This window comes from Lycium barbarum, chromosome 10, assembly GCF_019175385.1.
Source record: "Lycium barbarum isolate Lr01 chromosome 10, ASM1917538v2, whole genome shotgun sequence".
NCBI lineage: Eukaryota > Viridiplantae > Streptophyta > Magnoliopsida > Solanales > Solanaceae > Lycium > Lycium barbarum.
This window is the reverse complement of record NC_083346.1, coordinates 15,478,296-15,622,474: the sequence shown is the minus strand read 5'-3', so window position 1 is coordinate 15,622,474 and position 144,179 is coordinate 15,478,296. Positions and strand designations below refer to the sequence as shown.

The window sequence follows — 144,179 nt, the reverse complement described above, 5'->3', positions numbered from 1 at the left end:
CCAAGTACCCATTTTTGTTTGAACAGCAAGCAGAGAACTTTCAAGGTAACTTTCCATAGCCCATGTCATGTTATGTCTCATGTTTCACGCTCATGTCATGTATCCAACGCTCATGTTTCCTGTCTCATGCCAGGAGTATCTATGTTTTCATGTAATCACATCATTTCATGTCTCAAGTTTCATGTCATGTTTTCTTCACGTTTATGTATTCAAGCCGTGCTCAGCCATATTCTTAACCATGACCCATCATTCGAGGACGAATGATCCTAAGGGGGAGATATTGTAACACCTCGTACCTTTAACGTAAGCTTTGACCATGATTCTAGACTTAGAAATCAGATAAAGAATGTGGGAATTGGAATTTCCCTGTTCCGTTGTAGGATGGGAGTTTACGCCCATGAACAGTGACCGTATTTCAGTTTACGGTCCGTAATTCAAGTCGTAAACTGAAACCAAGGATTTCTGAGCATTCTGGAATTTGGCAATTGGATGTCAAATGGTTAAATACGGACCGTATTTAAAAAATACGGCCCATATTTCAAACCATATTTGGAATTTGGGAAAACTTCCTTCACGAAAGTTGTAGATCTTTGAAATACCTTTCCAACGGTATATTATGGGGGTCAAACGGACATCTGTGCAAATAGTTATGACCATTTTACTGAAGAGACGCAAGGCAGTCCGTATTTCAAAATACGGCCCGTATTTTGAAATACGGCCAGTATTTAACTGGGCCGAAAATTTAATTTTTTCAGAACAGTATATATTCGTCCATATCAGTTCAAATCATTATTTTTCATTCCTTCAAGCCCTAGAACGACCTCCTACCCTCTTCCATCATCAAGAACACCAAAGTAAGCCTACTCTAATTATTCTAACTCAATTCTAATACCTATCCTTGTAATCTAAACAAGAAATTATCATTCCAAAACTAGGGTTTTCAAGAAAACCCATCTCAAGGTTCAAGAATTCAAGATTTTGGAAATCTTCTTCAAAGCTCAAGTCTTTAATTCAAGTTTTGGAGCGACTAAGGTATGTAGAGTTACTATCTACGTGTGGGAACATCATTGTTCTTCCCCACGCCTCATAATCCATAAAATTATGATTCTCTACTAAAACTAGGGTTTCAATACCGTGTTCATGATAACCCTAGGTCCATGTCCATGATTATATTATGTATGAATTGTTATAATTCCATCATTGAGTTCTTAATATTTCTTTATGATTATTGAGAATCCGTCCGTAATCTATGAAAACCCATATCTTGTATTCCATGGGTTCTTGCATGCATGTTTTTGAGTAAGAATGATTGTTTCATGAATATCCTACATGTCTACAAGTTTTCATGCAACTGTATTATATAATTACTTTCATGCTATGATACAAGATACATACATACTAAATACAAGTTATTTTACGAAACCATATTTACAAGTTATTTCATGAAACCATGCTTACACGTTATTTCATGAAACCATGTTTACAAGTTATTTAATGAAACCACGTTTACAAGTTATCTCGTGAAATCATGATTACAAGACAAGTACAAGTTAATTCACGAAAATCATGGGCTTCTTAGCCAATTATATTATGTTCATGTTTTTGAGAGTTGCACGAATTACCGAGAAGGCTCAGATAGCCTGAAACTACGTAGCCACCGTAGGACAAGGATCGTTCCGCCCAGTTAGGACGATACCTTAATTTTACACTGAATAGATCCATCAGGCACATTACCACCTTATACACTGGCAAGGTATAGGGGCTCTGCTGGTCCGGCGAGGTACCAGACTCCACGTATCCACGTGGTGGTATCATGTGTCGGTTTATGAAATGCTCTCCCTACTTATCATGTTTTACTTATGTTATATATATACATATATGTACTCATGCTCATGTTCTTGTCCAGGTTTTCAGTTTCAGTCTTATCATGTTATTCCATGTCCCATGTTGTTTCTTTCAGTTTCTTTACATACCAGTACATTCAATGTGCTGACGTCCCTTTTTATTTTCCGGGGGCCTGCATTTCACGATGCAGGTACGAATTTACAGGACGACGCTTCTGCTCATTAGGATTTGCACGTACTAGCTTTTTGGTGAGCCCCATCTCATTCGGGGTTTAGGCATTATCTTTCTTTATCTAGTTTTGCATCTAAAGGTATGCTGGGGGCCTTGTCCCAGCAAGTATGTTACGTGTTTTTCAGATTCATGTTAGAGGTTTCATAAACAAGACAAGTGTCATGTTAGGCTTCCACATATGGTAGCCGGTTTGGCTCATTTATGATATTGTTCGCATTCATGACTTAATCAAGTATTTAGGTTTAATATTATGACTTACTATATTTTATAAAAGCTCATCATGTACGTCATGTTATATTTTTGCTCATGTATGCCTCATGATGGTTCAGCAAGCCATGTGGTTCGCTCGGTCACATGCAGTCCGGCACCGAGTGCCGTGTTACACCCAGGCCATGGTTCGGGACGTGACACTTTTGGGAGGATTTAGACGAAGTGGTGGGAGGTATACTGCCCACCGAGAAGTTATGCATAAGAAGTGATTTCAATGGACACATCGGGTCAACCTCGGAGGGCTATGATGATGAACATGGAGGTTTCGGCTTCGGAGTCAGGAATGGAGGTGGAGTATCACTTCTGGATTTCGCTAATGCTTTTGGATTGGTGGTAGCCAACTCGAGTTTCCCGAAGAGGAAGCAGCACTTGGTAACCTTTCGCAGTTCGACGGCTGCGACGCAGATTGACTTTTTGCTCCTTAGAAAAGAGGATAAATGTCTTTGTAAAGACTGTAAGGTCATTCCGAGTGAGAACCTTACAACCCATCATAAGCTTTTGGTGATAGATTTGGAGATTATGAGGAAGAAGAAAAAGAGGGTCGTGGATGATCGGCAAAGGATCAGGTGGGGAAGTCTGAGTTTGTCGAATGCCCAGGAGATGGGGGAGAAGTTGATGGCTATGGGGGCTTCGGAGAGTAGGGGGGACGCGAGCAGTGTGTGGGATAGGACGGCGAGCTGCATTAGGGAAGAAGCTAGAGATGTTATGGGAGTCTCGAGAGGCCGCCGTGGTGGGCATCGAGGGGATTGGTGGTGGAATGGAGAAGTCCAAAGGAAGGTGGAAGCAAATAAGGTGGCGTACGCGAAGTTGGTCGACAACAAAGATGATAAGGAGAAGCGGGTGAATATGGAAAGGTATAAGAATATGAGAAAGGAAGCGAAGTTGGCAGTTTTGGCGGCAAAAATGGCAGCTTTTGAACGCCTATATGCAGAACGAGAGGACAAATGCGGGGATAAGAAGTTGTTCAGGCTAGCCAAGGTGAGGGAGAGAAAGTCACGAGACCTGGATCAAGTAAAGTGCGTCAAGGACGAGGATGACAAAGTATTGGTGGAGAAAGCTCTCATTAGACGGAGGTGGCAATCCTACTTCCATAAACTCTTGAACGAGATAGGTGACAGAGACATTGTGTTGGGGGATTTAGACTACTCTGAGAGGCGTCGTGATTTTGGGTATTGTAGGAGTATAAAGGTGGAGGAGGTTAAGGGTGTTGTTCGTAGGATGCGCAGGAGAAGAGCTACCGGGCTTGACGAGATCCCTGGGGAGTTTTGGAAGAGTGCGGGCAGGGCAGGTTTGGAGTGGTTGACTGGGTTGTTTAATGTTATTTTTAAGACGATGAAGATGCCTGAGGAATGGAGGTGGAGTATGATGGTTCCATTGTACAAGAACAAGGGTGATATTCAAAGTTGCAACAACTATAGAGGGATCAAGTTGCTAAGCCATACTATGAAAGTGTGGGAAAGGGTGGAGATGAGGGTGAGAAGAGGCGTGTCCATTTCAGAGAATCAGTTCGGATTCATGCCGGGGCGCTCGACTACAGAAGCCATTCATCTTATGAGGAGACCAGTGAAGCAGTATAGGGAGAGGAAGAAGGACTTGCACATGATTTTCATCGACCTAGAAAATCCTACGATAAAGTGCCTAGAGAGGTTTTATGGAGATGCTTAGAGGCTAGAGGTGTACCTGCAGTGTACATAGGGCGATCAAGGACATATATGAGGGAGCCAAGACCAGGGTAAGGATAGTGGGAGGTGACGCGGAGCACTTCCCAGTGGAGATGGGGTTGCACCAGGGATCAACTCTTAGCCCATTTTTATTTGCCTTAGTGATAGATTGTTTGACGCGGCAAATCCAAGGTGAGGTGCCCTGGTGTATGTTATTCGCGGATGATATAGTCTTGATTGATGAGACACGCAACGGAGTGAATGCTAAGCTGGAGGTTTGGATACAAACTCTGGAGTCCAAAGGGTTCAAGTTGAGTAGGACCAAGACAAAGTACATGGAGTGTAAGTTCAGTGACATGACCAATGAGGCTGGCGTGGAAGTGACGCTCGGTATCCAGGCCGTCCAAAAGAAAGGAAGCTTCAAATATCTTGGTTCTATTATACAAGGAAATGAGAATATTGACGGTGATGTCTCACATCGCATTGGTGCAGGGTGGATGAAATGGAGGCTCGCTTCAGGAGTGTTGTGTGACAAGAAGGTGCCACTAAAACTTAAAGGCAGGTTCTACAAAGTGGTTGTGAGACCGACTTTGTTGTACGGGGCAGAGTGTTAGGCAGTCAAGAACTCTCACGTCCAAAAGATGAAAGTTGCGGAAATGAGAATGTTGCGATGGATGTGTGGGCACACCAGGCGAGATAGGATTAGGAATACACATATCCGAGATAAGGTGGGAGTGGCGTCAGTGGAGGACAAGATGCGGGAAGCGAGACTGAAATGGTTTGGGCATGTGAGGAGGAGAGACACAGATGCCCCAGTGCGGAGGTGTGAGAGGTTAGCTATGGATGGTTTCAGAATAGGTAGAGGTAGGCCGAAGAAGTATTGGAGAGAGGTGCTTAGATAGGACATGGCGCAGTTGCAGCTTACCGAGGACATGACCTTAGATAGGAGGTTATGGAGGACTCAGATTAGGATAGAAGGCTAGTAGGTAGTCGCAGTTTTGATATATAGTCTATTGTCATTTGATGCTTGCTACTATGTGTTGTTTCTTGTACTTCAATTATCTTATTTATCTGTGGTAGCTATTGCTTCCTTTTCTCAGACTACTCTATCATGACTTGTTCGCTTTCTTTAGTTTCATTTTCATTTTGCTTTGAACTGCTTGTGTTTATCTGACCTTTTCTTATGTTTTCTCTTGAGCCGAGGGTCTTCCGGAAACAGCCTCCCTATCTTCCGAGATAGGGGTAAGGTCTGCGTATACTTTACCATTCCCAGACCCCACATTGTGAGATTTCATTGGGTATGTTGTTGCTGTTGTAGTCTTTAAGGAACCCATAAGCTTCAATTCCTTAATCCGCCTCTATATAACATTAGGGCGTACAGAATGTGAATTGTATACCCCAAAATTATAAAATGTACATAACTGTTATAATAGAATTTTTTGAAGCGCAATTTTTTAAAATAATTACATGCAATTAAATATTTATTTCGCTCAGGTAAATGTGGAATATTGAAAAGAGGCTGTCACTAAAGAATGAAGTTGTTTGATACCCTAAACATAAGTGAATGTATTGATTCAAATTGTTTGTGGTTGGGTACTTTGTATTGAGCATAGCCAAGTTGATATTTTTTTCCTTCTTTTCTACTTAACTAAAAATATGGTTGGCAATTCAAAAAAGTTGAGAAGAGATGGTTCTCTTAGCATTTGAAAGTCCAAGATCCTTTCTCTTTTTCAATATGTTCTCACCCTTTTTCAATCCTGAATTTTCTTTTCTGCTTTTTTAGTTGTTCCTATGTATTATTTTAATATTTTTGTGGTCTTTAGGGCTTCTTTAGAATTTTGTTGACGTAGGATCCACATATGTTTTCTGCCACTTAGAAAAAATATTGGTTGATATTTTTAGTAGGCGTTTCGACACAAATTTGGCTTAGACTTGAAAAGAAAAAGAATTTTTAAAATTGAAGTTGTGTTTATACATGTACTTAACTTGAAAGAATAATTGAAGTTTTGTGAGTGACAATTTATTTTTATTGAAAAATTAATTTGCAAAACTCACCAAGAAAATTATTCCGATGTTTTGAAAACATTTTTGGAAAAAAAGAAAAAGAAGATTGGTTTTTTTTTTTTTTTGGTGAAAAGAAAATTTTCATGTCCAAACGGGCCGTTAATTTCTCAACTTTCTCAAAACGTTATTTTCTTATTCGTTGCACTTTAATTTCTTCTTATGCATTTTCACATTACAAGTGCTATTTTGGGAAATGCTTACCTACCATAGATAGTAATTGAAGAATTAATAGTTGATAGTTGCATCGTCATTGTCCATGAAAAAGATAACAATGACAGTCTGTTAAATATCTTTTTTTTAATGAAAAAAATGATGATTAATATATGCCATTCGTTTTCGGCCGTCTACCATCAGAAAAAAAAAAAAAAAAAGACATTTACAGTTGATTAGCAGGGTGGCTCAATCACAAAGCCAATAAAGCAGTTGCTTAGGGTTCAACTTTTTTGGGGCTCTATTTTATCCTTAAAGATGTATTTTTATATATATAACCATTGTCTTGGTCAAACGAAGCTTTTCAAAATTAAAATTGATAAAATCTTATCTGAGATCAATAATGTCTTAAGAGAGATTGAATGAATTAGCTATATTATCAATTGAAAAAGAATGGCTAGAACAAAATCGATAACAGTAATTAATGGTTTCACATCTAAATGCTAGAAAAATAGACTTTTAAAAAATATAAATGACAATTTTTTCTTTAAAAAAAAGCTTTTTAAGGCCTCTTTCTAAAGTTTGATTTTAGGCCTCTAATATTTTTGAGACGATCCCGTAGATTAGAGTAAAAAGAAATAACATGTTTTGATTGACCGATTATTTATTTCTGAAAAATACAAAATTCAACTCTTACTTAAAAAGGAAAAAACAAAGAGGAACCAAAAGGGAATGCAAGGGATAATTATTATATGACGTAGGATCTATATATGTTTTCTGCCACTTGATAATTACGCGTTGACCCTTCGTTTATTTATCTCTTCAAAATACTTTCCGAGAAGTATAGAGATAACATATTTTCTATCTCCCATAATCCATTTTATTCTAAACGAAAATCCCAGTTCGGGACACCTTGTGCGTTGCATAAGTATCGCACCAAACAAATTTGAATTCTAACGTTGTGCGACACACAATTATAGCGCCAAGCTAACTTGAATTTTTTTCCAAGTTTTGTGTGACGCACAATCATAGCGCTGCGACACTAAAATGATTTTATTTTATCCGCATTCGTCGTATGACCCTTTTCAGATCCTACGACATTTTATTTAGTCCGTTTGAGTATTTTGAGCCATCATTTGATCATAACTAAGTCCACAAACCATTTCATAAGTTTCTAACATGCCTTAAACGCATACTACGCTCAAGTGATTTCAAAATAATTATAAAATATTATGTTGCTTTATAGTCGTTATTATTGTTTAGCCTATCTTGACCCACCGTATTTTAATTCAACTAATATTTGGCAAGATTGTATTATAACCCATTTTAACTCACACAAATTCTATTCAAACCGCTCATTTGACACCCAACACGACTGTGTACTTCCAACGATGCATATTTCATAGGACTAATCGTTTACAATAAAGCCAAAACATGTTCATATTTTCTAGGATTAGAACTATTTCTTCCATTTCAATTTTTTTTTATCTGCTTTTGATTAAAAGAATTGAAAATATAAATGATTCAATATCTATTGAGAAATGAATGAGACCATATTTTTGACTTATGCGTTGGAGAGTAGTATCATATATGATATAAATATATTGAGAAGAGTGAAAAAAGAGCTCGCGAAACTATTAATTATATCTAAATTGTATCAACTCAATTTAAGGGGAAAAAACGACATTACTATATAATATAAGAGGGAATGTGAGGACTTTTGTAGTCCTCACAAGAGTTTCCCAAATTTTTTAAAAAAAATTAATTAATTACTTTTATGTCCTAATTTTATTTATTTAAGTAAATTTTTTGATTTTTTATTTTTAAGGTCTACTTTTCAAAAGCTATCGAACCTGGGGACTTTTGTAGTCCTCACAATAATTTCTAATTCTTTAAAAAAAAAAATTAATTAATTACTTTTAGGTCCTATTCTTATTTATTTAAATCAATTTTTTTATTTTTTATTTTTAAGGTCTACTTTTTAAAAGCTATCGAACCTTCTACCTCATTTTTCATGTTCTTTGATTTTCTGGTTCGTGCTCGATATCCGCATTTAAGCCCAATTAATCTAGATAATTAGCACTGTATCGCGCCTATTCGGAGGGAACGCTTCCTCCAAAGATTTTTTCCATATCCATGTTCGAACCCCTAATCCCTAATTAAGAGAGGAGCAGCTCCATCCGCTGCACAAGTTAAATTATGTATTTGTCTTAAAAGTTCATTAACTATGTATAGATTATTTATTTAGAACTAAATAACTTCAGAAAATTAGGATACATAAGTTATAAATGTCAAATTCTGGCTCCGCATTTGATTTGAAGTAAATAATTTTATCAAAATGGAAGTTAAAATATTAAAGCAGTGGAATGAAAATTTTGCTTTTATATAATTACCCACTTGTGGGACTACAATGGGTATATGGTTGTTGTTGTTGTTGTTATTATACACTTGTACTAACACAGATTATATTTTTTTAGTTAAAATATCTACTTTTATATCTTGAGTTTGGGCCCGGGCTTAACACGAGTCTCACATAACTAGTATAGAGATAATTGACAATAAAGGAAAATAAGACAGGTAAAGAAGAAATAGTAAATAAGAGTTATTTGACCATTGCATCCTTCATGTAGTAGTAACAATGCATCGTTCCCTAATTTCTTACACTACAGCCTTTTGTTTACCTTTTTCTACATCAATCAAAATGTAGATTTTGATAGAATCAATCATATGATTTTGTAGAAGGGGATGGAAAGCAATTAAGCAAATTGTTGTTTGTATTATATTGGACGTGTCATTATTCTAATGGGCCTCCAAGTTGGGCATATTTCATGTGATCTTTTTTCATATAAGGAACCTTTTGTTATATGAGAGAAAAAGACTAGCTACTGGGTTTTGGATGGGTACTATGAGACATAATTCTTTCAATTGACTTTTTTCAAGCAAAGGTTAAGTCATTATTCACTGTTAAGTCTAATCATGGGAATTTATCCTTCTTTTTAGGAGGGGAAGAATATATCATGGAAATTAAAAGAAAGTCAGTATTAAAGTGAGGGAATATCCGAGAAGAATGTCTTTAGTGAGGTATAATTGAATAGAATTGTAATGATACCCCATAATATCACCCCCTTGCAAGTGGTTTTCTTAATCTATTTATCCCTACTATCGTAGAGGATTAACATTAGTTTCCCATTTACTTTTTATTGCGGACTCCAGAAACTGATACGAGTTTACAAAATTTTCTTTTTCGTATCCATTACTCTCAAGACTAACCATAACTTTTGATATATTGATGGAAGGCAGGGGTGATAAAATTAGCCCATGAAAGCATAATCCATTTGATCCGTTTAGATTTTTTTTTTTGCACGGATTGCCCTTCTTTTGGGGTGGTCTTTAAATTTTGCCCCTTATATTTGTGGTCTTTAAATTTTGCCCTTCGCTTGAATACCTGAAGTTCTGGGTTCGAACCCCCGCTTAGGCATAAAATAAAATAAAAAATTCGCAAGGCAGGGCTGGGGGGAGCGTATGCCGGATCCGGCATAAAGTCCTTAAGGAAAAACTAAAGTTATGCCGGAGGGGCATAACTTTTCCTCAAGGCATAGTTTAGTTATGCCTTATGGGGCAAAACTTTTCCTTAAGGAACTATGCCTTATAGGGCAGATTTTTAATTAAGGCATAACCAAAAGTATGCCTCATAAGGCAGAACTTTTTCTTAAGGTATAGACTTTGCCTTATAAGGCAAACTTTTAGTTATGCCTTAAGAAATATTCCGCCTTATGTGGCATACTATAAAAGTTTGCCCATTAAAAGTATGCCCCTACCGGCATAAACTTGTGAAGGAATTACCAAACTTATGTCGGACCCAGCATACTTATGCCAAGTCTGCCCATAAGGCATAAGTATGCCGGGTCCGGCATAAGTTTGGTAATTCCTTAACAAGTTTATGCCGGTGGGGGCATACTTTTAATGGGCAAACTTTTATGCCGGACCCGACATAAACTTGTGAAGGAATTACCAAAGTTATGCCGGACCCGACATACTTATGCCAAGTCTGCCCATAAGGCATAAGTATGTCGGGTCCGACATAACTTTGGTAATTCCTTCACAAGTGTATGCCGATGGGGGCATAGCGAAATTTAAACTCGGCCTTGCGATTTTTTTTTAAAATTTTGACTGTGTGGGGGTTCGAACCTGGAACCCATGGGGTTTAGCTGAAGGGCAAAATTTAAAGATTTCAAATATGAGAGGCAAAATTTAAAGACCACCCCAAAAGAAGGGCAATTCTGCGAATTGCCCATCCGTTTAAGTTTGGGTGAGTTATTGATTCACATATTTATTGATTCAGTCCTTCTTGATCCACCCAATTCAATCCATCTAAAAGTTGGGCGGCTATATAACCCAAATTGATCCATTAGAAGCATTATTGTCAAAATATTCTTAAAAGTACTTTTTTGGTTTGATATGTTATATAAAGACATATATAATGAAGACAAAAATTGTTCGATTAATGAGAGTTGTGAGGGTTGAGTTATGGCCCATTGATTAGCCCATTTTGTCCCAACACAGCCCTCCTATTTCACAAATCATCATGCTTTGATCAGCACAAATTAAGCTCAACCTGCCTATTTGACACTCTTAAGTGAAGGATATTTTTATTTATTTAATTTAAATAATCTACAACATCATAATAAAGTATTTTTTTTATACAATTAGATCATCTTTCGGATGTCTACAAGTAAAACTCTTTAAACGTAAGATTTTTGTTATTCTAAGAATACGACAAGAGATATGACTGATATAAAAATTTCTTATGATGACCATGTATATATCTTAAACTCTTTCTTTTTTACAACTGAGTGTACTAAGCACACATATTCTTTAATGTATGAAGAGATATAGTTAAAAAATAGGATGAGTTAGATTCATCAGATCCTTAATCAGACAGAGAACACTTCTTTTCTTTAATAAACATTTGGATACAAATTTAAATTAATCGGTTAAATAAATTTCAGATGTCAAATAACTACTCCTAATGGATGTGCTGACCAAAAACTTAAAAAGAAAAAAAATGTTTTTGAACTGTTGCTGAATCTATCTCAATTTCGTTAGATATCTTATAACTAGAGTATACACCTCCCCCCCCCCCCCCCCCCCCATTTCTAGAACCACATGTCGAAAGAAAATTCATTACACTGATTAATAAGTAGTAAATGCAAGTTCATGCTAAAAGATTCTACTAAATCATGTGAAATAGTCCAAACTGATTAAAAATCACATTTTTTGTTGTAATAGGAAGTTTTGAGGGCAATACCAGATATTAACAATCCAAAAAGCAAGTTGTGTCTTTGTATATTGGTGCAGAATATTCTCCACCGAACAAATAATTGCAGCATAAAGTCATTCAAAATGTTAGATTTTGTCCATACTGTTAAGTGTGAGAGATAAAACATGAAACTAATATCGAAGTTACTATTTCGTCTCTTGCTTCAGCCTCAAGCTCTAGCTCTCTCAATTACTATAAATACTTATATCAGTATTTACATCAAACTATGTAAAGTTATTATGATTAAGTGATTACATGAGGTGAAACATATGACATGCATTTATTGGCTTGGTGTAAACACCGAGTGCGTATAAGTTTTTACATTAAAAGATAACACTAAGCATTAATTAGTTTTTAGTAAACATGATATATAAGTTAGGTATTTTGTCAAAAATGTTCAGAATTCACTATATATGTACACAGTAATTATTTATTTGTATCCACAATACAATTTTCCGAAAGATTGTTTGAAAAATTATCCTTCCATCTATACGATTCTTACATTGTTAACCAGCTATAATAGGTAAGGAAATTGCACGAGTTTCCCATCAAATGGGTTGGTCTTTAGTTTTTGCCTTTCAAGTGGATTGGTCTTTAATTTTCTCCATTAACAATCGAACTTATGTCTAGTGGGCAATAAGTACTTTAAAGGCTTGAAACATGACTTGACAAAAATATCATGATATAAAAAATATAAATTTATTCTCTCGAAAAAGTTATTTATTATGTGGGATAAAAATTTAAAACAAGCACAAAATAAGTGCCAATGACTCTATTTTAATACCTCAGCTTCCAATAGTGAAAAAAAGGGCTGAAGTCATCCAATGGGCCTAACTAGGTGTTAGTGATATTTTCTGAGCCAATAAAATGTTAGGTTAAATTTTGGAACCCAACTGTTGAAACATGGACCAGTCCAACAAATTCTCTGCTAACACCCAGTTACTTTCAATAATATTAAACGAAAAATGTGTTTATGCGACATAACCATCCATTTCAAGAATATTACCCGAAAAATATTCATTTTTAAAATATTACTATATGATATACTTATTTAGAAAAAAATATTTAAGAAATACCAATAATTAATTATGTTGTATGTCTTCGTGGTATACAATTCATATGTTGTATACTGTTAGTTTGCAATAATATACAACAACAATATACTTCAACTACATGCTGTACTCTCAGTGAAGCTATAATATCAATAGAGTCAAATGTTCACTATTTTTTAATATTTGTCAGAATATTTGCTACATTTTCAATTTATTCTCGATTTCGATTTCGATTTCTTTAACTTTAACAATTGAAATTATGTTTTTCCAATGGTGGAATAATCGAAATTTCAGTGAATTCACATATTAAGAAACAAAAGGTAAGTGGATCATGATTTACAACCGCAGCATCGATCTTAAGTCAATTGGGAAGAGTTACTGTTTTAAGGAAGAGCCGAAGCTGAGATATCCTCACTGAAACTAGAAACAAAAAAAGAAAAAAAGACAATTAAATTAGAGTGATGCTCAGAAGTAGAAAAGTATGGGAAACAAAAAAGGGAAAAGGGCCAAAATTACCCTGAACTTAGGAAAATAGTTCATCAATACCCTTAGTTATACTACAGGGCCAATTATACCCTTACCGTTATGCTATAGTCCAGATATACCCTTATGTTAAACGACCTGTCACGTGGCATCATCCTAGACGCCCAACCCATTTTCTCCCCAAATAATTTTTTACCCACCAACTTAACCAACCCGACCCGGATATAATTTTTTCACCCAAAATATAGGGACCCAACCCATTTTATTTTCTCTTTCTTACTCTCTTCTTCTTCCTCCATGTCCACCATCTCCGGTCCCTCACCCCAGCTCCTCCATGTCATTCTCTTTTTTGTTTTTCTGTTTCTTTGAAAATAACTTGATGAGTTTAATATTACACATAATAAAAAATGATAAAATTTATTTTATAGGTAGATTAGATGCGGATAAAATATATGGATGTAAAAAGCTGGAAATAATGAACACAACAAAGTTGACATCTTGTCCCGTTGTTAATTCGTAATAGGTGGTGGAGAAAACTTGGACTGATAGAAAATATGAGCTTCAGCAGAGATAGAGTTGTTGAAAGCTTTTTGTGGTCAGTTGGTGTTGCTTTCGAGCCTCAGCATTCTAATTTCAGAAATTGGCTCACCAAAGCCATCACTTTCATTATAATAAGGTGACCGAAAAATGAAGAAAGATCGGAAAAAATGGGAGCTCACCGGAAAATATTGAAGCTCGTCGGAAACAATGGTGGTGGGGGTAGGAGGATTAAGTGATTATCTATCCACATTTCATTTCTACTTTTTGATTTTGGAGAGGGATCTTTTAGAGAATTATAGAAGAGGGATGGAGATTCGAAAAAGGCCTCCGGAGATTTTTTCAGGTCAAAGCTAGTCGGGAAACACTGTATTTGCTGCCACCACTACCACCACCGATAACAATATTAGTAATAAGGGGTAAATGGGTTGGGTCCGTATAATTTTGGGTGAAAAAATTATATCCGGATCGGGTTGGGTTAAGTTGGTGGGCAAAAAATTATTTGGGGGGAAAATGGCCTGGGCTTCTAGGATGATGCCACGTGGCAGACCGTTTAACATAAGGTATATCTGGACCATAGTATAACGGTAAGGGTATAATTGGCCCTATAGTATAACGAAGGGTATGAATGAACTATTTCCCAAAGTTCAGGGGTAATTTTAGCCCTTTGCAGAAAAAAAAAATGACCTGACTTCTTTAAAGTAGATGTGGAAGATATGGATTTAATTTGTAGAAAGTTAACTTGAAGGAAGGAAGAACCTGACATGGGTAATGTTAGTAATGGATCGGGACAGGTAAATAGTTAAACTCAGTATAGAGACTTGTTTAATTCTCCCTTTATTATTGTCCCAATATTATCCTAATAATTTACATGGACTAGATTTATTGAATAAATGACGCTACTAAAAATCACTATTTTTTCACTAAAAAATGTTTAATGACTATTCTCACAAATATTTTGATTGAATCAGTGAGAAAAGAAAAAATAGTAGTGTTTTCATACGGAAAAATTAGAAAGTTTCTCAGCGTTTCAATGACCACATGTGCCCACCCTTCTGAAATATAAAAGATTTATATTTTCACCCGATTATTTCTTTTTGAGAGAGGAAGAAACAACATTCTAAATAAACTAGACATATATTTGGAAAAAAAAAAAATTAATGCCATTAAAGGGGATATTAAACCATCACCTATGTTTTCTACAATTCACAAGACTGAGGTAAAAAACAAGACCATGCATACTGCCCTAAACTGGAGACTCCTGAAAAAGCCTGACTCCTTGTGGGCTTCTATTCTAATCGCTAAGAATTGCAGACCCAATCAAAGGAGACACCATTCCAGAACCTGGAGGACTATTTTAGAGGGATATCTGATCTGTAGGGAGTCTACTCAATGGGTGTCCAAAAGGAACTGTAGTCGCGACATTCGTTTCATACTTCTTAACCCACAGTGCATTTCGACTACGAATATTGCTTTTAAGTTGCCACACAGTTATACATCATACGTGGAAGATCGGCTTGCCACACAATTATCAGAGAATACGTATGAAATATTTTCTTATTTGCTTTATCATTATCATATTATTATTATTATTATTCCCTGAAGACATTTTAAAGGATCGTAATCCACTACAAGAAATAGGTCTTTTTGTGGCGACAAAAGTCGCCACAGAAAGCCATAACATCGCCACAGAAAACCTTTAGCAGCGACCCAAGGGTCGTTGGCTATACTAAGTGGCTGATACTCAATCGCCGCGACAAAATAAGTCACCACAAAAAGTTATATTTTGTGGCGACTTATACCGCCACAAAAGCTTATTAAACTCGCCACGAAAGTACCAACCCAAGTGCTTCGCAGATCAGGTCGCTGTTGACACCCGATTTTGTCCCTCCTTATTCCAATTTATTTTCTCTGGCTTCTAAATTTATTAACGAGCTAAGTACTTTCACTACTACTTTTACTGCTATTAATATCTTTACTTTCATTTTCATTACGAGGATTACTTTATCACAATTTTAAATGGCTCGTCATCATTTTTTGGATTTGTACTCGTTAAATTAATTATACTTTATTAAGTCCTTTATTTTTTTACGTATTAATCACTAATTATCATTATATATGTACAATTTAGTCACTTAGGAGTGTGTAGAGGTTAATTAATTAAGAAGCCCAAAGAGAATTGAGTTGAAGGGAAAAGGGCCAGCAATTCCAGCAAAATAAATGGCCCATTCGGTATTTCACAAATCAGCCCACCAGCCCATTTCCTCTCCTACCTGGTCCAGCCCAACCAAACTCACTCGACCCGGCCCACTATCTTATTCAACTAAAACCTAATCCCTCAACCAGCCGCACACCTCTCTTCGTTCCTCTCTCTCTTCACTCTCTTCTCCCCCATCCATTTGAAGCAAAACCCTACTTCCCTTTAGCTATGACAGTTGTGTCTATGCCATTTCCATACCAAAATTGTCGCGACGCCTAAGCCTTCTGTCGTTGACAGGGAAGACATTCCCTTTTCTCACTCCAAGACGCAACAACCTTGAAAGAACAGAGAAAACTTGGTTCGTTTTGGGCACGAATCTGCAAGCAAGTCACGTGAAGATCTGTTTGGATCTCAACGGATCTTTTTCTTTGACTGATTTTTGAAAACCCTAGTTCAACAGCCGGCCTAATTTCGAATCAAGAAAACCCTATCTTGATACTATAAATACAAACGTGCAAGACCAGTTTAGTGAGGATGACGGAGCGTTTTTGAGAGATACCAACTATTTTCAAATCTTGTTTTCCTTTTCCGGTGAACTTTAGCCACGACAAAAGGGATTCGACTCACAACTCTAGTTTCGAATCCGTTCTCGAGTTCAAAGGGTTCGACGTTTGAGCTTTAGATCGGTGACCTAAAAGCATCAGTTTGCTGCACTCAAGAAAGGTAACATTTCATCCTTTAGTTTTCTTTTTTTAGCCTTAATCTGTTTTGGTTGATATAGAGTATTAGCTTAACTTTGTTCTGTTGGGCCTGTTGTTGAAATCCTCTATTAATTGTGATTAACATATAAGAACGCTTAATTGATAATTAAGCAGTAATTTAGTTATGTCGCTTATGTTTGTTATTAATGATTAGCCGGTAAACATGTTTAGTCAAGTTTCTGCTTTGTCTCAGAAATAAATAATAGCTTACATATCATACGTTGGGTTGGACAAGATCACATTAATTATAACCTTCTTGTTTGAATCAAGATCTATGCTAAGTTTTGTTTCTGAGTTGAACCTCAACTAGCATGCTAAGTTGTGTCTAATTAGTATGGTTAATTAATATACACGATTTATATAACTCAAGTGATTGCTCGAGCCTCGGCAGGGCTGATTTCAACTGAAAACAAGTAACCTTTGTATGGGGAATTTTCTATAGTTCATAACTTAAGCTTAACATAGAAATGGGGCTATTCGCAATATCAGTGTGTAGAAAATAATAACAACCTTCCAATCCTTTCCCTTTATTTATTCTTTGTCTTGCTTCAGTCTTTGTTTGATTCTGCGATTATGCATTGGTTTTCAATAGATCAGTTCAGAATATGTAGTTTAACATGATGGCTGTCCAAATTCTTTCTTTTTGCAAATCATGAATCTGCTCCTAATTTGAAATGTTGCTAAGTGTCTCATAACCTGTAATTATGTGTAATTGTTTGCTTCTGCTCATATGCATTAGCTATAAGTTAGGGATTTAAGTAAAGGGATCTAAATATAGTCTAAAATGGATTAAATCCGGTCCAAAGGATGATGTTTTGCTTTAGTGAGCATGTTGCTAAACCTGCCAGTATGCCTTGCTTATGGGAGTTTATTTGCTTAAATGATTCTGCTGTACTTGTTTAACTGAGGATGTGCATGCTATGTATATCTTGAATTTGTTTCGTATATTACCCTCTTTGTCCTAAACTGTTTGGGCGTTGTCTCTCTTTCTTACACATGTCGTTGTCGTTTTCAGGAATTTGACTTAGAGAAATGTGGTTTCAGCTGCTGTTTGACAGTAGCAGCCCTCTCGTTTGGTCGGAAATCTGTTGAATTCTGTTAAATGACATTCAGTTTACTTTTACTTATGTTCGCACGTGTTGTCAATACATACATGTGGTAGTTGAAGACTCATATCAGTCCTAGTTCGCTTTAGTTTATTTTTTTTCGTGTTTGACCATCAGATTGCCTCTCTAATATTGTTTTTCCCTGTTTTTATTCTTCACATGGTAAATTTGATGAGCACTAACTCGGAATTAATTATTTGGCAGTGAGTAGTTTAAGTCACGTTGGCTGTTTAGATATTGAGTAAATGGTTGGTCTAGTCTTAATCACTTATTAAGCATTTTAAACAATGAATCTGTTGACTTGATCGTTTGGATTTTACATTATGTAGCCTTATTTATTGATCATGTACTAATCTTTCTTTCCTTTCATTTATGCATGACCTCCGCATACGAGTCTGAGGGACTCGTCATCTCCCGCATTCGGTGTTGGGCCATAGCCCAACGTGATATTCTCCTCTCTTGTCCAGCCTACCCACAGCAACAAAAAAAAGACTTTCTGGGCCAAAGCCCAATAACAAAATAGGCTACAACAGCAGTCCTAAAAAATGGACTGATCCATTTGGTCTTCTTTCCCTCTATCTTATTTTTTGTTGTGTATTTTTGATTTACCTTGTATGACTAACACTTTATTTTTGCCTCTTAGTTTATACGAATTATAGAGAATTAGTACGGGTAGTTGTAGAAACAATAAGTAGTCATCTTAAGGGAGAACTATTAGTAATTCCACCGGCTTTGTTTTCTTTTATTTATTTTGTCTATTTCTAAAATTGTTTATAGTACTTATAGTATTCACTTATATTACACAATTGATCTTCAAAGACGTGAAGTCGTGAATATCTATTTTGAATTAAGAGTACGTCGTATTCTTATTATCTTAGAAAATTTTGAAATGTCACTAAGACGTAAGTATGAACTCATGTATACTTTATCACAACTCTTCAAGTTTGAATCAATCACATACATTTTAGTTAGGCATAGTTAATAAACATAATAAAAAGGAGAAGGAAAAATCCCATCTTATCTGTACTTTTAAAACAAAATCAGTTAATGTCTCCCCTTTTGAGTTATTTTCAAACATGTTTAAACATTACACCATCCCGCGTTTCCTTCAATTTATTTTATAGCTAAACTCTTTTATGCAAATTATTATTTTCTGCAAGTCTTATTTTAAATAGTATTATTATACTTTCCCTTCAAAACCTTAACAACCCTTATAGGTCTTATTTTAAAATAGCTCTTGAAGATCTTTTGTTTTTCTGTAAATCTTAACTAGCTTTATTTTTCTTTAAAACTTTAACAACACTTACAATGCTATTTTCTTTTCTTTAATATTTACACTTAGCCTAATTAATTGTAAGTCTGGTCGGTTAACCATTATTAATGGAATCTTAGAGGATGCCTAATACCTTCCCTCTAGATTAGTTGAACCCGTACCTAGAATCTTTTTGGTTTCGTAGACTTTAAAATAAAATCAACTTTATATAATTACTTTAATTAACCTTAGGTGCCCTAATTCACCATAAATAATTAGGTGGCGACTCCTAACTTTAAATAACCCCAGAATTACCCGGATGTTGTAAACTATTTTGACTTCGGTTTAAATAGGGTATAATAGTCGCCACAGAAAGAAAGGATTTTGTGGTGACCATGCTCCCCACTGAAAAGTATTCGCGGCGACTCTTAGTCGTCACAAGTAACCCAATGTTTCTCAAATAGTTATTAGTGGCGACAATGGGTCGCCACAAAACCCAATTTTTTCACCCAAAAAAATAAAATAATAAAATATATATTTTACTATTAATTCACTAATTGCCCAAAACTATAAAAGTAGTCCTCTGTCAATACAAAGACAATACCAAATTGTATACGGTAAAAACCGGATGAATGTTAAACCGGTAAGACCAGAGACCGAAAGAAGAGAGGGAAGAACGTTATTTGGTCCGGTTTCTCCATAGCCGAGTTGATCGTGGTCGTTGGTCCGTTTGATCGTGGCCGTCAGTTCGTTTGATCGTGGTCGTTGGTCTGGGAGATCCGTTGCGCGATTGCCACGTGTTGGTACCGCCCTGCCATGTTCAACTGCCAATCGTACGGATGTCAGACCGTACGGCCAACCTAATCCAACCTAATCCATTTCAGAGTTTTTTCTTTATTTTTGAGGGGCCTCATATTGTATGAAGCCCATGGGGCAATACTATAAATAGGGGTCATTGCCCCACTTTTAGGGCGTTGGCTTCCTGATAGCAAGAACATCTTGTACTAGAAAATATATACAAATCTCTCTCTCAATATCAGATTTTGGTCCGGATTCATTGTGTTCATCTCTTAGATTTGTTCAATTAAGTAATACTCATATATAAATAGATACATCGATCTATAGCGAATCTCCGATCATTATTACTCTCTTCATATCATATCCATACATATCTTTTTCCACCAAATAGATTGAGGCTTAACCACATATCCTATACCTACTCACAAATTTAATTGATTATCTAAATTTGGGGTAAACAGTTTGGCGCCCACCGTGGGGCTAGGATAATAGTGGTCTTCGATCTTGATCTCTATCTTACCCATCAAAATAAAAAACATCTTCTGTTCGTCTCTGAAAAAATGGACCAAATGGCTAACAGTGGGCAATCTGGTCACGTCAACAACAACGAGATCGTGGTCGAAAATGAAGGCAGCGGGCCACGAGGATTACCAAACCCCGCTGACCCTAACCCCGTTAATTCGAGGGAGGGCCTCAACCGAAAAAACACCGTGGACCAGGAGAATGCCGCCCAGCCGGCCACTGACCCTTTAAATACTCACAATTCAATTACTTTGTCACGGACACAGGGCCGGAAAGAGCCGGATACCCCGAATGGTAATATTGACTTACGTTTAATTTTTAAAATTTTGCAGGAACAAAGAGCGGCGATTGCCAAACAGGGAATCACAATAGCCCAGTTGCAAAACGGAAGTGATAAAACGACCCCGGAGAAGGCGAAGGGTGTTGCTGAACCCAACAGAGATGAGGCACGGATGGTTGAAAGCAATGGGTCCGGAGCTGGTTCATCCACCGAGGTTCTGAGAATGCTCGAAACGTTGGCGAAGCGGGTATACTCGACCGAAAAAGGGTGGAAACATACAACTCTCGGGTGGATCAAATCCCGGGGGCTCCGCCTATTTTGAAAGGGCCGAATTCAAAGAGGTACATCCAAAGGCCCTTTCCTCCGAGTGCGGCTCCGAAATTGATCTCGAAGAGGTTCAAAATGCCGGATATCCAAAAATATGACGGCACAACGGACCCTCACGAACACGTGATGTCATACACCTGCGCTATAAAAGGCAATGATATGGAGGAAGATGAAATCGAATCCGTGTTGCTGAAAAAGTTCGGGGAAACTCTGTCAAAAGGAGCATTAACTTGGTACGACCATCTGCCCGAGCATTCAATCACTTCTTTAGAAATGCTCGCCGATGCGTTCGTAAAAGCGCACGCCGGAGCCAAAAAGGTGCAGGCTCGAAAGGCGGATATGTTCTGAGGAATGGGCTGCACAAGCTTTCACAAAGGGGCTCAATGTTCGGAGCTCAACGACTTCTTTCAAATTAAAGGAAAGCTTGCTCGAATACGAGGCAGTGACATGGGCAGATGTCCATAACCGATTCGATTCGAAGATTCGGGTGGAGGATGACCAACTCGAGCTTTCCCCGGGGCCAGTAAACATGAACAAAAGTTTTGAGAGACCAAGGAAAAATTACGAACCGAAGGCGAGGTCATCGAGGGAAAGGTATCGGCCATATTCCCATTCGGAGAAACCAAGCTTCAGGTCGGAGAAATCCAGGGTTGGCCCGAGCCATTTATCCGGTCGGGGTGATAAACGGGTCGAGCGCCCGTCGAACAGTCGAGGTCTCTCATTCAGGAGTGATGCCGGAAGTTCTGCCGGCAACAAAGATTCGCCGAGGATATCGGAGTACAACTTCAACGTTAGCACCTCGGACCTCGTATCGGCCATTGGCCGTATTCCGGATGTAAGATGGCCAGGACCTCTAAGGTCGGATCCGGGTCAGCGGGACCCGAACATGATGTGTGAATATCATGGAACCCATGGACACAGAACTGAGGATTATCGCCAGTTAAGAGAGGAGGTAGCCCGGTTACTGAAGAATGGCCATCTCCGAGAATTGCTGAGTGAAAGAGCCAAAGGTCACTACAAGGAAAGGGAGACCCATAAAAGGGCCGAGCCAGTGGAACCCCAGCATATAATCAAAATGATAATTGGGGGCACCGATACCCCACGAGGGCCGGTGATGAAATGAACCAAGGTCTCTGCTGTGCGTGAAAAGCGCAGCCGAGATTACATACCCGAGGGTTCCATCTCTTTCAGCAACGAGGACGCAGAAGGCATCATTCAACCGCACAATGATGCATTGGTAATCTCTATTCTTATCTTTAAAACTCAAATTAAACGTATTTTGATTGACCCAGGTAGCTTGGCCAACATCATCCGGTGGAGAGTGGTCGAACAACTAAGGCTACTCGATTAGATTGTACCGGTAGGCCGGGTGCTCAGCGGGTTCAACATGGCAAGCGAAACCACAAAGGGGGAGATCTCATTGCCGGTAAACATCGATGGCACTATCCAGCAAACTGTGTTCTATGTAATCGAAGGAGATATGAAGTATAATGCATTACTGGATAGACCCTGGATACACAGCATGTGGGCCGTGTCGTCGATATTGCATCAGCTGCTAAAATTCCAGATTCCGGAGGGTATAAAAACCATCCGAGGTGAACAACCCGCTGTAAGGGAGATGTTTGCGGTCGAGGAAGCGACACCTCAGCCCAAAAAATCGGATCAAAAGGAAGAAGATTCAACTGAGGAAAAGGGCATCAAATAGCAATCAAAGCAGTCGGGGTCAGATCCGGGGTATGAGGAAGATGATTTTGGTATACCCAGATCATTCGTCATGCCAGATGACTCGGATGCAACCAAGTCAACAGTAGAGGAGCTGGAGCAGATCATCTTGTTCGAATATTTACCGGATAGAAAGGTATACCTGGGCACGGGGTTAACCTCGGAGCTCAGGAACAAGTTAATTGAATTTCTTCGAGCTAATGCCGATTGCTTTGCATGGTCCCACATAGATATGACAGGTATACCACCGGAAGTGACAACTCACAAACTCAGTTTGAACGGGAGGTTTCCCCCGGTAAAGCAGAAGAGAAGGCCTATGGCAGAAGCAAAACACGCCTTAGTAAAAGACGAGGTAACAAAGCTTTTGAACATAGGCTCTATCCGGGAGGTAAAGTACCCGGACTGGCTAGCTAACGTAGTAGTGGTGCCGAAGAACGGTAATAAATTTCGAATGTGTGCCCGAAGGATTTAATTCCGTGGCCTCACATCGATAGAATGATCGATGCGACGGCCGGGCATGAGATGTTAAGTTTTCTCGATGCCTACTCCGGGTATAACCAAATTCGGATGCACCCGGAGGATCAAGATAAAACATCCTTTATTACCCGATATGGGACTTACTGTTATAATGTCATGCCTTTTGCACTAAAAAATGCCGGTGCAACTTACCAACGCCTAGTTAATACGATGTTCGAAGAACAAATAGGCAAAACAATAGAAGTTTATATTGACGACATGGTGGTCAAGTCCCTGGAAACAGAGGACCATTTAAAACATTTGCAGGAAACCTTCGATGTACTTTGCAAGTATAACATAAAGCTCAACCCGGAAAAATATGCCTTCGGTGTCCGGTCTGGCAAATTCTTGGGTTTCATGGTGTCAAACCGGGGGATTGAAATCAACCCGGACAAGATCAAGGCCATCGAGGACATCGAGGTAGTGAAAAACGTCGAAAGAGTGCAGAGGCTCACCGGAAAGGTAGCGGCGTTGAGTCGCTTCATATCGAGGTCCTCGGATAAGAGTCATCGTTTATTCTCCTTACTGAGGAAGAAGAACGATTTCATTTGGACACCGGAGTGTCAAAGATCTTTACAAGAATTATAGCGATACTTGTCCAGCTCACCGCTGCTGCACACACCAAAAACGGATGAGCAGTTTTTTCTCTACCTTGCTGTCTCCGAGGTAGCGGTAAGTGGCGTTTTGGTTCGAGAAGAATCAGGTACGCAATTCCCAATTTATTATGTAAGTAGAACTTTGGGGAATGCGGAGACCCATTATCCCCACTTGGAAAAATTGGCATTGGCATTGGTAAGTGCTTCTAGAAAATTCAAGCCCTACTTCCAATGCCATCCGATTTGTGTAGTGACTACTTACCCCCTAAAAAACATCATGCATAAACCGGAATTATCGGGTAGATAAACTAAATGGGCCATAGAAATTAGCGGATATGATATCGAATACAAACCTCGAACGACCATCAAGCCCCAGATCTTGGCCGATTTTGTGGCGGATTTCACCCCGGCTATGGTCCCCGAGGTTGAGAAAGAACTTCTGCTAACCTCGGGGAAAGCCTCGGGTATTTGGTCGCTACATACGGACGGAGCCTCGAACCTCAAGGATCCGGGCTAAGAATCGTCCTTAGAACCCCGGCCGGGGATGCCGTTCGACAATCCATTAGAACTATTAAATTGACTAACAATGAAGCCGAGTATGAGGCTATGATTGCAGGTTTGGAGTTAGCCCGGAGTATGGGGACCGAGATAATCGAGGCGAAGTGCAATTCGCTCTTGGTCGTAAACCAAGTGAACGACGTTTTCGAGGTCAAAGACGAACGGATGCAGAGGTATCTGGAAAAAATCCAAGTGATGCTACACCGATTTAAAGAATGGACCATACAACATGTACCGAGGGAGCAGAAAAGTAAAGCCGATGCATTGGCCAATTTTGGATCTTTGATCGAAGGGGAAGAAATCAACCCCGGGACTACGGTACACTTGATGAATGCGGCGATAGAAAACGGACATGCCGAAATAAACACAATGGGTTTAACTTGGGGTTGGCGCAACAAGTACATCGATTAGTTGCGTGAGGGAAAGCTCCCGAACGACCCAAAAGAATCACGGTCATTAAGGACGAAAGTTGCGCGTTTCTGCTTGGTAGACGGCCAATTGTATCGACGGTCTTTCTTCGGACCCCTGGCCAAGTGTTTGGGTCCCGGAGAAACGGTATATGTGATGAGAGAGGTGCACGAAGGAACCTGCGGCAACCACTCCGGTGCTGAAGCTCTGGTCCGGAAGATTATCAGGGTCGGTTATTATTGGAACCGGATGGAGGAGGACTCAAAGAATTTTGTTTGGAAATGTGACGGGTGTCAGAGACATGCACCGATGATTCATCAGCCCGGGGAGTTGCTGCATTCGGTGGTGTCACCGTGGCCTTTCATGAAGTGGGGAATGGACATTGTTGGTCCATTGCCATGGGCACCAGGTAAAGCCCGATTTATTTTGTTTATGACTGACTATTTATCCAAATGGGTTGAAGCACAGGCCTTCGAAAAAATTAGAGAAAATGAGGTCATTGACTTCATATGGGACCACATCATCTGTCGTTTCGGCATCCCTACCGAGATAACTTGTGATAACGGTCCCCAGTTCGTGGGCGGAAAAGTCAACGATTTCCTCGAAGGGTTGAAGATCAAGAAAATTGTATCAACTCCATATTACCCGTGTGCGAACGAACAGGCGGAATCCACGAACAAAACAATAATCCAAAGTCTGAGGAAAAAACTCGAAGCATCAAAGCATCACTGGAGGGAAATATTACCGGAGGTATTGTGGGCTTACAGAATCACATCGAAATCTAGCACGAGGGAAACTCCTTTCTCATTGGTCTACGGGGCCGAAGCCCTTATTCCCGTAGAAGTTGGTGAACCGACCCTCCGGTTCAGCTATACCACCGAGGAGGCCATGGCCGTAAAACCCGACCTCACGGATGAACTCCGCGAAAATGCGTTGGTCCGTATTGCAGCTCAGAAACAGAGAATGGAAAGGTACTACAATCGGAGAGCCAATTTTTGGCATTTTCAAGTTGGGGACTTGGTGCTTCGGAAAGTTACCTTGAACACCAAGAATCCCAACGAAGGAAAACTGGGTCCGAACTGGAAAGGACCGTACAAGATAACCGAGATAACGGGCAAAGGATCGTACCAGTTGGAATCCATGGACGGGCAACGGTTGCGCAATAAATGGAATGTGGTTCATCTGAAGAGATACTACTGCTAAGGTATGGACTCCCTGTGTTTTTATTTTAACCTTTCTCTTTTGCAGGAGGTCAAGTACCGGATAAAGTTAGAATCTAGGTCTGAAAACACGTGTTGCACTCTTTTCCTTAGTACGGTTTTGTCCCAAAATGGGTTTTCCGACAAGGTTTTTAATGAGGAAACAAGTACAACTTGTTACACGACGAAGACAAAGGTAAACGCCCGGAAACACGGCGCCGCACCCTACGAATGGGGACTTAATAGCGCTTACCCGATCTTACAGCTCGGATAAGCGCTAGGGGACTATTATACCCACTTCGAAGTTTACCCCGGTTAGTGAAAATCGGAGGATATCAACAAAACAAAACCGGACCTATAATATTAGGTTTCAATGTAAGGACCAAGCGATCAGAATGAATCGTGTCTATGCAATATTTGCTACAGCAAAACCAATAATCGGACCTTCTGCATTAGGTTCCGATGTAAGGACCAAACGATCAGAATGAATCGTTTCCATTTAGTATTTGCTACGGCAAAGACAAAAAGAAAAAATTCATCTCATGTATATAAATACTTGCAATGCAAAAATTATCGAAAGATTGGATAACGATATCTCGAATGTCTTCCTGTTAAAACACTTTGCCCCGATGATTATCGCTGTATTTCGGCATTACTTCATTCATATACCCTATTCTGGGCACTACGGTCGAAATTCGACAAAGGCAACGAGGTCATAGTGAACCGAGCCAAAATCATTAATCCCACAAACGGGGACTCTTACATCAAAATTTAGCTAAGGCTGAGATTCAGGTGTCCAAAAAATACCGGCCCTAAAAATGCCCGTCGTGATTCAGAGACGTCCGAATTCACAAAAGCATAAGATAAGTCTCACGGGCAAAAACTCCATAAAATTCCCGCACAAAATGTACCGGATGAAGAGAAAAGCCGATATTCAGGCACAGCCAGAAATAATGACTCTTTAAAACGGACCGACAATTCGGGCAGAAGTCATAATGAACATTAAAACAAAGTAAAGAAAAATGCATGTTCTATTTATACAAAAGATGTTACATCGGAGACTCCTACAAAGGCAACAAATAAAAGGCTAAGTACAGGCCCTAATCTATCCGGTATGGCTGGATCCGGAGTGTTCAGACACTGTCTGCTCGGAGTCGTCGGAGTCAGCCCTGAGGGCAGCCTTGGCCTCTTCCTCGACTCTTTTATCCTCGAGTATTAGGGCCGGAAGATCCGCAAAGCCATGCTCGTCTTGCTCAAGGGTGATCTTCCGAGACTTCCACTTTTCATACTCAGCAGCAATACTGGCATAAACCTCGGCGGCCTCCACGCTCTTTAGAGCTTCTTCCAAAACGGCCTCGGCCTGGGCCAGCTTTGCCACCAGAACATCCCGAGCCTCTTCGAGGACATTTTTCATTTGGGTGGCCGACTCGAGCTCGGCCTTGAGAGTGTCATTAGCATCAATCGTCTCTTCGAGCTCGATTTTTAGATCAGCACATATCTGGGCCCTCTTCTCCGCCTTCTCCTTAAACACCCTCATACGGTCTTTATACCGGTCACTTTCAGATTCGAGCAGCCGATGCCTCTCGGCCATGCTCATAGCTTCGGACTTGACAGAGTCCAGCTCCTCCCGGAGTTGAGAGGTGGTGGTTTCGAGCTCACCAAGCTTTGAAGAAAGACGAGTGTTATCTCGGCTAAGGCCGATCTTGTCCGCTTTGAGACTCTGGTTATATTCGACCATCTCGGCCAGCTCACCCTTTAATCGATAGTTTTCAACCTTTGTTGTATCGAGCTCGGGTTAGAGGTTGGAAAGAGTAACTGCTCGGTTTAGCTCATCCTCCTTCACCCGCAGAAGGTGCTGAAATTTCTCCGTCTCTCGGCCTTGGGCATCCAGTTGGCCCTTAAGATCGTCCATCTCTTGCTGAGCACGTACAAAGACTTCGTTGACAAGCACGACACTCTGCAAATGAAGTCAAAAACTTGAATAAACGAGATTAAAATTCTCAATGAAATTATGCGAAGATGGCTGATATACTTACTCGATTGCCCGCGTGCATACCCTCGTTAATGAGGCACTGCTAGGGGACTCCGTTCATCTTTCGTTTGTCAGAGTCCGAGACAAGGGGCCTCAAATAGCTTTCCACACCCACCGGGCGAGAAAGAAAACTGCAATCCTCGGGAACGGTGATCACAGCCGATCTTGTCCTCCTCGGTTCCATACTAGGGGACGGAAAGGTGCGGACCAAGATATCCCTAGCACCGGACTCGGTGGTCCGACTAGCCGCCCTCGTAGCTCGAGGGATCGGGAGATGTCCGAAACCTGCAGCTTCGCCGGTAGCAGGAGGGGTGTCTGAAAACATGTCTTCAAGCTCATCCGATCTTGAAGCCGGGGCTGGAGAACTCGGAAGGACTTCAGCAGCTTCGGCAAAGGCAGGGATCTCCGAAGTTGCAGCAGCCTCATGGTCGGGCATCGGATGAACATCAATGGGGACTTCGGTCTCCGGGACCGGCTCAGTCCTTTGACCGGCTTCGGCAGTGGGCGCCTCTCCAGGTCTTCTTGTCCTTTGCAGAGGTGTCTCTTCGGAAGAAACATCGCCTGAAATATCAATGAATTCAATCGACCTTAGAGGAGTCGGGTAATGAATTTCTTCCTCACCTGTGTATAATGCGGGAGCTGAAGGTCCTTCCCCAGCTGAAGAAGGTGGTGAAACGGTAATGCCCCCCTCCGGAATGGAAGCCACGGAAGGGGAAACACTGATCATCTGAACGAGGAGCTCGGGCTCTGCTTCATCCCTTAATGTCCTAACGACACTCCTTGCCCTTTTCTTCGGTTTCTACCCTTTGTTCGAGGGCCTTTTTCTCTTGGCGGCGGCAGCAAGGATACGAGATGCACCCGTTGAATCGAACTCGGGTACCGACGTTGCGGGCTCAGCTGCTGACTCCGGCCTTTGGATCCACCGAGCCCTTAGGTAAACCTTAAAATCGAAGATGTTACAGAAAGGTAGAAGATGCAATGAATACGGTTAGAAGCAAAGTATTACCGTGGTTCTGGGCAACCCATCGGCCACGTGACAGGTGTCCCCACGTCCGATCGTCGTGGGCATGTTGGCTGAGGAGAGCAGTAACCCATTCGTTGAGATCCCGGATGACCGGAGGAATCCAACCCACGGCTAACATAAATAAGAAAAGTAGTGAGAAGGTGGAAGAGTTGAAGTTCGACAAAACATACAAAGGCAATTTTTAAAAGAGTTCAGACTTACGATTATTATTCCACCTTTCCGGAAAAGGCATGTAGTTGTCCGGAATAATGCCCGAGGTCCGAACCCGGACATATCGCTCCAACCAGCCCCGGTCTCTAAGTTTGTCCATTTTCGAGAAAATTGGATTCTGGCTACGCTTTGCGAGTTTTATTACACCACCCCGGAACAACCTCGGGGAGTATAACCATATTAAGTGGGCCAGCATGAATTCCTTTCCTGCATTATTGGCCAACAGCCGGAGGCAGGCCACGACCCTCCAAACAATCGGACCAATCTGTGCCAAGGTTACGTTGTAAGTCCGGCACATTTCCAAGACGACCGGATCGACCGGGGGGTCGAGCTTGAGGGTGAAAGGATAAGTATAAACATATAGGAAGCCCTCTCGATGGTCGGTGACTGATTCGTCTGGCCCGGGGGAAAAAACTTGGACTGAGGGGTTGTCCCATCCACAATCAGCCCGAACTAAGTCGAGTTTATCCTCGGTAATGGATGAGGGATATCGTCTCACATCAAACCCTCTATCGGATACCGGAGAAGGTTTTTCAACCTCAAAATCTTTGTTGAAATTAGGTTTGGCCGGTGCAATGTCCGAAGCAGTAGGCCCGAAGGCGGTTTTTGCCTTAGGCGGCGAAGTTGGCTCGGTTCCTTGAGAAGAAACCGAGGGAATATCATGGGAAGTGGTTTCGGTGTTGGCAGACATTTGAAAATATGGAAAAGAGAGATTGGGTGAATTCGAAAAGGGAGTTAAGAACAGAAGTGAAGGGAACAGTCAGAATTCAAAAATGGTCAAGAACAAGAGGAAGAAGCGACAGCACACTCGACAAAAAATGGTTAGATGAAGGAGGTGGTAAAGCTACTTCCGTTCGCGTAATGTCAGTAATGAATCAACGAGAAATATGGAATGGAAAGTGAAATGAAGAAGAAATGAAGAACTGAAGCAGTAAGAAGTGAAGTGGAGAATTGAAGGTATAAGAAGTGAAGGATTGGAGATAGAGATTGAAGGGATCGTAAAATGAAAAAATGAAGTGTTGGAAGGCGTTATATAGATGTGGGATCCAGGCGGTTAGAGTTCTCAGCCAACCGGGGAATGCCATGTGTCCCATAATTAATGAGGAATGACTTGAAGCGACGTGCGTTACAGCGGTTGTCAGAGTTGACCATCCGGGATGAGAACACGTGGCAAACGACAGAGGGACGTGACACAACTGTTCCCGCTAAAATGAAAAGATAACAACGGATGAATCGAGCCACCGGTTTCTTGATGCATCCACTTCCCGTTACTCCGATAAACTACGGTCCGGAAAGTGTGGGGACTATCTGTATACGGTAAAAACCGGATGAATGTTAAACTGGTAAGACCAGAGACCGAAGGAAGAGAGGGAAGAACGTTATTTGGTCTGGTTTCTCCATAGCCGAGTTGATCGTAGCCGTTGGTCCGTTTGATCGTGGCCGTCAGTCCGTTTGATCATGGTCGTTGGTCCGGGAGATCCGTTGCGCGATTGCCACGTGTCAGTACCGCCCTGCCATGTTCAACTGCCAATCGTACGGGTGTCAGACCGTACGGCCAACCTAATCCATTTCAGAGTTTTTTCTTTATTTTTGAGGGGCCTCATGTTGTATGAAGCCCATGGGGCAATACTATAAATAGGGGTCATTGCCCCACTTTTAGGGCGTTGGCTTCCCGATAGCAAGAACATCTTGTACTAGAAAATATATACAAATCTCTCTCTCAATATCAGATTTTGGTCCGGATTCATTGTGTTCATCTCTTAGATTTGTTCAATTAAGTAATACTCATATATTAATAGATACATCGATCTATAGCGAATCTCTGGTCATTATTACTCTCTTCATATCATATCCATACATACATTTTTCCACCAAATAGATTGAGGCTTAACCACATATTCTATACCTACTCACAAATTTAATTGATTATCCAAATTTGGGGTAAACAAAAATCACTTTCTTAAAAAGAGTTCCATTACTTACAATCATAATGTAAAATGTACACAATATTTCATAATACATCGTCATGGTTATACACACAGAAAAAAAAAAAAAAAAAAAAAGGGAACCACAAAAGTATCTTCAAAATCCTTCTTGGCAGCTAGCTCCCATCTTAGAAGACTTTTATCCCTGAAATCGACAAAAAAAAAAAAAAAGAGAAGAAGAAGAATGCAAAGATTCACTTCGATAATTCAGTATTAAGCAAGAACTGAATTTTCAGAAAAGCTTGCTATATCAGAAATAGATAAGCTGTAGTTCACCTGATGAAATCTGTTGGTAAAAGTGTAAAGGCTTTCCTGGTAAAACTCTGATTTCTAATACCTGCTCCAAGGATACAACTTTTACCAAACAAGAAGAAACCAGAGCACATGTTTTATAGTTTTTATAACATTCAGGGATATAGCTTAACCATTGTAAGAAGTGTAATTATAGAAGAACCAAATATGATTATTCACACAACTGACCCCTATACATTTAAATCGAAACTTTCATGAACAATTTCATAAAGTCTAATGCATAAACATCGGTGTTATGAAGAAAGCACAACAAGAACTCAATAGATTGCATCATCTATATATTTGTGTGTAGAAGGGTTTATTGTCATTGCTCTTCATTACTCTGTTGAATCACAAACTATTTAGTGCATAAACGGGTGCACAAGAGCGCTACGAAGTCCTTACAAACACAACATGGTCCGCCAATACAGAATAGTAACTACAAAGCTCATGAGCTTTAACCCAAACATGCTTTAATATCAACCGAGTAAACACAAATACATAGATTCATGTACTTCTCTAACCAGTACAACATTACAAAAATAAGCTCTGAAATACCAAAAAACCACGTTCCTACAATCCCATAATTACTAATGCTTTGTCTAGGATGGCCATTAAATCAAGGGAATCTTACATAAATACCCCGGTATATTTGCTTTTTTACTTTCTCTAGCCATATACATATATTATACATTGATTATACATGATTATACACATATTATACATGAGTTATACATATATTGCACATCCAATGGCTATTTTCAGTTTAAACGACTATTTGAGATGTTACTTGAGTTAATTCCAAAACCGAAACACTTACCTGTAAATCAGTGAAAATATCAAGAATTTTAAAAACACAAAAAATATACATTTTAATTTTTTTATTCTTATACTAGTAGCTTTCAGAAAAGTGTGGATCTCCGTAATTGGAAAACAGGTGAAATTACCCATTAAAATAATCCTCCAAATGCTAGATTAATATCTTGTACAAAATCTACCAAGTCAAGAATTTTAGGATAATAGAAGCTTCTTAAACTAACTGTGTAATTACACTTATGCAACCAAACAACATGCTTGTAATTACACTGTAATTACATTATGACAAACAAACAGATCATTGTAATTACAATACTGTGTAATTACTAGGGTAGTAATTACACCAATTCCAATTACCAGGTGGCTTTCCAAACAGGCTCTAAATAGAATCTGAAAATAAATATAAAAAGGAATAATTTGACCCCATTGAATTCGCAGTGTTTCCTTAAGGAAATTATTCACCTCAAGTATCCGAGGTTATGAAATATATCCTCCCAGGATAGACGAATTAACTCAAACCCCGGTGAACGGCGAAAGCAATAGGCGGCAGCAAATCACATAGAATATATTTGAAGTGCAGAAAGAAGGAAGAAGATAATTAGATTTTTCGAAAGGAAAATCTGAAGGGATGGCCAGATATTTATAGGTAGTAAGAAAATTAGGTGTGTCTTTTATGAAAAGGCATGTGCCATTTCGGCAAAAAATTGCCTTTCCGAAAAAAGCAAAGGAAATAAAACTTTTATGTCCTACTCACACTAAAAATACCTAACAGTTATTGCCCTTGCAAATAGGTAGTTGTCATTAAATTTTAAGTTATATATACCGTCAGTATAAAAGAATTTTTACATCATCCGAGTCTGAGTATTACAACAGTCTCGTTGATGGGACATACGTGGAAAATTGAACTAATTGAACGGCTCTTTGGCTTACATAATTAATTTGGTACATTAATATTGTAAATCACCTTGCTCGGTATATATACTGAACCTGAGTTTTGTGGTTATTTCTTTTGTAAGTTGTAACTACATGTATATTTGTGGCACGACTAATTACCGTGACATTGTTGAAGTACTTTCCATACATGATTTATGATCACTTTAATCATTCTTTTTACATACATTAATTGTCACTATTTTATCTTTTATTAGTTTGAACTCGATATGAGCTGTACTTAACGAAACAAGTAATAATGGCTATCGTATGATTTGATCAAAGCAAATATAATGACGCAAAAATTAGAAACTAAAAACGAAAAGGAAAAAAACCGCAACTGAATTAATTTTCCTCTCTTTTTCTTCTAACGTGTAAGAGCAAACTATGCTAAAAGTCATATCATGGCCTCTATATATATATATATATATATATATATGAATGTGACATGCCCAACGTGGAACTTTCATTGTCACCCTAATTTCTCATATCTCGTGATGAACTGTACTTAAATTGACAAAATTAAATCAATAAAGAACATGTCTTTGATCTTTGTTTCCAAATTAAATCAATGTTGATCTCTTTTATCTTCTGCCACAAAATCGCTTTATTAATTGATGAGAAACCTACTTCTTAGGCCCACCTAAAGGCCCTCTGAGACTCCGTGGACATTGCTTTATGATTCTAGGAATTCATATAAATAGCCGTCCGTCAAAATAATAATCATTAAATGTATATTTTTTATATGATAATGTATAATATATGTAAAATATACATTTTTTATACAAAACAATGTATATTCTTTTGTATAAAAATACTAGAGAATTATTTTTTATCGACCAGCCAAATGTGTAACTTGCCATTTTGATATAGTCATCTATAATCTATGCTCTTTCGGTATTAGTTTTTTCTACTAGTGGAGAGCAACTATGAGAACCCACACTTAGCTTGCACCAGTTTGGGCTGTTAGGACAATATCCCTATCGACGAAAATGGACTAGCTTCCCACTCATCTAACTTTAATCATTATACATCTATACATTATGTTAAAAATTAAGAGAGATTGACACATATATACCTCTGCTAATAGTTATAAGAATCATTTTAGCCAAAGATTAGGCTTAACAATTATTACCCAAATAAATTGACAACAAATATCAAATTCCTCGAAATGGATGGACATACAAGAAATCTTGGATACCCCCTCCTTATTTCTAATTCATTTAAATCTAATACACAAGCACCTGAAACTGCTAATGCTAATTTACATCATCATCATAAATTGTATTCTCACCATTAATGATGCATTTGAATTGCTTCAATTTGAAACTAGATCTGAAATTTTTTGGGGTAATGGTTTTTTGAGTGGGTGCAGTTGGAATTCATTGAAAACACTTGGATGAAGTATATACAAAATTTGGGTAAGATTAGAGGTGATTTGGACTGGTTCGAAGTCAAAATCAGTTGAAATGGAATTGGAAAACCGCATCATCACTTTGACAATGTATGTCACATGTGTATATCGTGTACATCACTATATATCACATTAATATTTTCATGAATATCACATATATATACATAATATACAGGGGATACATGGATGTACATCCAAGAAATATACAAATATACAGGGAAATGTACATTGATATACACCAGTCTTCTCCGATGTCCAATCTCAAAATTTCAACTAGCAACTTTTCAAATCATCCCCAAATGAGCTGAAAATTTAGTATAAGCTTCACACAAGTGTTATCAACAATTTTTTGAATAGCCACTTTAAGTTACAGCAGTTTTCAAATTTCGGTGTTTTCATCCGAGAGCTTCAAGCGCAACAACGATGAGTTTCAAGGTCTTCTTCCAAATTCAATTATTTCAATGGATTCTGAAGGTGTTTCTATGATTGAAGGCGACATTAATGTTAATGATAGTGCTGATGTGGTAGTACTACTATGTCATAGAGGAATAGTGAGGAAGAAAGTGATTTTTTTCTTGTACTTGGCTACACTGCGCCAATTTTTATTTATTACTAAAATTGCCAAATTGGGCCAAAACATGCCAATAAAAGTAAATTGTGCTGTTTCTTGCCATATATTTAACTGAACGGCATAGTATGCCAAATTTCCTAAAATAAATTAATATGTAACATGTATTTATCTATAGTTCAGTAACTTACAAAATAAAGCAAATGACTTGTTATATCAATGTGTATATACTAAAGGGGTAATCTTTTTTACACTATTACCTTCTCCCTAACATGCTAAACTTTTTGAGTTGCTTCGTCTCTATTTCTCCATTATTTCCAACATTTTTCTACCAAACTCTAGACTCTTACATGGTAGCGACCGTTATCTGTAATGTCCCAAATTTAATACAACAGAACTGAAAATCAGGAAAACACAGAGTGGTTTTGCTATGATAGACACAAAATTGTAGAGAAGTAAAGAATAACATATTAAGAAGATTCATGAATTCCATGTTCTTTGACTAAATTTCTTAAGCTGTTGACCCAAAAAAAAAAAGGAAAAAGAAACCAAAAAAGTGAATATATTAAGAATTATCCAAATATTATATGTTCTCCTTTGGTCCTCCATTTAATCAGTAGGTCACATACTCCCAAAATTTCTGCGAGGATTTTCAAATGATCCTCCATTGACAAATTAAGATCTAATTTTTGTATTTTCAGATAATGTTGACTCCAAAACACGTCAGACATAAAATTAGGAAAAGGTTACGTATGAAGTTAGAAATTGACCGAATGCGTAAAAGCCTATATCGACTCTCATAAAAAAAAAAAAAAATACCTAACTCTATTATATATTTTACCCTCCCCAAACCCCACATTGTGGGATTTCACTGGGTATGTTGATATTGTTGTCGTATCTCTATTATATACTTAATTATATTAGTTTTCCGGGTAATTGAAAATCAACAAGCTAATGAAAATGGAGATGGACATTATATTGCTCACCTGCAAATAGTTCTGGCCGGGAAAGTTCCTACTAAGGAGCATGAAATCAATCGACGTACGTAAACTCATGTAATATTAGTTTGCTAGACCACAAACTAGAGCCTCATCAAATAAATGTTGGTTTGTGAATAAGGAACATAGATTAACTACTTTGACTAATGTTGCATCAATTGTTGAATATTTGGTTCTATTATTCGGTAGCTTTATAAATAGCTGGTAAATGTTACTGATCTTTGTGGTTTTGGATTAGGCTACATGGATCACATTGCGCGGCCCAACTAATTGCACAAGATTAAATGGAATATAATTGAAAAGAACTATATATGATCAGTTTGGGGACTTAATTATCTTCAGCTGGTTGACTAAAAAGAATTTCACCCGCCTAACCGTAATAGTATTTAGTCGTTACTGGTGTATACTCAGTATATAATATGTGTCTAAGAAATGTTTCGTCAGTTTATATAGTAACTATACATTAATTATACATTGCACACTGGCCAAAATTTACAAAAGATAAAACTTAAGAGTTAGTTTTTGTTGTGAGCTTTGGTCCACTGATGTGTTATGTAAGAATCCCATAATTGTAATGTCACTATTCGAGTGTGTCTAACATATAAATATATTGTCTCATGATACGTGGAAAAGTTTAACTTTTATATATAATGACAGACAGTAACAGTGGCAGCATATATATATATATATAGAAAAGAATTACCCACCCAGCTCCTCTCTTCATGTGCCACAATGTAAAAGGTGAGTACGAGTAAAAGAGTCATGTTTAAATGTTGTATTACACATTAATTAATGCCAATAATTAGGTAACCTTACGGCATATATGGAAATGACTAGTCAAACGTGGGACTTCCATTATCACTCTTAAAATTCTCACATCTATTACGTTACGTCTCATTAAGAAATTGGTTGATTAAGCAAACCATCAATATAATGAAGCAACACACATTTGAAGTTTTGCCTCCTTGAGAAAGTGTTATCGATTGGTACTTCACGATTGAACTGCAAGAACAAATAGCTAGCAGCCTAGCACTAGTAAGTATGACAGCTCAAGTATTGAACTTTTTAAATTAATTTTGCGCTTAATTATAATAGTGATAAAACTCAATTCATCTGTTAATTCCGAAAGAGCAGGGTAGTGTTGTTGTTATAACAAAAACGAAATGATGAAATACACTTAAGGTAAAAATTAAAAGAAAAAAGAAAGAGACCCATTAATCTCATGTAGTTTGTATTTTATATATAGCTTCTTCATTGGGGATTATACATGTTGAAACTAGAGAAACTTTTACTAATCCCTCTATCAATTGCAAGAGTTTCATAGTATGTTTAACACCTTAAAAGGCAAGAATGATCCAACACAGTATATCATATTAATACTATGAGTTTAAGTTTAATTTATACACTGACAATATAAATAATATTAAGTCATCAATAACTATACAAATAATGTTTTTGATAGAAAAATATTGACAATCTAATTTTAAAGAGTAATAAGTAACCTATTATGATAGGTTAAAAATTAACTAATTGTGGCCAAACTCGAGTTGGAAATACTAATATTGTCTGGCGCCTCCAATATAGTGGAATTACCAGGGCAGTACTGGTGCCTCTCCTATATCTTTTTAAATTATTCTCGAAATAATATGTTTACAAATATGTTCCTCCCCTACATTCAGCAAATAAGTGTCATCATGAAATGATATCTGTCTTAATTGTAAAGTCATACGAGGTGATTGATTTTATTGATAAATTTTAGATTAGAAAACGAAAAAATAAAACGCGAATGGATTAGAGTCTGCAGGACCTTCACAAGATGTAAATGATCAAAATAAAAAGTTCAAAAATTTAATACCTCATATGATGTAACCTGTAAGTGATCAAAATAAGAAGTTCAATCAAAATACTGTTCAAGATTGAGTTGGATATGTTGGACGTATTCCATAGTGTGTTGAACCAAAATCACAGAGTTGATCAACTGGTATCCCAAGAAGATCAGTAGACAAGTGAGGATTATCCTTATACATCTGCCCTAATCAAGTTCACTGTATTTTCATATAAGTGTACAAAGTTGTTGCTTTTGCCTCATCCAACTTGTCTAAAAGGTGTATATGTCTCCCACATTCAGCTCTTAATTATTATGTATGTTTAAGGTTTTTAGCTGAAATTTATATAAAACTAGACAAACTTCGATCTCCTTTTTTCTGGAAATTAAGCTTGTTATTAAGGCTTCATGAAGAGCTTATATTATTAGGGGTGCAATAATTAATGATGATACTTTTAACGGCACATACAAAAAGATGCATGGATAACATATATATACATGTGGACGATGTCCCTGAGGACCACTATCAGGATTACGCGGTTCAACAATGTGTTCAATTGGTTAGTGATAATTCTAATTATCTTGCGTCTTCAATGAAAAAATGCATGTTAATTAAGTGTATAGTTATAATTAATACTACATCAGCAAAGTTCAATTTTTTCATATCATATAAGGCCTGGTGTTCAGTATTCGTCTGAACTCATATCATTAATTTGATTGAGTTCAGACGAATAATGAAAGTCGGGGCCTTGTGAAGCTTTTGGATGTGGTCGTCGTTTATTTATCAATGAGTTTCATTCAATCTTTATTTTTAGGCCAAATTCATTGTACTTTTGATATAACGAGTTCAGAATTTAATATTACATAAATGTATATGCTTCTTATCAGAAATAATGGGTTCAGTTGAACTCATTTTCACATGACGGTCCCTTCACTGATGGAGCTATAAGTTCAATGGGAGATTCAATTCAATTTCCTTTATCCAAATTGTATTGTCCACATAGGGTAGGCAATTTTTCAAATATATATAAGTTCTTGAATTCCTAGACATAATGAAGGCTTTAAATGTAACGATAAATAATTTGTTTTAGGTGACAAATTCAAATTTTAGATGTGATATATATATATATATATTCTTGTGTTTATTTTATTTTTTCTATCAAGTTTTTTGGCTCCATCACTAGTCCTACATTGAGGCACGGGCTGCTCGAGCACCTATTATATTTTACCTAACCACTATATTTTTATATCGTAAACAAGAAATTTTACATATAAAGATATTGACTTGAGTACCAATCTCAGAAAATAATTCTAATTAAAGGTAATTCAACACTTATAACTTAAAAATTTTGGGTCCCCTACTTGCCAGTTGCCATTTCAATTCATTCAGCTCTGGCTTTAGTTGTTCTTTTAATGGGGTTGGCTTTGATTAGCGTAAATGGACCACATGTATGGATAACAAACACTTTCCCTTGGTTAGCTAGTACTTTTTCAATAAAAATTGCCCAATGTGGGTCGGTAGTTAGGTGGATCATTCTTATGAAAGAGACATAGAAATGATCTTGGATAATAGACTTGAATCTTGATCATACTTATGAAGAGACAATCTATTAATTAATTCCTAAATGGACCAATTTTTTGTTCTTAAGTGGCCTAAAAACTAAAAGGACATGCACTTTAGTAGCCTTCTTGTGATCATTGGGAGTTTTGTACAGCTAAACTTTCTTTGGTTGTCTCAATAAATGAGCCATAACATCAACTCTATAGTCTTCATATCACATGTTAGTGGAAGACACTAAGATGTACTACTAGCCATGCAAGAAACACTATTGGTTTCCTCGAGAATTTCACCAAGGCTATCGAGTCCGGCTGAACCCGTAATCGACACTATCCCTCTATCCCTGCCAATGAGATGGTTGGAATTAGAATGTCAGATGAACGGGTTGATAAATTTGGAGAAGTTAAAATGGTTGAGTCAATAAATGAGCTGATCATTAAGTTATTCAAAAGTTATTTTGATTAAAATAGGCAAAGTCAAGATGGACTAATCAATAAATTATAACCTAACTTAGTTCTTTATTTTGATTAAAATAGGCAAAGTCAAGATGGACTAATCAATAAATTATAACCTAACTTAGTTCTTATCGAGTTTTAACTTTAAAATTCTTATTTTAACTTTTAACGAAATAATTTATCCCATAAATATCTATAATTGATATAAAATTATATATTTTAAAAAACTCTTAAATTTTATATCAGTGAAATATCACTACATAAATTGGGCCGGTGAAGTAAAAATTAGTCATTTTTTTGTGCGGAGTGCCCTTCAAATGCACTGGTCTTTAATTTTTTCCCCTCAAATTGTTGGTCTTTAATTTTTTTCCCTTCGCCTAAAACTCCTAGCATTCGGGTTCGAACCCCTGCTCAGTCAAAATTTTTTAAAAAAATCGCAAGGTAGAACGTAGATTCACAAGGCAGAGTTTTGACTTCAGGTATAAGGCAAAACTCTACCTTACTCAAAACTCTACCTGATCAGACAGAGTTTAGTTTGACTCAGACTCTGCCTGATCAGGTAGAGTTTGACTGCAAACTCTACCTTAAGATAGAGTTTCAAACTCTGCCTGAAGGTAGCAAATTAAAACTCTGACTCATGTAGAGTTTTGCAGGCAAATCTCTGCTTTGCGAATTCAAATTCTACCTTATGAATTTTTTTAAAAATTTTAACGGAGCGAAAGTTCGAACTCGAAATCAAAAAATTCTATCGAAAGACATTCAATTTAATGGACAAAAAGTAAAGGCACCCCAAAATAATGGCATTCCTGCGAATTGCCCAAAATTAGTAGTACATGGTCCATAGTGAAGTTTCTCGTTGTTCGGAGTGGCAATTGGAGACGTGGTCCAAAACGTACGAAGGATCCAAAGGTCAACCCAGAGTGTATAACAGTGTTTTAAAAGGCGTTTTTGAGGCGAGCCTCGGGGCGAGCCCCGAGGCGGGGCGTACCAAAAATGCCTCGGGGCGATGGGTCGGGGCGCAAGTCCCCAAAGGCGTACGCCCAGCAATTTAGGGCGTACGCCCAGGCGTTTGGGGCTAGTTTTTTATTTGTTGGGGCGTAAGCCTAGGCGTTTGGGGCGAGTTTTTTTTTGTTGGGGCGTAAGCCCAGAAAACTTCTTCAAACTAAAACGAAATTTGTTAAATAAGTCCTTAGTATAATGCCCAAATTTTCAAAAGTCAACATGTAATTACTCAAATATTTTAAAAAGGAACTGAAACATTAAATTTAAAAGTCAAGTCCTTTTTTTATTGCTAGAATGCCTAATATATGTTCTTTTCCAATTATTTAAATTGTCTTCTACTATCTCAAAAAAGTAACGAGCAGTCACTTATACTTGTAAGTACGTATAATAGATTGTTCTAATTAATTTTTTTGTGGGGGTGGAGTATGTATATGTGTATATATATATATATATATATATATATCACTTATTTATTGTTTTCTTCAATTTTTTACGTTATTTAACCAATTTAAAAGTATTTATTATAATTATATCATTTTATAAAATACTAAAAATTAAAGTCCCATGAGGCTTACGCCTCGTGCCTCGGGGCTTACGCCTCGCTGAGGCAGACATAAAACGCCTCGCCTTACGCCCCCGCCTTTTAAAACACTGGTGTATAATAATCCTAGGTGAAGGTGATTCAGAAAGCACTAAAATTGCTGCAGCCTAACTTTTACAAAAAAGATCAAAGAAGAAAATGACTTGTCTTGCACCATTTCCAATGTATTATCATCCAATCATCTCAAGCAAGAAATATTATGTATGAAGGTGTGCCACGATCGATGATCACACTTCTCTCTTCTCTTCCTCCTCTCATACCTACGTACTTCATTTGTTATCTCTTCGAGGTGGTATGGATGAGGCTTAGATTCAAAATTTAAAATTTATGAACTCTTATAATAAGTTCAAATTGGTATAATAATAATAATAATAATAATGACACTTAAAGTTAAATATTTATAAACATCTAGTGAAAATTTAATATATATAAAAATATTTGGATGAAAATTAAATTACTGAATTCCTATGAACCCATAACTTCTAAGTTTGGTCCATGTTATGCTCACTTGCTCATCAATATTTACACTTTATTTTGATGGTGCCAAATCTTCTTTAACATATAATTAAATCAAAAAATTTCAAATATATACATCCCAACATAAAATATCACGCCACGTAACCATATTTTCAGTTACAATATTATACAACGTTATACTGGGGGATCGGAAAACATAATACATAATGTATCAACCTTGTATATATAAAGTGTATAATAGTGTATAAAAGGTATTTATACACAAATATAGGTTAAACCGGATGACAAACGCAAAATATGGGCTGAACCATGTAAATATTTTCTCCTAGTAGACATAAAGCGTAATTTTCCCCATTAATTAATAGAAAAATTCAAATTTCTCCATGTGCTATTTTTTTAAAGGGGTTGTCTTCACTGAACCAGAGAGCTATTAGATACCGCGCGAGTGCTTAGGAAAAAAATAAAAATGAAATATGCATATAGTTGGGGTATTTCTCTCAAAATGACATGAATTTATATCCGGAAAACAATTTATTATTTTATAGAATAAACATAGTTATTTTCAACTTTAATATAATTGGTAAGTAGTAAACAAAATTCTTCATCACTCCAAGATAGTGTCTTACATACGAAATCTCCCAAAAACATTAAGCGCACATCACGAGCGCCACTTAGTAAACGTTTTTCATTTCGAGCCCCACATAAAAGTGGACACCAATTAAACATTAGGAAAATGACTTAATAATACTACTTAAATTCTATATTACAAAACATAAAGATATTTTTTCTTATTTACAGAACATACTAACAAAATTACAAAGCATACCAAATAGAATGCCAGATTTGGACTTAATGAAATACCCACGATTTTGAGCATTTTTTAAGGAAAAGAATCTGATTTTAAATGTGGACTTAATTATAGGATAGTTACCAATCAACTTCTTCTCCTTTTTTAAAAGATTCTTCTCTCTCTCTCTCCCCCCCCCCCCCCCCCCCCTATGATAGACACCATTTCTAGACCTAATATTCGTCTTCTCTCATAATATAAATTTTCAAACTAATATTACAAAATATTTTTTTATTACTGATATGTGTATTAATTGTATATAAAAATTGATTTGTATCATTTTGAGATATGTACGATCATTGTGTGTTTGAAATCTGTATAAATGTTGAAAACTAGTGTATGTATGAAATGTGTAGGGAATCTGCTATATACTATCATTTTTTAGATATATGTGGCATAGTGAGTATGGAATGCGAATATATTCGATATAAATTAATCTAAAAAATATTGAAAATTATACGGGTATGGAATGTGGTTTGTATCAATCAAAAAACTTAATATACATATATACTTTCTCATAATCTATACATACTTTGATTAGATTTTATACAATTTATATGTACTTTATCATAATCAAAATATACATTCAACTTTTATACATATTTCATGCATAAAAATTATAACTAATTTATACATTTATACGTATTGCATACAAAAATTTACACAAATTTATTTTCTGGTGTATGAACTTTGTATGGAATCTGGTTTATATCAATTACAAATTTATTATACATATTTTCTCAAAATTTATACATACTTTGATTAAATTTTATACAATTTATATGCACTTGATCATAATCAAAATACACATAATTTTAATACATATTTCATATACAAAAATTATAACAAATTTATACAGTTATACATATTGCATATAAAAATTATACATATATGTTTTCTGATGTATATAAAAACTACCGATTAGTATTGATTTTTTGAATAAAAGTTGAAGAAAATTAGAGAACAATATCTCTTAATTTTGAATGGGGAGATAAAAGTGGATGAAATAAGGGAGCATGGAAAAAATCAGGTAACAATAGTTTTTAATTTTGATTGGAGAGAGAAAACTAGATAAAATAATGAAAGCAATCTCCTTACCTTATTAAATGTATTTTATTTAATTCTTTTTAATTTACCTGATTTGTATAGATTTTGTAACAAATCTATTGATATATTTTATAAACTGAAAAGTATCGTTATATTCCGTAAATATAACCTCTTAGTATGTACATATATGTTTTTTGCCCTTAAACATTTTTCTTGTGAGTTGAGCTTTAACAGATAGCCAAAATCAACTTAAAGGGGATTCTGGTCAGGATAATTATAAGACATTAAACTCCAATTAACTTTTGGATAAAATGATTTGACAATGATTACTCCTAGGGGTGTTCATAGTTCGGTTTGGGTCGGTTATTGATTAAAACCATAACCAAACCAATTTAGTCGATTTTTAAATGTCTAAAACCATAACCAAACCAAATAAAATAATAACCACCGGTTTGGTTATTGTCGGTTTGGTTGGATTTTTCAGTTTATGACTAGCAGTCATGAGACTTATCAGTAGATTATTAAAAAGTTGAAAAAGACATGTCTTTTTTTTTTTTTCAAATGATAATTTTTATTTATCGTTTAAGGTGGAACATACACCATAGAAATATTTTCACTATTAGTGATAGTGTCATACTCAAGTTACCCAAAGTTGCTAAACTATTACATATAGAGCTAAAAACTAACTAAGTAGTGGCTGTACCATTTTTGTCATCTTAATACACATACCTGGAAATAAAGTAGAGCATAGGAGCTTTTAGTTGTTGTTACAAACATACATATTAATTAAACATAAAGACTACCTAAAATTAAAATGAAAATATATGAAATAAAAAAACTTTGTGTAATGACCCCAAACTTTTGGGCAATACTTGCATTTTGTCCTCAATTCTCCCATTTTATTAAAAACACTTTGTGTAATGATTCCAAACTTCAGATGTTTTTCTATCATTATCTCCAGCACAGGCATTACCATGTGCTTGAGTTGCAGCAAATGCTAATGTTATTGAAGTATCGTCTATAGGAACCTCCGAATCTACAACCTCTGTCCTTTTCATATGAAAAATATTAGAATTTTTGGACCCATTCAGATAAGAAAAAAGAAAGGTATAAATTCGAAAAAAAAAAACTAAAATCAAATGGCTGATAAAGAAAGACTAAAAATTTATGTTAAAGACATTAGACTCTAATGTGAACTTCTGTTAGTAGGTTTACACTTAACACTTAAAGAGTTAAAAGACTTAAAGACATGGACCTGGACATATTCTTAAAAACATGGGCCTTAAACAATCATGTGAAGTAAATAGACCAAAAATCAAATTAATGATTAAAAGGTATAAAATATTTATAATTATTTATGAAAAACTAATATTATACATATAAATAATTATAAAATTTATGTATATAATTTATCGGTTTGGTTCGGTTATTTTTTAATATAACCATAACCAAACCAAATATTATCGGTTTTTAAAATTTAAAACCAAATCAAACCAAACCAAACCAAATGTCGATTTTTTTATTCGATTTGGTTTTGGTTTTAACCAAAACCGTAAACAGCCCTAACTATTCCTAACAAACCAAGGATTTGCATGAGTATTAGAAAATCGTCTAAAGTAGGTAAGACAAATATATGGCCACATGCTTTTCAAGATATCAGACTAATTAATCTCCTTCTTCTTATTATTAATTAATTACCATGGTTAATTAATTAAGAGAATCATGATCATATCTCAACAGGTTACCCATGCAATATTCAAGAATCAATTGTCTGACAACAAAAATATAAAAAATACGACTCAATATACGGTCAGGTGAGATCTTCATCATTCCCCTCTTCTAGACTCCAGACTATAAATTGAATTAAATTAAAAAAAAAAATAGAGGGTGTCAATGGTCCATGTAAAAATAAAGAATGAAATATGATTATATGGAAACTTGGGGCAAAGTGAATGGTGGAAACTCTAGGGAATTGTGTATTTCTAAGTTAATGCTAGTGAAGGAATCAGGTGATAAATTAAGGGTTGCATGAGTCCATATTATAAAATTACATTTGCATGTGAGTGGGGTACATCTATTATGGTCAAGTGTAAATCAAAGGGACCTAGATTTGGTAAGTGGGGAAGAATGCTTTACTGCAAATTGGGTTATGATATATATTATCGTAACATTTTGTGATACTCTATGGTTATTTCTATCATTAATTAGTATATGAAGAATTAGGTGTCAATTGAATGCATACAATTCTTTTTCATAATCGAGACTTTTTTTAAAGTCAATGGCGTATAATTTGAAATTTGATAGATATAGAAATTTATTAAAAGTGAAGGAAAACTCATCCTTTTTTTCTTCTTTTAGATACAAGATTCTTTTTTCAAAGAAGGTAACGTCAAATTAAAAGATACAAATAATTAAGTTCTTACGTACTAATTCTGTTGAATGGTTTACTTTTCTCTATTTTTTTGTTTTGAAACTTTTCGATCATTCAATTCTTCCATTGATTCTCATTTTTCAAGATTTATACAATCCGACATCTCAATAAACCGGAACTCTTTTAAAAATGAAATGTGATGTTTAAAGATGTGGAGATTTGGCATAATGATAAAAATTAAATTGCTATGTGATAGGAGGTTACAGATTTTAATGACGAAATAGCCTCTCGCAAAAAGACAACATAGCAAAAGCTTAATGCACTCAGTTATCTCTTTTACTTCAAAGCAAGTAAAAAATATACTCCTAGTAAGTTTTCTTCAAAAGAAAGTTATATCAAATCTCAAATATATTATTCAAGATCTTCAAAATGTCGTAGCAAAAGTATCATCCATGAGTTTGCTGTACCTTCCTTAGTTTGGTGGGTAGACAAAAACTCATCTTCATATGCATCACCTTTTAGAGGCCACCTAAAATATCTGTTTAATTTTATTTTCTTATGTTTTTGTCTTCGACCCTAATAATTTAGAGCTCCCCCGAAAGTGGGAAGCACAAAGATACACCAAATAGAGATTATTATTGGATTAGCACAGCAAGAACGTTACATACTTCTTGGAGTTATGATTGTCTTAATAACACAAATCAATCTAGAAAGCTTCATTTGTGTAGTATCAATTAGAATAATTCTATCAAGATTTTACAGAGATATGCCTTTAATTTCTTAATTATTGACAAAATAGCAACAAAAAGTCATATTGCATGCTTAGATGGCAAAGGTTGTCGCTTAACTAACTTTCAACTTTATCATTAGCTTTAAGATGCATGCATAATAACTCCAAGCTCTTTTTCCTCAATCCTTCATCCCAAATCTTCAGAAACTTTTTTAAAAATATCTCTTTTGACTAGCTAGATAAATCACATAGTCAAATACATTAGGAACATTTGCGCTTTTAGTCCTCAAATATCATCAAATTTTGATTTGGTCTTTGTAATACTTGTCTAAGCACATTTAACCTTCAATTAATTGAAATGTGCACTTTGATCCCTTTACTTGTGAATCTTCTCAATTTTAAGGAATTATTAACCATTGCACCATCTTATTATCCATGTATTGTGTTAGTTTTGTATTGCTACTTCATATTTGATGGCAATATTGTTCTAAAAATAGTTTAAATATAATATATTTCCTATATTAATGAACCAAAAAAACACATTTCATTCAATTGAAGGTTAAAATGTGCTTAATCATATATCACAAGGGTCACTATTAGAATTTACCAATAACTGATGGATCAAAAGTATTATTATCCCAATACATTATTTTATTTTCATAGAAACTGTTAATCATAACTTAATATCTTTTTGAATACTAATCACGACAAAGCAAAAAAAAACAAAGTTGAAGAGGTCTTTGTATTTTAGCTACACAGTTGATTGCCCAGTATTAGAGAAATATCATTTAGTTTCCCACATACTCATAAGTAATAACAGAATTTAGTTTCTTAAACCAGATTTAAAAGGCCATAAGAAAGGATTAGCCGCTTAATTTTAGATGCTGACAAGTTAGTTTGCAAGCAAATTATACATAGTTTGAGGGGATCAATTTATACGGACGTGTTAGCAACTAAATAAAACTTCCTTTTTCAAGGTGTTAGCAACCAATATAGTAATGCAAATTGGTGATTTTAATATATTTAAAAAGTATAATAAAGATTTGGCAATAAAATATCAGAACCACCTTATTTATTTCAACAAGAGGAAATCGAGAGGATTGAGTTGAGATTTGTCTCGCAGAACAACTAGAATAAAACAACTACCTCCAAGTGTTGCATTTGTGTCCACTTAATCTATTTCCAATTTAATTTCTAAAGCAACTGCAATAAATTAGTAATATATAAGATATCTGTTTAAATAAGAAAACTTAAAAAGGCCACCATTGTACAGTAACACTTTTTTTTAAAAAAAAATAATCTTTCGTTATTGTATTCACTAGCTCAAGCAATTCAAATTCGCGTAGAATACAAATTTTTAAAAAATAAATATGATAGGTTCTCCATTTCCAAAATTCAATTTCTTTCTCATTGAAAAAGAGTATAAAGTTGGATTGGTTTATAATGAATTACTCCTTGCGTGCCGTTTTAATTGTTGCTTTAATTATTTTTACTCCTATTAAAAAAATAATACCAACTACTATATATAGTTTACAAGTTGAGCCTATTTAATAAAAGTAAACTGATTTCATTTTCTTAAATATTGTGCAATTATAGTTGAAAATAATTGTCAACTTTAGTTTTGAATTTCTAAAATAATAATTATTTAAAATTATTTTTAACTAAAATGATTATTAATTTTGGATGGAGAGTATATTTTGGCAATTCAATTATGGACACGACAATAGAATTTAATGAAAAGTGAAAGTTCGGTGTGTGACAAATTCCTCTATTGACAGTGTCATATGGACCGATGTCCATAACTTTTGTATAGCTTATTTCATTTACAGCAAGCTTTTGCCACTTGCTATGGAAAACATCTCATATAAAAAGCTGATATTTTTGTTTCATCTAATTATATAGAGAGTCTCCATCAGTCTTCCTCTTATTTTGAAAAGACTCTTATTTTGAAGGCGAAGGTCTATGTCCTCCTTCACGTACTCATTCTTTTTTACACTAAACAGGTTATAGGGTCAATGACTTAACACCAAATGCCCCCATGGTGGTCCTTGATTAATAATAATAATAATAAAAAAAAGGTAAATAAAGAAGAACCTCCAAGTTTATTAATATTCAATTTGCTACGAAAATTTATTAATACTTTTTAAAAGAGAAGACTTGTTTAAAAGAAAACTATTTTCCTCTCTTTGAGATAAAATAATAGCAATATTTAAGCATCAGTTGATACTTTCAATTTTAATTCGATCAATTTAAAAGTGTAAAATACTTATTATTTTTTATCAAATTTTGATTTGAATAATTCTAATTCAAATTATTAAATTAATTTTACATGTTTGAAACGAAACAAAGTAGAAATTAATTTTCTATTTAAACGAAGAAATGCTATTTTTTAATTTTTGGTAAATATTCTCGGTTTAACTCATTTTACTTGTCATGTTGTCTTTTGCATGGTTTTTTAAGGAAACGTGAATTAGAATTATAATTTGACTAATTTATCTTATTCATTATTTGATCTTCATTTGATATTAATGTCTTTTCACATTTATTAGAGTAAGAATAAAAATAAAAAAGTAATTAAATTGTATCTTATTTTTTAAATATATATATTTTAAGTATATTTATTTTAGTAAACATAAAAAAATAAATGACATGGCGGAATAGCAAATACAACAATTAAATATTTTGAAGAAAAGTAATAATATGAGGTCCATGTTTTTTGTTGTGCAATAATTTCATTTGCTCTCACTAATGGGTTAATATGCATGTGACAATGAATCCACTATTATTGACTTGATGGTGATACTTTGGGAATTACATGAATATTGTATAATTTTTTAGTATATGGGGTGCACGTTTTTTTTTTTTTTTTTTACTTTGCCTTTTTTTTTTTTTTTTTTTTAATATGGGGTCCATTTTTTTTTCATGAGTTTGGAGAGGGTGGGGTCCACTTTTTTTTCATGAGTTTGGGGAGGGTGGGGTCCAGTTTTTTTTTTTTTTTTTTTTTAAGAGTGACTGTCAACGAAGCATGGGTAAATTGATGTTTCTATATAGTAGAAAAATAGAAATATAATAAAGTATTTCTATCTATTTTTTAGAAGAATTGGTAATATAAAGTATAAAACGTCATTTTTTTGCCCTTAAATAAAAAAGTGGGTGGAACCGCAAAGGATTATTTTACTCTTAAATAAAAAAGTAGAACCGAACACGGCGACGATCTTGCCTCTATAAACCGACTCTTCTATATAGTAGTAATAGTAAAGTAATACATATAATTTTTTTATCAAATTTTGATTTGGATAATTCTAATTCAAATTATTATATTAATTTTACATGTTTAAGATGAAACAAAATAGAAATTTAATTTTCTATTTAAATGAAGAATTTCTATTTTTTAATTTTTAGTAAATATTTTTTGTTTAACTCATTTTACTTGTCATATTGTTTTTTACACGATTTTTTAAGGAAACGTTAATTAGAATTATAATATCACTAATTTAGCTTATTAATTTCTCCATTTAATATTATTTTTTCTTTTATGACATTAAGAGTAAGGAAAAAATGAAAAAGTAATTAAATTCTATCTTATTTTAATATATAAGTATTTTAAGTATGTTGCTGTACAATAATTTCATTTGCTCCCACTAATGGGTTGATACGCATGTGGCAATGAGTCCATCATTATTGATTTAATTGTTTGATTTTCTAAGCATTTGTTTTTTAACATTGTTTGTTTTATTATATGGGATTCACTTTTGTTTTTTAATATTGCTTGATTCTGTTAATATGGGGTCCACTTTTTTTCCCGTGAGTTTGGATGTGGTGAGTTCTACTTTTTTTTCTTCCTTTTTTTTTTATTGCTCGGTGTTATTTAGTATGGGGCGCACCCTTTTTTTTTAAGGGACAACATACGATGAAGTATGGGTCTAAACCTATGCTTTATATAGTTTTTTTTTTTTTTTTATATTGCTTGGTGTTGTTTAGTATGGGGCCCACCCTTTTGGACATTATTAGTTTGCACTATTTTTATGCATATAATATATATATATATACACTATGTTCAAAACACGATTGATATAACATTATCATTTGTGCTCCGTATCTAAAACTTTATTATATTAGTGTTTGCTAAGAATACAAAGTCTGCACTTTTTTTTTTGACATTGTTTATTTTTTTAATATGGGATTCACTTTTTTTTTTTTAATATATATATTGCTTGATTTTATCAATATGGGATACTATGTTCAAAACACGATTAATATAATATTGTAGTTTGTGCTCCGTATTTAAAACTTTATTATATTAGTATTTGCTACGAATACGCATGGTGTTTAATATGGGGCCCACAATTTTTTTCACATTTATTAGTGTAAGGAAAAATGAAAAAGTAATTAAATTCTATCTTATTTTAAGTATGTTGTTGTACAATAATTTCATTTGCTCCCAGTTGATACGCATGTGGCAATGAGTCCATCATTATTGAATTAATTGTTTGATTTTCTAAGCTTTTGTTTTTTAACATTGTTTGTTTTATTAATATGAGATTCATTTTTTTTTTAATATTGCATGATTCTGTTAATATGGGGTCCACCTTTTTTTTCCCGTGAGTTTGGATGTAGTGAGTTTTAATTTTTTTTCTTCCTTTTTTTTTTATTGCTCGGTGTTATTTAGTATGGGGCCCACCCTTTTTTTTAAGGGACAACGGACGATAGTTTGCACTATTTTTATGCATATATATATATATATATATATATATATATTCAAGACACGATTGATATAACATTGTAATTTGTGCTCCGTATCTAAAATTTTATTATATTAGTGTTTGCTAAGAATACAAAGTCTGCACTTTTTTTTTTTTGACATTGTTTATTTTTTTAATATGGGATTCACTTTTTTTTTATATATATATATTGCTTGATTTTGTCAATATGGGATACTATGTTCAAAACACGATTAATATAACATTAATTGTAGTTTGTGCTCCGTATTTAAAACTTTATTATATTAGTGTTTGCTACGAATAAGCATGGTGTTTAATATGGGGCCCACAATTTATTTTTTTAACATTGTTTATTTTTTTAATATGGGATTCACTTTTTTTTTTTAATATTGCTTGATTTTGTTAATATGGGGTCCACTTTTTTTTTCCCGTGAGTTTGGATGTGGTGGGTTCCACTTTTTTTCTTTTTTCTTTTAATACTGGTTAGTGTTTAATATGAGGCCCACAACTATTTTTTAATATTAATTCTTGTTTAATATATATGGGGCCCACAATTTTTTTTACGGGCCTGTTTAATATGGGGTCCAAATTTATTTATTTTTTATGGGGGGGTTCACAACGGACGATGAAAAAGGAGCCCCAACCGGTGCTTCTTAATAGTAGTAATTCTTGGAAATGAAGGCACTAATCATTTTAACGTGAAATGGCATTTTGGACACCACGAATTCCATCTTCAAAATCAATTTTCCATCACATATTAGTCAAATATGAGTCAATTCAAGTACAATTCTAGTCCAAAATCCATATTACTCAAAGTTCCCCCGCCCCCCCCCCCCCCTGCCCCCCACCCCGAATGCCGCAAAGTTGACCACGTCTTGTAAAAGCAAAAAACAATAATTAGTTACTTGTAGACTGTAGTTCATGAAAAATGCATCCAAATTATGTCAACGATTTTCTTTTTGTAATAAACTATATTACAAATTATTTCATTCAATGCTTATTATTGGTCTTTTAAGTTTTTTTGTTTTTTGCACAAGCGCATTTAATAAAATTAATTATACATATATTTATCTAAATTACACTTTATCTTTCTCTTAAAAGTCTCACTTTATTAATACTCGCTAATTAGAACAACGGTAGATTGGAAAAAGTATATTAAAATGACTTCTTATCAATATTTTTCAAGAAATCTTTCACTGAGGCGACAAGTTAAGGCCATTTTTTTTCATGGTTTATATAGCTTATCATAAATATTCTTTTAATTTCATGGTCAATTTGACGGAAAATCATTATGTTGGGTTATGAACATTTAGATATTACAAATAATTATATTAGAGTGCAGTCATTAAAACTGCCTATTATTCCATTTCATTCCCACTTTCCAAAGGCATATTGTGGCCTTAAATTCCCTTTAAAACACAGCAGTTAGTGGTAAGAATATGACCACTATTTCTCTAGTGAAACTCTTGTAACTCCTAATAATTATTCTCCCATATTCTTATCAATTTAATACCCCACTAATCCACTCTTTTCATCCAATTATTCTAAGGATGAATTCCTCACCTATAAATAGTTATTCATTCTTATTTTATGGTGTAAAAAAAATATGAAAGAAATATTGTGTTGTTGTGTGAGAATATGTTGTAAAGTGAGGTTAGTGTAGTGAAAGAGAGAGTCGAGAGTGAGTCTCCAACTAATTCAGTACAAAAAAAGACTAATTTTTTTTTTTTTTATGTTGAAGCAAGGTGTTCTTTTGGTGGAGCTTTGGACTCTTCAACTAGTCCGGAGTTGTTTGAGTCACACGACGTTGACGGGCTGTTGTATCCTGGAGGGGACAAGTCAGAGTTATACTGCTGGACCGGTGGAGATTATACTGCAATGGGCTTGAATCTCCTTAAAGAGAGCGAGATATCCGCGCCTCAGCCTGAAGAATTTATTTACTTTGTCATTCATTTTTCAACTGTAATTTATTATAATTTGTGGTATATATTCACAACAATTTTTAGGAGATTCAATGTTTGTTACAGTTTGAAAAAATCGCGGATATCAAGATTGGAGATGTCAACATCATTCCGCTTCGATGTTGCTAGATCTCTTTAAGAGATGGAAGGTAAAGTATTTTTTTTTTCTCTACTTGCTCAACTCAAGCGGAGAAAAGGTAAAAAAATCTTTTATCGTATATTTTTATGAATAAAGTAATACTACTTTTTCAAAAGTATAAATTGTTATTTAAATTCTCAAAATAGCGGGGGCTAAAGAAGTGAGAAAAATATTTATCATGAAAAGTGATTTCTGCATCTTTGAGAATGTTTTAAAAAGTGTGGCAAGTGCATGTAATAATATTGAAAAATTCACATGGTATTTTTGCCTCAATGTTTGATCATTTGTTGATCTTTGGCTCTAACATTGGTGTCGTCAAATTAATTTGAAAATATGTGTAGCAGCCATTTTGACGTAAGAAATTTGAATGAGGCAAATATCATTCTTGGAATGAAAAATATAAAAAACATGTGGATAAACTTTTCTTATTAGTCACATTATGTTGAGAAAATTGTGAAGTACAATTTTGCGGATAGTACATGTGTTGCAACTCCTTTTGATTAAGTGTTAATTTATTTCCAATTCAAAGTGAAAAATTGTGATAAATAAAAAAGGAGTATGCTAGCCTAAATATGAAATATGTGATTGACTGCACATGGCCGGATATTGTGTATGCAGTAGAAGTACTTAGCAGTTACAAGCAAACCATGTATATTTACTTGGTAAGAAAGTTGGTGGCTTGTTATACAAAAAATATCCTGCTGTACACAAAGACTTTTTTGATGCAGATAAAAATATTTGGTGCTATTTGTTGGAATAAAAAAATAATTATTATTGTTAACTCCACCATGTATGCTGAACTAATTGCTTTAGTTGGCGCTACTAAAGAAGAGATTGGTTGAGAAATTTATTCATTAATAGCACTATGATTATATATTGGTAGAGTTCAATACTATTATCACAATGGTAGATTCAGACCCATGAGGAGAAAATATAATACTGCAAGATTATTTGTGAAAAGTGGTATACCATAAATATTGATTGTGTTAAATCTTGTGATAATCTTATAGATTTATAGACAATAGCCTTTGCAAGAGAAAGGGTCTGAAGCACGTCGAGGGGGATGGAATTGAAGCCCATAAATTCATGAGTCATATATGAGGAAACCCAACTTGGGGACTAGAGGTCCTATAACCAGGTTCAATGGGAAAAACGAATTGTATGATGACTTGTTAAGAAAAATGCAATATTTTGTTTATTTCCTCCCTATGGTGTGAGTGCATTTTCCTGTAATGATTTGTGGAGGTTGAGTCGATGAACTCTTAATGAAAATTTGTAGCTCGTATGACTGGGATGTTAAAAGTTACAGGAGCATCCTTGACAGAATTTCACCTATATGAGTGTGGAAGAAGGCCGCTTCATATGAGAATTGAGCTCATTCTCAAAAGCACTCATGAAACCGGGATAACACAAGGCCGTAATGTGTTGGCTGTGAAAGCTCAAGTCAATACCTTGATTATTATGTTTAAGCAATGATACTTTATTTCCCCTAAGCAATCATAGTTCAATGCTGAGCACACTATTGACTCTGGAGTAGAGATCGTTGTTTTACTAAGTGGAGGTTCAATGTAGAGAACACCTTCATTATGCATGATAATCTACCTTCAACTAATTAATTGATGAACTCTCTTATTATAATATTAAATGAGTGGGGAATTTCTGGGTTATGAACATTTAAATATTACAAATAATTATATAGAGTGCTGTCACTAAAACTGCCTATTATTCCATTTCATTCCCACGTTCCAAAGGCATATTGTGGCCTTAAATTCCCTTTAAAAGACCGCAGTTAGTGGTAAGAATATGACCACTATTTCTCTAGTGAAACTCTTGTAACTCCTAATAATTATTCTCCCATATTCTTATCAATTTAATACCCCACTAATTCACTCTTTTCATCCAATTATTCTAAGGATGAATTCCTCACCTATAAATAGTTATTCATCCTTACTTTGTGGTGTAGAAAAACCATGAAAGAAATATTGTGTTGTTGTGTGAGAATATGTTGTAAAGTGAGGTTAGTGTAGTGAAAGAGAGAGTTGAGAGTGATTCTCCAACTAATTCACTACAAAAAAAAGAGTAATTTTTTTTATGTTGAAGGAAGGTGTTCTTTTGGTGGAGCTTTGGACTCTTCAACTAGTCCAGAGTTGTTTGAGTCACACGACGTTGACTGGCTATTGTATCCTGGATGGGACAAGTCAGAGTTATACTGTTGGACCGGTGAAGATTATACCGCAGTGGGCTTGAATCTCCTTAAAGAAAGCGAGATATCCGCGCCTCAGCCTGAAGAATTTATTTACTTTGTTCTTCATTTTTCAACTATAATTTATTATAATTTGTGGTATATATTCACCAACACATTATGATAAAAAAGCATATGAAATCGACAATATAAAACACATGAGATTTTAGAAACTATGTTATTTTATTTAAATTTTAACTGATTATTTATACCATTTCCTCCTTCTCCACAAACTTAATAGTCTACCTACACCCAGATAAAAGTGTTTTACTAATTAAGTACAGCAATATTTTATTTATTAGTTACCCATTTGGGCATTATCTTAACACACCAAATTTGCCCTGTCAACTCCAATTTTTATATTCCAGTCCGTACAAATTAAGATCATGTCGAATCCATTTATCAACACTCGTGTAATGCATAATGCCATAATCCCGATTATATTAATTAATTATGAATTGTAACCAGCCACAGCCAGTCCGTTGTGTACATTTATTCTAGGTCATTTTAATTAAGATAAGCACCATGTGCTTTACAGACTGTTCTTTATCGATCTTCTACAAGTTAGATAAGCACTAAAATTGCAAATAATAAAAATGCTACTCTAAACTAATCTACCTTTACATGGAAATAATATATTGTATCGAGTTTTGAAGTTATTAGACGACTAGCTCTCCTAGTCTTGAAAAAAAAAATAACTCCGTATATTTTTTTTAATGGTTTGTTGGTGATGGTTTTGAACTTAACAGCAAAAAGAAAATTACATTTGGAATAAAAGAAGCATAGGAAAATGTGATTAGTTACCTTGTTGCCCCGCCCGCCCCCAAACATTGCAGCAGAGATCGGTGTTAATCCTGAGTCCTGACCAATATCTGATTTTGCTAGACCTAATTTTCATATATATATAATCAAATATTTTTTTTTCCTTCCTTAGTCATGAATCGTTTTAAGATTGACTTTTTCAGTATTATTATTCAAGTAACTTCAAAATTTTGAACTTTATTTTCGACAGAGAATTAATAAATACTACTCCCTCCATTTCGTCTTAACTGCCATTTTAGCTCTTTTCAATTTCATTAAGAAAACAATAAATACAAAGTATAATTTAGTAAGTTACCCTATTTAATAAAAGTAAATTGCCTGGAAACAAAAATAAGTAGAGGCAAAAATGAAATGAAATAAAATAAAATAAAAAAGGGGAGAATATCATATTTATCATGGACACAACAACAACAACCTAGTGTATCCTGCAAGTGGAGCGTGAGAAGGATATGATGTACCTCAACCTTTGTATGGTAGAGAGGATGTTTCCATAATTATCATGGATAGAATTGGAAAATGCTTATTTGTTGTCGATGTTGACAGTCGATTATTATTATAATAATAAATATATCAAGTATATAAATTTTAATCAATTAAAAATGATTAAATGATATATTTTATTAATAATTAATTTCAAATAGTAACCTAACGTAAATATTAGGTGCCTATAAATATTTATGGACGGCAAAAAGTATGTGAAACGTCGGAAGCTTCGAAAACGATTGGACGGTCGGAGGCCAATAGTATATACTGTGCCATTTGGCTGGATGGACACAAAATCCTTTTCAAATATCCGTGTTACTATTGTAAAATAACTAAAAGATTTGTGTCTAAAAAACTCGTTAAATACTTATCATCCATTTGTATACCCCTGCTTTCACAAAAATTTGGATATCTGATAATAATAATAATAATTATCAATAAGTGAAACACCAAAAACACCAAAAATTTGATGCATATCTAAAGAGTCCGGAGCCTAAAGGGTATAAAAATACACGGTATAAACTAAAAGGGGATATCCAAAAATTTATATACCAAAACGGGTATAACGTGGGCTGATCCACGTTATACCCCAAAAAACTTTTTCGGTTGTCAGAACCAATCAACGAATAATTAAAAAATAAATAAATTGTATAACGTGGACTAATCCACGTTATACAATATATTTTGTATAACGTGGATTAGTCCACGTTTTACAAATATATTTTGTAAAACGTGGATTGATCCACGTTATACAAAATATATTGTATAACGTGGATCAATCCACGTTATACAATTTAATTTTTTTCCCACGTTTTACAAATACTCAGTAAGACGTTGCCTCTATTTAAATCATATTCGCCTGTGTTTTTAATAAAAAAAATTTATTGATTTTTTTAATTTTTAAAGCATATAGTTAATTTCAGTGATTAACTCAAATAAATATTTTAACACATGCAATAATTAAATATGTATTATATATGCGAACAGAAATAAAAAATAAAATATAAGTTAAATAAACATCACACATTAACTGAGTAGTAAATGTTAAATTACATACTAACTATTAAACGGCACAAGACATGTTATATATTCTTGGAAGATTACATAAGGAAACAACAATCGTATAACTTAAGAAAAAACATAAAAACCAACAAGCAACAACAACTACTGATTTTTGTCGGGGCAGCGATTCTTGTTATGACATGTTTGCTTGCACGTACTACACTTTCTAGCCATGCGAGCAGGAGCTATATCCATTTCATTCCTCCTTCTAGTTGTAGTCCGCGCTCCTGGAGTTCGCTCGTATTCAGCGTTTGCAATTAAACTGAAGGGAGAAGGTGGCCAATATGCCTCATCACCCAACGGTGAAAAATTTCCACTGTACGTTTGCTTGTAAAACCTGCAACTGTAGTACTTTCTAACATAGGTGTTTGGTTGAATTCCGCGGATATCACAAAATTTAATTGCATGTGAACATGGCATATGGTAGTTTCTCCACTTCCCACACGAACACTTTTTCCCTTCGGCAGAGACTTTATGGATATTTCCGCCCTTACCTTCGTGTGCAAATGTCAGAATCTCAAAGACCCCTTCAGTTGCATTATATTGCTGCATGTCAGTATGCTTTAGGGACCTCTCCCAGTATTCATCAAACTTCTTTTCAACAGCGCGTGGCCAAAACTTTTTATCCGCAATCAACAAATCAGCAAGGGTGCTTCTCTCAACAAACCGATCAACAAGATTTTTAAACGTATAACGGACCATGGAAGTAACGGGGAATCCACGAGCTTTCTTCAATAAACCGTTGTAAGACTCGGAGACATTCGTTGTCATATCCCCCCACCTATGACCGTTGTCCCTATGCAATGTCCATTTCTTCTCCGGAAGAGATTTTAACCACAGATGCGCTGAAGGTGACATTGTTTTGATTTGTTCCATCCTCATTTTATACTTCTTCTCCTGGTGATTTGTAGCCGCCAACCACATTAGCTTCTCAAGGTCACTGTTGAGGAACTTTTTATTGAAGTTGCTTTTCAAATGCCGAACGCAAAACCTATGGTGTGTGGATGGTGGTTGTAACCAATCATGTGTTTGGACACATTGCAAGATGCCCTGATGACGGTCAGAAATAAGTCCAATTCCTTGTCTCTCACGAACAATATGTCTCCACAACAACACAAGGAACCACGTCCAGGACTCAAAGCTCTCACGTGCAACAATAGCATATGCAAGTGGAAAAATGTTATTGTTCGCATCAATTCCAACAGCAATTAGTAGTTTCATCTCATACTTACCGTACAGATGAGTACTGTCTATTGAGATGACAGGCCTGCAACTTTTGAATCCATCGATGCTTGGTTTATAAGCCCAGAACAGAAACTTGAAGATGTGTTCACCTTGCATTGTAGTTGATTGGTGCTCCTACTCAACAACGGTCCCCAGATTGAAATATTTTAAGGCAGCCATGTATCGGGGCAATGTCTTGAAAGAGGTTTCAAAATCACCAAATACCATTTCAATAGCTTTCTTACGCCCCTTTTGTGCTTTTCTATAACTAGGAGTAAACACATGCAATCCTTTTATTTTTTGCTGAACTGACTTAATACTGATGTATGGATCGACCATAATATATGGTATCAACGTAGTAGCATTTAGGTGACTGTTCAAATGGGAATGATCCTTTCTGTAATCATCCGTGAGACAACTGTGGCGGAGAACTGCTTTGCCTGCCTTCCACATACCACTTGAAATTTTTCTAAAACGGACCATCCACTCACATCCCAACATATGACGCTTGCAAATAACCCTCCAAAATTTATCTTTGGACTGATCACAAATGAACTCTTTCCTTTTTTGAGACAATATTGTCTCACTGCGCCTTTCATTTCCTGCTTGTTTTGAAATAACATACCTAATTGTATAATACAAGGAAAATTATCAACCCCTTAAAAATGGGCCAACAAATAAAAAGAATATTCACCCTGAAACATAAGTTCGATTATATTGCTAAAGGACAAAAATTATAGACCAACCATTTGAAGGACAAATGGTGGAATTTCTTCTCCACTAAAAGAATTATGCCTAGCATGATTAAAGAGTTACACCCTGAAACATAAGTTTGATTATATTGCTAAAGGACAAAAATTATAGACCAACCATTTGAAGGACAAATGGTGAAATTTCTTCTCCACTAAAAGGGAAAACACCCCTGCGTGAAGTTTATTCATTTGCTCCCTTCTCTAAATATTACGTCGCTTATTAAGAAATTTGTGTGCACTAGATTATCAATTAATGCTTATCAAGATATTTGTTTGTATTACCTTCTACAATATTTTATTGCATAAATAATTTTATACGGTCACAACATATAGTAATATTTTAATTTACAACTTCCTATTGCACATATCCTGGTTTTCCATCCAAAAAACTACGTAATTTAGATTAATAACAATTAAAAAAAAAAGTCATAATACAAGGAAAACTATCAACCCCTTAAAAATGGGCCAACAAATAAAAAAAATATTCATTGCCACCATACTAACCTGATCTAATAAATTCAGGTTTTTACAATCCCAAAGTGCAGATCGAACTGGACCGTCATCTCTCATGAAGGCAAAATCATCCGGGCCTTCTTCTGTGTTGTCCAAATATGGAATCGCATTAGAATGGTAGCTAACGTTACCATCACTTCGAGTAGTAATGTCTTCATAAGAATGACCATCATCATCAGATGAGTGATCATCGTCTGTTTCTGTGTGATCTAATGGGATATCACTACCTGACTCATTGGAGTGATCATTAGCTACATCATTATTGCTCACAATTTGTGTGAGCTGAGTTAATATGGGGTTTTCTTCAAAATCGTTACACCTACAAACATATGCAAAATAAATAATATAGACACATAAGGTAGCCATTACATTAAACAAGATACAAGCTATTTGAGTGGTTAGAATACTCAAGTCGGTAAAACTCAGTCTCCTCCAATTGAAGAGCTCTGTCCAGTGAATGCAGGTAAAGGCCCCTCAGTCATCCCATAAGCTGCTTGTCTGAACACCAAACTGTTAGGCCATAATTGCGAGGCTAATAGGCCCAGACGATGCGAATGCCTTAAAAGGCCCCTCACTTCTGATTATCGCTGGTGATTGAACCTCGAGAGTAGACGTCGATGAGCTGGACATAAAATCTACTATTGGGTAATATGCATCATCAGCTGCAGGCATCGTTGAGCTGGGCATATCTTGATCAAAGCGAACCTCTTCCTCATCAACCAACTGGTGATCCACGGGACCTCGACCCCGTCTATTACCTGATTGGCGTCCTCTACCACGCGCCGCAGGTCTTGGTACATTAGGACGTTGATGACGAGGCACTTGCACTGTAGGCGACTCACCATACTCTGCCGGTGGTGTATAATTGGGAGCGAAACTCAACATCGTCCCCAGAGAGGCAGCAGCCATGGACTCTGTATTAATGTGGCTAAACATCTCTGCTATTTCCTTCACTTCATTAGACTTGGTTGGATCTTGGATAGTCTGCTGAGCCAACCTGTATGATTCTTAATGTCCTAAAGCCTAAAAAAAAAATAAAAAATTACAAGATTTGATAGTGGTCTAAGACACATATAAAGACATCAAACATCTAATGGAATGTAATGTACGTACAAATGCCTCATGCCTGCCTGCCATGTGTTGGTATCCTCTATCCACTTTATGTGCAGGATTTCCTATGAAAGTGCGGGAGTGACGTCGATACCAACAAAAATACTCTGATAATGACTCTGGGTCTTGAGTTTCATACTCGGCCAGAATTACCCTTTGTCGACGATTTTCCCATAAAAAGTCCGTTTCTGCAAAATTTTGTTGATCCTCCACTGTTATAGCATACCGCTTGTCACGTTTGTAATGAAAAGGATCAATCTCAGCACATGGTCCCAGAATATGTTGATTCCTACCGAACTATCTGAGAACGCGGTCTAAAATGTGCCATTCTCGATAGATCCCACAAATAAGGGGAACCTTCGCCATCTAAATATCTCGGCCACGCCGACACCACTCAGGGAGTCCATTAATGATGACATCTGAATAAGGCTGCCACACAAACTAGGATAGAAAGAACATAAAATTACATGATAATAAAATAAATAAATTACACATAAGCGTAACTATTATATCAAAACGTCATTAACAACCATAATTATGATAAAATACCTGACCATCTGTTAGGTTGTCCAATACATCCCTGTAGCATAACACGTGCCTCATTTTCGCAAGCTTTACGATGAGTCTACTTTCGTGCAAGAGCCGTGTGTGGCTGAAGAGCCCTGGGTGGTGGCTGCATCGGTATAATTCGCTCCCAAGCCCAAACCTATATTAAAAATTTAAAATAAATACATAAAAACCTTATAACTATAAAATAGGACAACCAAATAAAATTATATAATTTTAAAGGTCACGTACCTGCAATAAGGAAATGAATCCACACACATCCTTGGCTTTCCTCAACGAAGCGCGGCATAAACAAGTATACAAATATGACAATGCAGCCGCTCCCAAGCTTGTCTACTCATTGCTCTAAGGTCACGCATGTCAAGCAAATAGTCTAAATTAAGTATGTCACCGGACTTATCCGGAAATATTGTGCCGCCACAAAGCCATAGCAAGTATAACCTAACCCGCTGTTGCACATCAATTTCTGATTTTCTGGGGTCTGAACTGTAATGTCATCTAAGCCTCTAATATATTCAATTAATTTATGTACTTCTAACCTACTAACACCATTAAAACAATCCAGATCGGGTGCCCAACCAGTAAGCTCATGGATCAATTGTTGCCACCCAACAATACGTATATTTCTAGCATTAAGATCATTAAAGGGATTACCATCAACAACCAAGCCAAACATGAGCTCAATATCTTGTAATGTGATGGTCGCCTCACCTGTACGCAGATGAAAGGTGTGCGTCTCAGGACGCCATCTCTCTATAAGTGCAGTGATGACTGCCCAATCATATGATACCCATCCTACCTCTACTACTCCCCTAAATCCACACAGGCCAAAGTAGTCAAGGATGCGAGGATGAAAAGGATGACGCCTCACGTGCTTCCAAAATTCGGTATCCGCGCGGCGAGGAAACAGGCATCCAGTCGGTCCTCTCAAGGAACCGTCCCACACAGCCTGTGATCGATGCTTCTCTTGGAGTGTTAACACATCGTACACTTCTGGCCCCGGATGTACGCATACCCGTGGAAACTCCATACCTTATATAAAAAAAAATGAAGTCCAGATCAAGCTATTTGGAGTAACTCACTATTAAAAAAAATATATTATTCTAATTTTAGCAGAACAAATATGCACTGCTTAGATAAAGCCAACTTCCATACGCCTTATTTAGAAACCACTGATAGTGGACCACATTAATACCTATAAGGTATAGACAAAATAATTGTCCACCCACTTAGACTTAGGTCCCATATAATAAAGCATTATCATGACATTTTAAGTATTTTTTTTGGGCTACTGAGGCATCAATTAAGTTTCACTTTTCTGGCTATATAAATATCACATTAAAAGTACAATGAAATATATTGTATAACAATCCATAACAAAATATATTGTGTAACAATCCATAACAAAATATAACAATGCATAACAAAATATATTGTATAACGTGGAACTGTTCACGTTTCACAATTATATATTGTAAAACGTGGACTGATCCACGTTATACAATATATTTTGTATAACGTGGATCAGTCCACATTTTACAAATCCACAAAAATAACAGCAACATAACAATCCATAACAAAATATATTGTTCAGTTATTCAGATCTTTTATATAACAATCCACAAAAATAACAGCTGTTGACACCCAATTTTGTCCCGCCTCTCCTCCGAAATACCTATTTACGCTTATAATATTTTCGGCAAATTAAAAAAAAAGGGATATTTATATTTTACTATAATTATTAGCTTCTTATCAATATTGGAGTTTCATTATTCTATTACAGTTACTAGCTATTATTTGTATTATTATTATTATTATTAGTTCAAATACGAGCACAATTCACCCCGAATATTTTCGGATTAACCAAAAACAATTTTCATAGGCCACTACCCATTTTAATTCACCCAACCCAATTTTCAGACCAGTCCATATTTTATTCCCAGCCCACATTTTAATTCACCCCAACCCAATTTTCAGACCAGTCCATATTTTATTCCCAACCCACATTTTAATTCACCCCAGCCCAAATAATTACCCAAACGGACCAGCCCATACCCGTTTAATTTGACCCGACCGGCCCACTACCATTAAAACCCTAAAAACTCTTCTTAACAAAAGAGAGAGAGAGCGGCCGCAGCTCTCTCCTCTCCCTTCCCTTCTCCTTCGTCTCCCTCACTTTCTCTTCCACCTCTTTCTCCCTCCATTCTCTCTCCCACGCCTGTCCCCCACGTTACCTCTGCCACCCCCACTACTTCCTGTTCCCCCACGCTCACTGTCATCTCCACGTCCCTCTGTCCCCACGCTCCTCTCTCTCTTCTTCACACGAAAACCCTAACAATCCCTTATAAATAATCGTTTGCCAGTCGTTGAAGGGAGGATCTTTTGATTCATGAAATTCCCCCTAGAACCAGAAGGATTTTGGATTGGAAAAACTCCCCCCAAGAACCCGGATGATTTTTTCAGTTCATGAAATTCCCCAGGAACAGTTTTTTTTTAGGCGCAGAAATCCCCTAGAAATCAAAGTTGGAAACCCCCCAAGAATCCCCTTATAAAAAAAACGAGTTCTTGAACCCCATAAATCCCCTACAAAATAGGGCTTTCGAGTCGCAAAAATGCTCTGAAAATCAAAGTTTTGAAACAAGTTTTTGAAACCCCGAAAAGCTCTAAAATATGAGTCTTTTAGTCGCCTATAATTCCCCAAAATACGAGTTCTATTAGCAGTTTCAATCTTGTTTTATTGTCAAATCAAAATATCAAATCAATTTTATTCTCGTTTACTTTGGTGCTGCTGCGAATCCGAGCATCGCAAGCTCGGATTTGGCGGTGTTCGAGTGTAGATCGAAGATTCGCACCCACTTCGCTGCACCCGAAGAAGGTCAGCATACTTCCTTCCTTTAGTATATTTTTAGCGTTTTATTTGTTTTTTTGTTTATCTGTACTAAGTTAATTGGTTATGATAAGTGTTAGTATGAATCGGGCAGATATACGTTAAGTGTTAGTCTTGTTTGGTTACATTGTCCTAGTTGCTAACTTTAGTCATGATAAAGAGCCTTTTAATTCCTACTTACATGCTAATATCAGTTTAGGTTTCTTGGGATTTAAGCATGCTAAATGATTAGTTTGATCAACACTATGCCCGTTTTAGCTCATGTTTCATATATCAATTAGTTTAAAGTCTCGGTTAGCTGCATTTCTCTGTCATTTTGTTTAATGATTCAATCCCCTGTTATGTTGAGAATATGATGTTAGTAGTAATATCTCCCCTGTTAGACTTCATGTTTGTTTTAATCCACTAATAGTGACTGTTACTGCATATTTAAGGGTTAATGTTAGGTATGCACATGATTGATAATTCACATAGATTGGATTTGATGTTGCTAAAGAAAAGGGAGATAGTTCCACGATAGATCAAGTAAAAAATGAGTAGGTTATCATTGGTGTAGGTCTGTGTTTGTGTCCACTCTGTATGTTTTCCAGAGTTATTTTGTTGGCCTGAACTAGGAATTGACTAAGATGTGTCAAGGTGATTATGTGTTTATCTTAGGCTTCAACAATTCTTAAGCATCCTGGAAGCTAGATAATCCACAGCTATAACTAGGCATATGTATGATATAAATTGATGAAACAGACTTCCTATGGTCATTAAATATACAATCTGTTTGCTGCCAGTTTCCCCTACCTTTGCTCATGCTTCCTTATTCTGTTAACTTATATGTTGCTTTAAATACTCTGTAGGATCCTAGGAGAGCACTGTTTTTCTTTCTTTAAATCTGGTTTAAATGAGAAACTTGTAATTTCCACTTATTTTACAGATCTGAAATGTATGAAAGAAACTTTTCTTTCTTTTTTGTGTATTATGAACACTTCTAACTGCCCCCCCTTGTTTTTCTTTGAAAGTTTGAATCTGAGTAGGGGTAACTTAGTATATAATCATGTCTTTCTCCTATTAGTTAAGTGGCTGTTTTGGTATTTGGTAGTGTAAGTTCACCTTAAGCATAATGTTGAACCCTTTCATGATAAGTTGCATACCAGTTTGTATACATTCCAGGAATCATTTCATCCATGTATGATTATTATTAGCCTTGTTCGCATTGCTTATATCATGCTGTCTAAGCAGGATTGTTGATGTGTTTAATAAGCTCATTGTTTTAACTTGTCGTTTCGGTTGCTGAATTTTAAAAGAAAGAGCAAAATTTAATAGGGGTGTTATGCTCCTTTTTGTGGAATGCCTGTATCAAGTGTCACGGTTTCTTCCTGTTTGAAATTCTGGTTCTTTGTTTAAGCATGAAAGATCATATATCTAAGTTGATGGGATTTGTTTTGATCTAGCCTGGGCTTATTCCAAAAACTGTATAGAGCACGTTTGAAATGATTAAGATCATCATATGCTACTCTTTCATTTAAATATGAGTTCTTGTGCTGGTCTAAATGTGCATGAGCTAACTGAATCTTGACAAATCTATGCACTGTAATATCTCAACTTGTCTTTGTCGTTATTTCATTATCTTATGAGCTTTAGAACTCTAATGAATAAAGGAGCCTTTGCATGAATTAGCCGTGAGAAAAATAGTAATATGTTTGAGAGTCTTAAGGCAATTGTACTATGCTTACTTGCATTTAAATTGATTTGAGCCCATCTCAAAATTTCAAGGGCTGACACGCCTAATGTATACCTGATTGCTGTTGCGTGCCCCTATATGAAATTATATGATTCATGAATTTATTCACATCCTGTAAACCTCTGTTCGCTACTGTCGTTGGGCATAATCTTTGCCTTAGCATATTTTTGTAATTGGTTTGCGTGACTGCTGTATGGTTGGACATAGTGAATATACTTGGTCCATATTATGTGCATCTTCATGGGAATGAAACATGTGTTGGCAGATTCATGTTACAGTCCATTGTCAGTATAGTGTTTAAATTTTGTACGTTGTTGCAAGCATACTTCATCCGAAGTGTGTATATGAGTATACTTTAATATACATAGTATATATAGTCTACTGAGCTGTTTTCCAGTTTGTATTTTTTTTACATGTTTAACCTTATTGATTGTATACTAATCTCTTTCTTTCATTTCCTTGCATGAACCTCGCGTACGAGTCCGACGGACTCGTTCCTCTTCCGCGGGACTCGTTCCTCTTCCGCATTCGATGTTGGGCTAAAAGCCCAACGTAATATTATCGAGTCTCTCTTGTGTCCAGCCCACCCACAACAATACAAAGAAATTACTGGGCAAAAGCCCAATAGCAGCAGATCAGCGGCCCAAATGGACTGAGCCCATTTAATTTATTTATTCCTCTATTTTTATTTCTGCATTTAATTTGTATAGCATGACTAACATTTTTTTTAATTTAGACAAACCTTAGTGGAATTAGTAGGCTTAGTTTTAATAATGGGTAGTTAAACCAATAATTAATTCCATAAGTTTTATTCTCTACTTTTCATGTTAAAAATGTCTAACATTTATTTTATTTGGAATAATTGATTTGCAAAATGGCGTGACTATATATTTTAAGTAAAGGGAATCATATTTTATTCTTACCATCATATATATTTCAAAACATCACTAATACGCAAATATAAACTCAAATGTATTTTATACATTGTTTTTTTAAGATTCATCCAATTATATATATATATTTTAGCCGAGCATCGTTAAATAAGTTAGTGAAAGGAGGAAGAAAACTCATCATCTCTCGCATTCTATTTTAAAATAAGTCCAGATTTTCTTCCTCACTATACTCATATAATGTAATTTTATCCTAAGTTTAAATTGGCTAGGTCTTCTCTAAAAGCTTCTATCCATATACAAATCATTATATTTGGCAAATCTCATTTTTAAATAAAATTATTATTTAGAGTTTAACAAGATTTATAAGTTTTATTTTTGAGTGGACTACTATGTATTTCTTCAAGTTAGTTTAAATAACATCACTATGTTTTTCCTTTCAAACCTTAATAATATTTATAACCTATTTTTCTTAAGAATTAAGCATTATATTTAATCTTAATTAATTAACCTAAGTTGGCCGGATAACCGTAAGTTAACGGATTCTAAAGGATGCCTAACCCCTTCCCTTTAGGATAATATAGAGCCCTTACCTAGAATCATACTGGTTAAGCAGACTATTAATTGAGGTTTAGTTTTAACTTTGCCTTAGTTAACCTCTAGGTGTCCTAATTCACCGTTAAATTAATTAGGTGGCGACTCCTTAAAACAAAATAAATAGGAATCACCAATATGTTGTACTCTACTTTAACCCGGTTAAAAAGGGGTATAACAACAACAACATAACAACAAATTTCTTCAAAAGTGCTACTAAACAAATCGGACCTTTTATATAATAATGCTTCTAACAATCATATCTTAAGTTCAAATTAAAATAACACAAACATATATCTTATTAAAATAACACAAACGTATTAAAATAACACAAATAAAAAATAACAATTAAGATATATAAGACAAACAAATCTACATCTACTATAAATATACAATATTATATGAGTTAGAAAAAATACCTTAATTTAAATAGCAACAACAGATAAAGATGAAGAAGTTGCTCCAAAAATTAGACTGTAATGCAGGGTTTAAAAAAAAATGGAGGAGAAGGAAAAGGAGAAGGAGATGGAGGTTCTGTAAGTTTTTAATGGAGGAAGAGGCGGAGGCTTTAGCTGAAAATTTTAGGGCAACATTGTGAGTGAGTCGTGGACAGTCCACTTTACAAATATATAATGTATAACGTGGACTGATCCACGTTATACAAAATATATTGTATAACGTGGATCAGTCCACGTTATACAATTTTTTTTTTAAATTTTTCGTTGATTGGTTCTGACAACCGAAAATGTTTTTTGGGGTATAACGTGGATCAACCCACGTTATACCCGTTTTGGTATATAAATTTTTGGATATCCCCTTTTGGTTTATACCGTGTATTTTTATACCCTTTAGGCTCCGGGCTCCATATCTAAACATTTTCTCATAGGTCTAGAAATTTCTCATGTCATTTTCCACTTTCTATCAAAATAGAGTAAAGAAAAAACTGTAGAATAACTTCTAATCTTTATCCACATTATTAATAGTGTGTAAGGAACCACAACGACTTATAAATAGTGAGCAGTGAAGACTCTTCATATACTAATAATATCGATATGGATTCAATTTTTACCGCACACTACCTCTTCCCCATCCCTATCACTTTATTCAATAGAAAAAAATTTGAGATAAAAATATATTAAGGTGGTTAATTCGTTACCTTGTGAAAGTGTTAAGAGCTTCTATGTTTTCTGTATTTTGCCTATAATTGCATGAAGGAATATATATAGCCAAATGTATATAGACTGGATCAAAATTGGCTCAAGGGCCTTTATCTCTTTGGACTATTCACTTATCCATTTATACAGTGTATACCAAAAATAAAAAGACAACAAGAAAGCAATAATCAAGTAGTACAAGTACGAACTTGCGTTTATGTTTCTTTCTTAGAAATTTTTATCCGAATTACAGTTTTGGATTATTTTATAAAGCAGCTTCTTTTTTTCCTCCTAAATATTTTTTGTTGCATTTTAGGAGGTTACTTTGAAAATGGAGATGTAGAATGTAATTTTTGTGCATTGCATCAAACAATTTAAAAAGTTTTTAACAAAAATGTTAGAACAAAAGAAAGAAAAAAAAACTCCACTTGTTTAAGGTATAATTTTAGAAAATATTCAGGCTGAAGTGTCTTGCTTCCATTTGTGTGTAGCTCAATCATATGCGCCAACATAGAAATTCCAATTGAAGAATCCAAAGGTTTTTATTTTTATTTTTTAAAGGGAATCAATAATTGGCCAACAATGTTCATCGTGCCACATTAAAGTACAATCATTTCAGCATATTGTACAACACTCTAGTTACAAAAGAAAAAATGGTTGAACCTATACCAAGCAAAGAACATCTCTACTGTTACATCTGGTTTATTATGCTTTCATTTTGGATTATGGGCCCCAACTTTTCTCCTAATTATTCGAAAAATCAAGCATTTTTAAATTATACTAAACAAGAAAGGGAAAATTAAATGTAAAAATTGAGCTTTAATAGGACAATTAAAATAGTAACGAAATTATAATCATAATCTTCAATACTGTCCTAAGAAAGGGAAAATAACACTTTTGTTCCTCAGTTATATTGTGAATGACAAATATATTTAACCTTTACTTAATTAAGATGTGTGTTATGTAGGAAATATGTTATATTTAGACTATTTTTAGAAGTATATTGCCCTTAAATATGACCTCACATTACAAGTTTAACGTAACACATGATAATTAAACGACGGAACAGTTAATAATTATGAAAATACCTGCATGCACATTTCAATTAATTGAAGATCAAAAATGTTTATTCGGATATTATAAAAACAAAAAGTAGAATTTACCAATAACTCAGGGACCAAAAATGTCACTCCAGTCCAGTCCATGATATGTGCCATATTAGCCTTTCTATTTTTTTATCCAAAATAAGTGTCTATTTATGTAATCAAGAAATTAATTATTTTCTTTTAAATTTACCGTTATTTAGTTAAGTTAGTGTCTATGTAATGAAGAAATTTTAGTATTAAATAAATATTATTTAAATAAGGATAAGTTAGTATTTTCTTAAGCAGTACCACAGACCAAAGCACAATTATTATGAACTGAAGGAGTATAACCCATTACTCTCTTGTCTCAAATTATTTGTTGTGGTTATTAAAAATAATTGTCTCAAAATATTGGTCATTTTAGAAGTTCAAGGCACAATTAATTATTTTTTTCTCGTTTTATCCTCAACAAAATTTTATCATTAATGGAGATGACAAATAAATAGAGTAAATATTTAATAGAGAGAAATTATAACTTAGACATAAATAAGGATAAAGTTAGTAAAATATCTCTCATAATTAATATTTATTTCTTAAAGGGCGTACAACAAATAATTTGAGACTTAGGGAGTAAAAAATACTACTGATATATCAAAAAATATACTCATATACAGGGTTGGAGCCACATGGAGTCGAGCCGAGGGGTTCCTTCAGCGGAAAAAAATAATACTATTTGTACATAATTAATTTTTTTTTTGTATATATAATAAATGTTAAACCCTTTTAATATTTTGATATATTTATTTTTTTATATGTTGAATCCTCTTGCTGAAAATTCTAATTCTGCCACTTTCATATATACGGTGGTAGTTGTAAGGATACAAAGAAAGAGCCATAATATAAGGTTAGACAATTTTAAAATAAGTTGTAAAAATCAAAGGAAAAAAAAAGGACAAAAAGAATCTTGTAAATATGCTACTGGTGAATTTCGTAAGTGTAAAATCCAATGATTTCGTTATATAAATTCGTCCATTTGTCTTTGAAATTAGTGAAGAAAAGTGGGTAACTGAGCAATCGCTTTCTCTCTCTTAATACAACACCTACACTGCACTACTACAGAGAGAGAATCGTTACATTTATTCAAAACTAACAGCCTGTCTCTCTGCTATTCTAGTAATGTTCGCTAGCTTTCTTGGTTTTCTAGTTTAATTAAATTTTGTCAGCTCAGTTTTGAGGAGAAAAAATGCTACTAATTGCTACAAACTTGTTTTTCAGTTCTCTGAAATGGGTTTTGCTTCAAATATAAAATTTTAATTTGATTCTCGTTATTATTCTAAAATTCGGCATTTTTTGGTTAGCTCAGTTTTGAGGAAAAATGAAAAAAAAAATTGGGATTCGGGCTAAAAGGTTTTTAATTTTTTTGTTTTTTGTTTTTTGGGGATATAGGTTCGTTTCTGGTTAGCTCAGTTTTGAGCAAAAATGAAAAAAAAAAAAAGGATTTGCTTAAAATTTGATTTAATTCTGGCTAATAAGTATTATCTGAACTGATTTTGATCAGGAATTGTTTTTTTTTTTTTTGTTTAAAGTGAATTTTGGTTTTGGCTTTTTGTAGTTTTATTGTTTCTATGAATTTATTGGTATTGTGTATGAGTTATCTAAAATGTTTTTTTTTTTTTTTTTTTTTTTCAGTTTACAGCTCAAAGCTGATTCTTGAAATTCGTGTAAAACATTGAAGGAGCAACAACTATATTCTGTACAACGCCGCTCGTGGACTTAAAGATTTAGTCGGCTATATATAATTGTGAGATTTGGTGGTTATTGATTGGTGAAATTATATATAAACCATTTTCACCTTTCCTTAATCCGCCATTTTCTCATTTATGTACATTGGTTTTACCTTTGTAACAAACTTTACTTGGTTCTATACAGTGAACTTTCAAGGACAACAATTGTTTTTAAGATTGTTGTATTATATGGTTTACTAGTTGACCATTTTGGAAGGTGATACAGTGTCCATAATCATCGGCAGGTCGGTGAAACTTGTTGGGAATTTTCAGTTGCCTTGAGAGGAACTTAAGGTACAAAAAAACAAGTCCAATAGTGTTATTATTGGTGTTTTGTTTGATACCTGTTTGTGTATTATTTACTGAGTACAAGGAAACTTCTTGTTTGACAAAAACTAGTTGTCATTCTGGTTTTTGTATGGGGTTGGTGATTGGCACCATTGTATGCAGACATAAGTGTGTTAATTTTTTAATACACTTCATTAAGTGGAATTTGCATACTTAGGATTGATTAAGGCTTTTTTAATTATATAGTGAGTGAAACTCGGGATTTGGACTAAGGTATTTATATATGTGGTGAGGGGGTAACTTGGGATTTGATGTGGAGTTGTGATAATGAAAACAATGCAAGATATAGAAGAAGTTTTCTTTGATTCTGCTGACACTCTTTCGTCAGAAGAACCGGGGTATGATTTATGGTTGAAGGAGCCAGACAGTGTGAAGAACCGACGAGAGAACTTTTTGCACGAAATGGGATTTGTTGAAGTTGACTGCCTACATAGTGCAGCCAGTGATGAATCTGATTCAATGAGACTGAACAGGATAGAGGAAAGTAGTGGAGCAGTATCTAGTTCTGCTTCAGAAGAAGAGTTTATGTGTAATGAAAGGGAATCGAGTGGTAATGCAAATTCACTGACCGATGAATTAGATCAGACCTGGTTTGATGATCTGGTTGAAGTTTCAAGTGATGGAGAACATACTTGTTCTGATGCCACTTCTGACCACACTCACAGTAAGGATAATAACATGAAAAACAAGAAAATGAAGAAGTGGTGGAAACAATTTAGCCTAAAGATGAAGAAAAGTCAAACTACTGATGTATCTAAGACTGAAAAGCAGAAGGTAAGTCCAATGCAAGTGCAACTGAACAGGAAAAAAGTAAATGAGTTCAGTGCTGTTTATTGTGGACAAGAGATCAGTGCACACAGTGGCCTAATTTGGACAATGAAGTTTAGCCCTGATGGGAAATATCTGGCAAGTGCTGGTGAAGATGGGGTCGTTCGAGTTTGGCTGGTCACAGTTGATTCGTCGCGTGAATCACCTAAATTCAATTTCAGTAGTCATCACATCAAAGGCAAGCACGGGCATGAAAAGAAAAAGTCTTGTTACACCCCTGTTATTCTTCCTGAGAAGGCATTCAAAATCGATGAGTCACCGCTGCATGAGTTTCATGGCCATACTGCTGGTGTATTGGACCTTGCTTGGTCCTCGTCTAACGTGAGTAGTCAACTTTTAACTGCATTTTGCCTAACTTATTTACTCACGCATGTATCTGATTCAAATCGTCCAACTTAAATGCAGTGTCTTCTATCATCATCCAAAGATAAAACTGTTCGTCTATGGGAAGTTGGTTTGGATGGATGTCAAGGAGTTTTCCTTCACAAAAACTACGGTACATATCTGAAGCTTTTATTTTGTACAACTGTTTGTTACTATTTTATTGATAACTAAGAAGTTTAATTTGAGTTTCATTTGAATGTAAGCAGTGACATGCATCCAGTTCAATCCTGCTAATGAGAACATCTTCATCAGTGGTTCCATAGATGGAAAAGTTCGTATTTGGGGAGTCCCAGAAAAGCGAGTTCTGGATTGGGCCGATGTGCATGACATTGTGACTGCCGTAGCTTATCAACCAAATGCCAAAGGCTTTGTAGTTGGTTGTATCTCTGGTACTTGCCGCTTCTATGAATTAAACGGTGTGTAGTTTTTCGCACTTTCAGAAATCCTGTTCATTCATTATGAAACTTGGTAGTGAGAAAGTTGCTAAATCTTCTTTTTTCTTATCTTGCAGAAAGTGTACTTTCCCTCAACACACAGGTAAATCTTCATAGTAGGAAGAAATCCTCCGGCAGCAGAATCACAGGCATTCAGTTTTTCGAAAATGACTCCCGAAGAGTTATGGTAACATCAGAGGATTCCAAAATCCATATTCTTGACGGGGTCGAGATTGTGCATAAATATAAAGGTATTGGATTGTTTTGATTCATAAATCCTTAAGAAAAGGCCTGTGAATGATCATTCGTTTCATTTTAGATCGAGTCTCATTTCCAAATGCATGTTTGCTCTTATCTTGGATATAACAGGTCGATCAAAATCAGGAAGCCGCGCATCTGCTACATTTAGCTCTACTGGAAAACACATAATATCAGTTGGGGAGGACTCGCGCGTTTATCTCTGGGACAATGCTGATATAAGCATCCGAGCATCCAAACAAACAAAATCTATACGATCCTGTGAGCATTTCCTCTCCGAAGGCATTTCTGTTGCAATACCATGGTCAGGGCAGGGAGCAACAGCAGTGGATTCAGAAAATTTTGGTATTTGCAACTTTGACTCAACAAGGACTCGGGATTCAAGACGATTTTCTGTAGGAAATTGGTTTTCTATGGATGTCACATCTAGGGGCTCCGTGACATGGCCAGAAGAAATGCTTCTCCCACACGAAAATGATGAACACTTTTGTACTTATAATGATGATCATCTTCATCAGCAGCATAAGAACCTTAACTACAGAGCATTATCCCCAGCATGGGGCCTTGTCATTGTCACAGCTGGTTGGGATGGAAAGATTCGGACATTCCACAACTATGGATTGCCTGTCCGGGTTTAAGACTATTCATAAACTCAAGGATCTTTTAGTCGTTGAGGCATCATCGTTGATGGCATTTTCCACAACCTGGACATGTTTGAATGGATGGAATTGCCCCATCTTAGGAGCTATGTTGCTTTGATTTTTCAAAAATGTCGCCACACCTGTGTTGGATCCTCGAGAAATGTATAATATTTGGAGGGTCCGACCCGGGTGTGGCTGCACTTTTGAATAATCCGGGCAGCAGAGCTTAGGAGAGCTCATCTGCAGATAGAAACTGCGATGGAAATGAATTCGATGGATCTTTACGAGAGTAATATTTTGTTTCCTTGTGAAGTTGTATAGTTGATTGTTCTTTCCCTGTAGTATCCTTCCTCCTCTTCTGTTCTTTAGCTAGGACATGATATCATATTAATTTTTTGACTGATCATATTGTAATTTGTATCTGATAGTATAAAAGATAGATTTTTTTTTAACTGAAGATGATTCAAAAAAGATTTCGTGTTATGTTTTATACTTGGCTTAATACCTAGATGGACCCTTAAACTTGGCATGTTTTGTAAGATAGGCATATAAACTTATAAGGTGACCAGATAGACACTTAAACTTACTCAAAGTGTATTTTTCAAATTTTTCAATTGTTTTGAAAACAAAAACTATATTTTTCAAACACTCACAATTTTCATGGCCAAACAAGCCCTAAATATATCACAAAATATTTTTTTTAAAATGCAAAAATAAGGCAAACGCATATACATGAGACTATAAATGTGCACTTAAACCAATAAATACTCGTTAATCGCAATTTTGCAGCTTTCAATTAACTCGGATTTTTTTTTTACACTTGAATAATTAAAAAACAATAACTTTAACCAATAAAAATCCTTAAAAAAATAAATTTCAAATTAATAAATTTCTAAGTTCAGTATTTCAAGTGTAAAAGAAATTTCAAATTAAGAAAACTGTAAAGCCGAGAAGAAAATCCTTAAAAAAAAGAAATTTCTTAATTTGAAATTTCTTTTTTTAAGGATTTTTATTGGTTAAAGTTATTGTTTTTTAATTATTCAAGTGTAAAAAAAAACCGAGTTAATTGAAAGCTGCAAAATTGCGATTAGCGAGTATTTATTGGTTTAAGTGCACATTTATAGTCTCATGTATATGCGTTTTGCCTTATTTTTGCATTTTAAAAAAAATATTTTGTGATATATTTAGGGCTTGTTTGGCCATGAAAATTGTGAGTGTTTGAAAAATATAGTTTTTGTTTTCAAAACAACTGAAAAACTTGAAAAATACACTTTGAGTAAGTTTAAGTGTCTATCTGGTCACCTTATAAGTTTATATGCCTATCTTACAAAACATTCCAAGTTTAAGGGTCCATCTGAGTATTAAGCCTTTATACTTTGTTAAAAACTTTCTTTAATTCAATAGACTTTCATCTTTGACTTGGTTGAAGCTATAAAAAAATTTGTCTGATATATCATACATATGCTAATGGGAATCAATATTTGTGTCAGCAAGGCTGTAGATGCTCTTTGAAGAACTGCTAGTGCATTTTATTCTATTATAGTATGCCTTCTAATTTAAGAGAGTGTCAAAGTGAAGGTTTAAAGAATAAAAAAGAAGGGGCGATAATTCTAATTTCATGTTAATCATATTCTTTCATTCGAATTGGTGCTATTATCTTTTAGAACAATAGAGAAGCACATTATAAAATGTATTACAGTATATTTATAGCAGCGTACGTATTTAAAATTTTAAATTCGGCAAGGGATGCAAACTCTTTATCCTTTAAAAAAAATTAAAAAAAAATTAAACCCTTGCAATTGGAAACTCTCTACTTTTCATCTCCTATATAGAAATAGAGATGGATAGAAGAATTGTTTGCTTAAAATTGTTTCAAATTGGTTTTTATGATTTATCCAACAAAAGATAATGACAAAGAGTTGTAAGAAACATCTTATCTGTCACATAAAAATTGTGTATATATACTTATAAATGTGGCACTAATCGCCTTGTTAAAATATTAATAATTTCTTCAAAAAGTGGCTAAAAGTGGGCAGCCCATTACACTAAGCTCCCCCTATGCGCGGGATCGGGAAAAAGGGTCAGATCACAAGGATCTATTGTACGCAGTTTTACCTTACATTTCTGCAAGAGACCTCCATAGTTTGAACCCGCGACCTACATGTCACATGACAACAACTTTATCAGTTACGCCAAGGCTCCCATTCAAAAAGAAAAAAAAAGTGGTTAAAAGTGATGAGCTAAAAAATTTAAAGTATTTCACTGTCACAATATGCCTTAAATGAAGTAGTAAGTACTAATCTCTATCCTGAGGATGGATACCATAAAAGGAGGGATGTGAAATTGCAAACATTAAATTACAACTGCAATTCCTGGTCAGTGAACACACTTTAGTTGTAAATAATGACCCTTTTTTTCCTAATATTAATTTTATTATTCTTTTCCTTAATAATTGCCTGAAAAAATGTATTTAAATCAAACACTTGGCATCATCCAATTGCATGAAACCTCGACCAATACAAACCACTGAAAAGAGATGAGTTATGGATTTAGAAAATCTTTTTGTTCTTTCTATTCAAAATAAGTGTTAGGCCAATCTCCACTAGAATAGAGTGAAAAGATACTTGTACATTATATGGATAGTAGTTGAAGGAGAAAGAATATCAATAAAGTTTGAAATGACTATGGAACATATTTTTAAGAGAATGAAATTCTCTCCCGTTTGGCCATAGATTTTGATTCCAAAATTTGAGATAATATTTGGAAATTATTTACATAATTTTTTTTATATCAAATTACTCTATAATGTTAACTTCAATCTTGAAAGAAATAATTTGAAGTTATAAAAGTAGTTTTTAGAAGTTTTTACTCACGAAACTTCAACTTTCAAATAACCTTTTTTTCTTTTCGATTCAAATACTCTTTCTTTTTTCAGATCTCAACCAAATCACGTCCAACGCCTATTTTCTTACACAAAAGTTGTTAGAAGAAAATAATCACACGTTTTATAGAAATTTTACACTACACATCAGCTGACAAACCTCAAAATAAAAAATAACTCTATTCTTTATTTCTTACAAATTTTAGTCAGTTTAATCACTATGCAATTCGTATGTACATTAATACATTCATTATAAATTTGTTATATACCTAGTATACACCGGTGACGATTATAATTTATTACGGCTAAATGAGTAAAAAAAAAGAAGTTAATCGGATGGCTAAAATATTAAGATCTCTATTTTATCATTGCTAACATACTTTTACCTTTTAAATTCAACCATGTCGCTCATTTACAATGTAGCCAAAAATTCCTTTTTGCATGCCCTTTTGAGAAGCTATATATGCTTGGGAAATCCAAGAAACTAGATAACAGATTTACCTAGGGGTGTTCATGGTTCGGTTTGGGTCGGTTATTGGTTAAAATCATAATCAAACCAATTTAGTCGGTTTTTAAATGTCTAAAACCATAACCAAACCAAGTAAAATAATAACCACCGGTTTGGTTATTGTCGGTTTGGTTCGGTTTGGTTCGATTTTTCGGTTTATGACTAGCCGTGACAATTCAAATATTCTCTCTCTACATTCTTCAAATTTCTTATGAAGCTCTTTTTTCCTCAAGGCCCACAAGGGTGAACTTTGCTGCATATTGAGTGAAAGACACGCTGTTGGCAAATCAGGTGGACCAAACTTGCAACGCAGTTTAGATTCAAAAGAACAAGTCAAACAGAGGTTTCAAAATACAAACAACCCTTATGCTTACGACTTATTAGAGTTGGGCTTGGATTGTTGGACATATTCTTTTAAGACATGGGCCTTAAAAATAAGTAGACCAAAATTAAATTAATAATTAAAAGGTATAAAATATCTTTAATTATTTATGAAAAGCTAATATTATACATATAAATAATTATAAATTTTATGTATATAATTATCGGTTTGGTTCGGTTATTTTTTACTATAATCATAACCAAACCAAATATTATCGGTTTTTCAAATTTAAAACCAAACCAAACCAAATATCAATTATTTTATTCGGTTTGGTTAAATTTTCGGTTTGGTTTTGATTTTAACCAAAACTGTGAACAACCCTAGATTTACCCATGGGAACCAAGGGACTCCTGTTTTCGATTTTGAAATAGAAATTGCTTTGGCATATATGAACAATTATTGGCAAATTTGGTGTCCAAAATGACACTTCCTTTCAATATACTTTAAACGGAAAAGGGTTAAAAATACTCTTTCACTTATTAGAAATGACTTAAAAATGCTCTCTTTTCACCTCAGGGGGAGCTAGGTAGGACTTAGGGGTCAATCTGAACCCCCTTCGGTGAAAAATTACACTATTAATACAATGTTAAAATTATTTTTTAAGTATATATAATAGATATTGAACCCCCTTTGACTTCTTCATGTATTTACTTCTCCATATTTTGAAATCCCGTCGTGAAAATAATGATTTCGCCACTATTCCACATTTGCATCAAATTTTAATTGAAAGTGTTTAATATAAATATTTTATTATTTATTCTAGCGCTCAATCGGAATAAATCATAAGTCCATTGTTTTAATAAAGTTACTGACAAGTCTAAGAGTACATACATTAAATAATAATTAAAAAAAAAGTGAAAACCATCCATTATAAATATAGCCGAATGGGATTAGAAAGAGCCAAAGCAGAGTGTCCATTTCCTTTTCAATTTCACCAAGAGCGATATTTTCCTTCAAAAGAACACATTTTTCACGATCCCAATACATAATATTATCCATAAAACGACAAGGACATCCCAAACTTTGTAAAATATAAAAAAGCTAAAATCAAGAAACCAAAAGTATCTCAGTAAGCCACAGAACTCAGAGAAAAATAGTCTTTTAGCTTTTTGGATTGCAATTAACAGATTCTGAGCTTTTTCTTGTGATTTTTGTGTTGCAAAATTATCTGCAGTTTTTTTCATGCCTATGTCTACCACCTTTAGCCACCCTATTTCTTCCTCTCCTTCTATCTGTTTGGTGAAACCATTATACCAACAAAGTTCAATGCCAGTAAAATTTAATGTGTCTTATCATTCTTTGGTTGTAAAATGTTGCTCATCTCACATGGGACAATCTGCAGACCACGTAAATGGCAGGTACATCAACAATTTGATCAGTGGTAACTACCCTTTTCAGTGTTTGGGAATTTAGTGATGTTTTTTTATGGTTCTTGAATTTGCATTGTGATATTGTCTGACTTTAGTGGTATTAATTAAGTAGTTGTTGTTGTTGTTGTTGTTTTCTTTTGGCATAATTGTACATAAATAGACATCTTAACTTGGCCTCAACTGACAACTAACTTTGAGAAGGCATATCTACACACCTCAACTCGTTCCCACGGTGTCTCGTGGACAACCGATGCTGACGTGACACATAAATTTTGAAGGTGTTTAAATGATCATTTTGTAAGTTGGAGTGTTCAACTGACATAGTGGAGATGAGTTGTGGTGTCTAGATTTAAGTGTCTATCTATGTATTGTGTCTTTTTCTTTTTGGTTCGTTCTTTGTGCTATTGATAGGCTACAAATGGTAATTTTACGAATTTCCCTGTTCATTTTCCCTATTTGGTTGGACAGAGTCAGTGGAATGTAATAGAGGTGTTGACAATTATAAATAGTAAACAGTGGAAATAACATGCACATGTTATAGGAGTGGAGTGGAGTGGAATTTATCTTCAAAAAATAAGCAACTACAAGCTAGAAAATAGTTTCAAGAAAAACATTTTAGGTCATTGTAAATACCAATGAAAATGATTTCAGAAGCGAGTGAAAATCATTATATACTTATACTTACAATGTGTTTCATGTTACGTGACTGTAAAAATAGAGTCTTTTTCTAAATGGTTTGCCAATAATGTTGCGTTACTGTAATGAATTTGTTGCTGTTCTTCTCTTTTCTTCCTTTTTGTTCTGGTATTTATTTGATTTGATCGATTTTCTTGAGCCGAGGTCTATCGGAAATAACCTCTCTACCCAACAAAGGTAGGCTTGTTGTTGTTGTTGTATTTATTTGTTTTGATCTTTGGATTTGGTGCTAATTCTGGTAGTGCAGAATAGCGGTGAAAATGATATAGAAAGCAAGCCGTTAACCTAAGGCACTTCGTAACTTTTGTTTAGATAGGTAAGGCATTTCATAACAATTTTAGAAAATATTGAGTTCATAAATCCTAAGGAATATATGCAGAGGCCAACTGTGAAGGATAAATCATGTTGTACAAGTACTGGTTTAACTCTGATCACCAAGGCTTAGGCAAATAAGAAGAAATCAGATGACTTTTTTTTTTTTTTTTTTTGGTGCCTCCTTTGGGTGCATATTTACTGTAAAATATTTGTATACCATTATGTGATCAAATTTAAGAACCTTTGGGAGATCACAAATGATCCAGCAGGTGAAAATATGTGTTGATTTTGATTGATATGGTTCATGTGGTCCTTGATTGAATGCATAATAATTTGCTATCATTTCAAAGAACTTCCAGGCTGAGGAACTTTAAGAAATTTTGTTGGATATGAAGAAAAAAAAAAAATAGAAACCAGAAGCATGAAATATTTTTTACCTAATAAAGGAGATCACTCATTATGAGCCTGTTTGGATGGGCTTAAAAAGAGCAGCTTATAAGCCAAAAAAAAAAAGTTGGGATAGTCCAACTTTATTTTTTTGGCTTATAAGCTGCTTTAGATAAGTTAAACCAAACGGGTCTAATTAATTTTTTTGGCTTATTTTAAGCAATAAATGACTTTAAGCTGGCCAGCCAAACACTCAAAAAAGCCGAAAACAGCTTAAACTTATAAGCTAATCCAAACGGGCTCTATGTTCCCATTAACTGATTGGCTTTGGTTGAATATTCCAGTCATTCAGTTGACTTTTTTTTTTCTTTCTCCTTTTGATACGAGAATGTAGCTATTTAAGCTCGCCAAGGCGACAGAGAGGAAGGCACGCGACTTGGATCAAGTGAAGTGCATCAAGGCCGAGGATGGCCAAGTGTTGGTACAGGAATCTCACATTAGACAGAGATGGCAGTCATACTTTCATGAACTCTTGAACGAAGGAGGGGACAAAGACATTGTGTTGGGAGACTTGGAGCACTCGGATAGGCGTCGCAACTTTGGATATTGTAGGAGTATAAAGGTTGAGGAGGTTAAGGGAGCTGTTCGTAGGATGCGCAGGGGAAGAGCGACCGGACCTGACGAGATTCCTGGGGAATTTTGGAAGAATGCAGGCAGGGTAGGCTTGGAGTGGCTGACTGGGTTGTTTAATGTCATTTTCAAGACAGCGAAGATGCTGAAAGAATGGAGGTGGAGTACAATGATTCTCGTGTACAAGAACAAGGGAGACATTCAAAGCTGCAACAACTATAGAGGTATCAAGCTGCTAAGTCACACTATGAAAGTGTGGGAAAGGGTGGTGGAAATGAGGGTGAGGAGAGGTGTGTCTATTTCAGAGAACCAGTTTGGATTTATGCCGGGGCGCTCGACTACAGAAGCCATTCATATTGTAAGGAGATTGGTGGAGCAGTATAGGGAGCGGAAGAGGGACTTGCACATGGTATTCATTGACCTAGAAAAGGCCTACGACAAAGTGCCAAGAGAGGTCCTATGGAGATGCTTGGAGGCTAAAGGTGTACCTGTGGTGTACATTAGAGCGATAAAGGACATGTATGATGGAGCTAAGACTAGGGTAAGGACGGTAGGAGGAGACTCGGAGCACTTCTCTGTTATGACGGGGTTGCATCAGGGATCAGCTCTTAGCCCGTTTCTATTCACCCTGGTGATGGATGAATTGACGCGACAAATACAAGGTGAGGTGCCTTGGTATATGCTGTTCGCGGATGACATAGTCCTGATTGACGAGATTCGCAACGGAGTTAATGATAAGCTGGAGGGCTGGAGACAGACGTTGGAGTCTAAAGGATTTAAATTGAGTAGGACCAAGACAGAATACTTGGAGTGCAGGTTCAGTGGCCTACCGCGTGAGGCTAACGAGGAAGTGAGGCTTGGTACCTAGGCCATTCAAAAGAAAGAAAGTTTCAAGTATCTTGGGTCTATTATACAGGGAGATGGGGATATCGACGATGATGTTTCACATCGTATTGGTGCAGGGTGGATGAAATTGAGGCTCGCCTCTGGAGTGCTGTGTGATAAGAAAGTGCCACCAAAACTTAAAAGCAAGTTCTACAAAATGGTGGTTAGACCGACCTTATTGTGCGGGGCGGAGTGTTGGCCAGTCAAGAAATTTTACGTTCAGAAGATGAAAGTCGCGAAAATGCGAATGCTGCGGTGGATGTGTGGGCACACTAGGAGGGATAGAATTAGGAATGAAGATATCCGAGACAAGGTGGGAGTGGCATCGGTGGAGGACAAGATGCGGGAAGTGAGGCTGAGATGGTTTGGGCATGTGAAGAGGAGAGACACAGATGCCCCAGTGCGGAGGTGTGAGAGGTTGGCTATGGACGGTTTCAGGAGAGGCAAAGGAAGGCCGAAGAAGTATTGGGGAGAGGTGATTAGACAGGATATGGCACAGTTTCAGCTCACCGAGGACATGACCTTAGATAGGAGGTTGTGGAGGACTCAGATTAGGATAGAAGACTAGGTGGCTAATCCTTTCACCATAGTAGTTGTAGTTTTGCTCATTTGTTTATTGCCATTTGATTTCTGCATTTAATTGCTGCTTATATTTGTTGGGCCGTTGTACTTTGGTTATCTTAGTTATCTATAGTAGTTAATGCTCATTTCTTTCCGGACTGTTCTACCATGACTTTCTCGTTTTTGTTATTCCTTGCTTTCATATTGTTTTCGATATGCTTGGTCCTATCTAACATTTTGTCTTGTTTTTCCTCTCTTGTTCTCCTCTCTTGAGCCGAGGGTCTTTCGGAAACAGCCGCCCTACCTTTCAAGGTGGGGGTTAGGTCTGCGTACACTCTACCTTCCCCAGACCCCACATGGTGGGATTATACTGGGCTTGTTGTTGTTGTTTTGATACGAGAATGTATTTGTAATCAACGCCACATGTAGCATAATCTGTTTACGTTTAGTTGAATACTTACATACTCTTTTAGTAACACTACCACGGATCTCTTACATTTAACTGCTGGATCTTAGCATCAGTAAGGCATTTCCTGAATTTTGGTGTCTAATTATTTATGCTGTTGAATCTTAAGTATGAGTATGCACTTCTTAAACTATTAATTTCTTCCTACCTTATGACGCAACCAAAATTTTCAGGTCGGTATTACATATACATCACCTTAACCTGATAATGTCTGTTGTTAGCCCTTGGACAACATAGCTTCGACAACTACTTTGCTTAGCTTTAGTTTGTGCATTTGTTTCTTCTTCAATGTATTTCAGGAAACATCAGTCATCATCCATGGCTCCTTTTGGTGTCACAATGACAGATAATGGCAACCCTAAACCATCATATAAATGGCGTAGAGTGCTGCTTAAAGTTAGTGGAGAAGCACTGGCAGGAGATCAAGCACAAAACATCGACCCCAAGGTAAGAAGAGGAAAACTACTGGGGCTTTTTATGTTGCTGCAATGTTCTTTTCTTTTATGTACTACAAAATAAATGTCATTTCCTTTTCCATCCCCAGCGTTCTGATAGTTAGTCTTCCTCATCTTGTAGATTACAATGGCCATTGCAAGGGAGGTGGCATCTGTTACTCGACTTGGCATTGAGGTAGAATGTTTGAATAAATCATGTTCTTGTTGCTTAAATAGTCTCATCCTTTTTGAGGTGTAAAATTGGTACCACATTTCAAAGGTGTTAACTTTTACAGTTTGGTTTCAGTAATTCTCATATTTTGATTATCCCTTTAATCCCTGTTCTTGATGAAGGTTCTTTAGCCATTTAATTATTATCTTCTCATGGACGGTTTGCCTGGTTCAATAAATCTTTATTTGGATAGAAGATGGTTTGGTTTGGTTTTGCTTTTGCTTCTTTTTGGAAAATAATTTGTTTGGAAGAAGTCATGTTGTGTGTTGGACGATCATTTGTCTTGGGAAGAATTGTTTGGTTTTGGAAGAAACGGTTTTGTTTGTATTGGAAACAAACAACTTTATCAAAGGCAAACAAATCCTGTTAATGTTTTCTAGAATAATCAGGCTTCTGTCACAATGGCATTTTGTTGTGTTTGTTGTGTAAAGTATCCTGCTGGTTACAGACTTCTAATTGTTTATGGAATGGTAAGCTACGGACTCTAATTTTCTTATCAAAGTTCTGTTCTACTGAAAGTATTCCAGTCCAATGAGATTTGCAAATATTGCTTGTGACTCATAATAGAATCCAATTATAGATTTTCTATCCCATTTTTCTAGCTTCTTACATCTTCTGAATACCATATCATGATAAAATCAGTTTATCACTATAAATGGATCAGTTTATCACTATTATTACCCATAGATAAACTTGGTTTAGTTTTGTCATAGATTTTTCTGAGTTGTTCCTATGATGCGGCAGGTTGTCATAGTTGTTGGTGGAGGTAATATCTTCCGTGGATCCTCTTGGGAAGGATGCAGTGGTCTGGATCGTTCATCTGCTGATTACTTTGGGTACTTTTGTTGCTTTTATTTTTTCGGTATTCTTTTACTGCTTTCAGAATTGTCTTCGTTCTTTTACTAGAGAGAGGGATGAAATATGTCAACGTATATTCATTCTCTGATGGCCATAGTAGGTTACTTATGGAGCAAGAGTGGGGGGGGGGGGGGGGGGGGGGAGGGAGTGCTGGTTGTACTCCCTCAAAGACCACATGCGCAGAACTGCTTATTAAAGTGGAATTAAACTTTCAAGTCCTACTCTTGATTAAATGGCAATTTAATGTAGTATATTTTAGGTAAACATCTAAATATGTCAACATATATTCATTTTCTGATGGCTTTAGGAGGTGCCTGACGAAGCACAGGGTGGATACTCCCACTATTTGTAGAAAGATGTCTAGTGTCGATTTGCTGATCGCCTGAAAGTTCCGTGAGGAAAAGGTGAAATAAACTTGTTTAGGGAGTGTGATAGGTTGAGACCTGATTCGGACGTTCAACATTGTGTTTTTCTCCTTTTCAGTTGTATGCTGAAAGTTAATAAGAAAAAGAAGTTTAAAGATAACCCTGCTTAAGGTTCTTGGGGCCTCAGCATGGCCATAGTGCTATATGCCTCCTTGGTGAACAATAGTGCAAATGCTTGATAGCAAGATATTTTTCTTCCCTCACTTTTGATGCAGTAAAAAAGATCCATTTACACCACCAAACTTTTTGGAGTAACGTTAAATTTGTTTTCCTTTACGTCATTGCGTATAAGTTTGAATGACATAGCAGATCAACATTACCATGAACTCATAGATCCCTGAAAAGCTTTCACACCTTTTGCAGCATGGTTGTCCACATAGTCCTGCTGAGATACATTGACATTTTGTCATGCTTTATTGAACTATTTCTTGGAGTAACAATAGTGTGTTGTTGATCTGCACCTAAGGGTGTGACCTAGTGTTCAATGAAATTGGTGCAGACTTTGGAGATCAGAGTTCAAATACCAGCAGAAGGAAGTGATTTCTTCCCATATGTCTAGGCCTTGGTGCACTGAGTAACCCGGTATCCTGTGATGGTGGGAAGTAGTAGGTGCCCCGTGGAATAGTTGAGGTGCGCTCAAGTTGGACCGACCATTACTGGTATCGTGCAAATAAAATAAAAATAAAATAATGTTTTTGGTCTGTTTGTCTGAGCTGACTAGCTTCCATACTTGAGAGAATCAAATGACTTCCAATTTGCTTATAGAGATAGAAGTTTCACATACAAATCAGGTATTCACCAGCTGATGATTTGCTCTCCTCCTGAGCATTGGTTTCACTTATGACTAAGTCTAGAATTGGCAAAAGATGTTCCCAACCATGGACTGAACAGTCTCGAAATTATCTCATCAATTTTTCAACACTACATGGGGTTTGCTAGTTGGACATGCAGCGAGAACAATTCCGCATCAAGTAACTGGAATTTTTTGCCATTAAACCTGCGAATCACGACCATGTAATTTTATAACCGTGATCCTCTATGATGCTTTGCTTTCTTAACTGTTGCATCATGACTGCATGCATGACTAGCCCATGCAATAAGGAATTTTAGTGTGATCGACATCCAAGTTATTCTTTACTAAGCACAATATAGCTCTGCATCAGTCCCTTTACCTCCTGTTTCTTACAAACAGTCAGATATATCTCCTTAATCCATCACCTATATTTGAACATATATATTCTTTATAGACCTAAAACATTCACTCGGGGATCTTCTTTTTCCTTTTAATTGACAATCAAGTCAAATGGTTCCTCAAATCAAACAATATGATTTTGAGCAGGTTAGAAGAAGGCTTTAGGCCTTCTTTCTGTGTGGTTTTGTGCTTCACACTATTTTAAAATATTGGCCTGACTGAGTAACTAACAGAGTCAAGGATGAAACCCATGCCTTTCCTAGTACAAATTGGAAATTCTCGACATTCCAACTAGCATTTAACAGAGACAAATACCTAGACTCTGTATATGAGTAGTAATAACTACTTGGGTCAATAGAACACATAGCTGTTCCAAGTAAATATAATTTTTCTATAAGGTAAAAGTTTATTGATAAAGTACCAAGATGATACAAAAGAGTAAAAAACTCATACATAATGGAACCAGGCAGTCTACTACACGTTCCGCCCTAACAAATCCAAGTCCATATATTGATTCAAACTATCTAGCAAGCTACTTTTACACCAGAAGTACAGATTATGCAAACATTTGTTTTTAGTTCTAGAGATATGACCTTTTTGCCTTTCAAAACATGCGTTGTTCCTCTCCAACCATCCCTTTTTTTGGAGAAAAATTCCGAGCCGGCTAGCTACTTCTAGCTTCTATACTGGCCCTTCCACTTTGGGTCCAGAATATGCAAAGTGGCTAGGTTCCGAGTAAATATTGTTAACCAGATGACTGAGAGTGAACCTGATTTAAGTGTGAACTCTGGTATTAACCTCGTAAGCTCGTTCATTAGTAACTCTATTTTGGTCTTCTTTAGAAGTGTGCTAAGAAATTGAATGGATCATAAAATATTCTAAGCTTCGAAATAAAACAACCAATCCATGGATGTGTTTAAGTTGCTTTTTCCCCTTATTGTTTCTTTTCCTTTTAGTTTTCTTTATCTATCCTGGGAGGTAAGGTGGCTTGAAAGCTAAGTCAAGCAAAACTTCTCGATATCTTCCTTTGACATGAATCTATAACAACTTTAGTTTTTGTTATTTGGTTTTTCCATTGTTTAACAATGCAGTCTTGGTTCAGTAAAGGTTTTCACACCATGAACGGATATGAATAAAGCCTGATGTAGCAGAGTCGAGGATTTATATCTTACCCGACTAGTTCGAGAAGAACCATTGTCGTAGCTTTTATATCATATTTCTCATAAGAGGAAGTCTTAGGTGTACATACAGATGTCTAAGCCTTATAACATCTAATTAGGCTTTTAACCTAATGGTTGAATAATTGGATCTATGATGCATTCTTACTTGGTAGATGCGATCTTGTTCAATATGCTATATCCATGTAGGTGTTTGAGTTTTTTTATATGCATGTGCCCATATGCCCGAGAGAGACTTGAGAATTGTTTAGGTAACTGTTCTCCGTGAATGTGTTATGTTGGGTCCATCCCATAATTTGAGGAAGGAAACATCTCCCTCATTTTAAGGAAGAAAACAAGGAAGAAAACATTTCCCTTGTTTTGAGGAAGAAAACATATTCCTTATTTTGAGGAAGAAAACATCTTCCTTGTATTTGGCAAATTGTCAAGTGCTTGCTTGAGTCACAAATGACATCAATAGGTTCATTTCATCCCTATAAATAGGGAAGCCTTCTATCATTTGTAGCATCACCAAGAGCAAGAGAGAAAAACAGTAAGGAAAACACTTGACTGAGATATAGGTATTAAGTTTAGAATTGATTTTTTGTAATAGTTGAGTGTGAGAGTTGCTCCTCCTATTGTAATTCTGTTCCGGTTATGAATAGAAGACTTTTCCAATCCTAACAAGTGGTATCAAGAGCTTGGTTAATCTTCCAGGCCAATCTTTTAAAGTTTCGTAAAATTTTCAGTCAAAAATTTTTTGTCCCAAAATTGTGCTCTGAGTATACCATTAGAAAGATCTCGTTCCGAGGATTCCGAATATATATTTTTCGGAATTTTTCGACCACCGGAAGGCCTCCAAAGACCAGTCAAAGTTTCCTTGTCCACCATCGCCGCCGCTGCTCCGCCACCTTCCGGCCACCAGCTCGCCGGAGAAGACGACCGGAGAAACCCGATCCGACCAACCCGTTTGACCAGAACCAGATCTGGTCAAAGTCCAATTGCCACATCATCCTTTTGTTGACTCTTTCAACCAGCCAGTGATTAAACCGGCCCGGTTCGGTTTGAATTAGTGCAGCCCGGTTCACTCTGTTTTTGTCCGGTTTTCAGATTGGTCAGACCGGTTCCCTAAGTTTTCGACCATTCCGAATTCAACCGTGAGTCCCGTTTTGCCTGATTCTGCTTCCACAGTCCAGTACAAGCAGATTAGGTGCACTTTATCATGGAGAAATCATCATCGGATACCATGATTCCGCTAACATCCTCAAATTATAACATGTGGAAACCTCGTATGGAGGACTTGTTAAATTTGAAGGATTTAGCCGAGCCACTCGAAAATAAAGGTGCCAAACCCGACAAGAAGACAGACGAAGAATGGGCAAGAACGAATAGGACAACGGTCGCACAAATTCGACAGTGGATTGACCATAGTGTATTCCATCATGTCGCACAGGAAATGAGTGCTTACAAACTTTGGGAAAAGCTTGGGAGCATGTACCAAGCAAAAACGGCTCGAAATAAAACATTGTTGATGAGGCGATTGGTAAATCACAAGCTACATAGCGGTACCTCTGTCACAGAACACACAAGTCAGTTCCAAGATCTCGTGAACCAGCTAAGTGCAGCCGAATGGGTTCTCAAAGATGAGTAGCAAGCAATCTTGCTCCTAAGTTCTCTACCTGATAGCTGGGAGACTCTTGTCGTCACTCTCAGTAATTCCGCCCCCAATGGTAAGGTGACCATGCAGATGGTCACGGACGCCTTAATAAACGAGGAATCGCGAAGAAAAGAAGCCGGGGTAGATCAATCATATGCCCTTGTTTCTGAAAATAGTGGACGCAACAGAGGTAGAAGCGGAGGTAGAGGAAGAGGTCGAGGCAAAGGTAGAGGTCGAGGTCAAAGTAGAGGAAGATCTCAAGTTCGAGGGAGATCACGAGAGCGGGGAAAGTCCGTCGATACCAACACTTGGTTCGAGGGCTATTGTAACTATTGTGGCAACTATGGCCACAAGAAGGTGGAGTGTCGAATGCTTAAACGGGAGCAGCCTCAAACTAACCAGAGTTCGAGCAAGGAAGATGGTGAGACCATGGTTACCGTGTCACCAGACATTGCACTTGTTACATGCGGAGAGGAAACATGCCTACATGTGGGCACAAATGATATTGAGTGGGTGATTGATACTGCTACATCATTCCATGCCACTCCACACCGGGATTTGTTCAGTACTTATAAATCTGGAGACCACGGCGTTGTGAAGATGGGAAACACCAGTTTCTCGAGCATTGTTGGCATTGGTGATGTGCACATAAAAACCAGCAATGGAAGCTCACTTGTGTTGAAAGAGGTTCGTCATGTTCCGGATCTGAGATTGAATCTGATCTCAGGAGTAGCTTTGGATCGACAGGGGTATGGAAATCTGTTCAAGGATGGTACGTGGAAGCTGTCCAAAGGCTCTATGGTTATTGCTAGAGGACATATTTGTGGTACTCTTTACAAAACCAATGTAAAGTTGTATCGACCGAGTCTCAATGCAGTTGAAGAAGAGACATCGCCAAACTTGTGGCATAGACGATTGGGCCACATGAGTCTGAAGGGATTGACGACTATTGCAAAGAAAGAAGCCATCTCAATAGATAAAGACGTAACTTTGGATCCCTATGATCACTGTTTATTTGGGAAACAACATAGATTTTCTTTCAGTTCCACCAGAAAGAATCGTTCCGAGTTGCTGACCCTTGTCCACTCTGACGTGTGTGGACCCATTGAAGAAGAATCTCTTGGTGGTAGCAAATACTTCGTGACATTCATCGACGACGCATCACGGAAGGTTTGGGCTTATTGTCTCAAATCGAAGGATCAAGTATTTGATTGTTTCAAGACATTCCATGCTATGGTAGAAAGGGAGACTGGAAAGAAGCTGATATGCCTCCGATCCGACAATGGAGGCGAGTACACTTCCCGGGAGTTTTTGGCATATTGTGCTGAACATGGGATCAGACATGAGAAAACGGTGCCACGAACACCACAACATAACGGTGTAGCTGAAAGAATGAACCGCACTATTGTTGAGAAAATCCGATGCATGCTCAGTATGGCTAAACTGCCAAAGCCATTCTGGGGCGAAGCTGTTCTGACAGCTTGTTATCTTATAAATAGGTCACCTTGAGTCCCATTGAACTTTGAAGTTCCAGAAAAGATATGGTCTGGGAAAGATATTTCATATTCTCACTTGAAAGTGTTCGGGTGCAAGGCATTTGTGCATGTATCCAAGGAGTTGAGGCAGAAGCTTGATCTCAGATCAACTCCGTGTATCTTTATCGGCTATGGAGATCAAGAGTTCGGATACAGGCTGTGGGATCCCGAAATGAAGAAAGTGATTCGAAGTAGAGACGTCGTGTTCCATGAAAACCAGTTTCATGAGTGTGCTTCAACAGTCAACAAACAACGAAGTTATCATGCTCCAGATGATGTCCCTGAATCACCACACATTCCTCTCAACAACGAGGAACTTCATGATAAAGTCCATGATGAACAAGAAAACATTGATCCGGCAGATGTTGATGATGATCAAAACGAAGAAATTCTTGAGCAGGGGGAGTCTTCACCCCAAGACGCAGCTGGAAATAATCAAGTTCGACGTTCTGCACGAGGGTTAATCCCTCAAAGGTCATACTCGCCAACAGAATGGATCCTTCTTACCAGCGAGGGGGAGCCAGAGAGCTTTCAAGAAGCTCAATCTCATCGTGAAAAATCCAATTGGCGACAGGCCATGGAGGAAGAAATGAATTCTTTACAAAAGAATCAAACATATGAGTTGGTGAAACTTCCTCCGGGAAAGAAGGCCTTGAAGAACAAATGGGTTTTCAAGCTCAAGAAAGATACTAGCGGAAATATCGTGAAGTACAAGGCAAGGCTCGTAGTCAAAGGTTTCCAACAGAAGGAAGGAATCGACTTTGATGAGATTTTTTCGCCGGTTGTGAAGATGATGTCTATCCGAGTGGTTCTCGGATTGGTGGCAAGTATGGATTTTGAACTTGAGCAGATGGACGTGAAAACAGCTTTTCTGCATGGTGATTTGGAGGAAGAAATATACATGGAGCAGCCCGATGGTTTCCGAATCCCAAAGAAAGAGCATCTCGTTTGCAAGTTAAGGAAGAGTCTCTACGGTCTCAAACAAGCCCCAAGGCAATGGTACAAAAAGTTCGACTCATTTATGCTGAAACATCAATACAAAAGAACAACTGCAGATCATTGTGTGTATTTGAAGAAGTTCCCCGATGGAAAATTTATCATCCTTCTGCTCTATGTGGATGATATGCTGATAGTAGGCCAGGATGCAACTATGATCAACAACTTGAAGAAAGATTTGTCTAAGTTCTTTGATATGAAAGACTTAGGCCCTGCACAACATATCTTGGGCATGAAAATCATTCGTGATCGAAAGGCAAAGAAGTTGTTCTTGTCACAAGAGGAATACGTTGAACGCGTGATCAAAAGGTTCAACATGAAAAATACCAAGCCTGTTGGTACTCCACTAGCAAATCACTTCAAGTTGAGCAAGGAAAGTTGTCCTTCTTCCGAAGAAGAAAAGAAGAAGATGAAAGCAGTGCCCTACTCTTCAGCAGTTGGAAGTTTGATGTATGCAATGGTGTGCACAAGGCCAGACATTGCTCATGCTGTCGGTGTTGTGAGCAGATACTTATCAAATCCAGGAAGAATACATTGGGAAGCTGTCAAGTGGATACTACGGTACCTGAAGGGTACATCCAAACTATGTTTGTGCTATGGGGGAGCTAAGCCGATTTTGGAAGGTTACACTGATGCTGACATGGCAGGAGATTATGATAGCAGGAAATCAATTTCGAGTTATATATTCACATTTGCAGGGGGAGCTGTGTCATGGCAATCCAAGTTACAAAAGTGTGTAGCACTATCAACCACAGAAGCCGAATACATTGCCGCAGTTGAAGCTGGGAAGGAGCTTATGTGGCTGAAACGTTTCCTTCAAGAACTGGGTTTCCGACAAGAAGAATACACAGTTCATTGTGATAGTCAAAGCGCTATGGATCTCAGCAAAAACTCGAGGTACCACTCACGCACAAAACATATTGACGTTTGATATCACTGGCTCAGAGAAGCAGTCGAGCAACATGAACTGAAGCTCTTCAAGATCAACACAAACGACAATCCTGCAGACATGCTGACCAAGGTGGTACCGAGAGACAAGTTCGAATTGTGCAAAGAATTTGTCGGCATACACTCAAACTAAAAGCCAGTGTACCCTCCTTCAGGTGTATGGGACTGGAGGGGGAGATTTGTTGGGTCCATCCCATAATTTGAGGAAGGAAACATCTCCCTCATTTTAAGGAAGAAAACAAGGAAGAAAACATATTCCTTGTTTTGAGGAAGAAAACATATTCCTTGTTTTCAGGAAGAAAACATCTTCCTTGTATTTGGCAAATTGTCAAGTGCTTGCTTGAGTCACAAATGACATCAATAGGTTCATTTCATCCCTATAAATAGGGAAACCTTCTATCATTTGTAGCATCTCCAAGATCAAGAGAGAAAAACAGTAAGGAAAACACTTGAGTGAGATATAGGTATTAAGTTTAGAATTGGTTTTTTGTAATAGTTGAGTGTGAGAGTTGCTCCTCCTATTGTAATTCTGTTCCGGTTATGAATAGAAGACTTTTCCAATCCTAACATGTTATTACTGTAATTCAGGATGTTAGCAACTGTCATGAATGCAATATTTTTACAAGCGACAATGGAGAGCATTGGAATCCCTACAAGAGTTCAAACTGCTTTTCGAATGTCAGAAGTTGCTGAACCTTATATACGTAGAAGGGCTGTTAGGCACCTTGAAAAAGGGAGAGTAGTCATTTTTGCAGCAGGAACTGGGGATCCTTTCTTTACAACAGATACTGCTGCAGCCCTGCGATGTGCAGAAAGTGAGTTCTTTTCTCTCTCTTTGCATATACTGATTTTCGACATGCATGAGTTGAAAGTGGATTCAATGCAAACTCCTTTCCAAACTTTTCAAAAATAAAAGAGAAAAAGATAACAAACTATTGAACAACATTTTAATAGCTCACTATTTATATAAAAGTTATTGATATCTGAAAAGCATTCACAAATTAATTGGCCTTTAATCCTTTAACGGTAGGTGATTTCTTCCCATGTGTTCAAGCTTTGGCGGACAGAGTTGGTGACTGTGCTGGTAGGAGATAGCAAGTACCATGTGGATAGTCGAGGTGCGCGGAAGCTGACTCAGACACCATTGGTTATACAAAAAATACAAATAAAACTAAAAATAACAATAAATTGGCTTTAGATGTGGCTTTGCGAAAGTTTCTCATCAACCATCTTCGTTGTCTCTATGCCGAGCCTTTCTTCCTTTAACTATTTAAGATTTTAAGTAAAATTCTAGTGTTCACCCCTTCTGAAGATGATTACACTTTTACCGAACTTAGAAGCTGATTAAATAATGTTTATAAAATACTTCTGTACTAATGTACATTGTTAGTCTTCATATCTTGTTTTCATTTTCCTTTCACTTATTGGAGTTTTTGAATGCTATGAAGTTAATGCTGAGGTGCTGCTGAAGGCAACAAATGTTGACGGAGTCTTTGATGATGACCCTCGGCGTAACCCTGATGCTCGACTTCAGAAAACCCTGACTTACCATGATGTAACATCTAAGGAACTTTCCGTGATGGACATGACTGCAATTACGTTGTGCCAAGAAAATAACATTCCTGGTATGATCTCTTCAACCTCCTCCATTAACTAGCTCTTCTCTTTTAGACCAACTTATGAAATCGCTGCTTTAACATGATTCATTTTGTGATGCAGTCATCGTTTTTAATCTCAATAAGCCTGGTAATATTACAAAAGCTATCAAAGGAGAGGGGGTCGGCACATTGATTGGTAACTACGGGACTTCCGAAACTGCGAGGATGTAGAGGTAAGAAGTCTGTTTTAGCAGGTGGGATGTTGGAAGTTATCAAGTTGCTTGTAGCTATAATATTGAGTACATTATCAGAGAACTGAGTCTGAAGAAAGTGCAGCAAAAGTTAGCACTCAATGCATGGCAAGAAAGGTGAATTTTTCCCCTTCTTGATTGAAAGCCATGAATTTTGAAGTAGTCTACTAAAATGAGTATAGTTTCTTGGATCTTAATGTAGACACCTATGTTGTGTGTGTATATCTATACACACAATATAGAAGATGGTATGATGATTTACCCCTTCGTGGAACGGTGAGCATTTTTTATACGTGCTGCACTTTTAGCCACGGATGTATTTTAAATGGTTCCTTTATGTTGTCTACTTGTCTACATTCCACGTCTTTTTCCTATCATCCGTTCCCTTCTTCCTAGCGGTGGAGCTAGAAGGGCTAAAGGGGGTTCACCCGAATCTCTTTGTTGGAAAATCACACAATGTAACTTTTTTTTATGTATATATAATAAATATTGAATCCTTGGTGAAGATATTACCGCCCCCCCCCAACCCAACAAAAAAAAAAAAAAAATCTTCTCACACCCCTACCCCTACAGGCAAAAATAAAATAGTATGTATTTTTAAATAAATTTAAGTAATAAATTATAAAATCTACGAATTAAAAACATTATGTTGTATGGTACTTCGATATCTGTCGAACATTCCCCAAATTTAGGAACTCAAAATGTCTTTCTATAAGTATGGTAAAAATTATTTGCACTAGTGCTTACACTAAACAAAATGAATGTAAGACGTGATTTTGCACGCACGCTTATTTCTTAATGTGATATGTATAACTTTCAACTATTGAGGTTAACTTGTTTGGTGTAAACACGGACTAAATATTAACGGCACTCTCCCTCCTTAATGATGGGTGTATCATATCAAAAAGTAAATATCACTTTGATGATAGCTCGTAATGCTATGCTGCCTCTCTTCGAGACCGAGACTTTTTAATTAAAGGTCCACAGAGTTGAAATGCTAAAAGGGGAAGGGGAAAGAAAAACGAAAGAAAGAAAAAGTCAAAGTACACGGAAAGTCAACGGATGTAAAGTCAAAGATGTGTAGCTTAAACAAAGGATGTTTGCAGAAGAATAAAATGAGGGTGGGCAAAATCGGTGGAAATACATTGGGACCACAAATCACATACTCGACTATTCCACTGAAAATCGGTAGAGTGGATGAGACTGCTTCTCCCTTTATCATAAATCTCGAGTTTGAGCTCTAGATTTGGATAAATTCTTGATAGTGGGGTGGGGTGGGGGTTTTGTAGGGGGGGGGGGGGGGGGGGAGGATGGCGGCAGTTGGTTGGTTTCCCCCGAATGAGCCCTACACGGCACAAATTCAAATTAATAGAGTTCTAATGCAGGCACCAGATACAGAATGGAAACAAAAAAACAAAAAAAAAAAAGACTATTCCACCGAATCTTAATTTTCAAAATCACCTCTCAACATTTCCCTTCTCTTCCAACTATTTTCATTAGGAGAAAAAAAGAATTCCTTGTGTTTTTCTTTTCTTAGTTTCTAATTTTCCTACTTAAAAGGAAAAGGAAAAAGATTTATTTCTTGAAAATCTAGTATTGCAGGGTGTTCTAGTCTTGATAACACATATATTAAAAGAAAAAAATATCCCTATTTTATTATTGGGTTCATTTATGCTATTGTCGTGACACATTTAATTCATTCGTGCCACTAACCACTAACAGATCCCTACTACTATCAAATTTCATCACGCGTCATTATCTAAGCACTTCATTACCTAGTTAAATTCTCAGGATGGAATACGTAAGTTTGACTTTTCTATTACCCGTGCTGTGGTTTTATCCATAGTCGAAATTTGTTTTTCCTTACTCATGGCCATCTGTGCCACTAATTATGCCTAACAATGGCTTTCCAAAGTTTCTTAGTCCATGTTTACTTAGCCCTAATCCAGAGGAGGATTCAGGATTAAAGTTGATGAACTTCTAAAATCTCAAATTAATACAATAACAATCAAACTCATGATTAAATATTTGATAAATTTCGTAATACATGTATATACAGTACAGGGTTGATAAAATATTACTGAGCTCACGTGAACTTGTAACTTCAAAAATTAGATCTCCATATTTTACTAACTTTTCCATTTATCTCCATATATTTACATATCTTCCGAAGCTTAGTAGCAGATGTAAGATTTGTGCAAATAGATTTAACAAAAAATTTAGCCGACTACCTTGTTTGGCTAAGCTTTTTAGAAGTTAAAATTATGTATTTTTTTTTATTTAAAAAAAGTGTTTATCTTAAAGAGTTAAGGTGTTTGGTCAAGCTTTAGGAAAAAAATTAAGTGTTTTGAGTAGTGTAGACATCAAAATTTTAATTGAATTAATCCATACAAAATTTGGATTAAATTCTAGGTTATTGACATGTTGACCAAGTCAAATTTTGGTTAATAAAGTCGGATTAATTATTTAAGACAAAATAATTACATGACTTGAATGAATTTCAAATTGCATTTGGGTTAGTCCATCAAGTTGACAAGAGAAGCCCAATCCATGTTCTTTAAGCCCAAGGTCTGCTAGAATTACTTAGAGACCAAAATACCCCCAAACTCTAGCTCACACCTATATAAAGGGGTCACACATCCCCTTTTGAAGACATCTTGAAATTGACACACCATCTTGACAAAAGGCAAAGGAGAGTAACGACATCCACATTAGTCTTCTCCAAAGGTCTTTAACAAGAAGGAGAATTCGACAGACATCTTCCCTCAAGAATAATCCAAAGTGTTGTTCAAAGTTCTTCCAAGATTCAACATCAACAAAAGTCTATCTTTCATTCGAGAAAGACGCTACATAGGCCCTCGAATCAAGGCAAACAATATGGAGATTAGAATGAAGAGATACATCCAGAGTTGTACTCACAAAATAATCAATAAAATGATTTTTTCTCATATTTGTTTTATGAGCAGTTATTTATTTTCTGCTAGCAAAATTTATTGCGAACAGATTTTTGGCACGCCCAGTGGGATCAACTCTGCCCTTCATATCTTTATCTCCAAAATCAAATCTGCAAATTCTTAGATCTACTACTGTGATGGCCTCTGAGAAAAGCTTTGATGTTTCATCCAAAAGTGTTATTGTTGTTGCATGCCCAATGACTCGTAGCATGTTCAAAGCTGGTGGTTTGGAGGAATCGAAGTGTTTTATCTCCTTGGAGACGTTAGACAAAGCCAAACTGACGATGGCGACTGCAAGATCTGGGGGCAAAACCTCATTTTCGTCGTCTGGAGAGGTTTCTCAAGCATGCTCTAACTTCCACAAGTCCGAGGCGTGGTAAGTGCCATGATGACTAATGCGACCAACTCAGAGGAACAACTCGTCGCGATGATGCAAACTATTGAGACATTGAAGAACACCGTGAAGGACAAAGATTTTCAAATAGCCCAATTGATGAACAAGTTGGAACTCTACAGTGCTGGCAAGTCAACTCACATCCCAACACCATAAGAAAAAAAGGTTGAATCTGCCACCAAGATGCCCAACTATCAAAGTGCAAATAAAGTTGATTCAGTTGCGATGTTGTCTGTCCAACAACTGTAAGACATGCTAACAAACACCATCAGGGCTCAATATGGTGGACCATCACAAAGCTCATTGTACTACTCTAAACCTTACACCAAGCGAATCAACTGTCTACCTATGCCGATTGGATATCAACCACCGAAGCTGTAACAATTTAACGGCAAAGGAAACCCAAGACAACACATTACACATTTTATGGAGACTTGTAGCAATGCTGGTATATATGGTGATCTTCTTGCCAAACAATTTGTTCGCTCGTTGAAAGGAAACGCCTTTGATTGGTACACCGATCTTGAGCGAGAATCAATTGATAGTTGGGAGCAACTTGAAAAATAGTTCCTCAATCGCTTCTACAACACACGTCGAATGGTAAGCATGATAGAGTTGACAACCACCAAGCAGTAAAAGGACAAACCCGTGATTGACTACATCAATCGCTGGTGAGCATTGAGTTTAGACTGCAAAGATCGTCTCTCAGAAATGTCTGCTATTGAAATATGCATCCAAGGAATGCATTGGGGCCTTGCATACAATCTCCAAGGACTTAAGCCACTAACTTTTGAAGAATTGTCAACGCGAGCACATGACATGGAGTTGAGCATCGTGACTCATGAAAAGGCTTCACATGTTTTCGATCCTAGGAAGGAAGAGAAAGAATTCAAGCGACTATCAAGGCACCAAACTGAAGAAACCATGGAGGTAGGAACAACATCTATAAAATTTTCTGCTAAACAAAAAATGAAGTAAAAAGTTGCAACTCAACGTCCTCTAGAAAAAAGCGGCATCCAACATTGAAGGAGTTAGAAGCAAAAGTGTACCCTTTTCCTAACTCTGATGTCCTTTCAATTCTTAACTAGTTGCTGAACAAGAAGGTCATTGAAATTCCTCCATCAAAATGACCCGACGAAGCCAACAAAGTCAAAAATCCCAAGTATTGCAAATTTCATCGCATCATCATTCATCCAACTGAAAAATGTTTTATCCTGAAAGAGAAGATTATGACGTCGGTTAGGGATGGAAAATATTCATTGATGATGAATATATAGTCGAGGCAAATCATGCTAGTGCTTATCTTCACAACAAGAAGAGTCCGATGCTAGAAACTCGAAGATATAGGTATTTTGTTGCGTCTCCGAAGATTGGACAAGGAAAAGTCATGCTACAATTTAGGAGCTCTGAACCAATTGAAGTTTCGGCTTTGAAGAAGTCTTTAAACACGTCCAAGGTGGAAAGCCACTCTAACAAAAAAGATGGTGAAACTTGGACTTTGGCTGCTCACAAAAGACATAAGCATAAAAAAGCTTTGAAGCAACAAATCCCAAAGGCAAAAACAACTACAAATCATTTGCAAACATGCAAAAGCATAAAGTCTAGTATCAAGAGTTGGTGCAACAATGCTTCATCACGAAGGGTTCGACTCCTATCAATGGAAATGTCGCCGTCGGTAGCGGACAAACCGTTGGGAGGAACGGAGTTACCTCTAGCAGTGAATTTGTCCCCACCGATCCTTTCCAAGACGAAGTCAAGCGGTTCATGAGGGAAATCACTAGGAAAATAGATTAAAGTGCCAAGGAAGCCGAGAAGAATGCCAAGGAATTCCAAAGGCACTTAAATCAAATTCTTGGGGCTCCCTCGGTTATAGAAGGCCCTGATGCAAGAAAATATATTCAGCGGGCATATAAACCTAAAGCCGCTCGAGAGTTGATCCCAAAGAGGTTCAAAATGCCTGACATTCCCAAGTACAACAGGACAACAGATCTACAGGAGCACATTATGGCTTACACAATGGCGGTAAAAGGCAACGACTTGCAGGAGAAGGAGACACAATTTGAATAACAATTGGACAACAACTAGAAGAACTAGTCCTAGTTACCTTCCAAAAGGATCAAAGGCACCTATCTTATGCAACAATCCTCAAGAGAATAGAAATATCTTACAAATTGAATGATCAAATGGGGGTTGTACAATTTGGAGTCCACCAAATCACAATAAGTCTCAACTAGAGAGAAACGTTCAATATTCATATATTTCAAGATAGGTTCCTTTTAAATGATTTACAAGCACCTTTAAATAAGGTTCTTAAAATATACTAGTCAAAAGAAACAAATGGAAGTGTAGTCTTCCAGGTGCATAGAAGATTACAAAATGCATACTCCTAGAAGCCTAGAAAGCCACTACACATTATGAAAGTCAAAACAGCCTTTAATAAGCCTAGAAAACACAAAAGGGAAGCTTCCTTCGTCCACATTAGACCAGCCCCTCATGTTCACACTAGAGCTTCTAGAAGTCCTAATTTGGGCTGCTAGACTTGTTCTTTCTGTGGGGCAGATCTTGGGCTTCAATCCACATCCTCTCGGGCTTTAATTTGGGTTTCCTCGGCTTGAACACTTGAGTCGTCACCATGGTAATTTGGATTGCATCATCGAGTCTGTCCTAATAAAAAAGTTTGGCGAGACTCTCGCTCGGGGGGCTCTGAAGTGATACTCCCAACTGCCGGAGCACTCATGCACTTCCTTTGCCATGCTGGCTGATACATTCATCAAACCTCACGTCGATGTAAGAAAGGTAAAAAACCAGAAAGACAGATTCCACATCGTGCAGAGAGAGTCAGAGCGCGTCCGACACTTCGTCACACGGTTCCCGAAGGAACACATACTTTTGTCTGCTATACCTGACGAGTGGGCAACCGAGGCTTTCTCCAAGGGATTGAACCTCTTAAGTAAAGATGCTTTCTGAAAGCTTAAGGAAAACCTCCTAGAGATCCAGGCTACTACTTGGGAACACGTGCACAACATATATGAATTGAAGATCCAGATGGAGGATAACTTGTTGGAGGCTCCCTCGATAGATCCCCCTAAAAAAAATAGACAAAGGTTTCGGGCCAGATCAAAATTCTTTGGAAAATCATTTCCAACCTTACCCACCTTCGAAAATGAACAGTGGTGGTTCAGGCTACAGATCATTGGAGAAATCGAATGCAAACAAGAAAGAGAACCTCAAGAAGAGCGGTCGCCAGCTGCAGCCTAAGAACAATCCTTCTGGGGCTCTTCAAATGGGACAGAGTATCCTAAACTCGCATATTACAATTTCACGATCAACAAAGCTCAAATACTGGTTATACTAAAGACACATCCTTCATCACGCCCTCCTAGACCACTGCGGTTTGTTCCCAGTACTCGAGATCAGACGGTCTGGTTCCTGTTCCATGGGACCCCTAGGGATAAAACTACAGACACCTGTGGGAGGAGGTGGCTAACATTCTCTTCAGGGGACATCTTCGGAAGTATCTGAGTGAAAGGGAGAGAAATAACTATAGCAGAGTCGGACCAACTGAAGAGAAAGCTTCACCCGATGCTCCTTTGCATATCATCGACATGATTTTTGGCGGGTCCATGATCGCCGGGATCATCTTCTTCGCATCCAGAAAGATGAATATCTCGACAACATGGGAAAAAAGATCTCGTAACTTCCCAGATGAGGATTTTATTACCTTCTCCTACAAGGATGCGGCAGGCGTTACTTTACGCCCACAATGATGCCTTTTTTATCACCGTTCTCATTGACTGTAATCAAGTAAAACGAGTAATGGTTAATCTAAGGAGTTCGGCTAACATTCTATGCTGGAAAGTAGTGGCGGAGATGGGACTTCTAGAGAAAATCATACCGACAGCAAAGACCCTTGTCAGCTTCAATATGTCCAGTGAAACTTCTAAAGGAGAGATCGCCTTGCCAGTAGAAGACGGAGGGATCGTCAAAGTAACAAAGTTCTACCTGATTGACAGAGATATGCGATATAACGCAATCTTCGGAGGCCTTAGATCCATGACATGAAAGTTGTCCACTCAACTCTCCATTTGTTGCTTAAGTTTCCTACTCCGGAGGGGATCAAGCATATCTGAGGGGAGCAGCCGGAGTCGAAAGATATGTTCGCGATCGAGGAACCTGAAGTAGTTGGAAGTTTAGCCGCGCCTAAACAATAGAAATCACAGGATTCGGAGCTCACGTCAGACGTAGTTCACCAAATTCCATCAGGGACAAGAACGATGTGGGACCAAAAAAGGTTGAAGACGAAAATGGAGTCCCGAGGTATTTCCAGCCACCCGATGATTCAAACGCCACCAAGTCTACGGTTGAAGAGATCGAGTAGTTCGCCTTGCATCCGGATCTACCAGAACAAAAGGTATACTTAGGCACGGGGCTAACCCTGAAGCTCAGGGAAATAATAATTAATTATTTGAGAAATAACAGTGATTGTTTTGCCTGGCCCCATAAGGATATAAAAGGGATACCCTTGGACGTGGCAACTCACAAGCTCGGGCTGGACCTCATTTTTTCACTTGTGCGTCAGAAGAAGCAGCCTATTGTCGAAGTCCATAACAGCTTTGTCAAAGACGAGGTATCTCGTTTGTTAACTATAGAATCTATTCGGAAAGTTAAATATCCAGCCTAGTTGGCAAACATAGTCATAGTACCGAAAAAGGGTAATAAATTTAGAATGTGCATTGATGGGTATAAATTATTCATGTAATTTTATACATAAAAAATATGCTTTAAAATAAAATATGAATAAATATATCTTATTCTCGCATATTTTCTGATAGAATCTTGTAGGAAAAAGAATACCCCGAAAGAATGAAAAATAAGCAAATGCCAAAGAGATAAGAAAATATTCCATGGGTGCAACCTGTTACACCCCGTACTTTTGAAGAAGCACTTATTAAATTTGAACGTAAGTAAGTCGAGCTTTGGCTAAGTAAAAAAACTTTGGATTATGACGAACGAAGCATTATTAAGTATATTGAATGAGTAAAATATGAATTACGATCTTGTAAGTCGTAACTGGGAAGGACAACCTTGGAACTAAAGGACATGACTATTATCAAATACAATTAATGATAAATATCATAAATGGAGAGTTTCGGAGATTCCTGGACAAAGCAAATCGAAGAAAATAAGTTTGTCAAAAATTTAGAAAAAGTTGGCAGAATTTTGTACAAAATTTTGAGTCAACTTTGGAGGGGTATATCTCCAGGTATATTAGGAGTTTTAAGGCGTTTCAAAAGCCTAAAATGAAGTTCGTCGAGTCTAGTTTTCAATGACATAAATCATTCATCGATAAGACGTCAGAGTAGAGAATTATAGACGTTACAAGTTAGCCTGACAGAGCAGAAACTGCTGCTACAGTAACCGAGCTGCTACAGTAGTCGCGCTGCTACAGTACCAGATTGCTACAGTACAGAACCGACTCTATCCAAAACACTTCTAAAACATTCCTCAACCCTCAAGAATATTTTCCCAACTTCCTCCATAGAAATTTAACATAAATTAAGTGAAATCTCCGGATTTAATTCCGAACAGCGTATGGTTGTGATTATAAAATCGTATTGCGGTGAAACGTGGCTTGGATTCAAGGTGAATATTGCGGAGATGGCGGTTCTGGTGGAAGTGAGGTACGAATCTTCCCTTATAAATATTGATTTAAGCTTATTTACAGAAGAAAAGTTATTAAATGATCATAGAATGAATTTATGGTTTGAGAAATTGGATAAACATCATGTGGGATGTTTGTGGAATAGATTGGTATTGATAATATTTCTGTTGATGTTGGTATTGTTGTTGTGGTTGTTGGTTGCTGGATTGTGATTTCAGGTTAGGCATATAAACAGGAGAGATGCTGCCCGAATTTCGGCAGATTCTAAAAGGATTTTAATTAAAGGATTAAGATAAGCATATCCCGATGAGCCTAACGATAGTACAAATGGTTTTATATGTATATTGCAAGATATGAAGTAGGTTGGAAAGTCGAGAAGTAAGCTTCTAGGTATGTTAAGGCAATCCTTTCCTTCTTTTTGGCATGATCTAATGCAAGGGCGAAGCGTAATGATATCCATAATGAATCCACTCCTAGATGTAGGATATCTTGAGTTCTTTGAATTCTTAAGCCCGAAGAGGCATCCATAAGTTGTACGATTTCAAAACGAGTCTAATTCCCGAAGGGGACATTCATAAGGTTTCCTTATCCCTATGCATTTTACATTTGATTTTTGAGTCTCGAAGGAGACAAATGAAAAGGGGAAGAAGTTCCCATTTTTAAGAAAGGGGAAGAAGTTCCCATTTTTAAGAAAAGGAAGAAGTTCCCGTTTTGAACTAAAGGTTAGTCCGAAGGGAGCCTTTTGATGGTTTCCAAATATTTTCATGCATTTACATAGTTACATAAATGCACGACATCATTTCATGGGGAAGAGGAAAAGGACTAAGGCGTTATATATGTAAACCACCTGATCAGATGGTATACGATGATCATGATGCCCGAAGGGGCTGTTATGTATATGTAAATGTATATGTGTGTGTGTGTGTGTATATATATATATATACACACACACACACACACACACACACACACACACACACACACACACACACACACACACACACTCATGAAGCATTAAAAGTTTATATGCACGTATATGCTTCGCAATATTGGTTACAGGTACAGATTGAGTCTGTTTTTCCTTTATCATTCGAGTTGAGATATATTGTTTCAGTTCTGCCTTACATACTCGGTACATTATTCGTATTGATGTTCTTTTGCTTGGCGGCGCTGTGTTTCATGCCACATAGGTGCAGACTGTTGAGTAGAGGACACTTGCCATAGGATGTTCCCAGGCTATCAGCTGGATTGGCGAACTCCATTTCTATTCGGGGAGTTGCCGAGTCAGAGTACTTATGCATGTCGTCAAGTCAGAAGCATTACGGGTATGTTGGGGCCCTGTCTCAACTTATGTTATGGTAACTTGGTCCTTGTAGGGGCTTTTGCTGACAGTGTCCTGTGGATAGTGCGTCGAGATGTCGACAGTTGTGTAAAGCGGCCATGTAGGTTGACGTGTTCATATGCATTGTTTTAAATATTTTATTGTGACCAAAGTCTTCTCTGAATTAACGACAAGGGAGAAGTCCCTGACTTGGGTAGTGACACAACCACAAGTCCCTGACGGAAGCGTCATTTCATAATTTGAAGGTTCACACATGACTGTGACTTATGAGTGTAGTGATAGTAGGGCATTCAGCCGAGTAGGGTCTTGAGTGTTAGTCGCGGCCCTCTGATTTGGGTAGTGACACAACCACAAGTCCATGGTCACAACCTTGGAATTTCACATGTGGGAATTACAAAGACGCTATATTGAAAGTAGTTGCAAAATTCTTGGATTTGACCACCATTCTCATACTCACACCTGTCAAGTGTTGGCTTCAAAAGAAAAATTACAAAGCTCATAGATGTGATCACCACTTTCATACTCACACCCGTTAAGTGTTGGCATCAACAAAAAAAAAAGCTACAAAGTTCGCGGTTGTGACCACCACTTCAAGAAATGCATTCATGGGGAGATACTATATTTTCTTATAAATAGAGGCATCACTTTGCTTACAAATTATCGAATCCAATCCTTGAGAAAGACAAACGAAATAGTCTTTGCTCTATTTCTTTTTTATATTTTATATTTGTAGGAGCAGTATTTTATTTTTAATTTCTTTCTTACATGCTCCTTAATGAAGTAGTTTCTTTTTGTTGGAATAGTTGAATAAGCTTGGTATGATGTTATAATAATTATCTTTACTTTTCTTTCATGTCTTGATATTCAAATTTTTGATCTTGCTTCTTTTAGTCCTAATTCTCATGGAGGGATTAATTCAATCTAGTTTGTCGATTCAAAAATCTCAATATTATTTCTTTTAGTCCGAATTCTTAAGGAGGGATTAATTCAAATAATTTTGTTGGTTTAAAATTGTTATCTTAATTCTTTCAGTCCTAATTCTCACAGAGGGATTGACTCAAATAAGTTTAATGATTTGAGGGGTCTCTATTTTATTTCTTTCAGTTCTAATTCCCACGGAGGGACTGACTCAAACTAGTTTATTGATTTAAAGGTTAATCACAAGAGGTCTTTATTCCTTGTAACACAAATCAAGTCAAATTAGTCTTCCTATTCCTTTGTGAAATTTACTAAAATAAGATTTTATTATAATTTTACCAAGTGAATTCAATAACTCCCAACTCTTTTCTTTTCAAAATTTCAATAAGTTGTTTGTTTTATTTTAAGTAATTTATAATTTCAAAATCTCTCATTTCATCAATTTGACTCTTTCAAATAGTAACCAAGACAAACGAATTTGTAGCCTAGGTGGTTCCAATTTCTGTGGGACAATATCTCAAACTATAGTAGAATTTGACAGAGTATGAGCGAATTTTTTTATGCACTTAGTCCTCGTCATGCATAGATTTTAAAGACCTCAATAAAGCGTGTCTGAAGGATTCATACGACCGGTCATGAAGTAATGAGTTTTCTCGATGCCTACTCCGGGTATAACCAAATCAGGATGCACCTGGAGGACTAAGGGAAAACATCCTTCATCACCAATTTTGAGACTTATTGCTATAATGTAATGCCCTTCGGGTTTAAGAATACAGGAGCTAGTTACCAGAGGCTCATAAACAAAATGTTTGAGCAAAAAATAGGCAAAACAATAGAAGTATACATTGATGACATGATAGTTAAGAGTCTCCGCACTGGGGATCATCTTAGTAATTTACAGTAAACGTTTGAGGTCCCGAGGCAATACATCATGAAGCCAAATCCAGAAAATGTGCATTCGGGGTTGGGTCAAGAAAATTCCTTGGCTATCTTGTCTCTCAAAGGGAGATAAATAAACCCAGAGAAGATAAAAGCGATCGACTATTCTGAATACCCTGGAGAATGTGAAGGCGGTGCAACGGTTAACCTGCCGCATAGCCGCACTCAGTAGGTTTATATCCCGATCTTCAGAGAAGTGCCATAAGTTCTTCTCTTTGATAAAAAAGAATAATGAATTTGAATGGACTCTGGAATGCCAGAAAGCGCTTCGAGACCTCAAAGCATACATGTCTTCTCCTCCGCTCATGTCAAAGCCAAAAGACGGTGAGCTTTTATTGGTTTACTTGGCCGTTTAAGAAGTAACAGTGTGTTGTTCTGGTACTAGAAAAGCAAGGTACGCAGTTTTCTTTCTATTATGTAAATAGAGTTATGTCTGGGGCCAAAAGCCTTTGCGCAAGTGATGGCTTCGCAAAAGCTCCGGCCATATTTCCAGTGTCACCCGATTGTCGTTGTAACCACGTTCCCTTTAAGGAATGTGCTTCACAAGCCTGGATTTTTGGGATGATTGGCGAAATAGGAAGTTTAGTTGAGTGAGTTTGATACTGAATAGAAACCCCATACTACGATCAAGTCTCAAGTCCTTACGGACTTCATTGCTGATTTCTGTTTGGGTGTAGCTCCCTAGGACGAAAAGAAAACCTCCCTTATACTAGGGGCTGCACTCGGGGTATAAATGTTTTATACAGATGGAGCGTCCAACGTAAAGGGAATGGGGCTAGGTGTAGTCATCCATACCCCTAAGGAGAAATCTTGAGGCAGACAATTAATAGCGTGCCTCTAACTAATAATGGAGTAGAGTACAAAGCTTTGATTGCACGTCTCGAGCGAGCCCGAGGACTGGGTGTAGAAGTCATCAAGGCCAAGTGCGATTCCCAGTTGGTAGTAAATCAAGTGCACGAAGTATTCGAGACTAAAGAGGAACGCATGCTATGGTACCTTGAGAAGGTGCTGAAATTACTTGCCCAGTTTTAAGAATGGATTGTAGTGCACGTGCCTAGAGAAGAGCATGTAGAAGCTGACGTGCTTGCCAATTTGTGCTCTTCAATAGAGTCATAAGGCTCGAATTCCGAATCAGTGATCCAGTTAATACACTCGGCATTAGATCATACTGGTTATGATGAGATCAACTCCACAAGCCTAGTTTGGGACTAGCGGAATGAATTTCTAGACTACCTCAATCACAAGAAGTTACCAGAGGATTTAAAGGTATCACGGGCTTTACGAGCTAAAGCAGGTCAGTATTGCGTCGTGGACGGCTTGCTTCACTGGAGATGTTTCTTCAGTCCAATGGCATGGTGTATAGGGCCCGAAGAGTCTGACTATGCAATGTGAGAGGTCCACGAGAGATTTGCGGTAATCATTCAGGCGCAGAGTCACTCATTAAGAAATTACTTAGGGTTGGATATTACTAGCCTAGAATGGAGGAGGATGTGAAGGTATTCGTCCGCAAGCGCGACAAATGTCAGCGGCATGCTCAAATGCTACATCAACCGAACGAGGAGCTGGATCCGGTGATTTCCCCTTGGCCATTCTTGAAACGGAGGATGGACATAGTTGGACCATTACCAGCAGGACCTCATCAAGTGCGGTTCATATTGTAGGTAACCGACTATTTCTCTAAGTGGTCGAGGCAGATGCATACTAGAAGGTCTGGGAGAAGGAGGTGATCGACTTCATTTGGCAGCACATAATCTGTCGTTTTGGCATCCCAAAGGAGATAACTTGTGATAATGGCCGATAGTTCATGGTGTCCAAGATCACTAAGTTCCTAGAGGATTTTAACATCAAACGCATAACCTCTTTTCTGTATCATCCTAGTGGTAATGGTAGGCGGAATCGACAAACAAAACTATAATTCAAAATTTTAAGAAGAAATTGGAAGGCGCCAGAGGAGCTTGGCCATTAAAATTACCGGAGGTGCTGTGGGCTTATAGAACCACGGAGAAATCTAGCACTGGCGAAACTCTATTTTCCCTTGTATATGGGGCGGAGGTATTGATCCCGGTAGAAGCCGGTACCTCCAGTTCAAGGTACGATCGAGCACAAGAGCAACCTAATACGGAGGCAATACTGGTGTAATTGGACTTACTAGAAGAACACAAAAATCTTGCATACAACCGGATGGTCGCCTAAAAGCAGTGGATGGAGCATTACTACAATCATTGAGCTAACCTCCGGTACTTTAAAGTCAGAGACTTAGTACTTTAGAAGGTTACACACAATACTCAAGATGCCAGCCCTAGAAAGCTTGGGCCAAATTAGGAAGGCCCCTATAAAATAATCGGCATTGTCGAAAAGGGTCGTACCAACTGAAAGATGGAGAACGAAACAAGATCCAAAGCAGTTGGAGCATTAGCTTTCTTAAAAGGTATTAGGCCTGACCGGAGAGATAGTTTTTGTCCCAATCAGGTTTTTTCGATAAGGTTTTTAATGAGGCAGCGCTGTATAGTTGTTTAAACATTTCCCGGAGGTATTACATAGTGCTTGGAACTTCATTTTTTACTCCCAAACGCTGAGGGGGGCGGTATATATACACTTGTGTGAAGCTATAAGACTTGGCTAGGAGCAAAAAGCAAAAAGTCAAAACTTCTGAGACTACAGCCAGAACCGAGGAATGCCCGGACAAAGAAATTAATACATGTAATTGGACTGACCACACTAGATGGCAGCCGTGCTTTTGTTTTGTAACTCATGTAAAAGTAAATGGAATCAATAAAATTTTGCTTCTTATGAAAAATCTTTGCCATGGAAAGCAAGTACATTAAACTGATGAAATGTATGGCATACCGAAAATATGTGCCAAAACGAATTGGAGACGTCTTTTTCTAAAACACCGAAAATAAGGGTTCTCTCTTATATTACTAAAACCTCTTCTAAAAAAAAAAAAAAAGGTTAAGTTCAGATATAATAGCAATCGAATGAAAACTTTTCCAGCATGATGATCGAAAATGTCGAGTATAAAACTCGTAGGGGACTGACTGGCAGTTTTGAAGGATAAAAGATGTCACGACCCAGCTAGGGGCCACGACGGGTACCCGGGGCTAGCCACCGAGCACCACTCGCTCTAATACTCATCTTACTCATTTAATGCTCTTTTACCAATTTTATACAGGAATTGTAGGAAAATCATATTTTATATAAAAACATAAATACTTATATACATTTGCCTCTCGGCCATCAAAATAACATATACATAATAATAACATCTTGCCAGACCATCTGACCCACACTGCGTATCTACGAGCCTCTACTGACATACTAAACATATAGACGGAACAACACTCCGTCATGCCCAAAATATGCATATATACCAAAAGAAGAACCATAAGCACCTCCGGACAATGGAGTGCTCTCAATCAGTTGACAGCTACTAAGGGTCTGGACCAAGCTCACCTTCCTGTCTACCTGTGGGCATGAACACAGCGTCCAAAGAAAACGGACGTCAGTACAAACATTGTACTGAGTATGAGAGGCATAAATAATAAAGAAAAACAGTGTTAATATAATGTGAACATCAATATGAAACATCTGAATCTGAGTGACAATTATGAAAGAAGTAATGCATGCTGTCTTATTCATGCTCATCATAATTTCATATATGCATAATATGCAAGCTGCCCGTCCATATCGGAACGGTGTAATAATCAATAACATTAGCCCGCGTCCGGGGTACCATCTCATGCCGCCCACTAGTGGTGTCTGCCCATGCCAAAAGGTCATGGTGTATCCGTATAGCTGCCCGCCTTGGCGGTGACTGCCCGGCCAACTAGGCGCGGTGTAATGTGATCATGACATGCTCATAAAAAAATACTTGTAATAATATTCTTATCATAATATGCTTATCATAGTACATGCATAAGACTCAAGATCAACTATACTCTGTCGGGGTGGCGTAAGGTCGTGATCCCCGATTTCATTATGGAGCAATTATTGACATTCTGCCTCACCTTGAAGGAATTAGAACATAAGGTGAGTGTAAGCAATAAATAACATCACTATCAATATGGCACCATCATATCATATCTCTTATCTTATATAGACATTTATGGACTTAGGCTTCTAGCTTTCCGGAAAATAGGAACTCATGAAGAGGAAAAGAACTTATGCTATAGGATTCATGCCATTAGAAAGAAAGGACTAGCCTCACATACCTTTGTCGTTTAGCTATGTTATCCTTCACTTGCCCTCCCCCAATGTCACGCCGTTACCTTCACGGGAGAATTTGTATTAACATTAGTTAATCGATTATAAGAACGCGTTGTAAATTCTAGAGAAAATCGGGCAGCATTTCCCCTGTAAACTTAACAATTCTCGAAATTCCAACTTAGCCAAACATCAATAAAAATACCAACAACAATAATATCAACAATTTCATATCAAACTAGAATTAAATTCATTCTTACTTTACTTCCAAAACAACCCAATATACATCCGGATGCCAATGTTTGTACACACTTCTTTATTTTCGTATATCCATAATATAATAACAACAACAACTACAGCCAATTCCCCGATATTCCAGTACACCAAACAATTTATAACAACCACCAAACAGTCCACATGGTAACAATAATAATTTATCCGATTTCCAGCATAATTTTTGTATTTCTTTCATCTAGCAATCTAGATACGACTTGAATAAATCAAATACGTCTAGGAGAGAGGATTTCTTACCTTATATGCCAAGAAATACTTTTCTTCCACCTTCTCTTTGAAAAAAATTCTCTGATTTGCTAGGATCCGGAGGAAACCGATGTTATAAGCATAAAGTCGACGGAAGAGGATAGTTATACATGGTCTTGGAGCAACTCTCTCCCTAGGCCAAATTCCCCATTTTCACGTTGAATCAGTGGCTTGAAAATACCATGGCTAGTGCCCTTTTATTAGCTATACATGGAAATGCTAATCTTCTTGGATGCTATGGTTCTACACAACTAATAAACATATATAGCAACATACGGTGGTGCTAGATATCTAGAGAACCTTAATGTTTAAGAATTAATATATCAGATGTGTATATATATATTTATATCCTAGCACAAAAGGAATGCAACAAATATAAACATATGCTGGATACGGTGGTGATTATTTCTATGTAAAGAAATGGTGTCCCACGTGTCTTAATAGAAAGTATAGCTTATCTCTTTGCCACCACTTTATGTTGGAAGACGTTCCATGGTAATAATGATCTTAGAAAAATGACACAATATCATAAGTAATATTGTCAAATAGAAAGACTTCAACCTTACTCTAATGTATTATAAAAAATATTTTATAACAATTTACACGTAAATATGGAGATATCTAGAAGAGTATATCTTGTCTAATTTTCCAATCTCATATAAGGAGTACAAATTTTTGTACCATAAATTTTTAAAACGGTAAAAATATAATTTATTTTCTTATGAGAAAATAATCTCTATCTTTACAATAAAGGAAAAATCACATTTATAAACTTCCTCATATAAGGTTTATAATTTAGAGCATATCTAGAAGTAGTAATTTTAATAACTTTATAAAATCATATCTATCAAACTTTCTACTAAAATATTTCACCTAAGAGAAAAATACGGGATGTAACAAAAGAAAAACTAAACGACTGGTATTCTGAGATCGCAAGGTTAAAACCTTTTGGACCAAAACTCCGAGACTTTAAATTCACAGGTTCAGTCTTCTTATCCTTTGAAACAAGGGTTATTAAGTCTTATTCGAAGAGTTAAATAAATACAGGAGCTAAGTAAAAAGAAAGTCATCAAAGGCACAAAAATAGTGCATTATTTAAAATCTCTCCGGGCTTGTAAAACCCGAAAGCAAGAAAAAGGTAAAGGCCCACGAAGAAGGCTGGTAGGCTCGACTTCGTGAAGGCCTGTTCCAAAATAAAACTTTCAAAATATTTGTTCACGACAAAAGATTAAACATGGGCACGCAGACTTGAGAAATTGATAAGGTGTAAAATTAAGAGGGGGCCGGATCGCCTTTGTTATGAGAAAGGGTCCCCAGGTCCTCGCTGTCGAAGCTGCTATACTCAAATGATCGGAAGTTTTCCATTGCAGATTCAGCGGCCATAAATTCCATATCAGCATCTAATAAGGCCTTGGAGAGATCCAGTTTCTTGTCCAAATCTTCCTGGAAGGCGTCCTACGAGACTTCAAAATTGCAAGGTCACGAAACAAGCTGACCTTGTGCTCTTCGATAACTCGACGCCGTTGTAGCCCTTTCCATCGAGTTCGGAGCTGGGCTCGGGAAGCCTCTGAGCATCTTAGTTGTCCCTAGCGATCTCTAGGTCACTTTCCCAGCGGCGGATCCTTACCTGAAGGTTTTGATGATTGGAGCTCTTAGCCCGAAGGGACCCCTCTCTCTCATCTAACTTTTGTTTTACCTCATCATAACTTAGCTGCAGGGAATGTTTTAAGGACTTCGACTCGCGACACCTTATCCAGAGCATCTCTACCTCACGACTCAGTTGGCGGTTCTTCTCGGCCATTAAATTTTTTGCAGGCATCTTACCCGCTTCGGCTATGATGACAGTGGTGATGGCATGAATTATAAGGATTTGGTTAGTAAGCTGGGCCAGCAATGTTTTCAAGTTTTGACCGAGGGATGAAGGCTGAGTGGAGCTTTCCCCGGATTCATTAGTGTCGAGGTGTGTTATTAAGGGGTCAGGACCAGCCCCCCTCCCCCCAAGGGCAGGGTATTATTATCCTCATCATCAACATTGACTATATCGCAGATGGCCTGTACTTCCCTCCATGCCTCAATAAAGCGATGCCGGGTCCTCATGTGGGAACCTATTTATTCGACTGAAGTCTCGATAGGTTGTGAGGGGCTACAAACCTTGCGCTTCAGCCCGCCTGAGTTTCGAGTGGCGGTGGTCATGATGTTGGAGAAAGAAATTTCACTCGAGGGGATTTTTTGGGTAGACAACAGTCTTGTGGGGATACTTATACGAAATTAAAGGAAGTTCATAAGGAAATGAGAGGAAGCACACGCGAAAGATTTTTAGCGTGGGGTTCATAATCTTACCATGGTTCTTTCCTTTCAACCATCCGGCAGTTAGGCTTTTCAAGTCCTGACTAACCTCGAAGTAGCACGCAATAGGTCCATCACCCAATCAAACATTCCCTGCACGAAGCTGGGCGCTACAGGGGGGCTGTAAAATAGAGGCAAGTTATACGACGACACCTATGAAAAGTACGGACGAAAAACAGGGAGGACTCAGACTTACGAGTGTTGTTCCAGGCTTCCGGAGGGGTTCTGGGGAAGCACGGTGGAGAATATCCGTTCAGATCATAATGAATCGGTCACACCAGCCCCGATCGAAGTCATCCTTGGCATTGGATATTAGCCTGCGGAGCCTCGGGGGAACATATGGACTATTATGCCTCGAAATAAATGTAGGAATAAAGCTTCATCAAATGGTCGATTGTAAAGGCGAGACCAGTGCGGTCAACAAGGTTCTGTATGCAATAAAAAATTCTCCATAATTGAGGGGCAAGTTGGCCCAGCACCGTCAGCAAGGTTCTGTATACAATAGATAGTCCTCTATTATTGAGAGGCAAGTTGGTTTAAGCTAACTTGGAATCTGCGGCAGAAGTTCTCGCTCAAATGAGGGATTGGTAGCGAGAAACCGATAGTTGAAGGATAAGTGTGGACCATGGAGTACCCTTCACATGGTGTGTCATCCTGCCTTCAGTGCCAACTGGGGGGCCACAATTTCAGGTCCCCAGTTGCAATCTGCATATACCTGAGGGAGGTTTTCATTGGTTACTAACGAACTGATCTCACCTACTGATTTGTGGCGGGTGTCAATTCGGAAGTCTCCCAGGTATGCATTGTCAAGGGGCAGGATATCTGCATCAAGGGACCCCAAGTCGATTTCCTTGGTGATAGAAGTCTCGGGAGCTTTCCCTTGCCTTTTGGAAGGATAACTCTCAGAAGAATGAGATAATGAAGGAAGTGAATGCATAAGACTGTGCAACGTTAGTGCCATGGTGGAAATTGAGTGTGTTTTCTTGGGGAAAAGTTTGTAAATTTTATAAAGCAAGGCTAGTGCGTGAAAGGAAGGAAATAATTCAGACGAATGAGATGAATTTGGGAATGGATTTGATTTTATATAGGTTAAGGAGATGTTAGAATCCACTTGAAACGAGGCGTCACTGGTCATTGCGAAAAGTCAATCGATGCCGCCTTCCATGACTAGTGACGTTTCTAGTGATTGGCGTGTCAATTAAGGTGATTGAACGTCTTCGATTCCCGCGCAACTATACCAAGTTTGAACCTCTTCCACTTCCCGATCACGACTGTTCGAATCTGTATTGGGCTAAATTCGTGTAACACAGTTGACCAATGCCATTAAGACACGTGACAAAAGGGATAAGTCAAGGTTGCGTCAGCACATAGTTTCATCGAAGGTGGCCTCATTGTACCAGAGGCATCGCTATACCCCAGAAGGCCGTTGGAATAGCTCCGGAAGAGAGCTCAACGGATCACTATTACAACTTGGGCTTAGCGTTACCCGTATGGTGTTATTAGGCTTAATGGTCCTGTTTATTGCTTATTATTATTATTATTATTATTATTATTATTATTATTATTATTATTATTATTATTATGTAATTAATGCTCATTATGAGCAAGGGCACAATACTTGGAATGTGTGCCCCTAGCTCTTAGAATAAATAGGATTGTGATTGCCATTGTAAGGACACGAGATTCAAGAGAGAAATACATAATATAAAGCATACATCTGCCACATCCCATACTTCTTTTTTTCATTTTGTTCTAAGGTTTTCAAGGTTACATTTACAAGCTTGGCTAAACTCACAAGTATTAAGCCATATCAAGGCTCAGACTAGAGTTACTTCAAGTGCATTTCATTTCGTTTATTTCAATTGTATTCACTTATCGCATATGCTTATTGGTCACTTTGACCCACGTGTCCTTGACCACGAACACAAATTCAACTGAACCGTTTTTTGGGTAAACAGAGATTATACTCTTTTTTGTGACTAAGCACATACTTTTGTTTAGAAGAATATGAACATGAGACTCAACTCCAGACTTCTATTTTCTCTTATACAAGATTGAGGTGATAATGAATTATAGCTTATTTGATCGATATTATAAAATTTGCTTCGTTTTTAAAGTATTTTTTTGTCTTTCGAAAGTTATTTTTGGAGAGAAACACCTCGTTTTTGTTAATGAATTTGAAAAAAAATACTTTTGTCGATATTAGAATAGTAATTTGTGATTTGTCAAGTTTTTAAAAAGTGTTTCTAGGGTAGAAACTACCTTTTTTAGGAGAAAATATCTCAGATGATCACTCAATTAGGAATGTTTCACTCAGAAAGTCACACAATTTTGTTTTCTAACCAGAAAATCACTCAACTATGGTATTTCACTCAGAAAGTCACTCAATTTATTTTCTAACCAGAAAGTCACTCTATTATGGGTGTTCCACTTAGAAAGTCACTCAGCTTTATTTTTTAACCAGAAAGCCACTCAACTTATGGTGTTTCACCTACAAAGTCACTGGGCGGGTCAATATAATGATTAATATAGGTGCTTTTAATTCTCACAGTTTTGGGTTTAAATAAAAATCAGTAAAATGTAATTAAAATAATCACTTAAATAGGTTGAGTGACTTTGTAGGTGAAACATCAATAGTTGAGTGACTTTATGGTTAGTAAACAAAATTGAGTAACTTTGTAGGTGAAACACTAATAGTTGAGTGACTTTGTGGTTAGAAAACAAAGTTGAGAGACTTTTTAAGTGAAACATCAATAGTTGAGTGATTTTCTGGTTAAAAAACAAAGTTGAGTGAACTACCCATAGTTTGAGTGACCATCTGAGATATTATCTCTTTTTTTTTTTAGCTTTTGAAAATAAATTCTGCTACTACACAATTTTTTTCCCCTCATGGTTTAATGAAATATCTCATTTCTCTAAAATGAACGCTTTTTTTTGAAGAAAAAAAAAGTGAAGTATTTTTTACTTTCAAGAATCTTGGCCAAACAGAATAGTCAACATAGGAGCGTCTTTGCAGTCTTCTCCATTCATTTCTGTTTAATTTCTCTGATGTGTATGAGTCTTTTGTTTCAAATGACATTTTATTTGTTTTGCACTAATTGGTATTCTAAACCATAAAAGATATCAAAATTTTGAGATGGATGTTGATTATTAGTTCAAGAGGTATAGGATAAAATAAAATTGGTTCCTTAACTCTAACAAACATTAATTAGCTTTTTTTGAAGCTGTATTCATCTATGACCACATTAATTTGACTTCTAAAATATTAACTTCTTTAGTGTTCATTCTCAAGTATAAATTGTAAGTTGGTCCAGAAGATGTTAGCTTGACTACAGAAGAAAATGTTCGTAGGCGCTAGCTCTTCGATTTTTTTTTAATAAGTGTTGGATGACCTTTTAAGAACCAAAGATTTATTGCTTTCTTTCTAGAAAATGAAAAAATAGTCACCTTACATTTGAGGTAAGTTTAAAGTAGTACTCTCTCAAAATATATTTTTGAGTAATTTTGGAATTTTTTTGTTTGGCACTTTGTTTCTTCATAAAATATTTAATAAGTTTTGGTAGGTACATCTAATTATTGAGAACTGTTTTTAACCAGAAACATTAGAAAAGTCCAAAAGCTACAACACGAAAAGATGCATCAAACATACACACACACAACAAGAGTGTAAACTGCATTAAACACAGAGTTAGAGAATAAAAATAACATAAACTACAAAAATTACACCACCATATGTGTTTCTCCTTAATTTCTTTTGCAGCTCCTATTAAATTAAACAACCAAAGTTTCTTAAATATGTTATGGGCACCAAATGGTCACTTTTGACAAATTTAAGCTGCTTAGAAGTATATTACAAGATTATTTTGGACCTACCCCCATTAGATAAGATTAAAATGACTACATTCGCCAGAAGGTGCAAGTAGCACACATTGAGGATAAAATGAGAGAATATAACTTGAAGTAGTTTGGTTGTGTCTTGCATCGACAAACATATATACTCGTCCGTAGGTGATATACTATGGTGAGCGAAGGTGTTAATAGGGAACACCAAAACAGTATACCAAAAATTACATAAAAGGAATTGTCTCGAAAGACTAGCAATTTCTTGAGATCAGTGAAGATTTAGCTAAAGATATAATATAATGGAAGTAAAGCTCCATATAGATATCTACTAGCGGGGAATATGATTTAGTCTTGCTAGAGAACTTTTAATATTATTATGATTATATATAATTATACGATAATAACATGAGTTGAACTTAAATAGAAAAGTGATGACCCATATAGCCAATCGATCCTAACTTATTTGAAATTGAAACATAATTACTGATGAATTTTAGATAAACCCTAAAAAGTAAGAGATCATTTTTTTCATTTCGTCCTTCCTTTCCTATCTTGAGTTACTCTTTTCCATGATAAAGGTGGCTAGGAACAATAACCTTGGTAGATTGGTGGTGGGATAAGACTTTGGTTGGGGAATGCTTCACTTGTCCCATTCCATTGTCATTCCTAAATGAAATCTTTGGTATATATTGTCACCCATTTTTAAAGGATAATTTAAGGTTTTTGGACCTTACAATTTTGTCCCCTTGGGCTTTAATCTAAAAATATGAATCAATATTTAAATCATGATCTCACTTTTATGTGGCTCCTAACTTCACTTCTATTCCAGTGTGATATTTGCCTAACCAAGTTTCACAACAAACTCCCATTCGAGTTCAATCGCTAGAGGTTCATTGGTTGTTACATTGTCTTCCCTTAGGGACTTAGCATCCTCGCTAATTTGCTGACTAACATACTAGGAGAGGCCTCGATTCTTATACAATATGTCACCAACCAAGCTCAATTGTCAATGTATTGTCTTCTTTGGCCCCACCCTTCTGAATCAACTCAAGGCTTTTGGGTCTCACATTTTTGTCCACTTAAAGATTTAACCTAAAAGACATCTTAACAGTTGAATCATGAACTCATCCTTATATGGATCCTAAATTTCGATATGAAATTTGCCTATGATAAGTTTTGCAACGGATCCCCTTTTGAGTTCAGTTGTGGGCAGTTTGTAGGTTGCTACATATAGATTGTTATACGATGCCTTCCTGAGATGTCTTGGAAGGGAGACGTAAGTCTAAGCAATCGACGTCCATGTTGATACTATTCGCCAATCAAAAGCTCCCTCCGAACGTTAGACTAGACTGTCAGTGTCGTACGACAAAGCTGATGTCAGTGAGCAATATGAAAACTGAAAAGAGAGTGAATGAAAGAAGCTTGTATTAATGAAAACAACTATTACATAAAGGCAACACAATATCGAAGGGGAAAGACGTCAGTACAGAGAATTTCATTTACTTGCTTGAAAGTCTGACTATTTGATCCCTCCTATATATTCTTTAAGAAAAATAAACCCAAGTTAGAAACTTGAAATAAATAAGCTAGAAATGCATAATGAAAATACAAAAAGGAAAAGTACTTTATTTACATGTTAAAGGTCCAAATATACCCCTGTACTATTGGAAAAGGACCAAATATACCATTCGTTATACTTTGGGTTCAAATATACCTCTGTCATTTTATTATTGGTTCATCCTTCCTCCGTTAAGTTGCCCAAAGTGGACATTCAATCCTACATGGCACTAATGATCCTACATTCATTCCCCCCCACCACCAGCGCCGCCATCATGATCGTCTTCATCACTAAATGAAATTGGCCGATGGGGCTGATGCTCACACTAAAGGTCATAGCATCCCCAAATCTTTAACTTTCCTCAAAGTGTCAACTAGAAAGTATCTCTCCTTTAATGTCTATATATTATTGCCACATGTATTGACACGAACCCAAATCAAGGTTGTACCATGTTTTGTTGATATGTATTGCCAATTTTGTGAATATTTTACGAACATCTCCATTTAAGACTGTCAACTTCCACATTTATGAAAAATACAGGAATAATCTGCTAAAATAACTGGTAACGAGGAGGCAACTAATGTTGAAAGGTTTATTGCTGGTGCAGCTGCAGGAATTACAGCTACTGTGCTCTGCATATCTATGGACACTATTAGGACAGTAATGGTTGCACATAGGGGAGAAGCCTTGGAGGGCTTAATTGGTACAACCCGGCATATGATTCAGATGGAGGGATTTTTCTTTCTTTACAAGGGCTCAGTACCATCGGTAATTAGCATGGCACCTTCAGCGGCAGTTTTCTATGGAGTTTATGATATATTAAAATCAACTTATTTGCACTCACAGGAAGGGAGAAAAAGACTGGAAAAGATGAAACAAGAAGGTGAAGAGCTAAATGTCGTGGATCAACTGGAGTTGGGCACAGTTAGAACTTTGGTATATGGGGAAATTGTTGGTGCTTGTGCAGAAGCTGCTACATATCCTTTTGTAGTTGTGAGGAGACAGCTTCGGTTGCAGGTCCGGGCCACTAAGATGAGTACCCCGACGACTAGCCGGAAGATAGTTGAGCAAGATGGTATCCCTGCGCTCTACGCTGGATTGACTCCCAGCTTATTACAGGTTTTACCTTTAGCTGCAATTAGTTATTTCGTTTATAAATTTATGAAGATAGTTCTAAAAGTGGAATAAAAATGAGATAGGGGTTCCCCAAGTCCATATAAGGAGATCACCCATCTCATTAACCACCGATGAGGGAATTGTTTTCATTCTTCAACATCCCACCTCAAGCCCACGATTGGACATCTAGTGCATTGACAATTTAATTTGGGGCCCCACATAGGGTGAGATGGGTCCTGCTCTGATACCATGTAAAGAAATGGATCATGGGTCTAACTCAACCCCAAAAGCTAGCTTATGAGGGGAGGATTGCCCAAGCACATATAAGGAGACCACACATCTTATTAACCACTGATGAGGGTCTTTTTCCATTCTTCAACAATTTTCTTCCCCTTTTCTTGGATTATTTAGTTAACAGTAAAAAAGTTGAAGAAAAAACCAACTCGATTATGTCATTAGATTTATTTTTTATTTTTTATTTTGTCAATGCTATAGTTAGTTAGAGTTGTTTGTTTGTATTCAGACATTACTATTTCCAGCTGGGTCAGAACCATCCAGTTAGTCAGAATCCAGGTCGTGGCAGTAATTGGGTCAACCAGCCGGTCCAATGTGGTGGTGCTACTGCTTGGGCACGGCCATCACTACAGCAGCCACAACAACAAGGTAGTGGCGGTGTTGGTACTAGTTAGGTCCCGCCACTGCCATTGTAGCCATAGCAACATGGTGGTGGTAGTGGCGACGTTAGTAGTGGAAACTAGGTTGTGGAACCCAGTAGAGATGGCAGTGATTGTGGAAGAACAAACAAAGGGAGGGGTAAGATGGGTTAAGGGTGGTGAGATGGCATGCCACGTGGTATCCACCACATCAAATGTTAGTGCCATGTAGGATTGGATGTACACCTTGAATAACTTCAATGGAGAAAGAGTATGTTTGAACCAATAGTATAATGGCAGGGGTATATTTGGACCCAAAGTACAACGAAGGGTATATTTGGCCCTTTTCCAATAATACAGGGGTATATTTGGCCCTTGTCTGTTACATGTTTATACCAAGGAAAAATCGGTCCAATAGGCAGCACTTGGAGGGGTTGCATCTTAGTCTTTGGCTATAGGGTCTGCATGTTGTGCGTGGGGCTTGGCTGCACGAGCCCGCGTTAAGGTCGACGCTGCCCAATAGGGTGCTTCTTGGCGCGAGCACGAGCTATCAGTGGGGCGACATAGGCACATGCACGCTTGTCACTTGGTGTGGCCAAGAGCACGGGACCGTCCATGACACTAGACTTGAGAGGCTTGTCAGGGTGCCATGGGACACGACCAAGGGATCTTAGGGCATAGTTTAAAATGCAGCCATAACAGTACACACGTAGGTAAAGAATTATCATTAAGGAGCCATTTGGACATGATTTGAAACCATGTTTGGACATACAATTTGGATTTCTTAAGTTGTATTTTTTCTTATAGACATAAAATCCCCACATTTTGTGAAAACTATTAAAACTTTTCTAATTCTTATACAATCTCACCAAATGAGCAAGTCATAGTTCATACTAAAATTAATACGCTTCTAGAAAGCCTTTCTAAAAAATATAACATTAATTGATCAAACTTTAGTTCAATAAAAAGGAAAATTTAACCTGAATAGTAATGTAACTACTCTTTAATATAATCTTCTCATATGATACGGACATAAATAATAGTTGGTAGAAGTTAATAAGGTCAGTAAATGGTTGGTGGAGTAATTATTAAAAATATCTACCAACTTAAGGATCTTTTTTCACAAAATATAAACTTATGGGTCAAATTTTACATTTAAAAATTTTAAAATCACGATTTGAAATCCCAAATCATGTCTTTTGAATGATTTGGGATAAATCATGAGATGAAAACACATGTTCAAACGCTGATTTCATCTCATGACTTGAAATCATGACATGAAAGCGCATGTCCAAACGTCTACTAGGAATCTCAAATTATTTAACAAAAGTCAATAATTACAACGCCCCAATTTTAAATAAGTTTGAAACCAGCTATATTAACACTCATTGAGCATAAGGTTCCAATATTGTCATCTCACATCAATGTTATACAAAATAAAAATTAAAAAGGCACATTCTTAAAGAAAGGAGCCCGGAACTTTTTTAACCCAAAATATAAATTTTGGAACCAAACTAACCCTTTAAAAAAAAAAAAAGAACCAAACTACGCTTCACGCACAGATTCTGTGCGTGAAAGGCCTAACAAAAATCCACCAGCACCTCCCATTTCAGCATACTCTTCTCTTTCATTTCCTCCATTTTCACCCTTTCAACACACTTTTGCACACCCAAAAGCATGTCTCAAAGTTTTAAAACTTCAAAGTTTGCTATACAACCCGATATTTGTGAATGCGGTTATTACTGTAAACTAAAAACATCAAAGACCCAAGATAATCCGGGTTGCCGTTTTTGGCGTTGTATAGTGCCCGAAGTAATTTTTTTTACATTTTTTAGTATTTTTTTTTCACGTTATCCACATATTTTACTTTAAAAAACTAATTCTTGTAATGTTTATAGGATATGGGCGGTTGCAAACACTTTCAGTGGGAAGATAGCATCCATGTGGATAAAACGGTGGCAGCGAAGTTTAAAAATCTACTTTTTGATAGAGATACCGTGACTTCACGTATCTCTAGAGATAACGATAAGTTGGACTCGCAATTTAAGCTTGTGGAAGCCGAAGAAAAAATTGAACTTTTGGAGGTCTTGCTCACCGGTTCCGAAAAAAAAAATGAATTTTGGTCAAGGCTAAACTTAGAGCCTCTCAACACGAGAAAATAGCTTTGAAAGAAAAACTTAAATTGTGAAAGATTATTTGTGCTATCTTGTTGTTGTTTATTTTTTATATGTATGTTTTTTATTAAGTTTAATATTTCTATGGTTTATGTTTTTTACTAGTTGTACCTTTTCCCCTATAATGTAATCTGCATCCTTTATGTACTAATTTATTCTTTGTTAAATTGTCAATTAATAATACACTTTAACAATAAAAACAAATTTAAAACATGCCAAAGTAATTCAAATTGATGACTTCATCATAAAATAAAAATACAAATTAACAGCCTTAGTTCGAAACTTAAATGACCCATAATCTAAGACAGTGAGCCTAAATAGACCCTAATCGTCATCAGAATAGAAGTCCTCAATATCGTCCTCAGAACGATATTGGCGGTCTCTTAACACGCATCTTTTTTTAGGAGATGTTAGTTCTCTACCGGTTGATGTTGCTTGTTCTTCGGCCAACTTTAGCATGTAAAATCTACAACGTCTTGTCAGCATTCTGTTATTTTCTTTTTCTAATCCTTTGTACGGAAAACTCGCAAGTTTATGGACCTACTCGAGGCATGGTTATTAAGTACCTTGTTGGGATTGCAGCGCTGAGATTTTCCAAGTCACGAGCAAGACGTTCTGATTCGGTAAGCTGATGTGACCATTCTTGGCATAACCCGCAATAATATTCTCGCGGATCTGAATATTTCACACTGCAGAAATCATCATTACGCTCTACAAAAAAAGTGAGAATTCAATTCACCTAGTTTGAAATCATTGTTATCACTCGAAAAACTACTATGATTTGAACTTTCATCATCATTGCTATTTGGTTCCCTTGGAAGGAGTAAAGACCAAGCTGTGTTTCTACTAATGGACATTGAATATATTGTAGTCTAATAACAAAAAAAAGGGCTACTTACATAGTTGCAAACCCCTAAGCACCCTCGGGGGCCGGGGGGGGGGGGGGGGGTCTTTATGACCCTACCTTTTTACTTTATTATAAGAAAAATATTAATCTTCATCGGACATTTCACAGTCCGAATCTGTCACGACCCGACTCGGGGCCGCGACGAGCACCCGGTGCTAGCCCACCCGGGCACCCTCTTAGCTTACTCTTATGCTTACATCTAGATGAGCCACATAATTATACATGCATTTCCATTCATTCGTCAACTAGTCCCATTTGGACAACAGCACATTTATATCATCATAGGCATCTATGCCACATCAAATGTACAAGGCCGACGAGGCCAACAAAATGATATACAAAACATAGGCTGACAAGGCCAGACACATCTACCCACACACACACATGTCTACGAGCCTCTAAGAGTATAACATATCACATTAGCGGGACAGGACCCCGCTATGCCCATAATTATATACACAAAAGAATGAGTACCCACAAGATATGGCTCCGAAGGAAATGGAGCCCTCTATGTAATCTCTGAATAGGCAGCTATGGATCAAGTCTGTCTCCCTGTGCACCTGCGGGCATGACGCAGCGTCCACAAACAAAAGGACGTCAGTACGAAAAATGTACTGAGTATGTAAAGCATGAGCAACATCAATAAATAAGCATCATGAACAACATATGAAATAGCATAGGAGGGGAGACAATAGCATTATCATCATTACACTTACTTGCCTTTCATAGGGGCTTCCCATTTTTCATACGTATTCGTACACCTACGTCATCATCCGTATTCCATAATAGTATTCGTACCATACTCGTGCTCATATTTGTATACATGTCCTTAGTCGTATTCTCATACATAGTCTTATCACATTCATATTCATATTATATATTTAGTCATTTCATATACATAGCATTTTACATAGCATACCCGACCTCATAGGATCGGTGTTTCATACATACTTGGCCAACCAAGGCTCAAGGTTACTCATACCTGGCCCTACCAAGGCTTCAGGGTTATCCGTACCATCTGCAGAGGTGTGCGCGCGTTTCGTAATCGTATACATACTTTATACATAATCATATACATATATTCTACCCGTCGTTATAAGCTCGGGATTTCATTATAGCCCTTCATAGGCACACATATAAGTATAATAGCCCATAGGCACCTTTAGCATCATTATTATCATCCTTATCATTACTATCGTCATCATTATCGTTACCTCTATATCATAGGCCTACTCTTCGTATGAAGTGCGTGGTACAATCGTAGTACATATCAAGGATCGTGAGCTTATGAGCTCGTAATATCAACCAATTGAAAACAACGTACTCATATATAAGATTTAAGAGTTTGGTCAAGGAACCATGTCTTATGAAGAAAGGGTCGGCCTTACATACCTTTTCGTCAAACTATTCTACACTTGCACGCTTCCTTCCAATGTTAGCGTTTCTACCTTCATTAATATCATAACAATAGTTATTAGTCATTCACATTATCCACATTATCTAGATTTCTCAACTTGCTTCTAATTCATCCATATTCAAGGTCATAACACCCAACTTTGTCCATCCGTCTAAAGTGTCTAGCTCATGATCTTTAATACCATTTATAACACATTCATATCACAACACAACAACATTCGTGATTCAATTCAAACTATTCCTCAAAATGTCACTATTTATCATTCATGACCTAGTTGACCATATTTTCTACAATCCATGCATTTCAACTCTCCAATACCTTAAACATCATATAAATATCATGAATCTTACCTTAGAAGTTGTAGGAACAAGCTTTAGTTGATAATATTCCACTTTGAGCAAAACCCTAGTTTTTCTCCATTTGGATTTCTTTACTTGGTTGACCTTTGATGATGTTCTTACTCTTGATTCACTTTGTTTTATGTTGTTGATGACTTATGATCCTTGAAAACTTGGATAATAAATGTAGAGAGATGTTTTAGAGAGAGGTGGTGTAATGTTGAAATTAAATAAAACAAGTGTTGGTCCCTTTATTTAATGACTTACAAAATCTGAACTGAAGTGCACACTGGTCATCCATGGGGGTTTACGGTCCGTATTCCAGTTTACGGATCGTTCTTCATGGTCGTCTTTAACCATATTCAGAACCAGAAACTTAAGGCTGCAACATGGTGATTTACGACCATGGTTTACGGGCCGTAAATCACTTTACGGTCCATCCTCCAGGTCGTATTTAGCCATTTCCTCAACTGGCAGAAAGTTGAAGTTTTGCATGCCAATTTACGACCTGTTAGTTTACGGACCGTATACCAATTTACGGTCTGTCCTAGCACTTTACGACCACAGGGCAGTTGCAAATCTGCAACTTCCCATATTTCTTAGACTTCTCATTTTAATCACCCACGTCCATGCACATGCATTGCTCACCTTATATCTCATCTTAACTTAGCCAACTTTCTCATTTCACATCGAATACCTTTGCAATCTCGCCTAAGGTCATCAAACGTCGTTTCTTGCTCATGGACATCATGCACTTATATTCATCACTAGTTCATTCACTTTCGTACCAACAAAAAAATTTCCGAGGTGTAACAGAATCCCACTTGGATCTAAATCTTGTGTTAGATTGTACACCATATTCTATCCTATGATAACGTATTTGCATCCGATTGTTCTCTTCGCGAAAATGATTAAGAGAAAATTAAATTCTTGTAGAGTTCCATGAGGCATTGACATAGCATGCTTTTTTAGGCGTTTAAGCCCTACTGAAGCTAACTTTTGCTTCAGCGCTTCAGCACTTCAGCCTCCCTAACACACCAATTTCACTCCTCTCTCATTGTTTTACTGTATTCTTGACTGAATCTTTTATTAAGGTTATTTGAGTAATGAAAATCATCATCATCTAGTTCCCAAGTCCTACCCATCGCTTCAAATATGTTTGTTGGGGTGAAACATGCAATAGAATCAAGATTACCAAATTGGGTGTAGAATGTCATGATAACTCATTTTAAAGTGAATACCAGTTATTTGTCAATCATGTTATATATAATACTGCATTTTTTGACCTTTTTATTTGAATTTAATTCATATTGCGCAATGATGTGGCGTGATTTTACACCACAATCGATGCTTTTTAACTATAAGTTTTACTTGTTTTTAAGCAAGTGTATGTCATTTTACGTAGTTTTTGTCATGTTTCAGGTAATACGAGGTCTCTAGAGCCTAAGTGTGGAAAACAAGCAAAGAAGTTGCAAAACTGGAAATAACTGGAAGTTCTGGAAAATACCGTGGAAAAATACTCTACACGATCGCGCAGAGTACCTACGCGATCGCGCCCACGCGGGAATTGCACTCCACGCGTTCGCGCTGGAATGTAACGCGACCGCGCCCACGCGCGTTGTTAATGACACGCGATCGCGCAGGCTCGACACGCGATCGCGATTAAGGGAGCAGGGGAGTTGACGTCATCCACGCGATCGCGCAGACACATGGCGCGATCGCGTTGAAGGATTTTCGGGAATTTCGACCAGAACTCGGATTTTGACGATTTCTTCCATTCCAGTTCATATAAATAGAAAATTAGGGCAAAATATTAGATATCTTTGGCAGCTCCCACAAGTTGGAAGCTAGGGTTCCTACAAAAATTGTTCTTTCTTCTTTTTAATCCTTGTTGATGAAAATCTCTTGGTGATAATTAAGATTGACACTCTTGTTGTGCTTATTTATTCATTTGCATTGTTCTTAATCAAGTAAGTTTTTGCTATTTTAATTATTCTTGTTCTTGAATGTTTTCAAGGGATTAGCTAACCTTTGAACTCGCCCATTTACTTTGTTTGAAACTCGGAAGAGGAAAAACGGAGTTGGGATAGGATAATTAACATGAATTTGGGGCGTTAACCCTCATCTAATGGAAATTGACCTAGGAATAGGCAATACCAATTGTAGCCATATTCGGGTGTTCTTAATGCCCCTAATTGCTTGAGGGATCTTCAATTGGGTAGTCTAGTTAATCTTCAGAAGAAGTTAATTTAGAGTCATTATCCGAGGCTAAATAACATAAACTTGCTATTATTTACAATTCGTGAAATAGATTGGATCGTTACTTGAGAAGTAGTTTCCCTCCTTCTATTCTTGTTGCCATTGATCAATTTACTTGCTTTCTAGATTAGAATTTACATTTCCGTATTTTATCAAAACCTTATAAAAAACCACCATTGATGCGTTCGGGCATAGCTATTATTAGTGATAATTCCCAATCTGCTTAAATCACCTACATATTGTTCTCTGTGGGATTCGACCCCGACTCATAGTTGGGTAAATTATATTTGCATACGACCGTGCCCATTCTAATTAATAAGATGGATTTGGACGTTATCACGCAACATTTCAATGCACAATATAACATGATTTGACAACACATCATGGTTGAAAATTACAGCTTTTTTATGACACTCATGCTTGATTTGATAATACATCACGCATGCCAATTTCAGCTTTTTTATGACACATAAAGGACCGACTTGACAATACAATGCTGCATTTTTTTACCGTTTTATTTGAATTTAATTCATATTGTGCAACATTTCAATGCGCAATATAACATGATTTGACAGCACATCATGGTTTAAAATTACAGCTTTTTTATCACACCCATGCTTCATTTGACAATACAACATGCATGCCAATTTCAGTTTTTTTTATGACACATAAAGGACCGATTTGACAATACAATACTGCATTTTTTGACCGTTTTATTTGAATTTAATTCATATTGCGCAACATTTCAATGCGTAATATAACATGATTTGACAACACATCATGGTTGAAAATTACAGCTTTTTTATGAGACACATGCTTGATTTGACAATACACCATGCATGCCAATTTCAGCTTTATTATGACACATAAGGGACCGATTTGACAATACAATGCTGCATTTTTTGACCGTTTTATTTGAATTTAATTCATATTGCACAACATTTCAATGCGCAATATAACATGATTTGACAACACATCATGGTTAAAAATTACAACTTTTTTATGACACACATGCTTGATTTGACAATACATCATGCATGCAAATTTCAGCTTATATGACACATAAGGGACCGATTTGATAATACAATGCTGCATTTTTTGACCATTTTATTTGAATTTAATTCATATTGCGCAACATTTCAATGCGCAATATAACATGATTTGACAACACATCATGGTTGAAAATTACAGCTTTTTTATGACACTCGTGCTTGATTTGACAATACATCATGCATGCCAATTTCAGCTTTTTTATGACACATAAAGGACCGATATGACAATACAATGCTGCATTTTTTTACCGTTTTATTTGAATTTAATTCATATTGCGACATTTCAATGGGCAATATAACATGATTTGACAACACATCATGGTTGAAAATTACAGCTTTTTTATGACACCTATGCTTGATTTGACAATACATCATGCATGCCAATTTCAACCTTTTTATCACACATAAAGAACCAATTTGACAATACAATGCAAGAAATGACGAAAATAGTGACTACTGCGCAACATTTCAATACGCAATAGGGGTCATATGAATCTATTTAAGAAGAATGTTGGATGAGGTAAAAACTCATCCATTTCATAAGTTTAAATCTCTTAAGTCATTCAAAAAAACCACTCTTAAATCATTCAAAAATAATAATAATCAAACTTCATACAAAAAATGGCTCAAGATATTCCACCAGTTAGGGTTTCACTACATTGGGATGGTATTATCTTTGATGACAATAGTACAATTCGTTACAATAAAAGATCAAAACATTCATGTTAAATGTCCACTTGAAATGTCTTATGAATCACTAGTCACTTACATACATGAAAAAATGAACATTAGTCTAGATGAGTATGAAATATATATAACAGGCAGATATCCACAATTAGTTTCCTATGGTATAGTGCTTTATGGCATATATATCAAGGTAAAAGGTGCAAATATACCCCTAAACTTTACGATTTAGAGCAGATATGCTCCTCGTTACAAAAGGGGTGCATATATACCCCTGCCGTTACAAAATTGGTGCAAATATACCCCTGCAGTTACAAAATGGTGCAAATATACCCTTTTCACTAATGAAAATTTTCTAAAAAATCATTTAATTTATTTTTTAATTAAAAAAAAGTCTACCTATATTTTCTTTAGTAGACATAATTTTCTAAAGCCACATGGTAATTTTTTTTCTGGTGTGTCGGGTCTGGTAAGTTTCAAAAAATATCTCCGTGACTTTAAAAAAATAAGTCTTCCTATTTTATGGAAGGGTACAAAAACTTCCCCCATCTAGTCCATTTAAAGAGGTAATATCTCAGCATGAATAAATTTAGGCCAACTACTTAAAGACCAATGGAGCAACTTTGAGATTCTTGAATCAGTAGTCGATGTTTTTTTAGGTACAGAAATTTTAGGACATCTACATCAACATTTTCCAAGGGTAAAAGGCAGAGAGGAGATAGCCGAAAATTTGGGAGCAACACCTCCACAACATAGAAATCTCAAAGTTGCTCCATTGGTCTTTAAGTAGTTGGCCTAAATTTATTCATGCTGAGATATTACCTCTTTAAATGGACTAGATGGGGCAAGTTTTTGGACCCTTCCATAAAATGGGTAGACTTATTTTTTTAAAGTCACGGAGATATTTTTTTAAACTTACCAGACCCGACACACCAGAAAAAAATTTACCATGTGGCTTTAGAAAATTATGTCTACTAAAGAAAATATAGGTAGACTTTTTTTTTTTAATTAAAAAATAAATTAAATGATTTTTTAAAAAATTTCCGTTAGTGAAAAGGGTATATTTGCACCATTTTGTAACTGCGGGGGTATATTTGCACCATTTTTGTAACGGCAGGGGTATATATGCACCACTTTTGTAACGAGGGGCATATCTGCTCTAAATCGCAAAGTTTAGGGGTATATTTTCACCTTTTCCCTTATATCAATGATGATGATTCTTTGAGGGATTATTTGAATGCGCTAGAAGAATATAAACATTTAGTCGCCATTAATGTTCTTGAGATGTATATTGAAAAGATACCCCGAGAGGTCCCTCAAGAACAGTCTAGTCAAGTTAACATTTATGGAGATATTAGTTCTTATCGGGACATTTTGAGTGGCCATGTGCCGCTGGAAAATCTTACCCAACAATTTAATCAAATTTGGTAAATATGCATTCTTATATTATTATTTTGTGTAATAGCACGTGTTTATTGTATGTATTGGTAAATAATCATTTTTAAATTTTTGTAGGGGTTATAGACCTGATACGAGTAATATTGGGCAATCATCTCAATTTAGTGGAGCGGCTCATTATTATCAAAACTCTCAGTTCAATGGAGCTGATTATTATAATAATTCTCAATTCGGTGCAGCTGATTATTATCAAAACTCGCCAGTGGTACCAACTGTGGATGTTGGGCAGTCCTCTCAGTTTGGTGGAGTTGATCATTCTCCACACCATGCTCATTCTCAATATGTGTAGGTTCATCACCTTGATGTTAATTAATATATATATATATATATATATATGAATTTGGAATTTAACATATGCTTTTTATCGTGTAGGAGGAGGCCTTTCTTAGATGACGCTAATTGTCCAAGTTATGCGGATACATCAGAGAGTGATGGCAATGAACCAGCTAATAATGCAGAGGTAACCGATGATGAAGATAGTGAAGGGGATGAAGAAGATAGGCATTTTAGTCCCCAAAACCAACTCACCACCACGTACCACCTCCGATGGCGGAAAACCCAACTCCTGACAGCCCAATGCAGTGACATTCTGACTATATTCCATATCTTGACAGTCTACAACATCGTGAGGATGCATTTGTCTTCACAAGAGATGATGATTAAAGTCGCCAAAACACGTGAATTGAACAAAAAAAATCTCATGATTAATGAATGCGTCCTTGCAAAGGGAATGATGTTCGCATCAAAAAAGGCTCTGCAACGGGCTGTCAAAATGTATTGTATAAAGGATATGAGGGAGTTTAAGGTTGATGACTTAAACAAATAGATATAGAGGCTGGTTTGTAAGCGAAAGTCTCAAGGCTGTCGGTGGTTGCTTCGGGGAATTGTTAAGCCTGATAGTCTGTGGGAAATCACAAAATTCCATCCAAAGTACATTTATGATATGGGACAAAGTCGAGCAGATCATTTTAATTTAGATAAGCTCGAAACAACCTTCGTAACTCCCGGAACTTAACCTGATTGCTCATGTGTTACTTAAAGACATTGAGGAAACTCCAAGGTAACTTATCTGACCTAGTAAATTATATATTTTATAGCAATTAAAATATCATTGCAAAATGTTGTTTGTTTAAACTTATGCAGGATGCCCATCAAAACTTGTATTAGCATGGTTCACTCTAAATATAGTAAAACCATTAGTAAGAGAGAGAGATTTATCTGGCGTAGACGTGCTTTTGAGATGATCTTTGGACCTTGAGAATCCTCTTTTCGGGCATTGCCGAGGTATATGGCAGCTCTACAACATGCTAATCCTGGCACTGTTCTACAGTGACGGCTTTTAGAGGGCAGAATTTTCAACTTCATCTTTTATGCATTTAAACCAAGTATTGATGGATTTGCTCACTGCCGGAATGTGATATCGATAGATGGAACGCATGTATATGGCCGATATGACATTAAGTTCCTAATTGCAGTAGGTATGGATGCCAATGGATCAATATTCCCTCTTGCTTTCGTAATTGCCGCCAACGAGAGCAACGAGACACGAGGGATGTTTTTGACTCATCTGAAAACTCATGTTATTAAGGGTCGTCAGGGCATATGTGTCCTATCGGATCATCATAAAAGCATATTGCACAATATGCGTACTCTGGAAGGGTGACAGCCTCCACATACTTACCATCGATATTGTTTAAGGCACCTAAAGGCTAATTTGCAAACAAAGTTTGGAAATGGTACTGTAAACAAATTGATGTGGGGGGCTACGATGCAGCATCAACAAAGAAAATGGACTGCAAAAATGAAGTTGCTAAGGGAAGTGAGTGAAGAGGCATATGTTTGGTTGATGAAATTAGAAGTTGAAAAATGGGCGCTTTATGTTGATGGAGGAAGAAGATGGGGCATGCTCACAACGAATAGCTCGGAGTCTTTCAATGGACTCCTCAAATCTACTCGAGGACTACCTGTCACCGCAATGGTAAGACTAACTTTCAAGCAGGTCGTGGAGCGATTTGCGAATAGGACAAGGCAGGCAGAGCCATATTAGCCGAGGACGGAACATGGATGCCAAAGCCCTACAAAAAAATGAAGCACCATAGAAGAAAGGCAGAGGGTCACCAAATGACCGAGTATGATGTCGTTCAACGAGTGTATGAAGTTAGAACAGGTTATTACGACGGTAAAGGAGGAAACAACATATCGTTACTGAGCGTACAAAATCATGCACTTGTGGTAAGTGGCAAACATACCACATGCCATGTTCTCATGCAGTCAAGTGCTTTGAGAGAATGGCCAGAAATGTAACTGATTATGTGGCGGGGGAAGGTAAGGTCATAAATTACCTTAAAGCATATTCCGGCCACTTCCATCCCCTTGGTAATCAAACTTATTGGCCAGCCGCGCCATTTTCTATGATTGCGAACAAGAAACATATCCGTAAATTGAGAAAAAACAAGCTAACCCGTTATCACAATCAAATGGATGTTAGCGAAAAGACTTACTCTCGCAAGTGCTCGACATGTAAGCAATTTGGGCAAAACTCCTGTGGTGGCAGCACATCTGGAAGTAAAAGAGTGTCTAGAACTTGAATTTTTTTTTAAGCCTATTGTAATTTAATGATGTATTTCGTTGCTAATGGAATGAAATATTTTTCAATTATTATGAACCTCTCGTATTGGATGAATTATTTTTAAATATTGTATTTATTTTTACACATTCAAAAGGTGAGGATTACACAATACAATAACAAAATAAAAAAGACATAAAGAAAAAAACAACATAATACAAAGCAGAGTAATTTTTTCTTTTCTCTCTTTCTTGAACCAAAAAATTACTTTCATAGCTTTGGGAGTAAACAAAAGAGATTAATCAAAACCCTATAAAATATGACACTTAAACCTAAATATAACAAATTTTCAAACTTACTTCGGAAAACTTTACAACTCCTAAAACGACGATCTAAATGTATATGTATACTTCATGTAATGAGCAGATATTATTGTACACTAAAAAAAATATTAAGTTCTATATAAAATATTTTTATTTCGGTGTTTTGAAACATGACTAATCTTCGATCAAAGTATGAAAAAAAAACTTAATTTTGAGTTTGATTTCCAAAAAATAAAGGTTGGGGTAGGGGGGAAAGAGGATTTCACGCACAGAATTTGCGCGTGAAAGGACCAAAGTGTAAATGTACACTTTGGTACTTTCACCCACAGAAGTCTAATTTGGTTTTTTTTTTTTTTTTAAAGGGTTAACTTGGTTTCAAAATTTATTTTTTGGATTAAAAAAGTTCCGGATCCTAAAGAAACGGAAGAGCTAGTAATAATGTGAAAATGAAACAATACAAAAACTTTTAGTATTTGCTAAACCAACCAGCTCCCAATGGAAATCTACAATATGAACATAAAAGGAAATTCAACTATGATACAATTGTCATTGAATGCCACTAATGTGGCAATATACATTATTATACTAATCAACAATGTTTAACCACCAATCATCAACAATGTTTAACCACCGATCAAAAAGTTAACCTCATCATAGACTATTGGTACATCAATTTTACTTAGACCTCGAAAAAAAAAAAATCTTAGTAGCTAAATTTTCACCACCTTATTGACGAAGGTAATCCCCACTTCCCTAACCCCAATTAAAAAAAAAAAAATCTTCAAAAATAAGTAAAATGTAAAAGAAAAAAATGAAAGTCTACCTAAAAGTCAAAGAATGGGTGAAACAGATCAGAAGCAGAGGGTGAAGGTGAAATCAACGGTGCAGAAAACAACGTTGACGGACTTGGACTTAACATCATCATAAACGGATCAGACGTAAACGGCGAAAATAATCCCGGTGGCGATGCTGGTGGCAAAGTCGCCGGCGCTGGCGACAATATCCCCGGAATCTGAGACGACATTTCCACGTTCGAATTATTCATAATATCCAACATATCATTCGATTCATAAGCAACCCCCGAAGCAACACCCGAAGCAGCAGCACCCGAAGAAGCAGCACAAGGACTACTCGCTTTTTCCATAGACGCCAGCCTGGCAGCCGGCGATAAGGTCCCATCGCCCGACCCGGGCCCGAACCCTGACCCGGACCCGACCCCGGAGGTTGATGTTTCCATAGCCGGAGAAGATCCGGTAAGTCTTTGTACAACGCTCATGAAATCACTAACTGTCGTGTGGTACACTTTCGGTGAAACCGCGTAGATTATCACCGTTTGAGGGTTTTGGCTCGTCGCAGGCGGCGGCGCGTGCGGGGGCGCGTGAGGATGAGGAGCGACGGGAGGTTTCTTGATTTTGTAGGAATCTTTGTTGACTTTAAGGGGAGTTGGACGAGGACCTTGTAGTTCTCTTCTCGTCGGAGATGGACGTCCGTCACCGGCGCCGGCGAAAAAGTCCGGTGGGGGAAAATCCATTAGGTGGAAATTATTTGCAATTATTTTGTGGATATTGGGATTGTAATGATATGAGTGGTACTAGGAAATAGCCTAACTAAAGGGGAAAAAGTGTGTGTTGATGTATTTTGGAACATGGATGGAAAGAGCCAACCAGACAAAAGGTTTGAATATTGTGTTGCTTTTGACATGTTTGCAGAAATCTTAATCCCTTCGTTTTAATTTAAGTGTCTTACTTTTTATGGTCTATTTGAAAAAAGAGTGTTCTTTCTATGTCATCGAACTATCGAAAATGGCTCATTTATGCCACTCGTCAATAGTTTGACTCATTTATGCCATCAAACTATAGGAAATGACTCATTTATGCCATCGAACTATAGGAAATGACTCATTTATGCCACTCATCAATAGTTTGACTCATTTATGCCATGTCTGTTATCAAAATGACTCATCCATGTCATATTTCATTAAAGTTGGTTTTACAATACCATATATGACACGTGGCCTCCAACTAGATTATGGTTGTGGGTGGGAAGGGTGTATGGGTCGGGTTTTTTCTTAATTTGATATTTAAAATTGACCTGATTTAATTAAACGACGTAGACCTCTAATTGGAGGTCACGTCTCATATCTTGTATTATAAAACTGACGTTAATGAAAAATAACATGTATGAGTCATTTTGGTAACGAGTGATGGCATAAATGAGTCAAACTATTGATGAGTGGCATAAATGAGTCATTTCCTATAGTTCGATGGCATAAATGAGTCATTTCCTATAGTTTGATGGCATAAATGAGCCAAACTATTGACGAGTGGCATAAATGAGTCATTTCCGATAGTTCGATGGCATATTTGAGCTTTTTCTATATTTTATATGACAAGTTTAAACTCGCAAAATTTAAATAATATTTTAATACATTATACATATTTTTAATTTAAAATCACGAGATTCAAAAATTTCATTTTGTTTTTTAAATTTTGTGTTCTTGTCAAAATAAGACGCTAAAGGTAAAATTGGACGAAGGGAGTACTGCTAATGTCATTTTTTAATGAAAAATGTTTTCAGTGTTCAACAACTTGGCATAAATTGGTTACTGTTCGTAATTTGACATGTGATAATTACTATATGCATGTTTGGATTAGGTGATTGGAATTATGTTATAAGGAACAAGTGCTCAAAAATATTTAAAATGTTGAAACTGTTTTTATAAGTAAATAATTATGTATTTATATAACAATAATTAAATTTATACTAATGTATGTCTATTTGGTGAGAAGTGTCGACTAGTGCTTTTTCTATTTAAATTTTTTAAAATATCCTTAAAGTTATTTATAAAAAATACAACAAAAAATAAATCTTTATAAGGAGAGGAGGACTTAGAAGTTCTGTTTCGAAAATGTATTTTGGGACTTCAACATAGTAAACCTGAAATAGTAAAATTTTCTGTCCACCCAAAAGTGTTTATAAGCTTAAAATAGCTTTGGCTTATGCTTGAATTTAGCTTATACACAATTGACTTATAAGCTTTAATGTTAGTCAAACATGTACATAATCTAAAAATGCTTATAAGTTGATTTCATCCACCTATAAGCTTATCCAAATACATTTTTCTTATATTAAATTATTTTAAGTACTTTTTTAAACATAATATAATACTCTGCCATCCAAATTTGTGTAGTTCTGTGTGACTGAATACGGGAATTAGAAAAATATAATAACAACGGTACTGTTAATAACTTATACTAGCTTAGCTTGTTTGGTTAAGTTTTTGAAAGGTTAAAAATGCTTGTTTTATTGGCTTAATGTATATGCGGCTCTCAAAACTTGTCCCTTTTTGTTATTTCGGCACCTCAACTAAGTGTTGTTCTTATTGAATCCCTGAATTCGTCTTCAAATGTGTCTATCAAACATAATCGGACTTACATAGTATTTCATCTTCAATATAACAACATGCTAATATATGTTCTAATTTAATTAGTCATCTTTTAGCTAAGATTAACAGCAATTGAGAGGGAAAAAAAGAGTAGCTCTTAGTTAAGCCCGCAGTGAAAGAGCAGAACCAGTAGAAACCGACACATCCATGACCTAAAGAATAACTTACCACATGTCTAAAATATTACTGTACCTTCATTTCCCAATTTAATTTCTGCATCAAATAAAATCAGATTTAGAGGATTTGATAGACACAATTGAGGGCGAGTTCAGGGGTTCAATAGAAACAATACTTAGTTGAGGTGCCAAAATGAAAAAAAGGAGCAAGTTTAAGGGGCCGCATATGCATTAAGCCTATTTTAAAAGGTTGACATGTTTGACGAAGCTTTGAAAAAAAATAAGTATTTTTAAGGAATAGTAGAAACTGTCTTTCAGAAATTGAAAAACTATATTTTTCATGAAGCACTTTTGAGAGAGTTTTTCAAAATTAATTAGCCAAATACAAACAAATACGATCTAAAAGTATTTTTCGAAAAATATTTCTGATAATATTTTTAAAAAAGGGAAAAGATGCAAATATACCCCTCAACTTTGCGATTTAGAGCAAATATACCATTCGTTAAAAAAGTCATGTATATATACTCCTACCGTTACAAAATGGTGCAAATATACTTTTTTTACTAACGAAATTTTTTTGTAAAAATCATTTAGCTTATCTTTTAATTAAAAAAAATGTCACATGTCTTTAGAAAAAAAGTCTACCCATTTTCTTTAAGCAGACATATTTTTCTAGAACCACATGACAATTTTTTCCCAGTGGGTCGGGTCTGGTTCGTTTAAAAAAATGGATAGACTTATTTTTTTTAAAGTCACAGTGATATTTTAAAACGAACCAGATCCAACACACCAGAAAAAAAATTACCATGTGGCTTTAGATAAATATGTCTCCTTAAAAAATGGGTAGACTTTTTTTTAAAGTCTCGTGATATTTTTTTTTATAAAAAAAAATGAGCTAAATGATTTTTTTTTTCAAAAATCCATCAACAGGTATATTTGCACCATTTTGTAACGGCAGGGATATATGTACACAATTTTTTTAACGAGAGGTATATCTGTTATAAATCACAAAGTTGAGAGGTATATTTGCACCTTTGCCCTTTAAAAAATAAGTAGATTTTAAAATTTTGATCAACCAGGCTATTATTATTATTGTTATCCAACTAATGGTTTTGTATTCATTTAGGCCTTCACTCAGGGGCAGAGGGAGGAAGCGGAAAATTATACTGTTTATACATGGTCAAAATTATTTTTTATGTATATATAGTGGACATTGAACACCCTTGAACGTCTTCGTGTGTTTACTTTTTCATATTTTGAACCCCCTTAGTGAAAATCTTGGCTCCGCCACTACCTTCACTACAGTAAGTGTCACGACCCGACTAGGGGCCACGACGGGTATCCAGGGCTGACCACCGAGCACCACTCATTCTATTACTCATCATACTCATTATACGTTTCTTCATTATTCTCGTGCTCATAATCATAGGAAAACCATTTTCATTTAAAACATGCCTACCTTTATATACATAAGCCCTTCGGCTATCAAAATAATATATGTACAATAAGGACATCGTGAGACCATACTACTCACACATACGTATCTATGAGCCTCTACTAAAGTGCTACACATGAGGACAGGACAGGACCCCGCCGTGCCCAATATGTACACAAAATATTAAATCAAATAGCACCTCCGGAATAATGGAGTGCTCCTGTAAATCTGCTGATAGCTCCTATGGATCTGCACCGTCTCCCTGTCTACCTGTGGGCATGAACACAACGTCCAAGAAGAAAGGACGTCAGTACGAACATTGTACTGAGTATGTAAGGCATCAACAATAACATTACATCAGTGAGATAAGGAAACATCAAATGAGGAGCAACCTGTAACTGACTATTAATTACAAAAGAAATAATGTATGCTGGCTTACTCCATAAGCATCATCATATCATGTATGCATATATGTATAGGCTTCCCGACCATATAGGTACGGTATGATAATCATTAGCCCGCGTTCAGGCCTCCCGCGTCCGGGGTACCACCTCGTGCTGCCCACCAGTGGTGTCTGCCCATGCCATCTAGACATGGTGTATACGCTGCCGCTTTAGCGGTGTCTGCCCGGCCATATAGGCGCGGTGTGATATCATCATGTACATCTCATAGACTTATCATAATCTTATCATACTATAATCATAATGCATGCCTGGGAACTCAAAGACAACTATACTTTATCGGGGTGACATAAGGTCGTGAACCTCCAATTCCGTTATGGAGCATTCATAAGCATTCTGCCTCACCTTGAAAGAATTAACATATAAGGTGAGTGTACACAATGAACAACATCAATGGATCGTAGTTAACATCATTAGCTTTGTAGAAACATCATATTTGTGAACTCTAGAATCTTTGGACTTAAGCTCATCATCATCATGTTCATAATATCTCTAATTTTTAACTCATTTGACTATTCATGAACATAAACTCTTAGTTTTCCGGAATGTAGGAAATTCATGGAGAAGGAAGGAAGATCATGTCGTAAGATTCATGCCTTAGAAAGAAGGGACTAGCCTTACATACCTTTTCATTTAGCTACTCTATTGCTTGAACGTTCCTCTCCAATATTTACGTTTCTACCTTCAAGAGAGTTCATACTCATATTAGATAATCGATAACTTAAGCATGTTTGAACTAAAGCTAGAGAAAATTGAGCAGCATCTCCTTTGTTTCTACTACTTTCTACATATCATATATCAACTCCCAAACGTCTATAATAACATTCATAATATCATCATCAATAACTTTTGTCAAATTCATCATTATCCAATCCCCACAATTTCCTCTCAAGGTCATCCATAATCATGATCATAATACAACGTTACATTTATTCTCATCTAATGTTTCTCTCATGCTCTTAACATCATTCATAACGTAATTACAATCACAACATATCAATATTCATGATTCACTCCAAACTATTACTCAAAAATGGCACTATTCTTACATTCATGACCCATTTCTATATCCTTCTACAATCCAAGTGTTTGAACTTTTCAATATCTTAAACAACATGGAAATACCATGAAACTTACCTTAGATGGTGTAGGAATAAGCCTTGAGTGGAAACATTTCTCTTGCACCAAAACCCTAGTTCACTTCCATGGGAATTCCTTGGCTTGGATAAACTTTAATGTGTTTCTTACACTTAATTTTGTTGGTTTGATGAAGTTGATCCTTAGTTTCACTTGGATTTTGTATGTGAAGAGTGTGGAAGGTTCTAGAGAGCTCTTGAGTCGTGGAAAGAAAGAATGGAATGAATTAAATGAACTTGGGGTGTTCTTTTATAAATTAAAAATATGTCCCGACATCATTATTCGGACACTTATACGGTCCGTACAAATTTTTACGGTCCGTATAAGTGACCGTGAAATCATCCCGACCACACTTCGCTTTTGTGTCCATTATAAGGCACATTATACGGTCCGTATAAGTGACCGTAAAATTGTCCTAGCAACAACTCATTCTGTGACCATTATACGGCACATTATACGGTTCGTATAATTTTATACGGTCCGTATAAGTGACCGTATAATACCATCAATGAGGGACATTCACTGTGACGATTCGGCGGATCATTATACAGACCGTATAATATTATAAGGACCGTATAATTGGTTGTGTAATCTGTCTCTTCTCCGATTTTATTCTCGTCACTTCGCTTGATCTCAAATCCTTATGGAACCTTCTTGATACTTGTTTAACACCTCGTTAACAATCCAAGGGACATTATAACTCTTCTCCAAAACTTCATTAAGTCATCATTAATTCGATACTCGTAAATTCTGCCCGACACACATGCCTTGCTTTCCTTAACAACTTTCGTCTCCTACCTCAAATGTCTTTGAAATCTCATTTAGAATCATCAAATGTTATTTTTTACTTATTAAAACATCGTATACGTCGTGCCCTTCGTTAGTCTATTTACTGTATGTTGATGAAAAATTTTCCGGGGTGTAACAGTAAGAGAGTATAAAAGTAGAAAGATTCCCAGACAAATTGGACTGATAGAATGACATGTTAAACATATTACTCGTAAATACAAATTAAAACAGGTCTACTTTTATCTTCAGTGTTAATCCTAGGATAAGCCCATCAACCGATTCTGGGTAACTGGTTCAAACCGTAACCGGACTGGTAAAATCGGAACCGGTTTACCCGTTCCGGTCAACCGTTTAATATATACCAGTTCGGTTTCGATTTTTTTGGGACCGAAACCGGACCGGTTAAACCGGTCAGAATACAATTTTTTTTGTTTTTTTTTTTAAATTGTAGCCTTGGGACATGGGCAATGGTCGTTGCCAAACGGTTCCAAACCCCCATTTTGTCCCCCCCAACCCCCCAAACTTTTTGTTTTAACACTTTAACCCATCCCCCACCCCTATATAAACCCCTCTCCATTTCCATTTTAATCCACATATAAATTAAACATGTATATATATATAGTATATATATAACTTAAACATATATAAATATAAGTTATATAACCTAAGTATATTGATATATATAAGTATATTCTTAATATATTTTAGGTATATGTAGTATAACTTAAGCATATAACTTAATATATGTATATGTTGTATTGTTGTTACTCAGTAAATATATAAACTTTACTTATAAACTTATATAACATATGTAAATATACCTACAATATACTAATAAATACTAATATATATATATATATATATAGACACACACACTATACAAAAAACAAAAAAAAGAGGTTTTGGACAGTTTCAAACCGGACCGGTCCGGTTTGCATTTTAAAACCGGTAAACCGGAACCGGTGGCCAGTGCCTGTTTTTAAACCAGAAACCGGCCGGTTTATTAACCGGTTACCGGTCCGGTCCGGTTCAAACCGGTTGACGGGCTTATCCTAGGATATTGAATAATACAACCGAAAGTTATACTGAAAAAATGTGAAAAATATTATTCCAACAATGCCTAGTATTATTC

The 144,179-nt window shown here is 36.4% G+C and overlaps 3 protein-coding genes, 1 long non-coding RNA gene and 1 pseudogene across 7 annotated transcripts; 3 read left to right on the top strand and 2 right to left on the bottom strand.

Moving 5' to 3' along the window:
* Nucleotides 1–71,995: 71,995 nt before the first annotated feature.
* Nucleotides 71,996–76,106, top strand: LOC132614441 (WD repeat-containing protein YMR102C). Its single transcript, XM_060328896.1, has 6 exons — nt 71,996–72,150; nt 72,667–74,258; nt 74,343–74,433; nt 74,528–74,737; nt 74,833–75,006; nt 75,125–76,106. The coding sequence occupies exons 2-6, from the start codon at nt 73,377–73,379 to the stop codon at nt 75,649–75,651; spliced, it is 1,884 nt and encodes a 627-aa protein (XP_060184879.1). The 5' UTR covers nt 71,996–72,150; nt 72,667–73,376; the 3' UTR covers nt 75,652–76,106.
* A 4,235-nt stretch (nt 76,107–80,341) lies between these two features.
* On the top strand, nt 80,342–96,362 carry LOC132614306 (uridylate kinase PUMPKIN, chloroplastic). 4 transcript variants are annotated; one of them, XM_060328720.1, is made up of 7 exons: nt 80,342–80,783; nt 85,082–85,182; nt 85,312–85,365; nt 86,146–86,237; nt 94,758–94,984; nt 95,618–95,794; nt 95,889–96,362. In XM_060328720.1, exons 1-7 carry the CDS (start codon nt 80,777–80,779, stop codon nt 95,996–95,998), a joined length of 768 nt encoding a protein of 255 aa, XP_060184703.1. In that variant the 5' UTR covers nt 80,342–80,776; the 3' UTR covers nt 95,999–96,362. The 4 variants fall into 4 exon arrangements, with proteins under 4 accessions (XP_060184703.1, XP_060184700.1, XP_060184701.1 ...); XM_060328717.1 differs by having other exon boundaries at nt 85,035–85,182; XM_060328718.1 differs by having other exon boundaries at nt 80,342–80,806.
* A 14,613-nt stretch (nt 96,363–110,975) lies between these two features.
* Nucleotides 110,976–113,382, bottom strand: LOC132615285 (uncharacterized). Its single transcript, XR_009572633.1, has 3 exons — nt 112,962–113,382; nt 112,439–112,495; nt 110,976–111,692 (listed from the first exon to the last, which is right to left on the bottom strand). It is a non-coding gene; the product is annotated as an uncharacterized LOC132615285 (long non-coding RNA).
* A 7,629-nt stretch (nt 113,383–121,011) lies between these two features.
* LOC132612765 (probable mitochondrial adenine nucleotide transporter BTL3) lies at nt 121,012–121,905 on the top strand (annotated as a pseudogene).
* Nucleotides 121,906–136,154: 14,249 nt separating this feature from the next.
* Nucleotides 136,155–137,365, bottom strand: LOC132615518 (protein MKS1). Its single transcript, XM_060330120.1, has one exon. The coding sequence runs from the start codon at nt 137,193–137,195 to the stop codon at nt 136,488–136,490; it is 708 nt and encodes a 235-aa protein (XP_060186103.1). The 5' UTR covers nt 137,196–137,365; the 3' UTR covers nt 136,155–136,487.
* Between the last annotated feature and the right edge of the window lie 6,814 nt (nt 137,366–144,179).

What these genes read in the sequence shown, in the direction of transcription:
- LOC132614441 (XM_060328896.1), top strand. Translation starts at nt 73,377, where the DNA reads ATGAAAACAATGCAAGATATAGAAGAAGTTTTCTTTGATTCTGCTGAC. An exon ending in TTGCTTGGTCCTCGTCTAAC is followed by an intron (nt 74,259 to 74,342) that starts GTGAGTAGTCAA and finishes ACTTAAATGCAG; the next exon opens with TGTCTTCTATCATCATCCAA. An exon ending in GATTGTGCATAAATATAAAG is followed by an intron (nt 75,007 to 75,124) that starts GTATTGGATTGT and finishes TGGATATAACAG; the next exon opens with GTCGATCAAAATCAGGAAGC.
- LOC132614306 (XM_060328717.1), top strand. Translation starts at nt 80,608, where the DNA reads ATGCCTATGTCTACCACCTTTAGCCACCCTATTTCTTCCTCTCCTTCT. An exon ending in GCAGACCACGTAAATGGCAG is followed by an intron (nt 80,784 to 85,034) that starts GTACATCAACAA and finishes AATGTATTTCAG; the next exon opens with GAAACATCAGTCATCATCCA. An exon ending in TTACTCGACTTGGCATTGAG is followed by an intron (nt 85,366 to 86,145) that starts GTAGAATGTTTG and finishes ATGATGCGGCAG; the next exon opens with GTTGTCATAGTTGTTGGTGG.
- LOC132615518 (XM_060330120.1), bottom strand. Translation starts at nt 137,195, where the DNA reads ATGGATTTTCCCCCACCGGACTTTTTCGCCGGCGCCGGTGACGGACGT.